This window comes from Ceratotherium simum, chromosome 24, assembly GCF_057802395.1.
Source record: "Ceratotherium simum simum isolate JZ-2026a chromosome 24, ASM5780239v1, whole genome shotgun sequence".
NCBI lineage: Eukaryota > Metazoa > Chordata > Mammalia > Perissodactyla > Rhinocerotidae > Ceratotherium > Ceratotherium simum.
Genome location: NC_141923.1, coordinates 41,668,812 through 41,812,990, shown reverse-complemented (window position 1 = coordinate 41,812,990; position 144,179 = coordinate 41,668,812). Strand labels below are relative to the sequence as shown.

Sequence of the window (144,179 nt, the reverse complement as noted above, 5' to 3'; positions counted from 1 at the left end):
AAGAACAAGAAGGGGTTTGTGGGTTTTGGTTGGAGACGTTATCACAACCCCTAGATACTTTCGGAGATTTGTTGCACGTGCTTCGTTTTCATAGTGGCAGGTGGCCACGGGCCAGGAGTGCTAAAGATCTGGGCAGCATGTAAAGACATACCCTACAAAGAATTGTCTGGCCCCAAATGTCCATAGAGCCCCTGTCCAGAAATACTGCAGCCTGGCTGTGGTGGAGAGTGCTCTGCGAGCTACTGCCTGCTTAAGGGAAGCATTCCTCCACACTCTGCATCTGCTTGGCCGTACTCCATGCACAAACATTTGGGTTACTGTTTAGTATTCTGATATTCTGAGGCAGACAAGGTCTTACCTGAAGAGTCTTGTGTCTCTTATATAAGTTGTTTCCTTATCTTTAGTAATCTCATGGGATTCTTTAATAGGAACATCTCACTGCACTGGTGGTCACATGTAGTTCCATATATCATTGCACTGATTGTTTCTTTAGATTAGCCTATTTCTACATTATCTTAAGTCTCTTAAACACAAGGAGTTCACTATATGGTTCTCTCTCTCTCTGCTTCTCTCTCTCTCTGCTTCTCTTGCTCATTGAACGCCTCATTTCAAACTTCCCTTTACATATCTCAGTAAATGATTTAGTCAGTGGTGGTGGTTACTCAAATCTACACATGTGACAATAAAATTGCATAGAATTACACACACACATAGATATGTACATGTAAAGCTGGTGAAATCTGAATAAGCTCTGTGGATCATGTCAATATCAATTTCCTGGTTCTGTTATTGTTCTAAAATTATGTAAAATATTACCACTGTGGAAAACAGGGTGAAGGGTACACAGGACCTCTCTGTACCATTTTTGCAACTTCCTATGAATCTATAATCATTTTAAAGTAAAGTAGGAATATTTTGTTATTATAAGGTGCTTGGACTACCCCATGAAGCAGTATAGTGCTATTCGAAAGTAGACTTGGATTAATTGTAAATGTATATTGCAAATTCTAGGGCAACAACTTATAAAAGTAAAATGAGCAGTATAATTGATATGCTAAGAAAGGAGAGTGTATTAGTCAGGGTTCTCCAAGGAAACAGAACCAATAAGTTGTGTGTGTGTGTGTGTGTGTGTGTGTGTGTAAGAAGAGATTTATTATAGGAACTGGCTCTTGCAATTGTGGAGACCGAGAAGTCCCACGATCTGCTGTCTGCAAGCTGGAGAACCAGAAAAGCTGGCGGTATAATAAGGTCCGAATCTGAAGGCCTGAGAACCAGAGGTAATGATGTAAGTCTCCATCCAAGTCCAAATGCCCAAGAACCAGGAGTGCTGATGTCTGAGGGCGGGAGAAGATGGATGTCCCAGCTCAGCAGAGAGCAAATTTGCCCTTCTGCCTTTTTGTTCTATCCAGGCCTTCGACAGATTGATGATGCCCACCCACAATGGTGAGGGTAATCTTACTCAGTCTACTGATTCAAATGCTAACTTCTTCCAAAAAGACCCTCACAGACACCCCAGAAACAATCTTTTACTGGCTATCTGGGCATCCCTTAGCCCAGTCAAGTTGAGACATAAAAATAACCAACACAGAGAGAAAATAGGATCAAATAAAATGTGCATTTAAAACCACAAAGTGCAGAAAAAGTGTGGAAGACAAAGGTAGGAACAAAGAACAAGGGCAGGAAATAGAAAACAGTAACTAATATGGACATTAGTGGATATTAACCCAATTAATCAATAATCACCTTGAATGTCAATGGTCTAAATGCACAAATTAAAAGACACAGATTGTCAGAGTAGATCAAAATATAAGACCCAATTATATGTTGGCTACAAGAAATTCACTTTAAATATAAAGATACATATAGATTAAAAGTACAAGGATGGAGGGCTGGCCCCATGGCCTAGCAAGTTCGGCATGCTCTGCTTCAGCGGCCTGGGTTCAGTTCCAGGGCGCAGACATACACCAGTCGTCGGCAGCCATGCTGTGGTGGCAACCCACAAACAAAATAGAGGAAGATTGGCACAGATGTTAGCTCAGGGCAAATCTCCCTCAAGCAAAAAGAGGAAGATTGGTAACAGAGGTTAGCTCAGGGTGAATCTTCCTCAGCAAAAAAAAAAAAAAAAAAGTACAAAGACAGACTAGGCAATGATTTTTTTAGATATGACATGAAAAGCACAGACAACAAAACCCAAAACAGACAAATGGGATGGCATCAAACTAAAAAGCTTTTGCACAGAAAAACAAACAAACAAACAATCAACAGAGTGAAAAGGCAACCTATGGAATGGAAGAAAATATTTGCAAACCATATTTTTAATAAGGGGTTAATATCCAAAAGGAACTCATACAACTCAAGAGCAAAAATACAAATAACTTGATTTAAAAATTGGCAAAGGACCTGAATATGCATTTCTCAAAAGAAGATATACAATAGGTATATGAAGTTACTCTAATCACTAATGATCAGGGAAATACAAATCAAAACCACAATGAGATATTATCTCACACCTGTTAGAATGGCTATGACCAAAAGGGCAAAAGATAACAAGTGTTGGCAAGGATTTGGAGAAAAGTGAACCCCTGTACACTATTCGTGGGAATGTGTAATCGGTACAGCCATTATGGAAAACAGTATGGAGGTTTCTCAAAAAATTAAAAATAGAATTACCAGGGCCGGCCCGTGGCTTAGCGGTTAAGTGCGCGCGCTCCGCTGCTGGCGGCCCTGGTTCGGATCCCAGGCGCGCACCGACGCACCGCTTCTCCGGCCACACTGGGGCCGTGTCCCACATACAGAGAATGGAGGGATCTGCAGCTATGACATACAACTATCTACTGGGGCTTTGGGGGAAAAAATAAACAAATAAAAATTTAAAATAATTAAAAATAGAATTACCATATGATCCAGCAATTCTACATCTGAGTATATATCCAAAAGAAATAAAATCAGTATCTCAAAGAGATATCTGCACTCCCATGTTCATTGCAGCATTATTCACAGCAGCCAAGATATAGAAACAAGCTAAATGTCTGTTGATGGATGAATGGATCAAGAAAATGTGATATATATATTTATACACACATACATGGAATGTTATTCAGCCTTAAAAAAAGAAGGAAATCCTGCTATCTGTGACAACATGGATGAACCTGGATGACATTATGCTTAGTAAAATAAGCCAGACACAGAGAGACAAATACTGCATGATCTCACTTACATGTGGAATCTAAAATAGTCAAACTCATAGAAGCAGAGAGTAGAATGGGGTTTACTAAGCACTGGAAGGAAGTGGGAATGGGAAGATATTGGTCAAAGGGTACAAATTTTCAGTTATGCAAGATGAATAAATTCTGGAGATATAATGTACAACATGGTGACTATAGTTAACAATACTGTGTTATACACTTGAAATTTGCCAAAAGGGTAAATCATAACTGCTCTCACCACACACAAAAAAGTAACCATGTCAGGTGATGGATATGTTAATTAGCTTGACTGTGGTGATCATTTCAAAATGTATACATATATAAAAACATCAAATTATACACTTTATATTATATATACAATTTTTGTCAATATACTTCAATAAAACTGGAAAAATATAAGATGAATAAGTTCTGAGGATCTACTGTACAGCATGGTGACTAGAGTTAACACTGTATTATACACTTGAAATTTGCTAAGAGAGTAAATCTTAAGCGTTCTCACCACACACACACACACACACACACACACAAGGTAACCACGTGAGGTATATACATATATCAAATCATCACACTGTACACTTTAATTATATACAGTTTTATTTGTCAATTATACTTCAATAAAGCTAAAAAGATAAATAAAAGTAAAAGGATAGAGAAAGATATACCATGCTAACACTAATCAAAAGAAAGCAGGTGTAGTTACATTAATTTCAGACAGAGCAGACATCAAAGCAAAGAAAGTTATCAGAGATAAAGAGGAGTATTACATAATGATGAAGATATCAGTATTCCAAGAAGTATACTCCAACAATCCTCAATGTGTATGCATCTAACAACAGAGCATCAAAATATGTGAGGCAAAAACTGTAGAACCGCAAGGAGGAATAGATGAATCCAGTATTATAGTTGGAAACTTGAACACTCCTCTATCAGAAATGCACAGTTCCAGCAGGCAGAAAATTAATAAGGATATAGTTGAACTCAACAACACTATCAATCAATTGATATAATTAACATCTATAGACTATTTCATCCAAAAACAGCAGATTATGCATTCTTCTCAAGCTCACATGGAACATTTGCCAAGACAGACCACATTCTGGGCTATAAAACACACTTTAATAAATTTAAAAGAATGCAAAACATATAATGTTTGCTGTCAGACCACAATGGAATTAAGCTAGAAATCAATAACGGAAAGATAGACGGAAAATCCCAAGATACTTGGAGATTAAACACCACACTTCTAAACACGTAGGTCAAAGAAGAAATCTCAAGAGAAATTTTAAAATATTTTTAACTAAATGAAAATGAAAATACAATTTGTCAAGATTTGTGGGAAGCAGGGAAAGCAGTGCTTAGAGGGAAATTTATAGTGTAGAATGCATATATTAGAAAAGGAGAAAGGTCTAGAGTCAATAATCAAAGCTTCCAGCTTAGGAAACTAGAAAAAGAAGTGCAAATTAAATTCAAAGTAAGCAGAAGAAAATAAATAACAAAAGAGCAGAAATCAATGAAATGGAAAACAGGAAATCAATAGAAAAAATCAATCAAACCAAAAGCTGATTCTTTGAAAAGATCAAAAAAATTGATAAGCCTCTTGCTAGACTAAGAAAAAAGGGAGAAGACACAAATTACTAACATCAGAAATAAAAGAAGGACATCACTACAGATCCCATGGACATTAAAAGGGTAATATAGAAATACTGTGAAAAACTCTATGCCTACAAATTTGATAACCAAGATGAAATGGACCAATTCCTTTAAATACACAATTTGCCAAAATTCGCACAAGAAGAAATAGACAATCTCAATATATCTATTAAAGAAATAGAATCAATAATTAATAACTTTCCAAAACAGAAAGCACCCAGCCCAGATGGGTTCCAAACATTTAAGGAAGAAATTACACCAATTTCTACAATATCTTTCAAAAGATGGAAGCAAAAGGAATACTTCCTAATTTATTCTCTGAGGCCAGCGTTACTCTAACACCAAAACCAGAAGCCATTACAAGAAAAGCAGACTACATATCAATATCTCTCATGAACATAGATATAAAAATTCTCAACAAAATATTAGCAAATCAATTCTAACAATGTATAGAAATAACTATCCACATCGACCAAATGGGATTTATCCCACACATGCAAGGATGGTTCAGTATTCAAAAATCAATTAATGCAATCCATCACATCAACAGGCTAAAGAAGAAAAATTACTTGATCTTATCAATAGATGCAGAAAAAGCATTTGACTAAATCCAACACCCATTCATGATAAAAAAAAAAATCTCAGCAAACTTCCTCAACTTGATAAAGAACATTTACAAAAAACCTATGTTATTTATCCTACTTAATGATGAGAAACTTGAAGCTTCCCCACTAAGATTAAGAACAAGACAAGGATGTCCCCTCTCACCACTGCTTTTCAATATTGTACTGGAAGTCCTAACTAATGCACTAAGACAAGAAAAGGATATACAAGGTGTACAGATTGGGAAGGAAGACATCAAACTCTTTTTGTTCCCAGACGACATGATCATCTATGTAGAAAATCTGAAAGAATCTACAAAAAACCCCACAAAAACCTCCTGAAACTAATGACCAAGTATAATAAGGTTGCAGGATACAAGGTTAATATACAAAAGTTAATCGCTTTCCTATATACCAGCAATGAACAAGTGTAATTTGAAATTAAAAACACAATACAGTTTACATTAGCACCAAAAAAAATTGAAATACTATATATCAAAATATGTACAAGATCTATATAAAGAAAACTACAAAACTCTAATGAAAGAAATCAAAGAACTAAATAAATATTTCCTATCATGTTCATGGATAGGACAACTCAACAAGATGTCAGTTCTTTCCAACTTGATCTATATATTCAATGCAATTTCAATAAAAATCCCAGCAAGTTATTTTGTGGATATTGACAAACTGATTCTCAAGTTTATATGAAGAGACAAAAATCCAGAATAGCCAACACAATATTGAAGGAGAAGAACAAAGTCAGAGGACTGATACTACCCAACTTCAAGACTTACTATAAAGCTACAGTAATCAAGACAGTGTGGCATTGGTGAAAGGATAGACAAATAGATCAATGGAACAGAATAGAGAGCCCATAAACAGACCCACATAAATACAGTCAACTGATCTTTGGTAAAGGAGCAAAGGCAATACAATGGAGCAAAAACAATTTTTTCAACAATGGTGTAGAACAATTGGACATCCACATGCACAAAATTAATCTAGACACAGACCCTACACCCTTCACAAAGATTAATTCAAAATGGATCATAGACCTAAATGTAAAATGCAAAACTATAAAACTCCTAGAAGATAACATTAGCAAAAACTTAGATGATCTTGAGTACGGTGATGACTTTTTAGGTACTAAAGTGACAATCCACGAAAGAAATAATTGATAAGCTGGAATTCATTAAAATTTAAAAATTTCTGCCCTGCAAAAGACAATGTCAAGAGAATGAAAAGACAAGACACAGACTAGGAGAAAGTATTGTAAAAGACACATCTGATAAGGACTGATAAAGATAAAGGACTGTTATCTAAAATATACAAAGAACTCTTAAAACTCAACAATAAGAAAATGAACAACCTGATTAAAAAATGGGCAAAAGACCTGAACTGATGTATATCAAGAAGATATATAGATGACAAGTAAGCATATGAAAAGATGTTCAACAACATATGCCATTAGGGAATTGTGAATTAAAACAGCAATGAAATACAACTACGCACCTATTAGAATTGCCAAAATCTAAAACACAGACAACACCAAATGCTGGCAAGCATATGGAGCAAAAGGAACTCTCATTCATTGCTAGTGGGAATGAAAAATGGTGTCGCTACTTTGAAAGACAGTTTGGCAGTTTCTTACGTAACTAAACATACTCTTACTGTATGATCCAGCAATCACACTCCTTGGTATTTACTCAAATGAATTGAAAAATATGTGTCCATACAAAAACTTTCACATGGATGTTTATAGCAGATTTATTCATAATTGTCAAAACTTGGAAGCAACCAAGATGTCCTTTAGTAGGTGAAGGGATAAATAAACTGTGGTCCATCCAGACCATGGAATATTATTCAGTGCTAAAAAGAAGTGAGCTGTCAAGTCATGAAAAGGCACGGAGGAAACTTAAACTGTATTACCACATGAAAGAAGCGGAGCTGAAAAGGTCACATACGGTATGATTCCAACTATATGACATTCTGGAAAAGGCAAAAACTATGAGACAGTAAAAAGGTCATTGGTTGTCTGGGATTGGGTGTGTGGGAGGAACTAAGAATAAGCAGAACACAGAATTTTTAGGGCAGTGAAAATACTCTGTATGATACCATAATGAAAGATACATTATTATACATCTGTCAAAAATCATAGAATGTACAATAGCAAGAGTACCCTAATGTAAACTATGGACTTTGGGTGATAATGAAGTGTCTGTGTAGATTTACTGATTGTAACAAATGCACCACTCTGGGGCAGAATGTTGATAGTGGGGAAGGTTGTGCATGTGTAGGAACAAGGGGTATATGGGAACTCTCCATACTTTCCACTGAATTTTGTTGTGAACCTAAAACTATTTTAAAAAATAAAGCTTAGGGCCAGCCCGATAGTGATTAAGTTTGCACACTCCACTTTGGCAGCCTGGAGTTCACAGGTTTGGATCCCAGGTGCAGACATACACGCCGCTCATCAAGCCATGCTGACGTGGCAACCCACATACAAAATAGAGGAAGATTGGCACAGATGTCAGCTCAGGGCCACTTTTCCTTACCAAAAAAAATTAAAAAGTTTATTAATTTTTGAAAAATAGTGAATTTCACCTCACTGGGAAAAAAAAGGCAGAGTTTTGGATTTGGCCCGCAGGCTGTTGTTTGCCAACCTCTGACCTAGATTCTTGGGAGTAGGCGTGTAGCGAGTGTCAAAGTGATATTTGTTTAGCGAGAGTCTCCATGACCAGCTCCAACAGGCTTATCTTTTTTTGGCCTTCTATTCCTAATCTATCATACACCAAGCAAGAACTTTGTTCTTTTTCAAGACTTTGTTCTTTTTAGCTATTCGGGACCACTCGCAATTCTATATAAATTTGAGGATCAGCTTTTTCATTTCTGCAAAACAGGCCATTTGAATATTGATAGAGAATGCATTGAATCTGCTAGATTGTCTTGTGTAGTCTTGCCATCTTAACAATATTAAAGCTTCCAGTCTACAAACATGAGATGTCTTTCCGCTTATTTATGTCTTTAATTTCTTGCAGCAACATTTTGTAGTTTCCTGTGTACAAGTCTTTTAACTCCTTGGTTAAATTTATTCTGAGGTATTTTATCCTTTTGATGCTACGTAAATTGAATTGTTTTCTTAACTTTCTTTTTGTATTATTCATTGCTGGTGTATAGAAACACAACTGATTTTTACATGTTGATCTTGTATCCTGCAACTTTGCTGAATTTATTAGCACTAGTAGTATTTTTGTGGGTTCTTAGGATTGTTCTATACATATAGGATCATATCATCTGTGAATAGAGAAAGTTTTACTTTTTCCTTTCCAGTTTGTGTGGCTTTTATTTTTTTTCTTCCTTAACTGCTCTAACCAGCAATTCCAGTACAAAGTTGTATAGCAGTGGTGAAAGTGGGCTTTCTTGTCTTATTCCTAATGTTAGAGGGAAAGCTTTCAGTATTTCAGTTTCTTTTCTTGAGGTATCTTTCTCTGGCTTTAGTCAGGGTAATAGTGAGGGTAATACTGGCCCTATAATATGAGTTAGGAAGTGTTCCTTCCTATTCATTTTTTTTGGAAGAGCTTGAGCAGGATTGGTGTTAATTCTTCTTTAAATTTTTAGTAGAATTCTCCTATCAAAATTCCAATGGCAGGGCCGGCCCCGTGCCTTAGTGGTTAAGTGCGCACGCTCTGCTACTGGTGGCCTGGGTTCGGATCCCAGGCGCACGCTGACGCACCGCTTCTCTGGCCATGCTGAGGCCGCGTCCCACATACAGCAACTAGAAGAATGTGCAGCTATGACATACAACTATCTACTGGGGCTTTGGGGGAAAAAAAAAAGGAGGCAGATTGGCAATAGATGTTAGCTCAGAGCCGGTCTTTCTCAGCAAAAACGAGGAGGATTAGCACGGATGTTAGCTCAGGGCTGATCTCCCTCACAAAAAGAAAAAGAAAAAAAAATTCCAATGGTATCATAGAAATAGAAAAAACAACTTGTATGGAAGTATAAAAGACCTCGAATAGCCAAAGCAATTTTGAGAAAGAAGAACAAAGCTGGAGACAGCACACTTCCTGATTTCAAACTATATTACAAAGTCATAGTAATCAAACAGCATGGTATTGGCATAAATACAGACACACAGATCAATAGAACAGAATAGAGAGCCCAAAAATAAACCCACACATATATGGTCAATTCATTTACAGCAAAGGAGCCAAGCCAACAGGGAAAGGACAGTCTGCTCAACAAATGGTGTTGGGAAAATTGGACAGCCACATGCAAAAGAATGAAACTGGGCCACTTTCTTACACCATACCCAAAAATTAACTCGAAATGGGTTAAAGATTGGAATATAACACCTGAAACCATAAAATTCCTAGGAGAAAACATAGGCAGTAAGCTCCTTGACATTGGTCTTGATGAAGATTTTTTGGATTTGACACCAAAAGCAAAGGCAACAAAAGCAAAAATAAACAAATGGGACTATATCAAACTAAAAGCTTTTGCACAGCAAAGGAAACCATTAACAAAATGGAAAGCAACCTACCAAATGGGAGAAAATATTTGTAAATCGTATTATCTGATATGAAGTTAATATCCAAAATATATAAAGAATCATATAACTCAATAGCAAAAAAACAATCTGATTAAAAAATGGGCAGAGGATCTGAATAGACATTTTTCCAAAGAAAACATACAGATGGCCAACAGGTACATGAATAGTGCTCAACATCACTAAGCATCAGGGAAATGCAAATCAAAACCATGAGATATCACCTCACACCTGTTAGAATGGGTATTATCAAAAAGACAAGAGATAACAAGTGTTGGCGAGGATGTGGAGAAAAGGGAACCCTTGTTCACTGTTGGTAGGAATATAAATTGGTGCAACTACTATGGAAAACAGTGTGGAGGTTCCTCAAAAAATTAGCGGGAGCACTACCATATGATCCAGCAATACCATTTTTGGGTATTTATCTGAAGGAACAAAATCACTATCTTGAAAAGATATATGTACCCCATGTTAATTCACTGCAGCATTATTTACAATAGGCAAGACATTGAAACAATCTAAGCGTCCATAGACAGATGAATGGATAAAGAAGATGTGGTATACAGATACAATGGAATATTATTGAGCCATAAAATATAAGGAAATCCTGCCATTTGTGACAACATAGATGGATCTTGAGGGCATTTTGCTAAGTGAAATAAGTCAAACAGAGAAAGACAAATACCATATGATCTCACTTATATGTGGAATCTAAAACAAAACAAAAAAATGAACTCATAGATACTGAGAACGGATTGGTGGTTGCCAGAGGCAGGCGGTGGGAATGGGTGAAATGGGTGAAGGTAGTCAAAAGATACAAAATTCTAGTTTTAAAATAAATAAGTCGTGGGGATGTAATGTTCAGCATGGTGACTATAGTTAATAATACTGTGTTGTGTATTTGCAAGTTGCTAAGAGAGTAGATCTTAAAAGTTCTCATTACAAGAAAAAACAAAAATTTGTAACTGTGTGTGGTGATGGATGTTAACTAAACTTATTGTGATTATTTCACAATATATACAAATATCAAATCATTATATTGTACACCTAAAACTAACATAGTGTTATATGTCAATTGTATCTCAATAAAAAAAAATGTGATGAAGTACTCAGAAAAAAAAAGATGTCTCCCATCTATAGTTGGGAAGATACTCACATGGACCCACAAAGCAGAGTGTCAGCAACAACCACAACACATCTGCCCTAATGCTTTGCCTCTACTCCCACTTGTCCATAACTGATTCCTTCAGAATCAATTGTGGAAACCTCACTGCTTCCACCCCCTATTGCAAGAACATCAAGTTTGGTGTCAAGGCTTCTGTCTCCAAGGTTTCCAGTTTGCAGGATGCAAGACCGTCACTGGTTTCCTGAAGAAGGAAGGAGAGCTTTTACTCCTTCCCCCAGGCCTTATGTCCTGTTTTCTGTGCTCAGTCTCACAAAGGCTTGTGTAAACTTACCAGATCCTATCAGCCCCAAACCGTTCTCTCCACAAGAACAGCAAACCAGCCTTAGGACCAGGTAGGGACAGCAGGCACCATTGATACCCTGAATCATCTTCCCAGCACAAGCCCCCAACCAAAGTCTATGAAGGGACACTGATGCGGACTGGGACTGGGGCAGTGGGACATAGTGTCTACACTACCTTAGTCTAGGCTTGGCAGTCAGAAATGTACCTTTTCATCAGTACCTGGGCTGAGGCAACACAGAAACTTAGATTTCAGACGGCAAAGCTGATGACCATGCTTCCCCCTTGTAAAAGGCACTTTTGCTCAATTCAAAGCACCCTGGGTAAAACTACCTACTGTCTGTCAGGGGCCTCCTTAAAAAAAGGCTTTTATTACTAAATTTTGCATCCTTTAGTGAAAACATTGATGAATGAGTCAGCACCGCCCTCTACTGGATGATATGTGTTCATTACTCAATAGTTGTGTCCAAGATGGTTTAAATAGAATTTTTGATATTTTTTCTTAATTTCAATGAGACATGTATGGAAACCAGGACATCTGAGCTGTCTGGATATTCCTCCATGCCTATTAATACGGTCAAATAAAATGTTCCTCAAAAAGAAGGCTTCATGTTCTAATTTTGAGAATTGTAAGTTTAAAAAATGAGTTCCTATGCATTAACAACAAAGAGAAAGAGTCAGACAGAAAGCCAGAGGGAGAGACAGAGAGACAGAGAGAGAGACAGAGAGACAGAGAGAGAGACAGAGAGAGAGAGGCAGAGAATGAGAGTCAGTTCTCATCAGAGTAAATGGGGACTGGTTTCCTACTCGGCAGCCTCAAAAATAAACTCAAGTAAATGCCTTCTTTCTGACATCACCAGCTGCAGTTATCACAATGCGCATGCTAATTCTAGCACATAGGATAAACTTTTTATCTTCTTGAGACAAAATTTAAGCTGTAAGCTTGGTCAACTATAACGGTTGGTTCTCCTGCTGTGAAAATGTCATGCTTCTATCAATGCAAATTAAATGGTGATTGGCTGGGAGTCAGCCAGTGAACTGTTGTACCCAACATAGTAACAGCATTAAAACGAACTGAAAAATAGCCCAAACTTTGATTTATAAGATAAGAAAAATAAACAATAATTAAAAGATACTACTACACGAGTAACTTTTACAAAAGCTAAAAAGAAAAAAAAAAAGAAAGAAAGAAAAAGAAAAAGGAACATGGAATATAAATTAAACTGTATGCCATAAATTATCGTAACGAGAATACCTGGCTGCAGTCTTAATAAGTCAAATGCAAATGCAGACTGAGTCATCATGTCTGAGTTAAGGCTCCCAAACCAGGCTCTCCAGCCCTGTCCTCCATCATCTCTCCCAGAAGGAGCCTCAGATCCTGGAAAGAGCTCGGGCTTTGGCATAGAAAGCCTGGATTCAAATGCCAGCTCTGCCATTGTGTGGCTTTGAGAAGGACCTTGCTTTCCTTATCCGTAAGGTGGAGGTAATAATACACAACTCACAGAGTCTGAGGAAAATTAAATGAAATAAAGCAAGTAAATCTCTTAACACAGTATCTGGCATATATCAGGCTTTCAATAACAATATGTTTTTCTCTTTTTCCCTTCCCTCCAAACTCCTATACCCACTTGGTTACTGGACAACTCCCGGTGACATGCAGGCCATCATTTCCAAGCAACATGTCTAACAGTCTTCCAGCTCCATATTCTCTTTCCTAATTACTGCCACCATTACTCACCTAGTTGTCCAAGTCAGACACTTGAACATCACCCTAGATGCCATTCTCCCACTCACCTCCACAAGTGCTTGAAAAACTCCTTCTCTGCCGTCAAGACTCAGTTCAGATGTCACCAATCCTGAGAAAAGCCTAGATTTCTCTGCTGCTCTCACGCCGAGTTAAGTTCTTGATCTGGTTCCGTGTTCCCAAAGTACCAAATACACACATCTATTAGAGAACTAGTTACACCATGTTGTTGTGACTTGTTTCGCTTTGCCACTGGGCTGTGGGTAATTTTAGAGCAGAGATTGTGTCTTATTCAAAGTTTTACCCCTAAGTTCTAACATTGTACCTGCCACATGAAGTTGCTGAAAAACATTTGTGGAATAAATGAATATAGGGAGGCACAGATTAATGTATATGTTGTTGGAGTTTCTGAAATGCTAACCTCACCCCTTTTCTCTATGGAGCAATAGAGTTTAGGAGTCAGACGGAGAATATCACATGGACCTACAAGCCAGGATCAGGCTTCCTATTCCTTCCCCCAGGTTTAGATTTCTAGATCCTGGAAGTCAGGCAAGGTTTGCTGAGCAGCCACCTTCCCCTGGGGGAAGTGGCCGCTTGCCTCATGCCTATCAAACCCAGAGTAGAGACAGGCCCGCCTCTGGAAGATCACACTTGGGCCTTGACCCAGCTGTGCTCACCCACAGAATCAGGGGCAGAGGAAAATGCATGATTTTGCAGGCAGGGCAGTTCTAAAAATGAGAAAGCATACATTAGTGCAAGTTGTCCTGTGCAGGGTGCCGGCTGAGGGGCAGGTGGGGGCTGAAATCCAACCCACACTCTACTAGACAAGCTGGGCATGCTGGTTTGAGTCTGCATTGCATAAAGTACCGTCTGCTCATCAAGCCCCGTGGTCAGAGGGCTGTGTTCACCCAGAGGGGAACTTTTGTCTCATTTGTACAGAAACTCCATGTGAACACACGGAACTCTGCTAAATATGCTTTCCTCAAATCTCCCCAGTCAGGGGAGTCTTTGCTCCTCCCCTGGAGAAGAATATAAGAGAGGAAGGAAGGACAGAAACTCCCTTCCCAAAGATTCCAAAAGGGTGGACACTTCATGTTTTTTTTCTTTTGGTGAGGAAGATTGGCCCTGAGCTAACACCTGCGCCAATCTTCCTCTAGTTTGCATATGGGACGCCACCACAGCATGGCTTGACCAGCGGTGAGTAGGTCCACGCCCAGGATCCAACCGGCGAAACCCGGGCGGCGGAGCAGAGTGTGCGAACTTAACCACTATGCCGCCACCGGGCCAGCCCCAGAACGTTTCATTTTTATGAGCTAGGAGAGGAAGGAAAGAATTCTCCCTAAGAAAAATAGGTGGTGAGAAGAGAATTAGCATTAATTGAACATCGACTATGTGCCAGACACTGGGCCACATGATTTGGATAAACCATTTTATATTATTCAAACGAGTCTGTAAAAATTGATATCTTCAAATGAATATACTGAGGATTAGAGCCAGGCGACCACACATGCAAAAGTGATGACACTTGGATCCAAAGCCCTTCATCTCACCGCCACCCCATGATACTCTACTCTTCCAACAGAAGGTCGTACTAGCCGTGACTTATTCTTTAGTATTTCCGTGAACTAAAGAGCATGCAGTTGAACAACACAGACACAGCTATTATCCCGAAGATCTGAACTGAGAAACACCATCATGGTAGCACCCAGTTTTCAAACAGGTGCATTCCAAAAGTTCATTCCAAGACTAGAACAAAGCAAATATTTTTTCTAAGTTATAAATGAAGGTTAGGTTCTTGGGCTAACTCACAAAATTGTGTTTAGCGTGGTTCGGAACCCTTAGTCCTGAAATATAGCTTCTCTGATCCTCTGTGAACACTGAGTCCTACTGGATGCAGAGGAATATAAATGAAGGGTCTGTGTAAAAAGTCGTACAAATAAGGTTTTGAAAATCTTTATGGCAAGGTTTCTCAATCCCAGCACTACCAACATTTTGGGCCAAATAATTCTTTGTTGTAGGAAACTGTCTGGTGCTTTGTAGCATATTTAGCAGCAATCTCTGGCCTCGACCCACTGAATGCCAGTATCAACATACCCTCACCAGTTTTCTGTTTACAGCCAAAGAAATATCCCCTGTGCGACCAAAATCACTCTCCATTGAGACTTTGGAATGCAGTGGTCTCTGAACAATGGCTTACAGCCACTTCAGTTTTCTGCAACTCTCAAAGGTCAGAAACCCAGGTTTCTGTGGACAAACTACTAATATACAAAAACACATAACATTTTAAAAAGTAAAACACAAGTTTTGAGGGATTATTTGTAATATCTATAAAGATTTAATACCTTTAAAGATCTAGATATTTTTAATACCTAAAAAGATTTAACACTATGTTCTTAAAAAAGGAATCATTGAAAACTGGTTTTCAGTCTCAAATAAAATATACCAATCCCCAGAACAGGCTAAGATATTTTAGGTGAATTATGATACGCTTGTTTCCAGGTGGTGATTTGGCATCAACAATGGGCCTTTTCTTTGGCAGTAAACTGAAAAATGTGGGTGTGGACATAATGAAGCAATTGTACAGTTGGAAATAGTGAATAACTCACACCCTCATAGAGAAAGGGTCACGCTACCTTCACAGCATAGGCCAAAAAAATTCCTGTAAGGCTAAGCCACAGGGAAAAGTTCCCGATTCCACAAAATACTTTGAGTCTCTACTGTTTTCTTTCATCCCACTATTCTGTGCTTTCAAATGAATAAAAAGTGAAGTTTCCTTCACAGACCATCAGGCTAATGCCTAACTGCCCCCTGAGGATGTCCAATCTCTCTTTTATATGAAAATTAAAATTCTTATCTGATCACCTTCAAAATCTCCATTCAAAGATGAATACAGAGGTAGCGAGCTCTCGTAGCTCTCTAGATGTTACACAAAGCAGAGGAAGGAATCAAATTTCAGGAGTCTTGTCTCCTGAGTCTTCTGTAGACATTGTTACATTAGTTCCCCTTTATCCATGGGGAACACATTCCAAGACCCCCAGTGGATGCCTGAAACCACAGATAGTACCAAACCCTACACATACTACATTTTTTCCTATACATTCATACCTATGATAAAGTTTAATTTATAAATTAGGCACAGTAAGAGATTAACAACAATAACTAATAATAAAATAGAACAATTACAACAATATATATGTAATTAAAGTCACCGTAGATCTCAGCATATTTTTTTTTTCCATCCTTATTTAGTGGAGAACTTTCACCTTGTCACTTAAAGGAAGCACTCTATGGCTTCTCTTTGACATATCCGAATTGCCAGCATCACTACTTTTGCACTTTGGGGGCATTATTAAGTAAAATAAGGGTGCCTTGAAGACAAGCACTGTGATACGGTGACAGTCGATCTGATAACCGACAGCTGCTAAGTGACTAACAGTCAGGTATTGTATACAGTGTGGATCCAAAGAGATGATTCACATCCAGGGGGAACTATGAGAGATTTCATCACGCTACTCAAAACGGTGTGCAACTTAAAACTTATGAATTGTGTATTTCTGGAATTTTCCATTTAATATTTTCAGACTGCAGTTGACCGCAGGTAACTGAAACAGCAGAAAGCAAAACCACAGATAAGGGATGACTACCGTATACATTCTCTACCTAAAAGCTGAATTCTGGGAGCTGTTACCGTTAAACTGACATCTCTCTTCAGCCACATCCCCAAATACTAAAGCTTTCCAAGAGAGTGGAAAACATTCACAGTTTGTATATAAGTGGAGCAGAGTGGGTAAGGGTGGGAACTCTGGACCCAGATCTGGACCCGGCTCCAGAATCTCGGTGGGGACCCTCGGGACCCTCACCTCAACCCCTGTGTACCTGTTTCCTCATCTACCCAGTGGAGATAATAGCAGTGCCTCCTTCTTAAGGCAGTTATGAGGAATAAATGAGTTAATATTTGTAAAGTGCACAGAATGGTGTCTAAGATCTAACAAGTGCTATAAAAGTATTTGTTAAAAAAATTATAAGATAAAGCAGTATGAGGCTTTTGTCCCATTATTGCAATCCAGCAGTGATCTCGGGGAGAAAATTGGACTATTTCCTTTTTGTCTTTCCTACCTACACTTCCTTCTTTCAGCCCCTTCTTTTTTCTGTTCATCTTGAACCCTCTTTCCACCTTCCTACCAGAGTGTTAGCAGATCACAGCTGGTAATATTTAAGGTCCCAGTCTAAGCTTCCTTCTCCAAGGGGCCTTTGAATTCCCCTGGAGACTCTGAAAGCCTGAAAAGTCACCAGAGCTTAAAGAAATGAATCTGCAACACTGACACATCAGCTAGGAGTTGTATTTTCAGGTGGGGGGACCCTTCTGTGCCTGGTCTGCACTTCCGGAGGCTGGCCCCGGCAAGAATAGTAATGTGAATTCATAGCTTTGAGTCTAAAAATTAAATTTAAAAAATAAGCAACCTCAAATTTCTGTATTCTAGCATATGGCAATTGTGACACAGTCTTGAAGTGAGTCATCTTAAGCCCAAGTTAGAAGCAGACATAATTTCCAGATGTCAAAAAAATTTTATTTTTCACTAAATAAAAGAGCAAGCAAGATGGAGTGTGGTTTTTAATATTCCTTATTTTACTAGCTGCTCCTGTTTACTCACTTCTGATTTTCCTAAGATTATCCCCTTGTAAGCTGTGGCCTAAATGCATGTAAATTGCCTTTGAATATCCCAAGCAACCCTTACTACCATGGAAACAGAACCAAGGGTATACAAGATGACTCCTCTGGGGCATAATTTTGTGCTTTAGATACTTTTGATTGGTGGCTCCCTGCTCTACCACCCCTTCTCTGAAATGCAATCACGTTGCTTGGATTTATTTTTATTATCCATGGGAGCACACAATTCACCAAGTAGTGGAAAGTGCCATTCATCTGTCAAAATCCTTCCACAGACATTCACAATGACTGGCAGTATTAGCCAGGGCAAGTCTGTATGTGTCAGAAAGCATGGGCGGATTGATCCAGAAAGGCTTAGGCATCTGCCCAATGGTCTGTGAGGTAACCTACACCTCTTATACTTTCACTGGTGGAGGAGAAAAGAGCATGGCCTGGTGCCCCAGAGAATGCTGCCTAATGCCCTGGCTCTTGAGAACGTGACTTGGCAGTTTCACAATTCTGTATAAAGTGCATTTGAGACAGTAACAAAAAAGGACAAAAATTGAGAAATATCCAATTCCTGGCTCTGTTGGTAAAGTATTTATAACCTTAATAAAATGACTCAGCTGTTTTTTCCCCACATGTAAAATGGCCATTTACAGAGCGTAGAATTAGGGCGTGGGTTCAGTTTGAGGTCAGTGTATATAAACTAATGATGCTTTGGATGAAAGATTAGACATAGAGAACAAATATTATTTCCCTTGCCCGTTTCATCAATCCATGATGAAGAAGGGAGAAAAATGTTAAAGTCAAGATTGTCTTTCTCATTCAGAATATACTGTCTGAGACATGAGCATCTACCTCAGCCACTTAAAGGTTTAATGTTCTTAGGTTTCCTAAAATAACTAGGTTCATGAAATGTGTAAAGGCATAAAACAAATATTTGTGATTTTGGATTCATTTTTTTCTTCTCTTTTTAGAGTTGCTTAGAACTCTCCAAGCAAATATCAAGAGACCAGTTGCTTTTTAGAATAAATGATGTCATGGCAAGGAAAGGGCACAAAGGCCAGACAAGCTGAGCCCACCTCACCCGCACAGAAATGACTGTGACATTTAGATGATGAAAGATGAAAACACTGGCAATTAAGCTTAATCTCTATGGTGTATTCCCATACATCCACAAGAAATATATTAATAAATATATTCACAGATATTTCTAATAGATGAAGAAGGTGGACTGATAATTTATGTGAGTAGGTATAAAATTAGTACGTAGAAACTTGAAAGGAAATTTAATTAGTAATCAGATAAGTGAAAAAAAACTATTTTATAACCAATTAGCAAAAGTAATATAATTATCTAATGCTGGCAGTTATGGAAGGTGAGGGAGATGTATATCATGTCCACGGCCACTAGCACCATTTAAACAACCTTCTTATATTTGGGGAAGTTGTCAAATTATAAGTCCTGCCTCTTAAGGAAAAATGCAGAACTCATTTTCCCAACCTTCTCTGCAACAGGTGTGTAATTGCAACCTACAAATGTAACTGATAAGAGTTTGCTACAGAAGAGGGAGGTAGGAGGCAGCAGATGCTGCACAGAATTCATTTTCTGATGGAGATGACAGCAGAAGTGTCCAGCTTCGGGGGCAGCAGAGTTTATGGCATCAGCCAGTGCCAAGACTCAGCAGGTGAGCTGTGGTGGTGTCTCCTGATGACAACATAATCTTCTCTGAAACAGTCCCGTAGTGTGGTGCCGGCATCCTTCATGGCTATAGAGCCTCTGAGACTTACTCTCTGGATCTCTGGAAGGGCCAATAATTTCCTTAGTTTGCAACTAAGTCCCCTGATTAATAGAGTATATACATTCATACATGCTTGGTACAGTTGATATAAACTGGAACACTACTTTTGTAAAGTGTTTTATCGATACATGTCAAGATCCAGAAAAACATTCATCTGTAACTCATTCAACCCTCCAAGAATTTATGCTAGGGAAATAGTCCAAAGGAAGAAAAATAGCTATATGAATGGGCATGATTTAAGAGTTCATAGGATTTGAAACAGTCTGAAGGCTCATCAACAGGGGAACAATGAAGTCAGTTATGGTATACCCTTGGTAGTCAGTAGAACGCCAGTATTTCTACATGGTAGGGTTTTAGGGTACACAGTTTTGTTGGAGGAGGCCAGGGGGCTTAATGCTGCATTGAGATAAAGTACATGCTCTTTTTCCTTAGACTGAATATTTATTTCGGGTTGCATGTGGGGGATGAAGAATAGGATTGAGGGCATTAAAACTTGCCCTAGCTATCTCCCCTGGAGCTGCCACCTTTAGCAGAATGTTACACAGTGAATAAAAGAATTATTAGGAAGCATATAGAGCAAGGTAGGGAAAAAAATGCTCGTGAGGTCTTGTTAAGGGAATAGAGCAAAATGCAAAATTATATCTATGCTGTGACTACAGTTATGTAAAAAATCGAAATAGTAAATTGAGCCAGGTCTGGTAGGAAACACAGAAACACAGTATGATTTGTTGAGTGGCAGAATTGTCAATAAATATTTTGTTATTGTTTTCTGCTAATGTCATTTAATGCAACAAATATTTTTATGCTTTACAAAATTATCTTAAGTATTCAAAATTATCTTTTCTTTGGCAATGTCTCAGTGATATTATGGCAATACGGCCATCTGTTCAGTGAGGATAACTTTGACACCTACTGTCTTTTGGCAGAGTTAGACTCAATCTGGGCTCTAGGTAATTTGGCTACTTTTGGTGTGCATGGATCCACAAGACCAAAGGAAAAAGACAACACTCTATGAAATTGCCAGCAACATAAGCCTTTCCACCAGATCTCTAAAAATACACCTGCTCACATGGAGCCATAGGGACGGCTGGTGAGAGAGTCAACTGGCAATCCTCTTTGGCATTATCTACTGAAGTTGAAGATATCCATATACCATGACCCAGAAATTCCACTCCCGAGTATTTACCCTGGAGAAACTACTGGCACATTTACACCAGGAAATATATACAAGAATGTTTATAGTAGCACTATTCCCATTCACCAAAAACTGAAAACAACTTAAATGTACATCAACAGTAGAATGGATTAAAAAATGGGTAAATATATGGTATAATCATATAATACTAAATAACAGTGCATGTATACAAACTACATTTAGACTCAAAACATGAGTGAGGCTCATATGCATAATGAAGAACGAAAGAGGCAAGATAAATGGTATGATTCCATTCATAAGAAGTCTAAAAGCAGGCAAAATTAAACTATGCTATTAAGGATGCATACAACATTGGTAAAACTGTAGAATAAAGTAAGCAAACGATTAACTCTAATGTCAATATAGTGGTTACCTCTGGGGAAGGAAGGGAAGAAAGAGCTGTGTTGGGAAAGGGGCACCTTGGGGTTTCCGGCCTGGCGATGTTCTTTCTTGATTAGATGGTGTTTGCAGATGTTCACTTCATAAGTTCGCATTAAACAGTGGTTCATTTGTGTTTCACACTCCTTTCTTTGTATATGTTATAGATTAAATTTTGAAAAAAGTAAGAGGAGACTCTAACAAAAGGGTCTGTATGTCAGGGTGAGGAGGTGGAGAAATCACATTTTCTAGAAACAGAAACCACTTTCAGGTCATTGAAGTAGGAGTTGAAGGGTAGGCAAGTTAGACGAGACCTTGGTTAATAAAATAGAGCCACCTCTAGGGTTTGGTTACCCAGTAGCACCACTTAAGGAATAAATATTATCTTTTGAATCCTCAAATCAAGGTATTAGACCGCCAGGAACTGTGCCTTTGAAAGGCTCTGGAGCAGTGGAAATGAGAGCTCTCTGAAGGTCCGGGAGGCTCGTGCACCAGAAGTCGTCCTCTTTTAGTTCATGCCGGCATCTTCTTCTGCCAAGTCAGGATGGCATTTTCTGGATCTGAATTCAGGTCGTCCATCGCTATCATGAAGAGTCATGAACAGAGGCACGTTTATTAACTGGCCAATCCGCATAGGGCTTGAAGGCCCGTGAAAGTGCTCTGAGATGAAGGGCAAAAGCATTTCATGGACTGTTAGTCTGGAGGCAGGACTCCAACAATTTTAAACGGAACCTAGAATGGCGGAGTAGTGAGAGCACAGAGCTCTCACTATATTCTGCCATGACCAGTGAGGCCACCTGACTCACTCCTCTGCTTATAAATTGCTGCCCAGGAAGATTTAAGTTAAGCCTTATTAAGCCTTCCTCGAACTGACTTGGAAAGCAAAATACCTAGCAATTGTTCAGTTGATTGGTCAGCATGGATGTTCTGCCCCATACTAAATAGTCTACCAAGAACCAGAAGTTTGTGTCAATTACCTGTGCGTTTAAAATCTATCATTTAAAGTGCAAGACCTGAATTCTCAATGGCTTTAGTTTAGTTTTGTGTTTCTCACCGGCTTTAGTTTAGTTTTGTATTCCTGGCACACTATTAAACTTGGGAAGAAGCAAGAGAGATTACTCAGTCCTCTTGCAAGGGGGTGCTGCGCTTGACTTTCCATTGTCTGGGCTATTTATAGCTCTATAGGAGTGGAAGTGAACTTATAGATTCTTGTCTGGTAGAAATACAAATAATTTCTGTCTGGTGGAACAGATAACCCCAAAGGTTACAGTATGGCTCTTCAGACATTAACTAGTTCTGTATATAATCCAGCAATCTTATGCTAGCACTGTCAAAAATAGCTAGTTTCTCAATTGCTCTTTGGATAGGTTTTAAAATCAATTGTATATTCATAAGCAAAAAAACAGAACCTTTGCTCTATGAAAGACCAGGGGAATAGGATGAACAGACAAGCTATAGACTAAGAGAAAATGTTTGCAAACCACATATCCAACAAAGGATTGGTATCTAGAATATATAAAAAATAAAAACTAAACACTAAAAAAAACTCCAAAATAATCCAATTAGAAAATGGGCCAAAGTCACAAACAGATATTTTACTGAAGATGGTAAATGAGCACATGAAAAGATGTTCACCACCGTTAGCTATCAAAGAAACTCAGATTAAAACTACAATGAGATATACACCTATCGGAATTGACGACACTGGATGCTGGCAAGGAATGCAGAGAAACTGAATTACTCTTACATTGCTGGTGGACATGCAAAATGGTGCAGCCACTCTAGGAAACAGTTTGGTAGTTTCTCAGAAAACTAAACACACAAATACCATATGATTCAGCAATTGCACTCTTGGGCATTTATCCCAGAGAGATGAAACCTTATGTCCAAACCGAAACCTGTGTACAAATGTCTGTAGCAGCTTTATTCTTAGTAGCCCAAAACTGGAAACAGCCCAGAGGTCCTCCGATAGATGAATGGTTAAACAAACTGTGGCACACCAACACCATGAAATACTACTAATCAAAAAAAAAGAGAAAAACTTTTGATACACGCAACAACTTGGATTAACCTCCGACGGGGAAAAAAAAGCCAATCCTAAAATGGTGAGACAAATGGTGAACAATTTTAAAAAGTTGTCAGATCTATTTTTTATAATTTACACCAAAATCCAGGTATATTAAAGAGTTAAATGTAAAAACAAAATGAAAACATAAAAAGATGAAAAATAACATAGATGATAAAGATAACTATAAATCAACTGAGTGCAAAAGGACTTAATAAGCCTGAAATACAAAGAAATAGCTTAATTTGAATACATGAAGATTGAAACTTCAGTACATTAAAAAAATTAAAATAAATATTTGGGAAAAAAGGTGCTTATGGGGTTAAGAGCCTTAATATATGAAGCTCATTTACAAATCAATAACAAAATACAGTGTCCCCTGAAACAGAAAAACAGATAAAAGACATAAAAGGTCAATTCCCAAAAGAAGAACTTTAATGGCTAATATATAAAAAAAATTTAAGTGGACTAATATTTAAAGGAATATAAAGTTTAAAAATGAGATACTATATTTCTCTTATCAAATTTTATCAAAAATTATCAACTTTTAATAAAATATAGTCCTCATTATTTGTGAGGGCTTGGGGAGTAAATATTTTCAGTTACCGTTAATAAGAGTGTATTTCGGTGCAATTTTCTTCAGACTATTTTAGTGATAAGTGTCAAAGGTCTTAAAAACGCTTATACCCTTTGAACAGTAATTCCACTTAAAATTTATCTGAAGGAAATAATCCAGGATGCGGCCAAAGGTTCATCTGCAAAGATACTCACTGAACATTTCTCATAATAGAGAAAAATAAAACAAAACAAGAGATTGTGTAAATAGACTGTAGTTTTTACATATGAAGGGCTAATGTGCAGTCATTAAAAAGAATGTTTTAGGAGACGATATAACGAAAACTGCTCACAGTATATTAAGTGAAAACACTAGCTTATAAAACAGTGCAATACCGATGTTTTTAATATGAAATGTAAAAGGCTGGAAGGATATACTTTAAAGTTTTAACAGGTGTTCATTTCTTCTTTTTTAAAAAATTTTTGGGCCGGCCCCGTGGCTTAGCGGTTAAGTGCGTGCGCTCCACTGCTGGCGGCCCGGGTTCGGATCCCGGGCGCGCACCGACGCACTGCTTCTCTGGCCATGCTGAGGCCGTGTCCCACATACAGCAACTAGAAGGCTGTGCAGCTGTGACATACAACTATCTAATGGGGTTTGGGGGAGGGGGGAATTAAAAAAAAATTCTTAAAAAAAAAATTTTTTTTATTGAGGTCACATTGGTTTATAATGTTGTATGAATTTCAGGTGTACATCATTATGTTCTGACTTCTGTATATGCTACATCATGTTAACCACCAAAAGTCTAGTTGCCATCCGTCACCGTACATGTGCCCCCTTAGCCCACCCCACCCCCTTCCCCTCTGGTAACTGCCAATCCGTTCTCTGTATCTATGTGTTTGGTTGTTGTTGTTGCTGTTGTTTTATCTTCCACATATGAGTGAAATAACAGTTGTTTATTTCTAAGTGATGAAATTGAGGATTATTTTTCTTTTTCATACATTTTCTTTATCTTCTATGTTTTCTACAGAGAGCATGGATTATTATTTTAGTTGAAATATTAATTGAGATCGTTGTATACCCACAAGCAATTGTAAGAAATATACAGAGAGATAGATCCCAGGTACCCTTTACCCATTTCCCCCAATGGTAACATCTTGTAAAACTGTAGTACAATATCACAACCAGGATATTGACACTGATACAATCCACTGATCTTGTACAGATTTCTTATTTTGTTGTATTCATTTATGTGTGTGTGTGTGTGTTTAGTTCTAGACAATTTTATCACATCTGTAGGTTTGTGTATCCACCATCACAGGCAAGATACAGAAGAGTTCCTTTACCATATGAAGCATCCCTTCTGTTCTGTTTTATACCTACACCTACCCCTCTCTTCTCCCACCCTCCCTCCTGATCCCTAACCCTGGAAACCACTAATCTGTTTTCCACTTTTAAATTTTTATATTAAATAGGTTAAATAAATGTTTAAATTTGTTGAATAATTTAAAATATGGAATGTTAAAAGTTCAAAATGTTAAAATATATTAAATATTGGAATGTTAAATGTTGACATTTAAATGTTAAATAGAATCATACACCATTATTTATTGAGTGGCTCAACTTTTCTTTCCAAATTTTATTTTATTTTATTAAATAATTTTATTTATTTTCCCCCCCCAAAGCCCCAGTAGATAGTTGTATGTCATAGCTGCACTTCCTTCTAGTTGCTGTATGTGGGACGCGGCCTCAGCATGGCCGGAGAAGCAGTGTGTCCGAGTGCGCCAGGGATCCGAACCTGGGCCGCCAGCAGTGGAGCGCGCGCACTTAACCGCTAAGCCACGGGGCCGACCCCTCTTTCCATATTTTAAATGTCAACTTTGTCAGATACTAAATTCTTGTGTGCTTTGGGATTGCTTCAAAGACTTCTGTTCTGTTCCATTGTTCTGTTTATGTTGCAATAGTCTTTCTTTGTGTTATTGATTGGATTGATTGATTGTATTTATATACTGTAATGCCTGGAAATGCAAGCCTTCATTTTATTATTGTTCTTTTAAAAGTTTTCCTGACTTTTCTCACCAATATATTTGACAGATTTTTTTGCTGACTGGAGCATCCAACTAAATGTATATGTAGATGCGACCTATGCTGATTATAATAGATAACTTCTGTCGAGTGCTTTGTGCCAGGCACTGTTCTAAGTGTTTTATATGCACCAACATATTTAATGCTAGTAGTGGTCCTGTAAGATGGGTACTTTTACTGTCTGTGTTTTACAAAAGAGGAAATGGAAGCCCAGAGAGGTTAGGTAAACTTGCCCAAGGTCACATAGCTAGCCTGTGGCTAACTGTTGCATGTAATACACTAACTAAATCCACGCAGTCTATATCTGTCAAACAGTATATCAGGGGTTAATATTATCTTGGTTTTTCGCTTTAAACTGGAAACACTATAATGTAATAACTCTTTGAGACACCACAATGACTGAAAACACTGTTCAAATCAGCTTTGTATGCATATTCGGTAGCAATATATATTTTTCCTTTTAAAGTGATGAAAGATGGAATTTTCTTTAAATTATAAAATAGTGCTAAGGGTCTAAATCTCAACAAAGGAGAAAACAAGAGACAGCAAACTGTTACAGGAAGGGACCTGAATTGGGGACAGGGAAGCAAGGCTTCTAGCCCTTGTTTTGTTGCTAACTAGCTTCCCCTCACCCAAAATATCTTCCTAATTAGTCTGTAACTCAGGAGGCTAAAATTCCACTATTGCAGATTCATCACTCCAGGTTAACTCTCTAAGACGTTACTAGCCCTGGTGACATAGTATTTGTCAGGGTATTTATCATCTATACTCTGGTGTGATTTCACTTCTTCCTAACTAAGAAACCAGCCCTGACGTAACAGGAGTCGCTGTGGCCAACAGGGAGAGGGCGACAGAAGGCAGTGTTATTCTGGAGAGCTGGAGAGAAGGAGGGCTATGAGAAGAAGGCATGCGTGGTGGGAGACCACAACTGACAAAAACAGACGGCTGGAGAGCAGCCTCAGGTGACAGAGGGTGGTGAGAGGGGAGGTGGGGAGGAGGAAGAGGGTCCTGTGGAGAGGATGTGAGGAGAGCCTCCTTGACTTGAAGTTTTCCCAGGACTGGTGCCGGGTGCAGCTGAGCATTCTAAAAGGAGGACTTTCTCTGGGGATCAGGGAGGGAGAGAATGTGAAAAGATTCCGCACCCTTGACATTCACCCAGAGGCTCTGAGGTTCATTGGAAAAGACTCATGAGAAGCTATGTCTAAGGGCATGCAAACTGACACACACAGCACCATAAAAGGAGACAGCTTCTTAGACTTTCCTCAAATCCTCAGGCCTGTGAATTTCTTCAACGAATTTCTTGGAACATCACGTCTCTACCAAACCTTCCCCAATTTGTCACTGCCACAGTGATGCTGACCTTGAATTCCAATGCCAGGGAGAAAAGGTGTGTGTGGGGGCTCAGTAGCATTGCCTTTTATGTAAATTTTTACTAGCTCACACAAATACTTTTTATTTCTTTTTGTTTTTTGGGGGTTGTGAGTGGAACAGTTTTAGTGGTTCTGCTGATTATAAAAGTGCTTGCAAAAGAATACTTACTGTAAAAAATCAACGAGAAAAAAAGAAGTGTGATTCTCCTCTCACCCTTCCACACCGTAATGTGTCTCTTTCAGATTTTTCAAAACAGTATCACACTGTTCTGCCATCGACATTTTTACTTAAGATAATATGTGGACATCTCTTTGTGTCAATAAACGTGGCACTCCATCATCTTTATTAATGGCTCCATAGTACACTAAATGTAGTATTTAATATAGTAAAATACACTATATAGTATAGTATTCCACTATAGTTAGTCAACAAACCCAGCTGATGGGCATTTAAGTCATTACACTCTCTTTCCATTATACATTATCCTTTTACTAATTGCTCCCAAAGTGTTAATTTCCTAAGAAAAGAATTGCTGAGCCAAAAGACACATCTATTAAATTTTACTATACATTTTCATATTTCTACCGCTTGTTTGTATCCTTTGCCAATTCTTTTGGTGGTGTTCAGCTTTTTTCTGGAATCATTTTAAACTTGCCCTATTGTTCCTTATTCCACTTCACAATTGGTAGAACATTTGTTAAGTTAATAGGGAACACACAGATTCTCAGACTTGGAGCATCTTTTACTCTTTAGATCCTAAAGAAATCTTTCCAGAGCATCAGACATCAAGCTATTGGCAAATGAAAAGTCTACATGAAAAGACACAACAAAGGAATAAAGCTCTATGTTCTTGGTGTTCATTGTCATATAATTAAATCTTCTTCATCATTGTTTTGGTGAAAATGAGTTAGGGACACAAGTGCACTTTTTTAGGCTTGATTATGCTGGACCACATCCAATCTGGGAAGGAGCTACTGAGACCAATGACTGCCCTTTCTGCTACACACTCATATAAACAGATCAAAGTCTTGGGTGTAATCTCATCCTGGGCCTCACCTGCATTTTCTTCCTCAGTGTATATTGGACCTTTAAATCTTGCCGACTTAATAAATGAGAGCTGGAGATTACGAGAAGCCCAACCAAGACCATGCGCATGGCACCAGGGCAGGTCTATTCGCCCCACTCAATGGCAGTATAACTTTAAAGCAAATTAGAACGCGTTACACTTAGTTCATGGACTGCAGGCAGAGCTGGACTGAGCTGAGAATCAGGCCATGGTGCATACTGTAAAATCAATGGGAAAAGGAAAAATATATATATATAAAATGTGCTGAGTCAGGGGCAGAGGTTCTTCAAAATCTCCAAGATTGGGCCATGATCATCCATGACAGTGTTGGGGCATGGCTGCTGGAGAAAGTCACAAATTCAATTGATGGGAACCCAACGAATATGTGCCTAACATCAACTTCTCTCCTTCCTTCTCAACCTTCTCTCCTCCCCAGCAGACTTTGTAAGTCTGTGCATCTTTGTTCTCTTGCGTCCTAGCTTTCTCTCTCTCCTTGTTCCCTCCCCTTCCTTCCTATATGCTTCCTACCCTAGGTGCTGAAAATCCAGTGGCAAATGAGACCTATATCACTTCTTTCTCTCTATGAATGCCTTCTCCTTTGCCTACGAATTATCTCAGGGTTTCCCAATTCTAAAGGATTTCTTCCTTTAACTATGTGCTCCCTTTTGGGGGAATAGTTTATACCACAGCTAAAACTTCTTTAATATCCATTCACTCTTTATCCAGCCTTTGCTACTAAAGCCTTTTCTGAAACCATGGTCTCAAATGTCCCAAGTGATATCATGGCCGTTTGGGGATATCCAGTACAGAAACACCTTCATATGTGAAAACTCTCCCGTTCATGAGGCTTGGTGGATGGAGACTACGTTGATCCTTTATGCAAGTTGAAGAAGATCAGACTTGTCCTTCTCCGTATAAGAGTGTGTGTCCATGATATAGGTTTGGCCAATGAGATTGGCCAAAAATGCAGAAGGAACTTTGCTTTTGGAGAAAATGAAGCAAGAACACAGAGTCAGTTAGAGATTATTCATAGCAGTAGGAGTGAGGTTGAAGTTTCCAGTTGAATACCTCAGAGTGGTGGAGCCAGTAGCAATTCTTCACCAGACACTTCCGTGAGCAAGACCCTAGCCATGTCCCCTCATTCCTAGCTTCTTTGGTTCCTGTCAGTGTTTTCAGTCTGGTTCTCCATTCTTACTGTTTTGAGTTATCCAATATTTTTCCAATAAACTCTCTTCTGCTGAATTTAGCCAGAGTTGGTTTGTATTGTTTGCCACCAAGAACCTTGACTGAGAAAGATGTCCTCATCACCATGCAAAGGCCCCTTCTCAGTTGCATCCTCCCTTAGTTCTTTGTAGCATCTGAAACTGAATCCTCTCCCTCTTGAAACTTCTCTTATGTTGTCTTTGGTTACCATATACTCTCTTAATGTCCTCCTATCTCTCTTACTGCTCCATCTCTATACTTTATGGATTATTTTATTTCTCTCATTCTGTCTTGACTCTTCATTTCTCTCTTTAAGCTGTCTCCAATGATCTCACCTGCTTCTATGACTTCAGCTAATCTTTAAACTTAGTCTATGGTCCATGGGAGATCTCCATCTTTATTTTCTGTCAGTACCTCAAACTTGGCATCATCATCTGCCCCCACCTCTATTCTCTTGATCATTTGGATGCCAAACCTCAGAAGTTTTGTTGATTCTTTCTTGCTTACTCCTGACATTAATTTCCATGTTAAGACTTTCCTTGTAGCCTAATGAGCTCACAGGAAAGAAATGTTCTCCTTCTGGGTCTCAAAGCATAGAGAGGCTGTGGTGCTAAGTGGTCTCTAAGATCTGTTTCCACTCTAACATTCCACAATTGTGTAGATTCCAGTGCTGCAGTGGATGCCGCCTCCTGCCGTTATCCCGTTCTTTCTGTGTCCATTGTCACCATTGCCATAAGATCCTCACTTTGCAATCTGGGGAGCATAGAGTAGTGGCTCAAAGAAGAGGTTCTGGAATTAGGCATATTGGGTTCAGACTCTGGTCCTGCCTCCATTACTTATAGGCCATAACCTTGGGCAAGTTGCTTAACTGGTCTGAGCCTCATTTCTCATTTCAAATGGGAATAATAATAGTACTTACCTAATAGGGTTGTTGTCGGGATTAAATGAAATAATACATGTCAAGTACTATGACTGGGAATCTAATAAATGCTAAGTAAGCGTTAGCTGTTACTATTGTTAATTTTTCCTTAGACTGTCAGAGTAGCCTCCTGATTGTCCTGCCATCACCAATCTATCCTCTATTCCTCTTTGTTATACTTAATTGAACTTAGTTTAATAAAGCTCTATACTTTAATATACTGAATAATAATTTTAAAAGTCCTCCAAAACACAAATTGGTTTTTTTGCCCTAAAACAATTCTCAATAACTCCAAATAGTTTACCTTGACATGACTTTGCTTTCAAGTCACTCTGTCTCTCAGTTTACCTATTCCTTATTCTCAAGAGAAGAGCACATTTTTGTGAGCCAGGCCACATCAGAGACAGCCTATAAGTGGGCTAGCCCTAATCAAGTGACCACACATGGTCCAATCAACTCTGACTAGAAGGTGGGATCTCATGCTCTACTGTCCAATCAGCGAGGGCTGTGGGTAGGCCAGGTTTCCTTAGAAAGGCCTGTGGGTAGGCAGGAAATAACTGCCATCTCTGGTACAATAATATTCCCCTTCTCTGCTCTATCCCATTGCCACCTATAGAACTCCTACCCACACTTCCAAGTCCAATTCAGCACTACCTCCTTCATGAAGTGTTTCCTGATCCTCTCAGTCAAATGCAACATCTGTCTCATTTGACTTCCCACATGCTTGGTTTGCATCTCTGTACGGCTGTCATCATATCCTATCTCCTGTTATAAGGTCCTTGTTTCTTACACCCCTACACACACATCCTATAACAGCAACTGGACTGTGTGCTCCTCAGAAGCAATTTCATATTTTCAATTTGTTGAATATAATTGTCAACAGATGTGCTTAGGGTCCTCCAACATCAGTGGATCCTGGACCATCTGCATGAAAACCACCTATGGCATCTGTTATAATGCAGATTCCTTGACCAGAGCAAATGAATCAGAATGGGAAGGGGGAGTGAGGCTCAGGAATCTGCGTTCTGCCAAGTCTTCCGAGAGATTTCTACATCCACAACCGTCTGAACTCTCCGCTCTAGCGATTGTTTACCCCAATGAGGCTCAGCAGCTTCCCATCGTAAACCACAGAAAGAACTGTGACTAGCTCTGGACAAAGCACGACGGCTCCCACTCATGGCCTAAGCAAAGACATACCTCCACTTTCCAGCCCTTGACACTAATCCGGACCTCACAGTCCACGTGCCCTGTCTTCACCACAGCCTGTGAACAGACCCGGACGGTTTTTCACATGCTGAGAGCAGCTGCTGTTGCTTGTGGCATTTTCATAATTGTAGCCCAAGAGAGATGCCTAAGAATGATAATGCCTTGAGCTCTGCTCCTAGGTGCTCAACAGCGAGATGGAAAAGCTTAGCCTTGCACTCCACCTCCCTACTGACCAAACAGGATATTTGTGGTTTCTCAGGGAGGTTACAAGGATAGCAGGTGGCTAGAGTGTGCGTGCATGCGTGTGTCTGTGTGTGTGTGTGTGTACGGGCACCATCTGCTTCACACAATATAGACAGGGACTCCTCTGCGACTTAGCTGGAGCGTAGACTCTATGGCAGGAGTTCTCTACCCTAGCTGCTCATTAGAATCACTTGGGCAGCTTCAAAAAATCCTCATGCCCAGGCTGCATCCTGGACCAATTAAATCAGAATCTCTGGGGGTGGAACCTGGCATCAGAACTTTTTAACAGCTCCACAGCCATTCCAGTGTGCAGGCAACTGAAAAGCCTCTGCTCAGGGGAAGGTTAATGTATTAGTCAACCCACAGAAATTAAAAACCTCCCCTCATTGTTACCATTTTCAGGTGGAAGCCATGATAGCTCACGCTGAAGCACCTACCCACTGAAACATGGCCAGTTTCCGACACCGACAGATCTGAGCCAGTGGCCTTCTCAGCCCCAGGTAAAGCATCTTGCCGATGTAATCCTAATTCTGTTAGGCAACCGGATTTTACTACTGGTGCTCTGAACAGCTCATTTCTTGGTAAAATGGAAAAAGCCCTTTGTCACAGAGGTTACGTGAACATCTTGTGTTGTCAGGGCTCTCCACTCTGCCTGTGCCTTCACAAATTTGCATGTGTGCGTGTGTGTGTGTGTTTTCATACCCTTGTTTTTCAAAGTCGTTGTCATTGAATTTGACAGTAAGGAAGACAAGAAAGAAGTGATGGAGTGCTGCCATATGGTCTTGTCTGTTTCTCTTTGCCTTAATAATGATTTTTCAATGGCATCATGTCATTTAACAAGCACTTATTTGCTAAGCACTATATGAGTATTATCTTATTCAATTTCAACAACTCCACGAGATAGGTGTTATTCCCAACCTGAAGGTGAGGAGATTGAAGAGCATAGAGATTAAATTTGTGTGAAGTCCATTTGAATCCAAATCTATCTGACTTCAAAGTCCAGGCTCTTAGTCACATTATACTGCCTCTCAGGGCATTTTCGTGATCATCCACATGCCCCTTATCCAATGTTAAGTGTTAATAAAATGTGCTTTTTACCTTAAGGAATACCAGAAATTATCTTTACTGATCAGACCCACATTACAGGTTATGGATGTCTACAAATACACAATGGTCAAAGTTGCTAAGGCAGTGATATGCCCAAATTGGGTAATTAATAAATGTGTGCTCATGAATGGATGGGTGGACGAATGATGGATAAATCAATGTGTGGATGAATAAATAAATTAATGAGGCATCTAATGGTAAACTACACTATCTTTCTTATTAGATTAAGTCCCTTGGGGGGAAGGACTATGTTTTGTTAACCATTGACTCCGCGCCTAGCATAGTGCCTGGCATTCACCAGGTGTTCACACAAGTACAGAAAGAAGTAGGTACAGGCCACTGAATCCAAAATTATTTTGTTGGTAGGGTTTGAAGAAAATAAATTGTATTTCAACATCTTTCCACAGAGTGAGAAGGCCTAAATCCAGGAAAAAAGGGTACCAAAGAGGGGGCTGAAAATTGAAAAATGTAGGGAACTTCTCCATGTTTTCTCTATAAAATAAGCATCTGTACATGTCCATATTTTCTCCACGATTGGAAAATACAAATTTTTAAATATCTTTTCCACCTTGATTTTATTTCTTAATGTTGAGTATGCAAAGTTTCAGGGTCAGCCCCTTGAGAGCACAAGCAACCACAGTGTACTTGATCTGTAGGGAGGGAGTGGGGTTCTGTTTAGCATACAAAGAGCTCGTGAAATCTGATGAGTGCCACACCCCTCAGAGTTGGGAAGTGGAAGTGTTCTCTTTCTTGCTTTCCAGAGCCACTTTCAGACTATTCCTCTTCATCTGACAGTCTTATAAAAACCTCTCTTCTCTCAGGTTCACACTGTACAGACTACACCATGCCCCACCCACCCGGGGATAACAATCTGCTGATCACCTCTTTGTTGCTGGCTCACACTGACTGAAGGGCCTGGTTTACAGCCCTCCTCCCACATAGCTCCCGACATTACCCTTGAAGATCTCATTATGCAAGGGCATGACTCATCCAAAATACTTGCACCTCAGTTCCTTAACCTCCTAATTCCTGATAATCTCCTCCATTCCTCCACAGCCACCCACGGCCATGGTCACACTCTGCTACTTGTCACTCCCAGAAATTCATCACCTCACAAATCACAACCTTAAACATCCCATTTCTCATCCATAACCTCCTCCTTCCAGCTTCCTGCTTGGCCTCATTGAGCTTTTGATCCATAGATCCTTTCACCTTCTTTTTTTCATCATACCCTCCCTTCCCCCATACCAGCTTAGATTCCTGGGCCCATCATTACATCTGTCCTATTGTGAATATGCTGGGCCTCTTCTTTCACAGCAACCGCTTACAGGACCCCAGTCCTGGATGAACTGCACCACCCACCTCCCCTGTCAGTGCCTGAGCAACTGAGTGTTCTCATAAAAATCACAAAACCAATCCAGATTGGTATCGCAATAAAATCTCAATTACAGATTTCAGCGGGAGGTCTACATGGGCCAGCAATCTTACATTTGTTCTCTAGAAAGCTTGAGTTCCTCTTCTTTGCAACTGCTATTTCTCTGACTCCCTTTCCCCTCACTCTCAGAAGACCACCTATGCAGACATTGTAGGCTTGTCCTTGCTTACAGAATCCTAATTTTATTTCAGCGACATGGAATCGCATTTGGGCTAAGCCAACAATTTTTAACCTGTGTTATATGAACCTTCGAGGGAACACAAAGACTTTCCAAGGGAATGTGAGCACACATCCTCAACTACCTTGTGTAAATTTCTCTGAACTGATTCACCTGAAAATGCCCTACCAGTCCTCTGTTCTCATCACTCCTCCCGCAATTACCCTTCTTCGACTTTATGGAAGAAATTCATACATTTCACCTTTCTTCAATCTTACTGTGGGGAATTGCACAGTGAAGGAAGCTCTCATGTAGTAAATCAAGGGATATTTTGAAATATTGATATCAGAGAAACTTTCTTTAATTAAGGTACCATAAACTCATGATAGGGATTCATGTGTTTATAACATATTTCCATTAAGAGTGAAGCATTAGGGGCCGGCCTGGTGGCACAGCGGTTAAGTGTTCGCGCTCTGCTTTGGCGGGCTGGGGTTCAGAGGTTCGGATCCCAGGTGCGCACTGATGCATTTCTTGTCAAGCCATGCTGTGGGGGCGTCCCATATAAAGTAGAGGAAGATGGGCACAGTTGTTAGCCCAGGGCCAATCTTCCTCAGCAAAAAGAAGAGGATTGGCATTGCATATTACCTCAGGAAAAAAAAAGAGTGAAGCATTAGAAATGGGACATTTGGCCTATACTGGGATGTTTTGAATTAAGATATATTATAGAGTGTGGCAGTGGGAGTGATGACAATTTTCATTTAACAACGTATAAGAAATGTTAAAGATGGTGTACCTCGTTTTATCCATGGCAAGTCTCCAGGATTTTCTGTCTTGGAATTCATGTATTCAAGATTGTAAAAAGCTGGAGACAAATATGAATCTGCATAAAGCTAGTCTCTCTGAATCTTCACCATTCGCAGTAGTAAGTATTCACAGGACAAATACTTTCCTTTGTCTGTGTCTACGATTGTGCCTCAGTTGCATATTTTGTTGGATTTCAAGGAGAAAGAGATGAAAAGTTCTATGCTGACTTCCGACAGGCAAACAGTACAGCTTAGGGTAAAAGGAACATGGATCAGAGTTAATGTTTTATCCATTTATTCAGACTAGTAGGAAAACATTTTCACTAATATTTACCAAAAGATTATTAGATATTGTAAATCCACACTCATTTTTCCTTAAATGAACATCTCCTACTGTCAGCGTCAGACACTTCCCTGCTGGTTTGTTGACACCAACCATCCTCTTACATGTTTCAGACTATCCCAACAGGAATACGTGGTTGGTTCTAATATGCAGTTAACAACTAGTGCTGTGACACTGCACAACCCGGGGGCACCATTCCCAGGAAGCCTTGTTAACAACAATCATTTATAATCCTTTTGTAAGTCTGAATTTACAAGGGCCCATTCCCTTCCATCCCTCTTTCTCTCTTATTTTCTGTAACTTTTCACAAAGTAGATTCAAATGCACTATGAAAAGTAGAATTTCCGTTTATGTACAAGTGTAGGACAATAAGTTCGTTAAATGCAACCTAGGATGTAAAGCTGGCTTCAGCCTCTCAGCTGAAGATATTCAATTCTAACAATTCTAACTGCTCAGCCCTGGACTTTATGTTACGGGAGAAAAATAAACCTTTATTTGTTTAAGCCTCTTTTGATTCAGCATTCTGTTACTTGCAGCCAAAGCATCCAAAACTGACTCACCTCCTTAACTCACCTCGCACAGAGAACACTGCAATCACCAGACAAGAATCTGGTGATTGTGGGCCACCAGCAAGCCCACAGAGTTTCCTGGACCCACATACTCTTTCTCTCCTTTTGCCACAGTGGAGGGGACATCCCTCCTCCAATCGAAAGCCATTCCCACGCACAGGGGCTACCTTCCATCTGAGGACCTTGCTCTGGTGGTTGTCCTCTCTATTTTGTATCTTTAGCCTCTTATTCTCCACCCAAACCTTCCAAACAGCATGCAAACGTCCTCTTATATTTTCTCTCCTCAAAAAAACAACAAACAAAAATACCTCCCTTGATGATACATTCTCCTCTGCCTGGATTCCTATCGCTCCTCTCTCCTCTCCAGCCAAGGATCACAAGAGTTATCCGCACTCACTATCTCTACTTCTGTTCCTTCCTTTCATTCTTCTACCGCTACCAACCTATAAAAACAGCTCTTGCTAAGGTCACTGTGACATTCATATTACTAAATCCAACAGACACTACTCAGCCTCATTGTGTTTAACTTCTTAGCACCATTTGACACTGTTGACTACTGACCAATTCTTAAACCATTCTCTTGGTTTGTCTCCTATGAGACCACACATTCCCGGCTTACTACCACCCATGTGGCTTCTCAGCCTCCTGTTCTGATTTCTTCTTCTCAAGCTGCTTCTGAATGTTGGGCCTCCTCATGGCTCTATCCTGGGCTCTCTCCTCTTCTCGTGCTCTGTTCTGTCATCCCAGAATGATCTCATCTGTATAGGTGGCCGCCTCTCAAATGTGTATCTCTAGTCTAATCTCCTTGCTGAGCTCCAGCTTTACATAGATAATTGCTAACTTGACTTCTCTATTTGGATGGCTGGCTCACAGGCATCTCAGACTTAAGATTTACAAAACCAAATTCTTATTCTTTACCCCCTTAAACGTGCTCCCCCTTTGGTCTTCTGCATCAATAAATGACATCTTAACCTACCCAGATGTTCTTGTTAGAATACTTGGGTGTATCATCCTTGACATGCCCTTACCTTCAATCTCACTCCCCTCCTTCAACCCCAGCTTCAATCCCAAATAAGCCATCACCAAGTCCAAAAATTATATCTCTAAAATATTCCCTGTATCAATCCACTTCTCTTTGTTTCCACTCTTGCCACAGTCCAAACCATCAAAGACTTTACAATAGCTTCTTCACTGGGTTTCCTCCATCTTTTTTCTAATCCATTCTTCACACAGGAGCCAGAGCAATGGTTGGAAAGATAAATTTGATCATGTCTTATTTCCAGCTTAAAAACGTTCAATGGCTACCTATTGCACTTGGATGAAAATCCACTATGTTTAATCTTGGCTTCAAGGCATTGCATAATTTATCTCCCATCTATCATCCTAGTCTCATCATGTGTCTCTCTCCTTGATTCACTGTGACCCAACCACATGAACCTTCTTCAGGTGCCAAGTTCTTTGCTTATTCAAGGCCTGTTCAGTGTACAATACTCTTTGCCAGGCTTTGCCTTCTAGTCTAAATTTAAATGTCATTTCCTCAGAAAGTCCTTTCCCAATACCCCAATCCAAATTATATCCCTGTCATTACTTTATACACAATGTTTACCATTGGCCATATGCATTTTCCCACTGTTTTGCTATTTCAAACAGTGCTGCTATAAACATTTTTATGTATGCGCACGAGAGTTTCGCTAAGGCAGTGTTTTTCAAACTGTGGGTCCTAACCTACTGGTGGGTAGTAACATCAAATTTTTAAAAAAGAAGAAAGAAAAATAAATAGAAGAGAATAGAATGGAAAATACTAGACTACATTGCATGTAACAAGCATAAGCTTTGTTTTATGAAACTTTTATTTCAGGTGTGTGAGTGCGTGTGTGTGTGTGTGTCTGTGTGTGTGTGTGTGTGTTGGCTCACAAGGTAAAATAGATTTATTACTGCAGGTCAAAGTCAAAAACATTTTGAAAGCCACTATTCCAGGGCATATTTTAGGAATGGATATCTTGGGTCATAGTGTTCAATTGTAGTTTTAAATACAAATACAGGAAATCAAAAGCTCCACTTGGGGGGAAAAATATATATACATATATTTTGCACTTTGTCCTTGGTTTGCTGATGTTAGTTTCCATAAACTTTTGTTTTTTTAAAAACGGGAAATTCTTAGAGTAAAATATCTGACAAATATTGTATAAGAGGTAAGTTATTTATGTAGGAATCAGTGTTGTTTAAGCACACAGAGCAGTGACAGAAACCAGGAGGTCTGGAGTTCTAGCATGCATTCTCTTTTCATAACTTTCCACATCACCAATTTACATTATGGCTAGAAATAAATCCTCCATGTTTATTTAAACACTAAAAGTGCAGAACACATTTATTTTATTGTATAAAACTCTACTGGAAAAATCCTGGCTGCTTAGGATAGTAATCCCCAATCCATGGACAAAATACCATCTCCATGTGCTGTTTTCTATTCTCGGTTCCATTTGGTGCACTGCTGCCCTTTAACCTACCTTTACTGTACAGCAAAGATCTGTAACTGCGCCAGTCCTACCAAACCAGAGCAGACGGCTGCCTCTGTGTAGGAGTTGAAGGGAACTGAAGGACAATCTACTCCGAAGTGTCTGTCCTTCCTCCTGACTTCTCACCATTAGAATGACTTGTTTGGTTTCAGCCTGAAGACCCTTGTTAAAATCCGAATACTTCACGTAGGAGGAAGTCACATGTTTAAACCATTACTTTAAAAGCAGGATCAGGACCTTGAATGAATGGGATGGAAATAAGATCCTCGGGCAGGCTGAAGTGGGAAGCAGCAATGGCACCTTCAGTGAGGGGGCAGTCTGAGTTCCCCGCTGGATATGGAAAAGTGGGGCTGGAGACAGACTCTCCCTACTTTGCAGCTTTGCCCTGCCTAGAAACACTGTCCCTGATCCTGTGGGTACATCTTGGAAGCACCAGGAATCACAGCCATCATTTCAGCTCTGTTCTATTCAACCTCCACTGCTGCCTCCACTGTGAGGTTTCAGGTATAGCCCCATGCTCACATTCAAACACGGCTTCTCAGAAGTCAGTATTTGGAATATCGAAACCAATCAGGTTTGGATATCCATCTGGTTTGTATGTCACCCTTTTATTTCTATTGTAATTATCATTAGGACTGGCCTGATCCTTCTTTTAGCCAGCTTTGTTTTTTCAATCAACTCCAAACAGATATTCCACTTGAGCGAAACCAGTACTGCCCTGTAGCCAAAGTCAGCAATGAAAAGAGGAATGCTGGATTTCAAAAGCAATAAAAGAAAACAAAACCAGACAGAGAACAGATCTGTTCCTTTGGACACATCAACCTTATGCCACGTTGCCACAGTCACTTTTTATTGAAGATGACAAACAGATAAAATCTTTCCATAGCTGATATAAGTGAGAAGTCTTTCAGTGGGGATGGCAGTAAAGAGAACTGAGGTCCAGGTTGAGATTGCTGGGCCAAGATTCAGTTGTGGGGGGTGAGTTGTGAACAACCCACCTGCCTCAAATATACAAGACTTGACTCGATTTTGCTCCTGGGAGCCCAGGGGCTCTGCATGTGGGGGCAAGCTGGAGAGAGGCAGACCTCCTCACTTTCAGAGCCCACAACTTCTACTTCCCCATCACTCACTCCCTGGCAAGATTTTGATTAAATTCATTCACAAAAAGGAGTAAATGACAGCGTGCCTTCTGGTTCAGTTTTGACCCTCCTCCTACTGGAAATTCACAATGCACATCAGCATATGAATTAATTAATGAGAAGGAAACTGTCTAACTTTGTTTTACCTAAAGTGTCCAAATTTATTTGATCATGGACCTCTTTGTGCCCTCAGTATAACTTAACATTTTAAGGGGCACTAACAATGTGAGAAACATGTTCCTTTAAGTTAAATGTATGCATCTCTCTCTCTTTTTTTTTTTTTGTGAGGAAGATCAGCCATGTGCTAACATCTGCCAATCCTCCTTTTTTTTTTGCTGAGGAAGACTGGCCCTGGGCTAACATCCATGCCCATGTTCCTCCACTTTATAGGGGACGCCCTCACAGCATGGCTTGACAAGCGGTGCATCAGTGCATGCCCAGGATCCGAACCAGCGAACCCCGGGCCGCTGCAGCGGAGCGCACGCACTTAACTGCTTGCACCATCAGGCCAGCCCCTGAATGCATCTCTCATCCATTCATTCTTCCAACAAATAGTTATAAGGCCCAGCGTGTGCCAGGCACTGGTGAGTAAAACAGGCACGTGCATGAAGCTTACATTCTTTAATCAATGTTTGTCTCCCCCACAGTTTGTTGTATAATTAATTAATAAACATTAATAAAATAATCACGTAAGGGCCAGTCCAGTGGCACAGTGGTTAAGTTCGCGTGCTCCGCTTCGGCAGCCCCAGTTTGCAGGTTAGAATCCCGGGCGCTGACGACATACTGCTCATCAAGCCATGCTGTGGAGGCACCCACATACAAAATAGAGGAACATGGGCACAAATGTTAGCTCAGAACCAATCTTCCTCAGCGAAAAAAATCACACAAGCAAGGACGTGGCTGAGCCGGGGCAGCCCTGGCAGGTTCTCTTTCAGATGACTGAGGACGTCTGGAGGCAGGTGCTAACCAGGTGAACAGGGAGGAGGTGTGAGGGGAACAATGTTCTAGGAAGAGGCACACAGAGACAAAAATCAGCAACAGGAGCAAGCATGGTGCTACTGGAGGAAGCAGAGCGAGAGCCTTCTTCCTGTTGGAGGTTGAGGAGGTGGGCAGAGGCCAGATCATGGCGGGAAGCTGGTTGGGGAAAGATTTGTTTTGGCCCAAGGGTCCTTCTCAGTGCTGCTGAAATCACACCACCTCTGTGCATTGGGCACTTGCCAGGTCCTGAGCAGAGGCTGTATTGGGTCACTGCACGGCAGGCATCAGTGGCCTCATTTTCCATAGGAGGAAACAAAGGTCAGAGAAGTGTATGACCTTCCCAAGAGCATAGAGCTACTCAGGCTCAGGATTTAAACTCAAGTCTGGGGGGCCGGCCCCGTGGCTTAGCAGTTGAGTGCGCACGCTCCGCTGCTGGCGGCCCAGGTTCGGATCCCGGGCGCGCACCGACGCACCGCTTGTCTGGCCATGCTGAGGCCGCGTCCCACATACAGCAACTAGAAAGATGTGCAACTGTGACATGCAACTATCTACTGGGGCTTTGGGGAGGAAAAGGGAAAAAAAGGAGGAGGATTGGCAATAGATATTAGCTCAGGGCAGGTCTTCCTCAGCAAAAAGAGGAGGATTGGCATGGATGTTAGCTCAGGGCTGATCTTCCTCACACACACACACAAAAAACAAAAACTCAAGTCTGAGTCCAAAGCCATCTGCCAAACTAACCACCTCCTGAAGACAGCTGCCTGCTCGAAAGGCCTGTGCCATTGAGCATTCCCTCCCCAGAGCACCTAGTTCCTGAAGGCTTCTGTGCCCTGAGGAGGGCGCTGCTGGAAGATGACAAACACAGACGCCACAGTCAGTATTAGAAAGCATGGGAGTAGGACACCAAAAGGCACCCTTCAGGACTCAAAATACAATTCTGAGTCTGAAAAGTGGACACCTTTTCCATTTCATGCTTTGAACCAGGCTGTACTCCCAAGCGCAGAAGAGAAGACGACAGTGCCCTTTGGAAGTCTTGATTTCCTGTGGCTGTGGGCCCCGAAAGGTGGCAGTGGCCTTTAGACACCCAGATACTCCCATGGGCCTCCATGCCAGCACTGCAGACCCCAGACCTCCTCTGGGAAGCTCCAGGGCCCTCAGAGAGAGGGGTTGGTGATATGGATGTGGCCTGATTCTTAGCTGCCAAAAAGTGCTTGAGGCTAGAGGGTGAGGAGAGGGGGAGTTGTTTTCAAGGCTTTTTAGAAGATCGAAGAGTCTGGCGGCCTGCTTCATTTGTAAACACATGTCCTCAAAAAGCCCTAGATCTGCCCTACTTCCTCTCTGGACTTTCTCAAATGCGGAGTGGCAGACCGGGCCTGAGCCCAGTGTTCTGACATCATCTACACTATATAATCGTATGCGTGTGTGCATGTGCATATGTGCCCACACACACACACACTATTCTTTCCATCTCAGCACATTGCATCTTAGTCCTGCTGTGGCCCTAACAGCCACTTGAGTTCCAGGAATCCTGGAGCCTCTTATATCTGATAACGGTTCTGGTTGGAGATGCCACAGTGAAATGTCACCTTTGGGGCTGAAATGCCCTCAGAGTGCTTTCTCAGGATAACGACTCGAATACCCACTGGCCTACACAGGGAGATCGTGGGAGACTCCAAGGGTGCAATTAATTCCTGTAGGTCCTACCTGGCCTTCAGAACATCACTGCTCGAAAAGCAACCCCTTTGTAGGGCACAGGCTTTGATCTCACATACATCCATGTTTGATTCATGGCCCTGTTATGTGACCCTGGGCAAGACATTCAGTCTCAGTCTCCACATCTGTAAAATGGATCTAATAGCTTTGCTGTGATTATTGTAATGACTAAACAAGTCTGTTCACAAAATCCTGGGCTCATGTTAAGCCCTTAATAAATGGTGGCAATTATTTCCTCAGTGATTGCCAAGCAGAAGTCAAGGGTCTGAGGTGGGTAAGCAGGAGGGACTAGCACAGAAAATCTGCAGCAGTGTAATCTCTGGTTCTGGCAACCCCACCCCTTCCCAGACTGATCTCCAGTTAGATGTAAGAGTCCCTGAATGAGCTGATAAGTGGCCTAGGCTCTCTGCCATCTCCCAGGGCAGGGGCATGTCTTCAGAATTGAGGCCACATGGGATAGTAGATCAGGAATTATCCTCACGATGGTCCTGCCTTCATGTTTTCTTGGCTATTTGATCTTAGGCAAATCATTTACGTTCCCTGTGTCTCACTTTTCTCATTTGCAAAATGAGAATAATAATGATCCCTATCCCACAGGATATTTGTGCAGATTAATGAGATAATATAGAAAAGGTTCTTTAGGGTATAGTTATGTTTTATGATGGAGAAAGAGGAGTAATTGTTCATAAATTTGGCCTCTGCTGGAAAATTTCCAGTAATGAGGAGTTCACAGAAAGGACTACATTATTGATCTGTTACAATTGTTTAAAGTTTTCCCTTTACATTAACTGTATGCCTATTCTTCATCTCAACACTGACACATATGGATTTCATAGGACAAGCCCTAGACTCTAACTCAGAATGTCTGAGGATAGGAACTGGGCTCATATAGGTAAAACCCCTAGAGATGACTGAGGGACAGACAAGGCTGCCCACCACTGCCCCAGGGACCTGGGGTAAACATTGATGTGATCACGTTCTGTGGATGGCAAGGACAGAAACCTACCCAGTCTGATTCAAACTCTACCCTTGGATAGGAGTTTGGCTGGGGCAGGAAAAGATACATTAGGAAAGTCTCCAACTGGCTTAGACCTTCTGGATTTATCTGACTTATCCTCCAAATGACCAAACCTCAATTTATCCCTCTAATTGTCACCCCCAGATATCTCCGAAGTGTCTTGGGGGTGGGGAGGAAGAGCAAAGAGAATGGCCACAGCAAGGTTGGCTGAAGGACTGGAGAGACTGAACACCTTCAGGCTTAGGGCCTGTCAAGCAGTGTACTCAGAACAAAGTGAGAAGTGGGCGAGGAGACTTCTCTACTGTACCCCGCTTAGCTGATGCCTGTCAGTCTTAGACTAAAATGGACACATTCTAAAGCAATAAGGAACTTTAACCATTATTTAGTTTGTGGGTACATAAGAGATTCAGCTCATAGGTCAAGAAAGTGTCTCACCGTGTAAGGTGTTTTGTATAGTAAGTTATTTAAGGCGTAGAATAAAAGAAGTACAATTATAGGAAAATATACTGACTTCCATTATAGCAATCTTTCTCCATGCTCTTCATCTTGGAACATACTTATACACTTTCTTATATTGCCCTTTCTTATAAAATTATGTTATTTCTCTCAGGAGATAGGAGCTGCTGGAGGGAAGGGATTCTGTCCTATGCAACCTGATACAGAATTCTGGGTATCTGGTAGGTGCTCATCAAATACTTGGTGAAATAATGAATAATGTACGACCTTGTACTTTATGCTGCTAAACCTTGGTTCACGATAGGGCTGGCTTATTTGGAAAGTACCACCCAGCACCTTATGTCAGACTATGACAAAACATCCCTGGGAAGCCCCCAGAAGTTTCTCTGGCTGCTTTCCATTGCTGGCATCACCTGAGTGACAGGATATGTGGATCTCTAGAGACCAGGCCCATGGAATTCACTTTCCCTTCCCTTTTCTCACTGTGAAGCATGTACACTGTTGGCTGAAGGGCACCTACATTTTGTAGAGGGCAGGTTAAGTTACCGATAGACATTGACTCCGTTACTCAATTCACTGGGCATGGGTTTGGGGCCACAAGCAGCCTCCCGACTGCTACATGGGTGAGATCCTTCTTAGCTGTCTCCCAGCCTGTCTTGATAATTTTCTTGCTTCTGCCATTTTGTTTTGAGATCCCTGATTTCTAAAGGTATAAAGAACTTCTTTCCGGGACCTGAGTCTCTCTCCTTCTAACCACTAGAGCCCACCGTCAACCAATGTCCTGAAGTGCTATTGTGGTGTAAGGCTTGAAATTAAGGCTCGATATTATGTGCTGCCTTGACATCTTTAGACCAGAGGCCCTCAATTGGCCTAACTACAAGTTCCCTTCCCTACTCTGTTCTTGTGGATAAAGTCTCCTAGCCAAAGAACCCTCCTTATCAAAGGGACAGGGCACAGTGCCTGCTTATCCCTGAGTAGCATTCAGTCCGCTGCCAGCTCACAGAAATATTCAAAGAAGCCAATCATATCCTCCCATGGGAACCAGGGGGGACCATACCCTCTTGATACTACAAAGCCTGCCTCGCATGGTCCCCGCTTGGAGCCAGCATGGTGTCTGATGTCTGGTGTCCAATGTCCCCAGGTGTAACCTCCATGTGGCCCTGCATGGCATGGAGTGTTCTCCTCCCCCAGGCTATAAGGATGTATGACTAACACATTGCTGTTGGTCTCATCTGTCCAGTGTCGGGTGTTGGGTGTTTGGCCATCCCAATAATCCTAGGGTGAGAATCTCTCCCTCACCGACAGGGTGAAGAGGAGGCGATTAAAACAGCCATGCCCACACCATTCCTGAAGTGAATCCTGTGGTTAGTAGTTCTTGTGCCCCTTTCTCAGCACTCCTAAGCTGCACCAGTTCCCTGCAGATTTTTAACTCCTTCTGCTGCCCTTCTGGAGTGCTGTGTGCTGCATCTTCCCATACCTGCGCATTTCCCATACCTGCAACTTTATGACAGTTTGACAAGTCACCTGAAGATGTAGAAATTTGATTTATTTGGATTAGCCAGATAATATAGGTGAATATTTATCTAACTCCTGATCAGGGAAGGCCTAAGTTTAAAAGCAAAGTAAGAAAACATAATGGGAAAAGGGGATAGATTTAACCTTAAGGCTAAAATTAATAATTCCTAAATGAAGTCAAATGTCAAGTTGGAGAAAAGATGAAACATACAAGGCTGTCACAGCATTCATAGTCCTACTGTCAAAGGAGCACTTACAAAAAAGACAGCTATATACCCCAATAGAAAGCTAACTATTCCAATAGAAAATTCATCAAAAGATATGATCAGGCAGTTAACAAAAGAAAAATAACCAACTACCAATAGTTCTATCCAAAAGGTCCATCATCGCCAGCAAACAAATAAACGCAAATTAAAGTAAGAATAAGGTACTATTTTTTGCCTATCAAACCAGCAGTGAGTAGACTCTCCCGCCTTGCCAGTCTTGGTGGGAGGCAGGGTCTTCTGTCCCTACAGGAGGCACAAACACCAGGTTCTCTCATCCCCAGCCCCAGGCTTGGGCACGCAGATGTGACGACACAAGATTGTGTGCCTGTTACTCACCATGCCGAGAGGCTGGGAGAGAGTAGAACTCTTTCCGGCTGCAGCAGCAACACTGAGTTTCCAGGAGCTGCTGGGGCAGTGGTGCCAGCATGGTGTCTGATGTCCAGTGTCCAATGTCCAGGCCCAGGGCCAGCAGTGGCAGCAAGCAAGTGTGGGCTCTCGTTCCACCTCAGTGGCAATGGCAGGGGAGTCCTCACTGCACTGGATCTGTGGCAAGGCTTAGCTGGAGCTCTGGCTGCCCAGCCTTCCTCTGTTCCTACCCATTATCTAAGTCTGAGGCTCTAGCTTTTCTGACAAATCTGTGGCTGCCCAACACCTTGTAATACATTCTTGTGGTGGTTTCTGTTGCTTGACTGATATAGTAATATATAGGGAGAGCTCCCCAACCTAGTAATTTCACTTCTTAGGACATATCCTAAGTAAGTAATTAGAAATGTGTGCAATTAAGTAAAAGGATATTCTCCTAAGCCCTGTTTAGAGTAGCAAAAACATAGAAATGATCTGAAGGTTCTACCACAGGGAATTGGTTAAATGGATTATAATATGTATAGTATGGAATATTACATGGTAATTAAAAATCATATTCTTAAAGAATATTAAAAGACATGTAAAAATACTCATAATACTAACTTTAAAAAGCAAAATATTCAATAAAATCCAATTTTTCATAAATAACCAAAATGTTAACAGTTGCTTTCTCATGGACATGGGATTACTGGTGAGTTTTATTTTCTTTGTTCTTATTGAGTATCTTCTAATCCTCTATAATGAACATGTATTTTTTGCCAATATCAAAAAAAGTAAATAAAAGCTAAATTAGAAAAACACAGATTTATCTTAAATTGTCAAGTGAGTTCATTGGTCTTTTGTTTGATTGTGTGTTTGCTTTTTGCAGTTTGGTAATAGATCTTCAACTAGCAAAGGACAGTGGAGGATTTAACAAGCATCTGAAGAGCTCTAATACCCTATTTTCTATATGCTATGGGCTGAATGTTTGTGTCCTCCTCAAAATTCATGTTGAAATCCTAAGCCCCAACGACATGGTATTAGGAGGTGATTAGGTCATGAGAGTAGAGCCCTTACGAATAGGATTAGTGCCCTTATAAAGGAGACCCCAGATGGCTCCCTTGCCCCTACCACCGTGTGAGGACACAGCAAGATAGCTGTCTATGAACCAGGAAGCAGATCATCACCAGATACCTAATCTGCCAGCACCTTGAGCTTGGGCTTCCCAGCCTTCTGAATTGTGAGAAATAAATTTCCATTGTTTATAAGCCACCCAGTCTATGGCTCTTTGTTATACCAGCCCGAACTAAGACACTACATTTTTTTCACAACTACCCAAATAACTGTCTCAATAAAACAATGGTTTTAATTTAGGAAACTTGGTGTAAATAAAGAAAGTAACCTGGAATTCATTTGTCCATTCAAGACAGGTGGTCTGAATCGGGGAAAAGATCAGAAGATAGGTGCATGGACTGATGGATGGGCCCACATAGTGGGGGATGGAGGGTCATAAAAGCAACACAAAGTCTGACAACCTAGGGAACACAAATACATCATCATTCTCCACAGAGAACAAGTTAATTGCCTTTGCCTTGTGCTAATGCTGTTCTTAATAACACTTATTACAGTGGCAGGATGCTTTACAGTTTATGAAGTACTTGTACTTCCCCATATATTATTATTAGGCTCATTTTACTGGAGAGAAAATTAAGCCCTAGAGAAGTTACATGATTTATTGAATGTCTCACGTTATTTTGTGGCAGAACTGGGCCTACATACCAGGTCCTCTGGTCTTTTGACTGTTCCTGGAGGTGGCAGAACAAAGTGATTGAAAGCTTGGGCTTTGGGGCCAGACTCACCTGGGCATGCAGCCAGCTCTGCCCCTATCTAACTGTGTGAACTTGCAGAAACTGCCCAGCCCCTCTCGGCCTCAGCTTCCTCATCTCTGAGGCAGAAATAAAAACACCTACCTTGGAGAGTCCCCGTGAGAATAACACGTAGCTATTGTTATTACCTCCCCCATCTCCTTTACAAGCCTTGTTTTTAGTCTCCCAGGACCTACGTTCCTGTAATGCGTTGAATTGTGTCCTCCCAAATTCAGAGGTTGAAGTGCTAATCCCCAGTACCTCAGAAAGTGACCTTATTTGGAAATAGAATCTTTGCAGATGTAATGAGTTAAGTTGAGGTCATGCTAAAGTAAGATGGACCCCTAATCCAATATGACTCTTGTCCTCACAAAGAGGGGAAATTTGGAGACAGACACACACGGGGAGCATCATGAGAAGATTGGAGTTACACTGCCACAAACCAAGGAACTCCCAGAGGTTAGGAGAGAGGCCTGGAACAGATCCTGCCCTACTGCCTTCAGAGGGAGCATGGCCCTGTTGACACCTTGATTTGGGGCTTCTGGTCCCCAAACCGTAAAACAATAAATTTTGGTTGTTTAAGCCAGCCAGTTTGCGGTGCTTTGTTATGGTAGCCTTAGGAAAGTAGTACAATCCCCTACCAGGTATGGCCCTGGGACAGCTGTGTCAGTACCTATTCACAGTCCCCTCGAGGTATTTTTTACCATCACTGGATTGCAATCAGCTGCCCCCTGTGATGCTTTCTTGCATCCAAGTTCATTCATCAGAGAACGATCACCAAAAGGAAAGTCTGTGAATGCTGGAGAAGTTCGGATCCTAGGTTTTAAAAAGTCAGTCTGATTATAAAAGTCTCATTGAAATATACCTTAACCATAAATGGCTTAAAGATGCCATTTACACTTTAACTATTCACCTTATTATTCAATAAATGCTTATTCTGGAGCAAAAATTTCCAACCTAGAATCTCTGGGGATGAAGCTCAGGAGAATGTAGGTTTAGAAAGCTTTCCAAGTGATTTGGATGATCAGCTGGTTTTCTGTAATAAAACGACATTATTTAATTAGATTTGAAAATATCACTTGATAGCAATAAAATCAAGATCCTACAGAAGTGCGTATATGCATTAGCTTCCTATTGCAGCTGTAACAAATTACCATAAACTTAGTGGCTTAAAACAACATAAATTTATTATCTTACAGCTTTGGTGGTCACAAATAGTAAGATCTGTCTGTAGTGCCATGTTCCTTCTGGAGGATCTAGGGAAGAATCAGTTTCCTTGCCTTCTCCATCTTCTAGAGGCCACCTGACTCCTTGGCTTGTGACCCCCTTCTCCATATCACTCTGACCTCTGCTTCCACCATCGCTCCTCCTTCTCTGACTCTGCCCCTCCTGTCTCCCTCTTATAAGGACACCGGCTATTATACCGGGCCTCGTCAAACAATCCGGGATAATCTTTCCATCTCAGTATCCTTAACTTAATGACATCTGCAAAGATCCTTCTGCTATGAAAGTAGCATATTTGCGTGTTCCAGGGATTGGATGTGAGCTTTTTGGTGGGGGTGCTATTCTGGTTACCACAGTGTAAGAAAGTTTGCTTTTTAAAAAGAAAAAATAATATTTCTTTGAATTAAAAAAGAATTATTCTAAGATGCTAATGATCCACACTCTCCCTATTTACAATTCTGAACTCTTTAAGCGTATGGTAACTTTCAGGGCTGGCCTTTCTACATTCTGATTTTCAACTAAGAACCAGCATTTTACAAGTAGCAATTTTAGAATAAACTTGCTAGTATTTGGATGTCTTTGGAAAAGAAGAGGACATAATCCCTTTCAGTTCATTTTAGTTCTTAAAAGTATACACCCTGGGTTTGGGACACTACAGAGTTTCTCTACCTACTTCAAAGAATGTTGTTACATTTTCAAAAATGTATCAAGATGAAATTTATTTTTATTTACCTTAACTTAAAAAAATATGCCATATATATTTGGGGAGGTAAAAAGAACTGTGTTGCAAAAAAATTTCGAGTATCAATAGATTACAATATTACTAGGAGATGGGTAGAAATCATGGGCTTAGATACTAAATTAGTTATCCATTGCTGCTTTGAAATTACCCCCAAAACTTTATGGCTTAAAGCAACAAATATGTCTTACCTCACAGTTCCTGGTCAGTTATCTGGGTGTGACTTAGCTGGGTCCTCTGGCTCAAGGTCTTTCATAGGCTGCAATCAAGATGCTGGCCAGAGGGGCAGTTATCTCAAGGCTCGACTGAGGATGGATCCCCTTCCAAGCTCATTCATGCGGTTGTTGGCAGGATTCAGTTTCTCCCAGGCTGTTGGACAAAGGGCCTCAGTTCCTCACTTGCTGGTGGCTGGAGGCTGCCCTTAGTTCCTTGCCAAATGGACCTCTCTATGGAGAGGACGGCTCACACCATGCCAGCTTGCTTCATCAGTGGGAACAAGCAAGAAGGCGAGAGAGTTCCAGCAAGACAGAAACCACAATCTTTTGTAACCTAATCTTGGAAGTAACATCTCATCACTTTTGCCACATTCTGTTTGTTAGAAAGGAGTCACTGGGTCCAGCCCACACTCAAGGGGAGGGGATTACACAAGGATGTGAATACCAAGCGGTGGGGATCATCGTGGCCATCTTAGAAGGCTGTATGCTACAGAGGCTAAGCATCAAGATAGGGATCTATTGCAGATGGCTTCTTGGGCTCCTCCTGTTCTATTACTTTACCACTTTTTTCCCCTTTTTCCTTAATTCCACGTCAGTCACACTGGGTTTGTCATTATCACAACAGGAATGGATGCCACTAGCTTTTTGACCTCATCATTCTAATACGTTTTTAGATGCCGATAAACTCCGCAATGCCTTCCAGTGGTGTATGTAATGTTACACCTCCATGATTGCTGCCTTCCAGTCCAAATTCTACATTTCCATTGGTGTAATCTGTCCAAAATGCTTATCTGGTCCTCTCATTTCCCGACTTACACTTACATGGCTCATGGATGTCCTTCAGTAAAACTTGGACATAGCATGCAAGGACCTCAGTTACTAAGCTGAGGCCCACTTCTCCCCCATAATTTTTGACTGCATTAAGCTCCCTCTTACACAAAATAACCAGGCACTATTGAATTATTTGAAGTTGCTGGAGAACTTCATAATTTCTTACTCAAGACTTTGTACAAAATACTATTTCTGCTTGATATCTATCCCGTCTCCATGCCCCCTCACACCACCACCAGCTTCCTCCTCCGTCTTGACTTGATTCAGTTCATATGTGCATATTTCTGTCATTGGACTTTATAAAATAATGGTATGCTTATGCGACTGACTTACTCTGAACTCAGAAGAGTCTGCATATTTATTTTATAATGTCCCTGTAGTACTCAGTTTTTCCCCATCTTATCACATTGTATTTTAATTGCTCATTAATTCATCAGTTACTCCTGTACAGCAAGGTTTTTCAACTCTTCAGTGGGTTACAAAATCAAATTAGTAAATTGTAACCAAAATCTTTTAAAAAAATAAAATAATAAAAACATCAGAGTGCATCCCATATGCTAAGGATGTCTACGTGTTTCATTTCTCTTCAGCTCATTTATATATATACATCTATATATAACATAGAAACTGATATGTTAAAAATGTTATATATTTATATGTGAAGTGAAGTAATTCTCTCTCCCTCTCCACACACGTGCACACACGCACACATATTTGTTTGTGCTAGGTCAAGGTCAAAAAAAAGTTTGAAAAACACTACACTAAACAATAAGTTCCATTGGGCTGGGACCATGTCTATCTCGTTCTTGATTATTTTCTGGCCCTAGCATATAGTAAGAGATCAATAAATATTTGTGACCAACTCTTTGAATGAGCAAATGAATAAAAACCATTCACACAGAATTAGCCTTGGAATTTTGCATTTCCATATAATTTAAAAAATTATTTATATGTCTTATACACAGGACCAGCTACATAATTTGCTGGAGCCCTTGTTAGAAAATTACTAAGACCAAGATAGTGACAGCATAGTCTAAATCCAACACAGGGCCTTTTTAAGCACGTGCCCCCAGAACTATGTGACTGCACAGCTCACATGCTCATGAGGCCAGCCTTGCCTGCACAATGTATTGTGCCAGATTTGTAAGCAAAGACAGTGAATTTAATCAGGGTATATACACGCTCCCAGATTGACATGGATGGTTACATGTATTGGATTACAAATGTAGCCTTCCCTTAATCCCAGTTAGTCATTTTAAATTCCCTAGGGCTAAAAAATGATGAAAAGAGATAGGCTGTTAAGGACTCTACTTCAAGAACAGTGACATCTGATTTTTTAAAATAGTACTTTTTTACTCAGAAACCTCAAAATGTCTTATCAACATGGATTCTCAATTAATAAAACAGGTCTGTGAAGCATGTCAGGCCCCATGGAAAGATATACTTGTCTTCATTTTACAGAAGGAAAAATGGAGGCATAAAATTGAGAAGATAATTTGGATTCGTATTAGCATTTATTAATGTTCAAGATTCAGAGTTCTGGAAGTATGAATCAAATTGACCCAATTTATGTCAGCTGTGTTGCCATGGAGGACCTGGCCCTTCCATCTCTGTAACAAGAGGCAAGTACTTGTTCCCACCTAGACTACACAAAACGCTCCCCAAAAGGGAAGTCAAGTGCTATTGGGAAGGAGGTGCTTTGTAAATTGAATTGTTTTCTTCGTTTCCTTTCTGTAGTGTTCATTGCTGGTGTATAGAAACACAACTAATTTTTCTGTGTTGATCTTGTACTCTGCTACTTTTCTGAATTTACTTATTAGTTATAGTAGCTTTCTTGTGGATACTTTGGGATTTTCTATACACAGGACCATGTCATCTGTGAATAGGAAAAGCTTTACTTCTTTTCCAGTCTGGATGCTTTTATTTCTTTTTCTTGCCTAATTCCTCTGATTAGAACCTCCAGTACAATGTTGAATAGAAGTGGCAAGAGTGGATATCCTTATCTTGTTCCCGATCTTAGAAAGAAAGCACTCAGTCTTTTACCATTAACTATGTCAGTCGTTTATCCTGAAATATGATGTCAGCTGTGGGTTTTTTGTAGATGTCCTTTATCAGGTTTAGGAAGTTATTTTCTATTCCTAGCTTGTTAAGTGTTTGTAACATAAAAGGATGTTGGATTTTGTCAAATGGATTTTTTGTGTTTGTTGACATGATAACTTGGTTTTGGTCCTTTAATCTATTAACATGGTGAAATACATCAATTTTAAGATGTTAAAACAAACTTGTATTCCTGTGATAAATTCCAAATGATTATGACTATAATGACTATAACTATAACCTTTTTAATATGGTGCTGGATTTGGTTTGCTAGTATTTTGTTGAGGATTTTTTCAACTATATTCATAAGGGATATTGGTGTATAATTTTATTTCCTTGTGATGTGCCTGTCTAGTTTTGGTATCTTGGTAATACTGGCCTCATAGAATGAGTTGAGAAATGTTACAATTATTCTATTTTAGGGAAGAGTTTATGAAGGATTGGTGTTCATTCTTCTGTAAATATTTGGTGGAATTCACCAGTGAAGCCATCTGTTCATGGGCTTTTCTTTGTAGGATATTTTTTTGATTACTAGTTTAATCTCTTTACTTGATTTAGATCTATTCATATCTTTTATTTCCTCTTGAATCAGTTTCAGTAGTTTGTGTCTTTCTAGGAATTTGCCCATTTCATCTAAACGATCTAATCTTCAGGCATGCAATTGTTCATAGTATTCCCTTATAATCATCTTTGTTTCTGTAAAATTGCTAGTGATATCCTCTCTTTCATCCCTGATTTTAGCAATTTGAGTCTTCTCTTTTTTTCTTGGCCAGTCTAGCCAAAGGTTGTCAATATTGTTGATCTTTACAATGGACCAACTTTGGGTTTTGTTGATTTTCTCTACTGCTCTTCTATTCTTTATTTTATTTATTTCCACTCTAGTTTTTATTTATTTCCTTCCTCCCTCTTGTTTTGTACTTAGTTTACTCCTCTTGTTTTAGTTTCTTAACACGGAAGGTTATTGATTTGAGAGTTTTCTTTAGGTCTGCCATTTTGCTATTTGTTTTCTACATGTCATGTCTTTTTTATTTTTTATTCCTCCATTACTGCCTTCTTTAGTGTTAAATATATTCTTTCTAGTGTATCATTTTAATTCCCTTGACATTTCTTTTACTACATATATATTTTTTTTTCAGTTGTTTTCTTAGTGGTTGCCCCACGGGTTACCATTAACATATTAATTTATAACAATTTAGTTTGGATTAATACGACATCACTTTCCATTTTATACAGAATCTTTGCTCCTATATAGTTCCATTCCCTCCTCCCTCCTTTGTACTGTTATTGTCATACAAATTATATCCTTATATGTTGTATGCCCATTAACACAGATTTAGAATTCTTGCTTTATGTAGTTGTCTTAAATCAGATAGGAGGAAAAAAAGTGTGATAAACAAAAAAATACATTTCTACTGTCTTTTGTATTTACCTGTGTAGTTATCTTTAGCAATGCTGTTTTTTTTTTCTTTTTTTGTGAAGAAGATTAGCCCTGAGCTAACATCCAATGTCAATCCCTCTCTTTTTGCTGAGGAAGATTGGCCCTGGGCTAGCATCCATGCCCATCTTCCTCTACTTTATATGGGACGTCATCACAGCATGGCTTTACAAGTGGTGCATCAGTGTGCGCCTGGAATCTGAATCTGCAAACCCAGGGCCGCCGAAGCGGAGTGCATGCACCCAACCACTATGCCACTGGGCCGGCCCCAGCAATGCTTTTTATTTTCTCATATGGATTCAAATTACTCTCTAGTGTGTTTTCATTTCAGCCTGAAGAACTCCCTTTAGTATTTCTTGTAAGGCAGGTGTTCTAGCAACAAATTCTCTCAGCTTTGTTTTTTGTTTTAATCTGAGACTGTCTTAATTTTTTCTTCATTTTTGAAATACAGTTTTGCTGGATATAGAACTCTTGGTTGACAGTCTTTTCTTTCAGCACTTTGAATATGCCATCCCACTGTCTTCTAGCTTCCAAGTTTTCTTTCAATAATTTTATTTATTTATTTATTTTTCCCCCCAAAGCCCCAGTAGATAGTTGTATGTCATAGCTGCACATCCTTCTAGTTGCTGTATGTGGGACACGGCCTCAGCATGGCCAGAGAAGCGGTGCGTTGGTGCACGCCCCAGAACCGAACCCGGGCCGCCAGCAGTGGAGCGTGTGCACTTAACTGCTAAGCCACAGGGCCGGCCATAGCTCCCAAGTTTTCTGATGATAAATCAGCTGTTAATCTTATTGAGGCTTCCTATATGTGATGAGTTGTTTCTCTCTTGTTGCTTTCAAGATTCCCTCTTTGCATTTAGTTTCTGACAGCTTGATTATGCTGTATCTAGATGTGGTTTTCTTTGAGTTTTTTCTACTTGGAGTTTGTTAATCTTATTAATTGTATACATTAATATTTTTCCCCAAATTTGGAAAGTTTTAGGCCACTATGTTTTCAAATATTTTTTCTGCTCTTTTCTCTCTCCATTCTCTTCCTGGGACTTCCCTCATGAATATGTTGGTATTCATGATGGTGTCCTACAGGTCTCTGAGGCTCTGATTATTTTTCTTCATTTTTTTCTTTCTGTTCCTTACACTGGATAATCTCAATTGACTTATATTCAAGTTAACTGATTCTTTCTTTTGCCTGCTCAAATATGCTGTTGAAGCCTTCTAGTCAATATTTCATTTCAATTATTGTACCTTTCAACTCCAGGATTTCAATTTGGTTTGTTTTTATATTTACTACCTCTTTATTAATATTATCTATTTGTTGAGTCATTCTTCTCACACTTTCCTTTAGTTCTTTATCATGATTTCCTTTAGTTGTTTGAACATATTTAAGATAGCTGATTTAAAGTCTTTGTTTAATAAGTCCAATGCCTGGGCTTTCTCTGGAACAGTTTCTATTGAGTGCTTTTTTTTTTTCCCTGTGTATGAGTCATGCTTTCTTGGTTCTTTTCATGTGTGATGGGTAATTTTATATGGCAAATTGACTGGATCATGAGGTGCCCAGATTTTTGGCTAAACATTATTTCTGGGTGTGTCTGTGAAGGTGTTTCCAGAAGAGATTAGCATTTGAATTGATAAACTGAGTAAAGCAGATTGCCCTCCCCAATATGAGTGAGCATCATCCAATCTGTTGAATAGAACAAAAAAAGATGGAGGAAGGGAAAGTTTTCTCTCTCTCTCTCTGCCCGATTATTTGAACTGCGACAGCAATCTTCTCCTGCCCTCAGACTTGGACTTACACCATCAGTGCTCCTTGTTCTCAGACCTTCAGATTCAGACTGGAACTACACCACCAACTTTCCTGGGTCTCCAGCTCTCAACTAGCAGATTGTGGGACTTCTCAGCCTCCGTAACACATGAGCCAATTCCTTACAATAAATGCATATATAAATGCATTTATTGTACATTTATTTATTATATATACATTTATATATATTCTCCTATTAGTTCTGTTTCTCTGGAGAACCATGACCAATGCATCATGTGTTGTAATTCTTTTGTTGAAAATGGAACATTTTAAGTAATACAATATAGCAGATCCAGAAAGCAGATCTCCCCTCTTCCTAGGGGTTTATTGTTGTTGTGTTTGTTGTTGTCTGTTTGTTTAGTGACTTTCCTGAACTAATTCTGTAAAATCTATATTCTTTGTCACGTGTGGCCTCTGAAGTCTCTGCTTGGTTACCTTAATGATCAGCTAATCATTAGACAGAAATTTCCTTAAATGCCTGGAACCAATAAATCTTCCAGTTTGCTAAGAAGCTCTGTATACATATTGGGGAACACTCAGCCAGGCACTATTCAACTCTGCCTTTGGTTTTACTGCCTCCTTGTGTAGAGCCTCAAAGTTAGCCAGAGGTGACAGGGCTTTCTCAGGTCTTTCATGAGCATGCACATAGCCCTGGGCATATACACAGCCTTACATATGCACATGGCCTTCTAGATTCTCAGGACTATGTCAGCATTTTTCAAAGCCCCCTGTGGACATCTCACTTCCCAACTTTTCCTTTTAAGCTTTTTGGTTGGCCCAACTGTTTGCCCCAACTGTTATCTACTGTTTTAACCTGAAATGGTAACCTGCCATGATTTTAAACAATTGTTGTTGATTATTTTTGACAAACATCCCTGGAAAAAGGCAGTTGTGCTGAGCAAGCTGTGAGTCGGGTCTTCCAGAACACCAACATGCAGGTCAAATAATGACAATTCTCTTACATCGTGTGCCCAACCTTGCACCAGATCCTGAGGCCAGAGGAAGGAATTATCCTGAGAGAGAGGAAGGGGTAGTTTCCTCTAAAGAATTGTGGATTACTGTTACCAGAATACAGGGGAAATAGATGTCCAATTCCAGAGTCAGGGTTTTTCCCTTGCTAGAGTAGTGGAATGTTGAAGCTGGCAGGGACTGTAAAGATTATTTGAATCAACACCTTCATTTTACATATGTGGAAACTTGAAATTCAAAAAGATGGAATGACTTTCCTAAGTTGCACACAGTGGCACAGCATCAGAGCCAAGACTAAAACTCTATGTTCTGATTCCCCAGGCCAGAAGTTCTTTGTATAGCTTGATGTCCTAATAGACACACTGAGGTTGTATTTTAAACTTCAGTTTTGTATTATAAAAAACAGCAAAAATTGGAGTCACATGGGGTTCAAATTCTATCTATTCATTTGCTCTACAAATTTGGACAAGTGACTTAACCTCTCTGAGCCTCCATATCTCATCTGTAAAACATAGTAATAATGGCTACCTTGAAGAGATATTGTCAGGATTAAATTAGATATTGTAGAAGTAAAGATCCTAGCAAACAGGAAGTGCTCAATAAAAGGTAGCTATTATTTGCATCTCTTGCCATGTTTAATAGGGTTTGACACATACTATGTTTTTATTCCATACTTGGCATTTGACTAACTTAATTCTTTTCATAGGTGGAGGGTTACAATTTACATCATCTGGAGCATTTTACTGAGAAGTCAGTCTCCTTAACAGGCTTCAAACAAATATTAAATAACCAAGAAGGATCTATCTAATCCAAATCAGAATTACAAGGAACATTTCACGGGCTTTTAAACATCCTTTTGTAACATTGCCTTTGGTAATCTAAGTGTAGGACAGCAGAAATTTCATATGTTGTAAATTCCACATATTTCTGTATTTTAGTTTTTGCCTTTGAATTCAGGCAGGACTGACATGTGATGATGAGTTTCGTGATGATAGTCTAAATAGTCTGACTGTCTTTTAGCCAATGTTTATGGGTACATAACCCAGATATGGTACACATGACTCACCAGGCCATATAAATCACTGGTATTTTATATCAAGCCAAGATTTTTCTTTTGGCATCGCATGTTTCAAATACTCACATTGTTCCCTTTAACCTTTTCATGCTTTTGTTGTGATTGACGACACAAAAGAGTTTTGTATGTCTTGCCTACTTGGAGAAAGGTCAGTACTTTTACTGACCCCAAGAGATGCACATATGGTTCTTTAAAAGTACAGATGCATATATTTTATTAAATTTTTCTTTCAAGAACTTATAATTGCCATAAAATGCAATTTGAACAACAAATTATTTCTAATAGATATTTTTAATAGAATTGATATGACATACATGAGTCTGGTAAATAGAAGGTTTGCAATATATTACAGCAGCTATTATTTGCAACTCTCTCCATGTTTAATGGTGTTTGACACATAGTAGGTTCTTAATCAGTACTTGGTTTTGAATGATGGATTATACTTTCCAGTGGTAGGTGCTTATGATTTACACCATTCAGTGCATAGGCTGAATTTGGCACTATGAGTAGTTTGGCTCATCAATGTAGAGACTCAGATTCTATAGTTGTACTATAATAGCCATAATAATTTTTTTATGAAATATTTCGTGGGTGTCTATAATGTACTAGTTACAAAATTAAACATTAAATTAGTCATGGTCCTTTTCCAAAGGCCTATTCTAGGTTTACTTTGAAGACTACCAATATATGGCCATTAAATTAAATGAAGAAAACTTAGCAGCAATTAAGAAGACTAAACATGTGAAGTGTATGTATTTCTTTTATAGGTCCATGAGCAAGACTGAACCTAGGCACAGTTGTGGAAGACATAGAATTTGTCTTTAAAGTTATTGAGGTCTTTACTAAATTCCTTCTTAAATTTTTTTTTCCCTATCTCATTAATGCACGTCAAGGCAACTTGCTTCCTGAGTACTAAAACTTCACTCTGCCAAAGATTAAGATGTAAATATCTGTCTTAGATAAGGGCATCTTAACTATCATCCTGACTGGATAGCACAAGGCACAAATTAATTAGTAGGATTTTAGTCTTCAGCCTTCAGATACACGTTGGGAGAGTAGCAAGTGGAGAGGGAAAGAGTAATGAGGTTCTTGGAGAATATATACATTTTTAAAAATTATTTTATTGAGGTCATAATGGTTTATAACATTGTGTAATTTCAGGTGTATATTTTTATATATCAGTTTCTGTATAGACTACACCGTGCTCATCACCAATAGTCTAGTTTTTATCTGTCATCATACACATGTGCCCCTTCACTACTTTCACCCATTCCCCCACTCCCTTCCCCTCTGGTAACCACTAATCTGTTCTCTTTATCCCTGTGTTTATTTATCTTCCACATATGAATGAAATCATAGAGTATTTGTCTTTCTCTGTGTGGCTTATTTCACCTAATGTAATACCCTCAAGGTCCATCCATGTTGTTGCAAATAGGATGATTTTGTCTTTTTTTGTGGCTGAGTAGTATTCCATTGTATATAGATACCACATCTTCTTTATCCATTCATCAGTTGATGGGCACTTGGGTTGCTTACACATCTTGGCTACTGTGAATAATGCTGCAATGAACATTGGAGTGCATAAATCTCTTTGTATTGTTGATTTCTTGTTCTTTGGATAAATATCCAGTAGTGACATAGCTGGATCGTATGGTATTTCTATTTTTAATTTTTTTTGGTGAGGAAGATTAGCCCTGAGCTAACATCCATTGCCAATCCTCCTCTTTTTGCTGAGGAAGATCGGCCCTGGGCTAACATCTATGCCCATCCTCCTCTACTTTATATGTGGGATGCCTGCCACAGCATGGCTTGATAAGCAGTGCATAAGTCCACGCCAGGGATCCGAACCTGTAAACCCTGGGCCGCCAAAGCAGAGTATGTGAACTTAACCACTACGCCAGTGGGCTGGCCCCTTTATGTCCCTGTTGGCTATCTGTATATCTTCTTTGGAAAAATGTCTTTGCATATCCTCTGCCCATTTTTTGATTGGGTTTTTTGTTTTCTTGTTGTTGAGTTATATGAGTTCTTTATATATTTGGGAAATTAGCTCCTTGTCGGATATATGATTTGCAAATATTTTCTCCCAGTTGGTGGGTTGTCTTTTCGTTTTCTTCCTGGTTTCCTTTGCCTTGCAGAAGCTTTTTAGTCTGATGTAGTCCCATTTGTTTATTTTTTCTTTTGTTTCCCTTGCTTGAGTAGACATGGTATTCAAAAAGATGCTGCTAAGACCGAGGTCAAAGAGTGTACTGCCTATATTTTCTTCCACAAGTTTTATGGTTTCAGGTCTTACATTCAAGTCTTTAATCCATTTTGAGTTAATTTTTGTGTATGATGTAAGATAATGGTCTACTTTCACTCTTTTGCATGTGGCTGTCCAGTTTTCCCAACACCATTTATTGAAGAGACTTTCCTTTCTCCATTGTATGTTCTTGGCTCCTTTGTCAGAGAGTAGCTGTCCATAGATGTGTGGTTTTATTTCTGGGCTTTCAATTCTGTTCCATTGATCTGTGCATCTGTTTTTGCATCAGTACCATGCTGTTTTGGTTACTATAGCTTCGTAGTACATTTTGAAGTCAGGGATTGTGATGCCTGCAGCTTTGTTCTTTTTTTCTCAGGATTATTTGGGCTATTCAGGATCTTTTATTGTTTCACATAAATTTTAGGATTCTTTGTTCTATCTCCATGAAGAATGTCATTGGAGAATATTTTTGAGGGCAAGAAATATTCACCTGAAATTGAACCACTTAAGTGGGCAACTATTTTACCTACTCTTAAGTTGGCCTTTCCTACAAGGTAGTCCTTGCTACATTTTATTAAACTTACCAAGAAAGGTTACTTGATGAGTCATTGCCAAAAACATCTAAGTATAGTTCCCAGAAAATGAAAACATGAGCCCCAGTAACAAGAGCTCTCTAAAAGACCACATTCCCACCACCAAAATGTAATCACTCTATGCCATTTAAAGCTGAAAGCTAATTTTGCAGCTTCTTTAAGGATTTTTGAAACTGACACGAAAGGATTTTTCTACTTCCACATTTGCTTTCCTTAAAATCTCTTCCCCTACTGCAGCAAGAGCAAAACATAATCAGATCACATTACTGCCCTGCATAAAAACCTCCAGTGGTTTTCCATCACACTTAAAATAAAATCAAAATCCTTATTGTGGCCTATGGGCACCCTGCCTACACAGCACTCTTTCCCTTCTCGGCTATGCCCAGACATCCCAGAGTGCTGTCTGGTCCTTGACACACTAAGCTCACTCTCACGCCAGGGCCTTTGCTCTTGCCTGGGACGCTGATCCCCTAGATCTTCATATGGTGGCTTCCTCCTGTCACTCAGGTCTGCCTGGCTTCCACTTCCTCTAGCAGGCTGTCTCTGACCAACTGGTCTAAAGTAACCCCCCCTTCACTCCTCTCCCTCTGCTTGCTCATGTCATACTTTGCTCTACATCCATTACAGTACTTATGCCTCTGCAATGATCTTGTCAGTCTTCTATCGACCCCAAGTAAGCTCCGTGAAAACTGCCTCTCTTCTTCACCACAATGTCCCCAGCATCTAGCACAGTGCCTGGCATATTCCAGGTGCTCAATACTTACTGACTGAATAAAAAGTATGGAGACTCAAGTCTATACTATAACAATTATAAATACAATAACATATAAAATATAGGGCTTAGAAGTTCTTCTTTTGAAGCACTATAAGAACAATCTAGAGTTTAGATTCAAAACCAAATGGTTGGGCCGGCCCCCTGGCTTAGCAGTTAAGTGCGTGCGCTCTGCTACTGGCGGCTGGGGTTTGGACCCGGGCACGCACGGATGCACCGCTTCTCCAGCCATGCTGAGGCCAGGTCCCACATACAGCCACTGGAAGGATGTGCAACTGTGACGTACAACTATCTACTGGGGCCAGAGGATTGGCGGAGGAGGATTGGCGGAGGAGGATTGGCAATAGATGTTGGCTCAGAGCTGGTCTTCCTCAGCAAAAAAAACCCCGAAAAAGCCAAATGGTCACCTTTGGTGCAGATGGCATGAAGGAGAAACTCACACAAAAAAGGTCAGCACTGGTAAAGGACGCAGAACACTCCAGCAGAGGATCCTTGTTGTAGGTCACGCATACACTCCCACGGGCTCTCACTAAGCCAAAGGACTGGAAATTAAAACGAGTCTTGAAAAGAATGATTTTAGCCCTATAACTGACAACCCTAGTGTGAACTTATACCTCGGCCTATAGGAGAGAAAATATTGCATGGATGGTGTCAAATCATTTACAATGTGTTGCTATTATTAAAAATATCACATGATGTGCTTAAAAGTAACAGTTACATTTTCTTGTGTGTCTACACACCACGGTATCAGGCAATGTGGTAGGTTCTTTACGTACAGGATCTCATCTGTTTCTGCAAGGTGATTATTCTCATGTTCCAGATGAGGAAACCAAGGCTGAGAGAGGTTAAATAACTTGTCCACAGACTACACAGAGCAGAGATAGGCTTCGGAATATCTCCTTATCTCCAACATCTTTAAAATATTTAAAAATTATTGCTTTGCACATGGACAGAGAGAACTGTTTGGTGGTTACCAGGGGCAAGGGGGTGAAGGGAGGCATTTATACGGTGACTGACAAACAATAATGTACAGCTAAAATTTCACGATGTTACAAACTATTAAGACATCAATGAAAAAAAATTGTTGCATTGAATGTCTTCCAATGGAACAAATATGCTCTCCTTGTCCACAGTTCTCACCACTGCCCACTGTGTTGTACACAGCCTGATTTCACCCTTGTAGTAGATCTGCCTGGCTCCTACCATAGTCTTGAGTTTTCAGTCTCTGATGCTAACCTGAATTCTTCCCACTAACTGCTGCTTCTTTACAGAGGCTTCTGCCATGTTTGTACCAATGACAGGAGGCTGTTCAAGGACATGTGGGTGGGGGTCGATGGGTATTGTGTTAGCTTTTGTCTTTCTGAGTGGGATTTGTAAAGAATACCCCAGAAAGAAAGGAATGTATGTTAGAAGAAGGGAAGAGAGAAGTTTTCCTCAAGTGGAGAGAGCAGGAGAATGGAGGAGGTGACAACTGGAAGCAAAACTCTAGGAAAAGTGATGATATTACAAGGAGCCTGAGAAATTTTTGCTGTGTAATTGCAGTACAACTCCTCTTTCATCTCACCAAGACATCTTCAGTAACCACATTGTTGTTGGAATTGTTCTTTTTTCTTGGATGGGAAAATGGAGTGGAAACAGCCTCAAGGAGAGCAAAAGTCATCTCAAGAAGGCCCAGTCAGCTTCTGCAACAGAAGAAGCAGGGACTTTGGAATCAGATGGTTCTAGGTCTGCAAAAGAGTTCTTTTCTCAGTCTTACTATCCTCTTTTGTACAATAAAAAAATAGTATCTTCTTTGCAAAGTTAATGTGAGAATTAAATAACACCCATAAGGGGCCTGATATCGAGCTTGGCACATTCTAGGCAAAGTTCATTCCCTACCCTTATATTGAACTAAAATTGTCTTCTCTGTAATTCCCATGAATTGGTTCTAGTTCTATCCTGCAAAACACGAAGGGATTCTGTCACCTTTTTCATGTGATGGAGCTCTAGTTTGTCTAGATTCTGCAAGAAAAGAAATGCATATTAATATCTCTGTATTTAATTGCTCTCAAGCTTAAAATAACTTTATTTTTCAATTGTTGCTTTTACTACACTTTTAAGAAAGAATCAAGATAAAGATCAAAAGTGAATCAAAGTACTGAGGAAATTCCTCAAATATTTAAAGGATAAGATCAGTGCACATCTGACCATGGCAGCTTTGCTAAAGGCAAAGGGTCTAATTTGGTAGTTAGCTAACCTCACTGAGCACTCACTTGGTGTCAGGGATGCACCAGCTCTTCTACTGTATTTGGGTCTTTTAGCTACAAATAACTGAGTACAAAAATAAAAATGGCTTAAACAATGAACATTTATTAAATTAAACATTTATTATCTCCCTTAAAAATCAGTTCCCAAGGTAGGCAATTGCAGGATGGCTCAATGGCTCAATGATGTGCAGGACCCCACCTCTTGCCATCATTCCTCTTCTCCCCATCACATTGGTTCTTTGCAAGATGGCCCAGAAGTTCCAGGCTCACATCTAGACACAACGACATATGGTTGAAGAAGGCATTTTCTCTCATGTGACTCTTTTTACTAGGGAGGAGAATCATTTCCAGATCCATCCCCCAAGACTTTTCCTGTGGTTGCATTGGTCAGAATTGCATCACACACCCCATGCCGTAAGCCAGTGTTTCCCATCTTTTTACATCATGACACAAATAGAAAGATAATGTTTTTATGACAAGAGGGGTACCTGGGTGAGATTGCTTGTGGCCACATGGGACTATTCCAGGGCTTCAGCAGTTGAGCCTTTCTTAAATGTCCCAAGGGCTTAAGGGATCAATACTTTGTCACATCTATAACCCACTTGAGACATACCAGCATGCACTGGCACATAGATTGGGACACTTTGCTCTTGTCTACAGGGGAGACTGAGAGAGCATGTATCCATATACAAACTCTAGTGAGACAAGGGTCTACCAGTGAGGAAGAAGGAAGACATGGTAGTGAAGGGTGCCTCATCTATTCTAATTCTCACAATACACCCTGAGAGGAAGTATTTTGTGGAGAATGAAACTGAGGCTAATCATTTAACTGACTTGCTTAAGGTCACAGAGCCAATAAGAAGCCCAGTTGGCACAGTGGATCCAGATCCAGTGGTGTGCTGCTAAATGTTTAACAACCAGCTCTCCAAATGTAGTTCTGACATGCCTGTTGGTCATGTTACCTTAAATTTTCATTTAAGATAAATGTGAGAGAACAAAGACATATATGAGAACTTACACGTCAATGATGTGAGTGACTTCTTTGCTGAATTGGATGATTTTGTGCCAGTCATCATCTAACAGCTATAGACATAACATGGTTTTTAAGTTTAATCTGCATTATTAACAGTTTCTCTGTCACTTTCTTAGGTCTAGACAATCAACAAAGCAATAAGTCAAGCCCTGATCTGTGGCATTTGCTGACTTCCATGGTGTAAATACTCCCTCCACGGCCAATTTCAACCTACTCAAGTGAAGTCACTGAATGCAACAGTGGGAAGAGATGTGCAGGAACACATCATAGAGAATTTCCACCATACAGACACAATGGGTGTAAGTAATCTCAAGAGCACAGATAATAGTAAGATATAATAAAATAATTTGGAAGCAATGAGTTTTTAATATACATTTTCTTTGTTTCAAATTTATTTAGTTGGAAGTTTATGTAATTTGATTTTTAATAATGGCTGTGTTTAACAAACAGTTGGCAAAATTCCTGAAAATTTAAGAGTCTGCTCTGAGCTAGTTTGAGCCAGCTCCACACAGCACTGTTGACTCCAAGATCATACTCTTTCCACTCCTGACTCTCCTTGCTGCCTTTGTTATCGGCATGTAAAAGCTAGGGATGATCTGTAGGATACAGGAAAAACCTGGGTACCAGCCTTTACTGGTGATCCTGGGTAGTCGCTACCGCTCTGACATTCAGTTTTCGCTTTTGTAAAGGAAGAGAACAGTCCTTGTCCTGTCTACCCACAAGGGTGGTTGTGAGGATTAAATTGGCTGGTCTAAGTGACAGTGCTTTGTCAACTGCAGAGCCAGATACAGAAAAAAGCCTTTATCATCGTGGTCATTTCCTCACTGGTTTTCAACCAGGCCATCATTGTTAAGGATGCAAAATGTGTTGCAGCTTTCAAAGGTATGGTTAATTTGAGATTTTCTGTAATGCCCACAATAGACAGTAAACACACAGAAAAACTGCTCTCAAAAAATCCAATTTTTGCTCGTTTTAACCCATTAAGAATAGCTATCTATATTGGGAGAAAAATTATTTTTCCACAACTGACAGCTGACCCCTTTTTAGCTGCTGTTGGATTGTCTGAAGAGACCGCTCCCTGGAGTTGTGGAATGCTTCTTATCTCAGTAGTTGATTAAAGGTCCTTCGATTTTTAATTTTGATTTTTCAAGCTGCTTTGCTTTTTGAGCCAGAGCAAGTCACTAAGTTATTTTGTGGGGATTGTGCCCCTCTGCTCAAGGTGCTTTCCTAGTCGGAAATTGGATTAAGTATCCCCAATATCCTAAGCTGAAATTCTAAACTTAATTCTAAACTTGAGTGACTTTATACAATATTTGCCTTAAGTTTGCTGAACTTATCCCTGGTCTGTAGGTAACTTTTCTGCTGAGCTCTTCCCCACATCAGGCCCTCTGCCCATGCCAATCCTCCTCCTTTTTTTCCCCCCCAAGGCCCCAGTAGATAGTTGTATGTCATAGTCGCACGTCCTTCTAGTTGCTGTATGTGGGACGCGGCCTCAGCATGGCCGGAGAAGCGGTGCCTTGGTGCGTGCCTGGGATCCGAACCCGGGCCGCCAGCAGCGGAGCGCGCGCACTTAACCGCTAAGCCACGGGGCCGGCCCCTCAAATGCTACTTTCTTAGAAAGGTCTTCTCTGAACACCTGTTTCAAGTCATCTCCCTGATCTATTTCCTTATTTATTTCCTTCGCAACACTGAACACAATCTGCAATTCCTTGTTTATTTGCTTAGTTCTTTGTCTATATCCCTCACTATAATATCAGCTCTTTGGGGGCTGGAAATTTGCCCAGTGATGTCATTATCTATGCCAGCATCCAGCCCGGTGCCTGGCACACGATGACCATCTGTTGAAGAGACGAGCTTGTCTGACAAGATCCACACCAATGTCATGGGGCTGTGGCCATACGCAGTTCTCTTGAGGCAAGAGCTCACCCTAAAGACTATCCAGGGCCCAGTCTGCGGTGCTCACGGTGGCCTGCCTGCATTTCTCTCAGGGCTGAGGAGGAGCCAGAGTGGCCCACAAGACTCCTGGTTCCTGTCTGCCCCACCCTAATAGGGCCAGCTCAGTGATGTCACACAGGACAGGATTCTCTAATCCTTTTCATTCTGTGACAGTCCTTTAAACAGCTAAGTCTTTCATGACCCCATATAGTAGGGGGGATGGAGGAAAGAGGACTGGGGTGGGGGTTATACTCCCTCCCAAGAAAATTAGTTTAGGGACACTATCTGCTTATACATACTGCTTCCAGAGAAAGTGGGTAGCAGAAGCTGTAATTTGGGCTAAGCCAAGGAAAAGTGAGAAAAGAAAAATGGGGAAAAGAAGAGCAAAGGAGATAAAAAGAGTACAGAAGAAAGGGAAAAGCGCGATAAGAAGGAGAAAAGAGAGAAGAGGAGGACAAATGAAGAGGATATTTGTGAGAAAAAAACGTGAAACAGGTAGTGGAGGAGGAAGAGGTAGGAAGAGTTAAACCTGTGTTCTCTGGGCTTCGTGCCTCTTGGGTAGTGACTGGCTTCAGTGTGAGAGGATGTATTGTCAGGGGAGGGGCATTCTCAGGTACTCCCCTGAGGGGTCACTTAAATTGCTGCGATTTATTCTGAGAGGCCCAAGCAAGACTGTCTCAGGGGTGACTCTCCTGGATGGATTCACAATAGTAATTTGAGAACAAGAAATGTAAACTTTTTCTTTAAATCATGATTGTGGAGGAAAAGAAAAGAGAGTATCACTGACCAGACTAAGCTTTACTCATTCTTGTCCTCATCCCAAGCCTCCCAATTAGTAGGCTAATAGCATTCAGTTAAATTCAGAACTTGAAAGCCAATCTTTCAGAAAATTTTTTTCCTCTTTGGTAATTGAAATAGAAACAGATTTTCAAAGCAGAGTAGGATAGTTTTATTTTTTTAAAAAACCTACAAAAATTACTAAAAGTATGGCAATATATTCTCACTGATGTTTCACAAAAATTTACCATGAATATCCCAAATATGTGTAGGAGGCCCAAGCAAAGCCTTGTAGTTCAAAAGAGGAGAAAACTTTTAACTCTCTTTTTTCAATGTCCTTTTCTCCCCTTCCAAATAAAGATTTTTGCCCTTAGAATAATATTTAGGGAATATTTAGTATAATATTTAGGGAACATAATATTTCCTATAATAATAAGGAAGGGGATAGTATAGTATCAAGCATATTTATTCAAACAATATTAAGATACCTTTGTTCCAAATCTTAAAATGTTAATCTTATAACCCATGAGTTTCCCAGTTCATACTAAAATGTCCCTGCAAGCTGTATCCAGAAATAGGAAATAGTACAAAGGTGCAGCTTTATCAGCAGGCTGTGGTACACTGTGCAGACTCCTTAAAAATCTCTTTATGCAGGGCCCAGTAGCATAGCGGTTAAGTTCACACACTTCGCTTTGGCAGCTCGGCGTTCGTAGGCCTGGATCCGGGCGTGGACCTATGCACCACTTGTCAAGCCATGCTGTGGCAGGCATCCCACATAAAATGGAGGAAGATGGATACAGATGTTAGCTTGGTGCCAGTCTTCCTCAGCAAAAAGAGGAGGATTGGCAATAGATGTTAGCTCAGGGCTAGTCTTCCTCACTGAAAAAAAAATCTCTTTATGCTCATATTTTCTACCTCTTCTGTTATAATTGACCCAGATTCTCCCATAAGTGTAGAGCAGAGAGAAGAAACATATGGAAGCCTAAAAGAAGGAAGCAGAAAGATAGGCAAGACCTTTGAGTTCTCTATGATCCGATACTGCCACTGGAGGCCCAGGCTCTGCCTTATAAATAAGATTTGTTTTCTAAGGGCACTTCAAATAGTGGTTGCCACATGGGCTTTTCTGTTTCAGAATGGTAATGAGTCCACTAGCATGCTAATCATGCTGTTACTTGTCTGAAGTATTAAGGATTCCAATAAGGCAGAGTTTCAAAGATCTTTGATGTAATTTATTTTTATTATGATTATTTTCTTTTTGGCAAGTGTGTGGAGGATTATGAAATGTGTCCTCAGATGATACTGGTACCAAATGCATCAGTGTATTTTATTTTTACTCTGTATACCTGGAAATGATCCATCTTCGTCTTACTCTAAGAAATTCTAACCCCAAAGATATCGGGTAGAGTGATTTTTAGGTTCCATGAAGAATTGGCCTGCCAGCGACCACCTGGTGATACTGTTTGATCCTGTTGTTAGGTCCCGGGCCTAAAAGCGAAAGAAACAGAACCTTCCCAAAAAAGTCATGTTGAACAAATTGGAGATGGCTTTTACAGTTTTATAACGCAGCTAACTATTTGCTGAATGGCAGAAAGAATAAATAGGTCGCTTTTGATCTAAGAGTTGGGGCAAAAAAGTGGTTTTAGGAGATACAAAGTAGCAGGGGACACATTACTACAGTAAGCTCTTGAGAGAAAACGGAGAGGCCTCCTCACAAATTTACCTTTTTATCGGCCAGAACACAATTTGGCTCATATTTTCAGGTATTCTTTTTAAAGTACCTGCCTCCTACAATGAAGTATTTGATTTTTCTTTGTATATAACAGAGCATCTTTTGAAAACATGGATTTTTCTTTTAAACTTCTGTTCCTGCAAATGTGGTGTAGGTCAAATTCATGAACAGGTTAACCTTTGACAAGACAGGGAAAGGCACCCCAACCAATAGGAATCCGTGCTGGTGATGTACTGCTCCCCAGTTCTGATTCATTGGCCGCTTAGGGTTTGTCATTCTATCCCAGGCGTCTGCAAACAGCGTGGGTTGGGTTTTCTGTAGTCTAGCTAGCTAAACTGGATTTTGGCCACCTGCACGTGCAGTTTCAATTAGGTTTAGCCGATGTCTAACTCTTAATAGAAGCAGCTGTTACGTTTCTGATTATCCTCCAGATTTTGAAAAATCCTTCGTTCCTCCTACCTCACTGGAGGTCGTTGGAGGTCCCCCGTGACAGAATCACGTGACTAACATGTGCAAATAAATACAGCGTGGAATCCCCTGAGCAAGAGACCAAAAACTTGCCAGAAACTCATGTGCCCCGTGCTTGTATCAGCTGCTCTCCCGTGTGGGTGGGTGGGGGTAGGGCGCGTGTGTTGCTGCCCTTCGGGACTCGAGAGTGTGGCTGGGGCACCTGCGTGGGCCTGCCGGGGTCACTGGCGGAGGACGGCTACGGAGGCGTGGGGCCCTGGGGGAGGGGTCTGGCGGCGGCCTGGGACCCAGCGCGCGCTCGAGCCGCAGCAGCCGGGCCGCCACCAGTCCGCGGCCGCGCCTGAGAGGGCGAGAGCGCGGGTCAGGCGTCGGGGCTCTGTGGACGGCGTCTTCGCAGGGAGCGGGTGTGTATTTGCAGACAGGTGGACGCGCCGGGGCGGGACGCGCGGCCCGCCTAGGGGGAGCTTCCGAGTCCCGGCTCCGCAGACTGCCGGGCTTGCAGAGGTTCTTGATTCCCGGGGTTCCCAACTCGCACACTCTGCCCAGCCTCCGGCGCCGGGGCGTGAAAGCCACGGTCTCGCTTTGGATCCGGGATTTGAAGGCTCCCTTCGGCCTCGGCCTGGGGGCCCGGCCGCCCAGCGGCTGCGGCGAAAGGAGCAGGGTAAGGCAGTGACGTCATCTGCCGACGCCCCTCCCCCGCGTGCCCCAGCCCTCGCCGCAGTTCCTGCCTAACGACATCCGGGTCTCTCCAGCTGCTCCGCCGCGCCGCAGCTGAAGCCGCGGCTGAGCCGGCCGGGCTGGGCGGGAGGAGGAGTGGGGGAGGGGCAGCAGCCGCCGCCGTGAGCGCGCCTGCGCGGGGACGCGCTCGAGGCGGTGGCGGCGGCGGCGCTAGGGGCGGGAGCGCGCGCGGGAGCGAGGGAGCAGTGGTCTCGACGCCGGTCCGGCCCGAAGCTTTGGGTGCTCGGGCGGCTGCAGTTCGGGAACCGGTGGTTGGGGAGGGGGGGTGGGGGGGCGCCAGGCAAGTGGGGCGCGAAAGCGATGAATCTTCGGCTCTTCCTCCTCCTCCGGGACCCGCTCTCCGCCTCCCGCTCCAACGCCCGGATGATCTGAACCGCGAGGGCGCCGAGAGCCGGGGGCCCGGACGCAGCCCGGCTCCTCCCCTCCTCCACCCCTTCCCCGGCCTGACCTGGCCGGCCGCAGCCGCGGTGACCCCCTTCCCGCCCCCTCCCCGGCCGCCGCCGCCGCCGCCTCGGCCGACCAGGGACCTGCCCGCCCGCGGCTGCTCCGGGTAAGCGCTCCGCTCGGGCCGCGGGCGGGCGGGCGGGCGGCGCGGGCCTGCGCGGCGGCGGCGGCGGCGGTGGCCAGGCCTGGGCCTGGGGCCTGTAAACAAGCCGGGCGTCTGCCCGGGCGCTCCCGGGAGGAGACGCGACAACTCCACCCCCTGGCCCAGCCTCCTCCCCGGAGCCGGGCGGCGGGCGGCGAGGGGTTAATGCTCCGCCTGGGCGGCTGCGGGAGGCGGGGGCGGGGTGTTCGCGGGGGCGGCGCGGGGAGGGGGCGCGACCCTGGGGCCGCCGAGGCCAGGCGGGTGTTGGTGGCCGCGGCGCGGGCGAGGGCCGCGGGCCGGCCTGGCCCGAGAGCGGCCGGCGGAACTTCTCCCGAGCAGAGAAGGGGCGGCGCGGCGCCCGGCGCCCCCACCCGCCGCCCGGCCGCGCCGCCCCGGTCGCCCTGGGCTCCAACCCCCGGAGGAAGGCCGGAGAAGACGGGGGGAGGCTCCAATTGGACCGGACTTACCCTCGAAATACCAAATTCGGGAGAATTTGCTCCAGGTTTTATAGGGGGCAGAGCTGAGAGGGAGGCTCCTTCAGAACTCGAGTCAGTGATGCCTCCAGTTCATTCATTATTAAGGCATCGGACAAGTCCATTGAAGTAAATCACCCGGATTTCTTCTGCTGTCTTTTTAACCGTGCAAATTGTGTGGGTAAAAGTTCTTGATGTTAGAGTTTGGTGAGGTATGGTTCTGTTCTGTTTGTAGACTTTAGATATGTTCTTGAGAGCGGGCTGTGGAGAGTCTTTTCCCGACCGCAGTTTTAGATACGTTTTGAAAATTTCATCCCCTGGGGTATTTTCCCTCCTCTCTTCTCAAGCACCGCTTGGTACTTAGGGATCCACAAAGGTCACCCTTCATTTGTCTAAGCCAGGAAATCGGTGCGCCGTCCCCACCCCCTGCCCTAGGTTTTCTGCTAATTGGAGTAACGAGCTGAATGCATTTTAAGAAGTGATTGGAAGAGTATGTGAGGTGTAAAAATCTATGGGAGATAGGTCTTATTTTCCTAGAGTAAATGATTTTGACATTGTTGAAAGAAAAGAGAAATTTAAAAAATTGTTCTGAGGAAGAAGACTTAATCTTTTCAAACTTGCACGTTGGGATTTTAAACAATCACTTTTTAGACATAAAGAGCTCCTAAGAGTCAGAGGATTGATTTATTTAAACAGTACTCTGCTGAGCCTTAGGGGTTCCAGAGCTTGCAGGAGTCTAGCAGGGCTTGCTCCCCAAGTCCGCTTTAACTGGAACAACTTCACGTTTACCTTTTTACATATTGGGCCTTTTCCAAAGATTGTATTACTGTGACTCTTTACAGATTAGAAAACTGACTAGGGAGACAGTGACCCACCCCACCGCCTATTTTCTAATTACAGATGTTACTTTTATTGATTTAATGTTTTCTTTGCCAATAAATAATTTGAAGCACAAAGAAACATTTCTTGCCTGATGTTATAGTTCTGTAGTTATGTGTAACTCTCATATATCTGATTAAGTTTTCAATCATATAAGGTGATTACTTTTAACCTGCAAGTTAGAGCAATACTACGTTATAGAAACTATAATGAACTGCACATAGAAGTTGCTTAAGACATTTTTGATTTGATATCATTAAACATTTTTCACATCGGTGAAGTAATTATATTATGGGAGAGGTATATTAGGACTGGGAAAGTTTGGCTAGCTACCTCAGTATGTATTTGAGAAATAACACGGTTGAATGCTGGAGTCATCAAAATTTCTTTTTACATGGCGTGTGTGTGTGTGTATATATATATACACACGCACACGCCTATATATAACATGTATATGTGTGTGTGTGTGTATATATATATATATATATATATATATATATATACATAACCTGCTGAAGGGAACACTGCACTAGGAGACAAGAATTGTTTAGCCATGGCTATGCTCCAAAATATCAGTGTCCATGGACAAGCCCTTTAACCTTTTGAGTGTCAGCTTACAAATCAGTAAAGCCAGAGGGATAGATTATATTATCAAATGTACTGTCCAGTTGTTAAATTTTTTGATTCTCTTAACATTGTCTATTCAGTATGCCTTGACCAAATGCCTGGTATGTGCTAGGCATTTAGATGTTTCAGCATTCTAAAGCTGATTATCTTTCTGGGTTGTGTTTAAAAGAATTTTAAGTTGTTGATAGTTCTTTAGGAAAGATATTCCTGTAGGTAGCATTTATTGATTTTTCTGTTGGGATTGGGAAGTCTAGAAAAACTTGAGGGAGAAGGAGGATGGAGATTCCACAGGAGACAAAGGGTGGATGAGAATACAGGTTTGAACAAGCACATGACCCTTGGTAGTTTGATGTGAAGGGCATTATAAGAAAACATTATGAAGGTTTTTCTGACAGTTCAAACTGAGTCTTGCTTATTTTGACTTGATAATAAACCTTCCTTTGAAAATTTGTTCCTAATACCTAATTTTTTGTTCAAAGAAATCTGGAGCCGTCTCATGCTGTCACATGGTAAATATTGTTAAGGAGTTACCAAAAGGCTACAGTCTTTTTTTTTTTTTTTTTTAAGATTTATTTATTTATTTTTCCCCCCAAAGCCCCGGTAGATAGTTGTATGTCATAGCTGCACATCCTTCTAGTTGCTGCACGTGGGACGCGGCCCCAGCATGGCCAGAGAAGAGGCGCGTCGGTGCGCGCCCGGGATCCGAACCCGGGCCGCCAGCAGCGGAGCGCGCGCACTTAACCGCTAAACCACAGGGCCGGCCCTACAGTCTTTGAATTTGTTCCGATTACACCTAGACTGTTTGTTATAATGGCTAGTAGAATGTGTAGCTGATTCTGGTTTAACCATGAATGCTTATTTATTTAATAATTTAAAACTAAACACTGACGGGCCAGCCCCGTGGCTTAGCGGTTAAGTGCTTGCGCTCCGCTGCTGGCCGCCCGGGTTCGGATCCCGGGCGCGCACCGACGCATGGCTTCTCCGGCCATGCTGAGGCCGAGTCCCACATACAGCAACTAGAAGGATGTGCAACTATGACATACAACTATCTACTGGGGTTTTGGGGGGAAAAATAAATAAATAAAGTTAAAAAAAAAAAAAGACTATAAAAAAAAACAAAAAAAACCTAAACACTGACATAGGTCCACAGGGAGCTTGTTTTCCCTGAAATGCTCACCCATGAGAGCTGGATTAATTTCTTGAGATGTGATCATGTAGAAATAATTAATTATAAGGTGATATTTTGATTAACCCTCCCTCCCCAAAATGATTATCTAACACTTGCCTGGGCACCTGACTCTGAGTGGTACTCTTGGCTCCTTTCCATCGTTAATCAAATCAGACGAAGGAGGCAGTCGTGTAAGAAAATGGGCTCAAGTGGAGTCCTCTAAGAGTTAAGCAAGAAGATAAAATAAGGTGTGGCCCTGTGAAATCTATGGGCCTTGAGGGAGGGGGAAGGTGTTGTGAGGCAACTAGGTAAAAGGTTATCTTCCTATACCTTGCATAGTAACTTTATGCCAGAATATAATATATTCTGTCTTCCATCTCAAATAATATTGGTGACAATATTTTAAAAATTCAATTGCTTCATTTATTATTCCACTATTAGCCAGGATGTATAAATTCTCTGCATTTCCACCTGGGATTATTAACTCCCTTAAATGAAAGAAGCTTGGATTGAACTGTATCAAAATGAAAAGGTTGATTATCTGTATTCTTTCTTCTTTTGCTCTTTCTAATGTCTAATATGCTCCATATTACACAAGTAAATTTTATATTTTATTATGAGTCTCTAGAATATATTCCTTGATGGTTTTGACCTTTGCATGTCCTAGCTATGTATGTACTACCTAGATAATCTCTTTACCTAGCTTTTCTTTTGCTGAGGCAGGTAAGAGGAGCTAGAGACAGTAAACGATTAAGAGAGGTGAGCTTCTGTATACCTTTATCTGAAATGTAATAGACTTCAGAATTTTTGTAAGAGACTGAGGGAAAGGTACTGGATGCTAATGTGTATTCATAAGGTACACTGTTGATTTTGTGTTTATAAAATTAGAGCTGTTTTAAACATTCCTTGAGTAAATGTGTGATAAAGGAGGGAGCTTGAGTTTTTATAATTGTTAATATGTTTATTTGGAATCCATTGACCAAATTTATGTAGTAGTCATATTTAGGGACTGGATTGAAAGTCATTAAGAGTTTTTGTGGCTGATACAATTTGAACTAAAATCCTATGGGACCGAACTACTTCTAGATACAGAAGAAAGTGATTAATAAAAGCCATAATTTATTGATCATTTATTTGTGTCAGGCTTTAATTTTCACTACAACCCTCTAAAGTATATGTTAGCCCTGTTTTACAAATGAAGAAATATAGGCCCAGAGACTTGAAGTAGCATGCCAGGATCAGATCAGTGTAGATAGGAAATTATTTTCAAAATATTCCTGAGTGGATTTTTCCCAATTAGATGAGCCTGCTTGTTCCTAGAATCAAAATTTGAAAAGCTGAATGTTAACACTTCTGATTCGGATTCCTAGAATTAAAAGAGACCTTACAAATTTATGTAGTTAGGTCTTCCAGTGCGCAGGGGTCCCTTCTAAAACATTCAGAAAAGATTGAAGAAGTTAAGTTTGTTTTCTCATTCCCAAAGTTTCAGAAGTCAACAGAGCTAAACAATTTTATGTCTTCAGCTGTCATTGTTCATTCAGATTGAGGAATGGAATCAATATTAATTCTCAAATGGTTTGTATCCTTAATGAAGGACTAAGGGAAATGTTTCTGAGTACATATAGTCAATAGAGCCACATTGAAGTTTCCAGAGAGGAGACGGTGGTGAAACTTCCTAGTGGGGTGATCTTGGGCAAGCTACTTGATTTCTCTAAGCCTCTGTTTCCTTTTCTGTCAAATGGAAAATCCTTTCTAATAAGGCAATCTTGAAGATTAAGTGAGATAATTATGTAAGGCACTTGACATGTTTTCTACCATGGAAAATTACCAAATAAATGGTAGCTGCTATTATTGAGTAGTATATGAAATCTTGAGATACATAGGGGAATAAAGTTTTAGTGGGTATGAGAAGGTTGTCTTCTGAGTATAATTTTAGCAGTGAGTGTGGAAGCCAAACTATAAGAGATTGAGTAGACTTTAGAATAGGTTGTAAAGGTTGTTGGTATATTGAACTCATATATAAATAGACTAAAAGTTAAGAGGTAATGGAAGAGAAAGTTGAGTATAAGTAGATTTATTTGACTATATGAAGCTGGAGAGAAGTTATGGGTTTGGAGTTAATGATTAGGTGAGAGTAGATGGTTAAATAGAGGATAAAGTGTAAAAGTAATAAAGCAAAGGTGAATGTTCAGACTAGAATGATCAGTAAGCGAGGAAGGACAATGGATGATATTTTGAAGAGGAGTTACAGTTCATGATTAGAAATGGACAAGAAGATTTTGCTATGGGAAAAGATGCAACAGAGAGTAAGGAAACTAAATTATTCTAACTCAGTTCTTCTTGTGACAAAAAAAAGTGGGAGGAGGGAAGTCTTCATAAAAGGCATTAAGGCTTTATATGTGGATCCTGGGTTATTTAAAGTTGAAAAATTGTATTGGAACAATTTGGGTCTTATTACCTTCTACCCAGACTATGGTTTTAACACTCCAACTGGTCTTTCCCACTAGCATCTGTACTGCATCTCCCTCCTACATTCTGTAAACCATCACAAAATTCTTCCTGAAATACTATTTTCATCATACTATTTCTCTGCTCAATATACTTACTGACGCCCTTTTGCCTCTAGAATAAAGTTTAGAATTCTGACCTGGCTTTTGACACTTTCCATGATTGGACCTTAGGACTGATCTGTTTCAACCAAACTGGTACACTTGCCATCTCTGGAACACACCGTATACTTTTCTCTCAGTGGATCTTTACTCATGCTGAGTGGTAGCTTGGAATTCTTGCCCTTCCTTCTCCAGCTTTTGTTTTCTCCTTTATCAAAACTCATTTCTAATATTTCCTCCTCCAGAAAGCCTTTCGTGATCACCAGAGTGTTTCTCTCTCCTTTCTCTGTACTTCTATAGCAGTATCTATTGTATAATTTGTATGGCTTTAATCATATGCTTTACTGCCAGGTATTTGTGTTTTAATTATATTTGTGTGTTCAACTTAATTATAAAATTCTGAAGGGGAAATAACTTTTTATTCTACCCAAAGCTTAGCACAGTGCTGTGTGGATAGTAGACATTCAGATATTTTGTGAGTATTAGGCAAAATCTACCTGAGAGTGGGAGTGATTGCTTTAGGAGGTGGTGGAAGAAGTTAGAGCTTTCTGGTAGCAGACATTCCTCACTCTCTTCCTGTGTATTATTTTGGCTGAACCTGGATATTTAAGTGAAAATTATACAAATCTGAAATGTGTTGTTGGTATAAAAAATTAGGTTGACCAATTCTGGACCTAAAGATTTCATTTTAGCTTCCTACGTTTTGGCTTTCAGGGTTTAACAGGACATTCATAATCATGCATCTCTTTCCAGAGTTACATTTGCAAATATTATGAACGAGGTATCTTTTTAAACAGAAATTGTGGAATCACAGTAGTTAGACAGTGTATTAATTAAAGAAGAGAGATAACTATCAACTGATATCATTTGAACCAAACAAATGTCTTAAATATGAATAGTCTGTGTTCATGTAAACCCCTAAGCTAAACTTTAAACCTTATCAAACTGTTAAACTATTTCCAGTATTTAGAAAATATATAGTAAAATTTCTTTTAATCCGTTTTAAATGGATAATTTTATATAGACAGTCTGTGGCTGCTTAGATTCGTTTATTGGAGTATGACACTAATGAGACCAGAATCAACGAATTTGGTTCTTTCTGTGCCTCTTAAGTTTTTCTAACCTTGACATTAGCTAGTAACAATGATAGCTAGCATTACTTAGCACTTATATGCCAGGCATTATCATAGAAATTTTCAAGTACTATCTCATTAAATCTTTATATCTGTCTATATGAGGTAGATACTGTTATTACCTATATCTTAACAGAGGAGGAAACAGAGGTTAAGTGATTTGTCCAAAGTTTCACGGCTAGTAACAAAAGCCAAATACATGTCCTTGGACTTTTCAAAGTAGTTATATATGTGGGTCACTGCAGTTTTATTGCCACTGCTAAAAGAAAATCTGTTGACAGTTGTGATGGCTTAGAAAATCTTTGTATATGAAGGGTATGACTACGGAGAGTGAGTCTTGTGATTGAGTTGGCATCTGAGGTGAAAGTGTACACTACGTTTAAAAAGTAGAGTATAACATGTTGTGTCAGCTCCCTTTAGAACTTTCACCAAGAAGAACCATTAAATTTTTTAATATAAAAAAGCATATAAGATATAGCTATAATACAGCTAGTACTACAGCCATACACAATTTTGTCTTATGGCTTATTTTATTCATGTTCGTTACTTTGCAACCTACTGACAAATAATTTCATCAGTCTTTTATTCAAATGAAATTTTTAGTGCGTTTGAGAAGATAGTCTTAAACACAAGCTACCTAATTGGGCTTACAATAGAGATTATACTATAAATGGAACATTTCAATATTAAGATTTATTAAAAATAAATTCCTGGAAAGCAGGGACCAGGTTTCATTTGTTTTAAATAGGTGCTCAATATATGATTATTTAATCCTTGTCTTCCTGCTCATTTTCTGTTGAACACATGACAAAGAAAATTGAAGGTGAGCCAGAAGTATAGCAGACCACGAGAGAGCATAGGTCATGTGTAACCCAGTTTAAATTTAGGCTTTGTATTCATCTGTGATATGACTGTCTCAGGCAGGGATGTAGATAAACAGGTTTTTTTTGTTTTGTTTTGTTTGAGTCATGCTTTATGTGGCTTAATTATTTTATTTAAAGAATATGTTATTCAAGAACTGTTGTACTATTTCAAAGAATAAGAACATAATTCATTACCAACTTTGAATGAATGTCTTGGCTTCTTAGCACTGCTCCTTTTCTTTAGCATAAGTGGTAGAAAATTGCGTCAAATTTAGTATTACATCTAGAGGAGATGCGGCTCGCTTACTTTCCTTTGTTACCAAAATTCAGAAATGAAAATGATAAGGATAAGCAAGGAGTGTCTGTATATTATTTTTTTGGTTTTGTTTTGCAAACAGAATTGCAAAACTTACCTGGCTTTAGAAAAACATCTTTGCAGTATGCCGTCATGCTTCAGGATGTAAATAGGGGGGCTGGCCCGGTGGCATAGTGGTTAAGTTTGTGCACTCCACTTTGGCGGCCCAGGGTTCTTGGGTTCAGATCCTGGGCGCAGACCTATACATCGCTCATCAAGCCATGCTGTGGCAGTGTCGCACATACAAAATAGAGGAAGATTGGCACAGATGTTAGCTCAGGGACAATCTTCCTTGCCAAAAAAAAAGGGAGAAAGATAATTGTGTAGGCAGCTGTCTGGGTAGTCATCATGAATAGGTGTCATTGACAATCTTATATTCCAGAAATGATAACTTGGCAATCACAACAGCAAATAAATATTTAAAAAAACATGTAAACAGGTAGTAAACAAAATTTTCACTTTTTATAAAGCAGTAGAATATTATCATTGCTGAGAGTCTGTAGGGCTGTTTTGGATGTCAAAGGGCTGATCTTAGAAGTGACAGCTTTTGTTCTGTGGTCAACCCACAGCTTAACCCTGTGTTACTCCATATCTCACATCTTCATTTTCTCCATCTGTATTTCAACAACTAGTCAGCCATCTAGTGTGATCTTGTACTGGTTTCCTACAGTCAGTAGAATAAGGAGCTCATTAAGTACAATGGGATTATTCATTTTATACAGAAAAACTCCCAGACTAAGTTAATTTTGTCTAAAATACATTGAAAGTGGATTTCCTAGCTCCCAGAAATTATTCCTTTGTGTCTAAATTACCTTATACTTTGCTTCTAACATGGAAAAGACTTTTTAAAAAATTTACCGATTCGGGAATATTGAATGAATGAGCAGATGAATAAGTAAATAGCTCAGGAAAAGAGAATGTATGGGCTCTAACCTCTAGTCAACTACATCTTTTCTCTTTTGTCCTCTCCAATTATTTTATGTGGCGTTTTTCAGTAATGGAGTGTGTATGTAATGATGTTGAGAAACTTTTAAAAGTCATTAATGAACGGTAATCTGAAAATCAAGCTTTGATTGGTAAGCTGTGAATTTGCTTTTGAGTCCAATATTTTCTTATTAAAAATCAATTATGTTTCTGTATAGATTAAAAAAATTAGAACTATGTATTCTATAGAATAACACAATGGAAATGGTAGGATATTGTTTGTAGGTCAGCTTCTATGGGACTCCATTTTCCTGGATAGAAAAGAATTCCTAACTCCTCTGATAAGGGAGAAGTCACGATGATGGCTGTCATTAATTTGTCCTACATATTAATCAGGTGTCACTATGTGCTAAGTACTAGGAACAAAAAAGACATGATCTCTTCCCTCATGGACCTGAAAATCTAAAATGAGAAATAATTCACGGGGTCTCTTGTGCTATGATAAGGGAAATACAGGATTCCATGATCTCATGACTAGTGGTAGACCTATTTCCTGAGACAGGGAACTGGGTAGGAGAAGTGGCAGGGAGTTGAGAAATTCATTTTGAGCCATGTCATTTGAGGTGTGACTAATCAAATACAGGAGGTAGTTGGATATGTGTGTATTTTTAAGCTATTAGAAAGATAGAATTTTCACTTTTAAAAAAAACCTTTTTTCTCATACTTCCGCAGCATCCTTTTCCATACACACAAAACATCTCATATCACAATTTATGGACTCAGTGAATGATTCTGTTTTGAAGAATGTTGGATGGTATGGACAGAGGTCTGTCTCTTAGAGGCAAATACTTTTTCATCTTTTTTTCCAGCAGAGACATTTTATATGTGTAAAATACTTAGAATCCCCAGATTCTGTGTGTGAATGAACCTTTTACCAACTTAGATATTTAAGGTTTTATTTTTCCCTTCTTTCAGCTTAAATATACAAGGTTCTCAGCAAATACTTAATAAATGCTCTGTGTGAGGGATTTTGTTTGTTTTAAGCAAAAGAAAAAAGGATAGATTGGCCGAGGAAGTCATTTATTGCTTTCTGGGTCAGTTTGAGTCTGAATCCTCAAATATACAAGGATTAAAAAATAGCAAACTGGGAACTGAATCCACTTTCCAATCTGTAGACAAGTTATCCAAAACTGAGAAATTTGAAATAGTTAACAGATGACGCAAATTGAGATTGTGAATACCAGAACATTCTTAGAAAACTTTAAAAACTAAATAGCTCTATGTTAAGTCTTTTCAGTGTTTTGCTTGTACTATAATTGTTAGTGAAAATAGGTCACTAATTTTTATAGTCACTAGAGCCCTCCAACTAAATATAGCTTAGATATTTTTCAGACAGTTTGTACTGCTAAAAGTTCACTTTTAAAAATTGTACAGTTCATACCTTTGTAGAAATTTAAGACTGCCTTATGGAGTGTGTCATCCAGATCACAGCACATGTCTAGAAGATGTTGATACATTAAAAAGTCATGAAGCATAAAGGAAACATCAGAAGTGGCAGGCTTTGTCTCTCGCATACTTTGTGAAATTGAAGTTGCTGGTAATATCTGTGGAAACTGACTGGTTTGGGTACTTGTAAATTGTTACCTAATTTAGCAAAGACTAATTATTTTTGAATAGTTTTTGGTAGAGACCTGTGTCATGGGCTTTATAGAAACACTATTTAGCACAGAAGAGCTTTTTCTGACTGACTGGTTGGTTCGATTGGTCGATTTTGGTTTGCTTTTTGAAGTTTCATTTTTAAGGTTTTAATTTAGGGCATTTAAATTAAGGAATTATTTAACTCAATAACAGTATTTTGCATTATAATTCATTTGGATGAAATTTGGCTTGTTGGAGGAGGTTAAGTAAATAATTAATTGAAAGAGTGAAGTAAATATTTAGTTGAAGCTATAAGATGAAGAACTATTGGGCAGCTGAGAAATTTTCAGGTAACTCTTTTTTAATCTTGGAAAAAATTTTAATATAGTACTTTCCATATTACTACATAATCTACAGTTACTTTTTAAACCTTTTTATGTAAAATAAAATATAGATACAGAAACCCATATAAAACCCTAGAAATCTTTTTAAATGGCTTTAATAGAGTTATAACTCACATAGCATAAAATTTACCCATTTAAAGTTTACAGCTCAGGGCCGGCCCCGTGGCTTGGTGGTTAAGTGCGCGCGCTCCGATGCTGGTGGCCCGGGTTCGGATCCCGGGCGCGCACCGAGGCACCACTTCTCCGTCCATCCTGAGGCCGAGTCCCACATACAGCAACTAGAAGGATGTGCAGCTATGACATACAACTATCTACTGGGGCTTTGGGGGGAAAAAATAAATAAATAAAATCTTTAAAAAATAAAGTTTACAGCTCAGTAGTTTTTAGTATAGTCCACAGAATTGTGCAACTATTACCACAATTTAATTTTAGAACATTTTCATCACCTCCAAAAGAAACTTTGTACCCATTAGCAGTCACTCCCCATTCTCCTTTCCCCCTTGTCAACCACTCATCTACTTTCTGTCTCTATAGATTTGCCTTTTTGGTATTTCGTATAAACAGAATCCAGATAACTTTTTTGTGTGTGTGTGAGGAAGATTAGCCCAGAGCTAACATCTGATGCCAGTCCTCCTCTTTTTGCTGAGGAAGATTGGCCCTGGGCTAACATCTGTGCCCATCTTCCTCCACTTTATATGTGGGATGCCTGCTACAGCATGGCTTGATAAGTAGTGCATAGATCCGCACCCGGGATCTGAACCTGGAAACCCTGGGCTGTGGGAGCAGAGCTCGCAAACTTAACCACTACACCACTGGGCCAGCCCCAAGAAAATCTTATTTGATTTGATAGATCAGGGGCCTTCTGGTTGGGTTAGAATTAACAATTCTTTTTTTTTTTTAAGATTTTATTTACTTATAAAAGCCCCAGTAGATAGTTGTATGTCATAGTTGCACATCCTTCTAGCTGCTGTATGTGGGATGTGGCCTCAGCATGGCCGGAGAAGCTGTGCGTCAGTGCGCGCCCGGGATCCGAACCCCGGCCGCCAGCAGCGGAGCGCGCGCACTTAACCACTAAGCCACAGGGCCGGCCCAGAATTAACAATTCTAATTGAGATTTTAGGGTCAGTCAGTAAAGTGCCCCAAAAGAGCCAGAATCCCACATATAGTTTTAAAGTTAGTTAAGTCCTGTAATAAGCAAACTGGAAATTTGAGAGGAGGGCAAACTAATGAGAACTGTTGTTAGTACATGTATTGACCGCTTGCATGATATCTTTAAAACCTGTATTCAGTGCCTCATCAGAAATATTGTCTACAATGTTTTGTGTATAACTTTTTTAAGGAGACAGGTGATGAAGGTAGATTACGTTTTCTTTAGAGCAATTGAGATTCATTATTTAACAGATAAAATGTGTGGTCTAAATGAATGTTTTTTGTATTGGAAACCAAGTTTACAAAATGTCTGTGTATATAATTTGTTTTAAGAATAAGTATTCCTTTCTGTACAAAAGAACTCTGTATAAATCTTCATAACTGTTTTATAGATTATTTATATCATAGGAGAAACTTATGAGTATTTGTTGATTTAATTGACTGATCTATAGGATCTTTATTAAAAGAATATTTAACCAGAGAAATCTGTGAAAATATTTTTAGTCCTGAGGGAGATTGGAGTAGCGTTCTAGAGACCTTGGCTGGTGAACTGCAAACTAATGGACCCTATAAGAAACTTCTATCTTTAACTAAAGTAGGATGTGAGAATGTAAAGACTGCTATGATTAAAAATATTTAGAAAATATGAAATACCAGGGGAGCATTTGTTAAACAAGATTAAGCTCTACTGTATAGGATAAGGTACTGTTATTTTGCTGGTGTTTTCTGATTCTCTCAGTGGAATAAATGTTGATGTTAAAGTCTAGAGAACTCGACTACTACCATAGCCATGATCCAGGGAGTTGACATGAACAGAGAGATTAGTTGATAGTTCCTGAGCTTAAATTTCTCTGAGCCTACATCTGTGGACTATTTATGCTACTTAATATTGTGTTTGAGAGCTTGATTTTCTTTTTCTCCTTCCCCTTCCCCCCATCCTTTGGTTGTAGATTTTTTGAAGTGAACATGATTTTATTTCTTTCTTTAACTCAGCGAGCTAATTTACTGCATTTGTTTATAATCTGTTGTTTAAGTCATCCTTTGAGTTTTTAATATTGACAATTATTTTTTTATTTCCAAAAGTGGTATCTAATTCATTCCCAATTTGCCTGGTAATTTTTTAATCATTTTTCTGTTTTTTCTTTTTAAATCTTGTTAAACACTTCATACATAGTTATTTTATATCTTATATTCACTAATTCCAATATCTGAAGTCTTAAGGGAGTTATATTTTTTATATGTTAACTCCTACTCATGGCAGCTTTTTCCTTGTATATTTGGTGATTTTTTTATTAGCTCATATTTGATTAAACACTAAACATTCCTCCACCGTCTGTATAATTGCCTACAATTTTATTTCCCCTTTTTGTAGCATAAAAAAGTTTCATTTTGTTTTTTATGGTTAATACCTAATTTCATCAGCCACTATATTTTACCAGTTTCTGTACTTACTGTTCCTTGTATCTCACTCCTGGGTTCACCTTTCTTCTTGCTAAAGTATATCCTTTAGTAATGTGTTTAGTAACAGAGTGTGGCTTGTAAATGTCCTTAGGTTTTGTCTGAAAGTGTATATTACACATTGCTTTCTTTTTTTTAGCAAATAAAGAATTCTTGGTCAATAAGGTTTTTTCCCCCCCTTCCTGTCGGCACCCACAATAGATTTCATTATATTATAAAGGTTGGCAAACTTGAATCTCTGAGAAGTCTGGTCTCTACCTAATTGTTATGCCTTTGTATATAATTTTTCTCTCTTGAAGTTTTTAAAAAGATTCCTTTTCTGTATCCTGTTGCCACTGTTTACTGTGTGACTTTGAACAAGTTCTAAACAGAGATAACGAAATAGTATCTGTATCATAGGGGTTGTAGTGATGATTACCTTAATATATGTAAAGCACTTAGGACAGAACCCTGCATGTTTCAAGTGTGATATAAATGTTAGTATTTGTTGTCTGTTTTACCATACTTGACGTTCTGAGCACATTCCTATGATGTGCCTAGATGTTGTGTATGTTGTGTTATCTGTAGGTACTCTTATGAAATACATTGTTGGTTTGTAGGCTCATATCTTTCTTCAGTTTTAGAAAATTCCTGAGCCTTTATATCTTTGAATATTGCTTTTCCAGTATTCCTTCTTAATCTCTGTGTTATGTTCTGGGCAATTCCTAAGTATCATTTTTCAGTTTACTAATTCACACCTTGATCTTGGTCAGCTAGAGTTTGTGGCCTCAGTTGTTTATTTCTCAGTGAATATCTTTCTCATGTTCAGGTTCTATCTCTCTAACGGCCACCTATTCTGGTTTGATTTCTAACTGTTTTTTTATTCTTTTTTCCCCCTTTACGTCTACTGTTCTTTTTAACTTCAGAAGGATCCTAAACATACACATTTTAAGTTATTTTCATATTGTTATTTTTTCTTCCAGATTGAATTCCTATAATTGTTGATTTAGGAAATTGTTGATTTTGTTTGATGTCCATCTTAGTTTAGTTTTCCTTGAGTTTTGGAGTTTGGTTTTGCAGTCTCATATCAAATGGCAAGTTTTTGTTTTGTTTTCTTTCTTTTCACACTTCTTATCCAGCGTTTTTGCGTGCACCTACATCTTGGCTGTGGGGTGCCCAGTCTGAAAACATGTCTTATATTGGAGGCTTGGTTTTCCTGATTCTTGATAACATCAGGATCAGGGTTCTGTCTCCAAGAATAAGACACAGACCAAAAGAAGATCTATACTCCTGCTCAGTGGGCACATAACTTCATCTAAACTATAGCCCTAGGCAATGGTTAGTAAGTAGCATTTCCCAGCAACTTTTACAGGCAACAGAGCCCCTCCACCTGAGACATTAGTTTCAGTGAGCCTGGGTTCTATCCCCAGCCTTGCACGGGAGCATTTTTAATCTCTGTTACTATCCCTACAGGATGTGGACTTCTGTCCATCTCTGTTATTTGAGCCCAGGAAGGCTCACAGTTTCAGCTTCACAAAGTGCTTTGTATTTCAAGAGTTTATCTTTAGCAGGTGGTTTGGTCTTCTTAATTTTCTGTTTTATAGTTAATCTATTTTTAAAGTACGTTTGGAATAGAGGGGCACTTCAAAGTATGAATATATAAAACCATTTATTGATTGATTGATTGATTGATTGATTGTGAGGAATATCAGCCCTGAGCTAACATCATGCCAATCCTCCTCTTTTTGCTGAGGAAGACCAGCCCTGAGCTAACATCTATTGCCAATCCTCCTCCTTTTTTTTTCCCTGTTTCTCCCCAAAGCCCCAGTAGATAGTTGTATGTCCTAGTTGCACATCCTTCTAGTTGCTGTATGTGGGACGCCGCCTCAGCATGGCCAGACAAGCGGTGCGTTGGTGCGAGCCCGGGATCCGAACCTGGGCCGCAAGTAGCGGAGCACGCACACTTAACTGCTAAGCCACGGGGCCAGCCCCCCAAAACCATTTAACTGTAAGTCAACGTTTTTAAAATTAATGTGTATCGTATATATCCTTCAGAAGGTTACCACCAGTTTACTCTCTTACCTGCGAGGGGTATATTTTTTTTATTCCTTTGCCAATAGTGGACATTATAAATCTTTAATCTTTGATAAAGTAATGTATAAAAAATTTTGTGTTGAATGGCTAGTGAGATTGGTCATTGTTCCGTATATTTATTGGCCGTTTGTATTCTTCTATGAATTGAGTTGCCTGTTCATGTTCTTTCTCCAGCTCTTTTAAAGCGTTCATCCTGTTGTCTTGTAAGAGCCTTTGTCTCTTTTAGGAATATTAACTTTATCATATATATTGCAAATACTTATTTTGAAGATATTTGCCTTTCAAGCTTATGAGCTTTGTTTTATAGTGTAGAAGATTTATTCCTCTGGAGTCATTTTTTATTCCTTTGGAGTAAAAAAGGAATAAAATTGATATCATATTTAGAAAGTCCTTTCCTATCATGAGATTATAGAAATATTTGCCTAGATTTACTTGCATGGTTTTATTATTAGTATTTCAAACTTAAATCTTTTTAAGAAGACATCAATTCCCTTATTTTTTTTTTTAATTAATTAATTAATTAATTTTTTTCCCCCAAAGCCCCAGTAGATAGTTGTATGTCATAGCTGCACATCCTTCTAGTTGCTGTTTGTGGGACGCCGCCTCAGCATGGCCGGAGAAGCGGTGCGTCGGTGCGTGCCTGGGATCCTAACCCCGGGCCGCCAACAGCGGAGCGCACGCACCCAACCGCTAAGCCACGGGGCTGGCCCTCAATTCCCTCTTAAATACCATAATTTGAAATTGTTTTAATATTAGGTATGGCAAATTCTAATGTTTTTTAAGAATGCTTTTGCTGTTCTCAAACATTTGTTCGTATGAATTTTGAAATCATTTCATCAAGGTCTGGGAACAAAAAGACCCAGTTGTGATTATATTGAATTTCTTAATTAGTAAAGGGGAGATACATGTCTTCCTATCTAAGAAAAAGGAATGTCTTTTATTCTGAGGCTTTCGTCTTAAAGGTTCTGAATATTTCTTGTTAATTATTTATTTAGATATACTTTTATTGCCATTTTTCTTTATTTTCTAAGTGATTATTATTGTTAGTTTTATTGTTAAAAATTTTTAATATGATTTTCTATAGTCAGATAACCTTATTGAACTTTTTTTCCTAATAATGTTTTAGATTTTGAGTTTGCCGTCACAGTCATTATCTGCAAATAATAATTTGATCTTGTCTCATATTTTTTATACCTCTTTTTTTTTATCTTGACTTACTGCATTGATCACTATTTCTAGACAGTGCTAAATAATAGGGATAAGAGTAGGTATCCTTGTTCTTGTTTCTTTCCTGGGAATTATTCTCATCACTATGCTTCCTATTTGGCTTGAAATATATATTATATTATGGAATGAATTTTGTCAGATCCCTTTCAGCATATGAAGAGATGATCATATGGTTTTTCTCCTTTGAACTTCTGAAAAGCTGACTTATATTAATAGGTTGCTGAATGTTGGCTTATAGTTAAATTCCTAAAATGAAACCTACTTGGTGATTTGTTAATATGTGCTTATATTTTACTTAGGGTTTTTTTGTATCTGTATTAATAAGTGTCTTTGGACTATAGTTTTATTTTTTGGTGCTATCTTTGTCAAATTTTGTATCAGGATTATGGTAGGTTTGTAAAAAGAAGTAGAAAGTTTTTTTCTCTTCTTTTGGTAATTTGGGAGTTATATGTTCTTTTAAGGCTTGAAACATCTTGGTTGTGGAATTGTCTGATGCACTTTTATTTTTTATTTTTATTATTTTTGGGGGGAGGGGGGAAGATCAGCCCTGTGCTAACATCTGCCAATCCTCCTCTTTTTGCTGAGGAAGACTGGCCCTGGGCTAACATCCGTGCCCATCCTCCTCCACTTTATATGGGACGCCGCCACAGCATGGCTTGCTAAGCAGTGCGTCGGTGCGCACCCAGGATCTGAACCAGTGAACCCCAGGCCGCCACAGCAGAGTGCGTGCACTTAACTGCTTGTGCAACCGGGCTGGCCCCTGATGCACTTTTATTTTTAATAACTTTATTTTGAAAACAATTCAAACTTACAGAAAATTTGAAAAAAGAGTACAGTGAACTTGCATATTTACCTAAATTACCAATTGTTAACATTTTGCCACATTTATTTTATAAATAACTTTTTTTCCCTGTGTGTGTGTGCATGTGCATTCTCTTTGCACACACGAATATATATAAGACAGTGCACAATCACACACTACACTTCGTTGTCATATCTCTTTGGTCTTCTTTACCTGGAATGGTTCTTCAGCCTTTTTGTTTTTTGTTTTTCATGAGCCCTGGAGCTTTTTTGAGGGATAGTTCTTTGATAACTTCCTCATTTTGTTCCAGAGTTACTGGTCTTTATTCTGTCACTTCTTGAAAAAAATTTGGTAATTTGTTTTCCAACAACATTGTCAGTTTCCTCCATATTTTCAAATTTATTAGCAAAGAATTGTATAGTGTGTTTTATAAATAACAACCAAACAAAAAAACACCTCTATCTGTGAGGTGAGTATGGCCTGTTTGGTTTGTAATTTCGATTAATAGTTTTTCTCAGTTAGGCTAACTAGTGGCTTACCTGTTTTACTCATTTTTCTCTGGTATAACATCATATTTACCTTACTTAATATTTCATAATATATTCCTTCAGCTTTCCTTGGGTTTTGTGTGTGTGTGTGTGTGTGGTGGTTCTTCTTACTTCTTGAGTTGAATATTTAATATTCTGATTTTCACTTTTTTACTAAGAAAGTGTGAGTTTTCCTGAAGAAAATTTGGTTACAGCTCATAGAATTTGATATGAGGTCTTTCTAATTATTTTTTTTTAATATTCTGTAATTGTAAAAATATACACACTGTGTGCAAAGCTGATTAAAAGCATGCCTTTTAAAGCAATTTCCAGATGTTTGAAGTTTTTTTCTTTCTTTATTGTTAACAATGTCTGCTGTTACTGTATTAAATCTGTTTTCTTACTTTTTCTTTTCTTTTCTTTTTTTTGGTCCCCAGGGTAGGGTGGGTGGGAGTGTGTTAGGAAACTCTAAAGCTTTTGTTTTCTAATATATAATCCAACAAATACTTGATTTAAAACCCTTGATTTCTTTTTGATTATATTTGCTTAGTATATTTTGCCCACCCCAAAGCCCTCTATACGTTTCCATTTTTTAGTTTCTTGATTTGATTAATCTCTTGATTGCGTTAATCTGCCTTGAAAAATAGGTTTTTCGGGTGTAGTACATGGATGATACACTTTTTTAGTGCTGGCGTGTTTGATGATATCTTTCTGTTACCCTTCCATATGAATGCCAGTTTTGCTGGGTGTAGAATTCTTGGGATGTCCCCATTTACCTTCAGTATTTATAGGCATTACTTCATTATTGCCTATCATCTGACATTGCAAAGAAGTTTAAGGCCAGCCTGATTTGTTTTTGTTTTTATTTTTTGGCATGTTTCATTTGTCTAAATTCTGTATTCTTGAAATTCATTGTCTTCACCAAATTATGCTTTGGTGTTGGGCAGTTTCTACTAAAATATCTAGTACTTGATGAACGCTTTCAATCATCAAGTTCAAGTTTTCCCTCGGTTTAGGATTAATTTCTTCTTTCTTTGAAGTTTAATTTCTCTTCCATTATTTGATTTTCTTTTTACAATGTACTGATTAAACTGTTGGATCTGCATCGTTTGTATCTTTTCTCCAATCTACTCACTTTATGTCTTTATTTTTTTTTTAATTTTTTTTATTTTTTTAAAGATTTTATTTATTTTTTGCCCCCAAAGCCCCAGTAGATAGTTGTATGTCACAGCTGCACACCCTTCTAGTTGCTGTATGTGGGACTCGGCCTCAGACTGGACAGAGAAGTGGTGCCTCAATGCGCACCCGGGATCCGAACCCGGGCCGCCAGCATCGCAGCGCGCGCGCTTAACCACCAAGCCACAGGGCCGGCCCCAATGTCTTTATTCTTATACTGGATGATTTTTCTCTTATTTTGTTTTTTACCCCTTGCAGATTGTTTGCTGTAGATTCTTTCCTCCTCATGATTGCTTTTCATGCTATTTAAAATATTACAATAATTTTTTATCTCTTTAAATTTCTTTCCTTAGCTCTGTTAATACTTTTTATATTCTAGTTTCTTATTTTTCATGTACGTTTATTCTCTTACAGTTCTGGAGATCACAAGTCCAAAATCAGTTTCACTGGGCTGAAATCAAGGTGTCGGCAGGAATGTGCTCACTCTGGAGGCTTTAGGGAAGAATGCATTCCTTAGCCTTTCCAGCGTCTGGTGGCTGTCAGCATTCCTTGGATTATAGCCACATCACTGTAATATTCAAGGCCAGCATCTTTAAATCTGTCTCTGCTCTGTCTTCACATCACCTTTTCTGTGTGCATGTATCAAATCTTCCTCTGCCTCTCTCTTATAAGGACACTTCTCATTGCATTTAGAGGCCCCAGCATAATCCAAAATAATCCGCCTATCATACATTTCTAAACTTAATCACATCTGCAAAGACTGTTTTTGCAAATATGGTAACATTTACACGATTAGCACTTGATATCTTTGGGAGCCATTGTTCAGCCTCCTGCAGGTATCATTCTGTTTTGCTTCCTTGGGATGAGGTGGCCATGGTAGTGAAAAATCAGATTAGAGTAAATCCTCCTGGATTGTCTGCTGTTACAATCACAGGTATTGTCCTCTTTACCAAATGATGCAAACTCAGATGCTGTGTCGGAAAAGTGGATGATGTGGGCTAGATGTGGTCAATAAGGAGTAGTGGAGACTCTGGAGAATGCATGTTGTTTTGGAGGAGGGGCTAACAATATATGCAAAAGTCAGTTCGGGCTACCAGCTTGCACTCCTAGTTGGTAGCCAGTTTTCTCTTTTTTTCATTCTTTACAGGTTGATTTTTCCATAGTAAAATAATCGTATTTATCTCTTATAATCTTCATCTTGGTATTGAGAACAAGAGTTTTTAAATGGGAATTCATCAGCATGATTTTAGACCAAGGTGTTCTTAGAACTTTAGTCTTCTCACTTACCTTTTCTGAGAAATGTATAAGAAGTTAATTGTTCTGAAAACAGTTAATCAGGGTTGCTTATTTATCAATGAGGAAAGTTAGACATTAAGCTAAAGGACTTGTCCAAAGTCACATATTGGATAAATCTGTAACTTTTAAGTTTAATCTTTTTTTTTTTTTTTATCTGTGAGTAACACAATTTTATTTCTTCCTTTCCAATCTGTATAGCTTTATTACAGAGGTTAGAACTTCCAATAAAATGTGGAACCTTATAACTTAAAAACATAGCTAGTTGAATAATCACACAAACACATAAGTTTAATCTTATGAAAGATATCTCCATTTTTTTGATGTTTCATATGTGCTTTGCTGTTGATGTGAGGATTCTAAAGACATAAAAGGAGTGTCTCTCTAGTATTAAATTGGATAATTGGGCGATGTCCCAAGTTCTTTTTACTTTCTATATTTGGGATTTTGTTTTTCTAGATTGTTACTTTTACGAATAAGATTACTTCTAACTTTTTCTGTAATGTTATTAAGGAGTTTAATGGCAAGTCATAGAGATGAACTTAGTTTTAAAACAGTGAGTAGATGTCTGCTTGGCTGGAATTTTTTCTTGAATTTTTCATAAAGAAGATATGAGTGTATACTTTGAGTTCTTGTGTATCTTAAAATGTTTTCTGCCTCCCTGTCCACCTATATATGTGAAAAATAAATTGGATAATTGTGTAATTCTAACATTAACCTTTACTTTTAGAACTCTGTGTATTCTCTGTTGTCTTTTAGGATTCAGTTTTATCGTTGCGATGGGTAATACCAATCTGATACTCTTTCCTTTGACAGTTACCCAAGGTTTTCCGAGAAGCTTACATTGTAGTATTTTTCTTTTCCTTGAATTCTTTAGTTGTGGGTAACTAGATGTGGATTTTCAGCAATTAATCTTGCTAGATAGTCAGTGAGCTTTATAAGTTTGAAGACTTGAACTGAGGGAAAATTTCTTCTCTTTTCTTTGATTATAGCCTATCTGTTTTCCCCATCAGAAAGTCTTAATTTTTTATGTGTATATGAAATTGACCTAGGGTATTTGAAGGAGGCTCTCCTGAAGAACTGATACTTGAGTTAAGAACTGAAAAATGAGTATGAATTAACAAGACTAAGAGATGAGGGAATAGCTTTTTAGGTAGAGGAAGTAGCATTTATGTTATTTGGAAGAAGGGAGCATGACAAGTACTAGGTACTGTAAGAAAGCCTTACGGTTGGCATAGAGAATGTTGGGGCGGGAACAGTATGAAATGAGATACGTCTGGAGGAGGTTGGTAGGTGCCTGACCACTCGGGGCCTTCGTGTAAGCCATATTAAGCAGTTCTTTGTCCTCCAAAACACTGGAAAGCCATTGAATAACTTTTAGTACAGAAGTGATATGGTGAAATTTGTATTTTGAAAGGTTTACTTAGGCTGAGGTTTGTAAAATAAATTAGAGGGAGGCCAGCGTGCATGTGAAGAGACAAAATAGGAGGCTGGTATAGAATAATGCAGTGAGAGATGATGATGATAGCTTAACGACTAAGGTGTTAGAGAAAAAACTGGACAGATTTGAGAATATTTAGGAAGCATAATCCATGGGAGTTGATGGACTGATGGGAGATGAAGTAGAAAGAGGTGTCAAACATATGTCCCTGATTTTTATTCACTTTGATGGATGATGGTGCCATTCACTGGCAAAAGCTGCAGATATGTGAAAGAGTGCGTAGGGAGCCAGCATAGAGTGAGAGGAGGGCCTAGGTCTAAGCCTTGAATGTCAATATTTAATGGCTTGGGAGATGAGGATGAGCCTGCAAAGGAGTCAAGGATAGAAAAGCTAGGGGTAGGAGGAAAGCTGGGCGTGTGTAGCATCTTGAAAAGCCAATGGGAAGAGTGTTTCAAGAGGTAGTGTTGTTGAATGCTGCTGTGAGCAGTCAGTCAGATGAGGGCTAAAAAATGTCCGTTAGATTAAGCAACTTGGAGGAGCTTGTTTTGGTGGAATGGCCAGACAACAGTTTTGAGCATGAACACTTCTTTTTAAGAAGTTGAACTGTAAAGGGAAGAGAGAGGCAGGTGGGTAGCTAAATGAGAAAGAGTTACATAAAGACTTATTTTTAATGGGTGGCATTCGAGGGTCTTTAAAAGTTGAGATTGAATATAAAAGAGAAAAAGGAGGATAATAGTGTAAGGTTCCTGAGAAGACATGTAAATCATATAAGATTCCTTTGAAGCATGGGCTCCAAAGCTGTAGTAGAGAGACTTATCTTCAGTGAGAAGACGGAGAGTCCTCTGTCATAACAAAAAGGTATGAGGATAGTATGGCTACAGATGTGGGTGGGTTTGTATGTTTGGAATCAACAAGATGAGGAAAGACCTGAGTTCTAAAAGAATTCCTTGAGGTGATCTCATTTATTGGTTTGGGGTTTTTCTTTTGTGGTATCCAATTGGTTATTCGTTGTCTCTATTGAAACTTTTAGTTTAGTAATTGTTTTTCATTTCCATGAACCTACTTTCAGATTCCCCCTTTTTTTAAATTGACAGCCTGCAATTGTTTTATTCAGTGTCATCTGATATCTCCATGGGCAGTTTCTAGTTTGGAGCTAATGAATACTGAGTCCCCTCACCCGCCCTTTAACTTCTGAATCTTTAAAAATACATTCTTATTTTTCTTTGCTTATTATTACATTTTATTTAGCCTGAGTATTTGAGATTGACTTTGCTAGAAATTGTAGTTAGTTCACTGTTGTTTTCTTTCAATCTCAGACAAAAAAGAAAGGTTTAGATTTATTGTTTTTCCTCTTTTCTCTTCTTTACCTTTCCTTCCTCCCTTTTTTTTTTTTTGGTCATTTATCTTTGGCAGTTTAGAAAAATTATAGAGAGTAAGCAGAGGAAGAAATGGCACTAAAGGAAGTTTCAGCTTTGTGTTAATCTTCCCTAGCTATCTGCCTTCTGTGTTGTCTTTAAAAAGCCTACGTTTTTAGATTTCCATTACTTCATTTGCAGGTATACGGGATAGCATGTATAGGAGAATTAGAGTGCAAGTCCAGAAACCTAGGTCCTTTTCTCAGTCTTACTGCTGAACTAACCTTGTGGCTTTGTGCAGATCATTCTGTTTTGCTGCACCTTCTCATTTGTAAAATAGGTTAGACAGATCATTTCTACATTTTTGGCTCTGATTAGTGATACAAGTTTATCAAAATCAAATTTGTAAATATGTATATGTGTAATCATTTTTTAATGATCAGTGAGAAATTTCAGACTCCAAATGGGAGAAAAGTTACCCAGCAATTAGCCTTTTTTTCCCCTCTCAAATTGCTCTCAAGTTTTGTTCATGTGTTTATTTATCATTACCATAGTTAACTTTGAGATATCTGCCTTGGATTACAAAATATAATTTGTAATTACCATGTCTCATAGCTTGCAAAGTTAAAAGTAGTTTTTGTACCCTAAATTATCCTCTGCCAGAGATATGGCTACAAGTCTGTTTCTTCACTGAATCCCAGCTATGCAATATATTACTTAATATTCTATCGTTCAGTAATGGGCATTCCAGAGTCAACTAACCATTTGTCCTCATCTTTGATAAAGTCTATTCATATGTAAGCGTTAGTGGGCAGTGTAGAATATACTAAAGATTTGGTAGTAGGAGAGAGTTTACATCCCACACCCCACTGCAGATAACTTGAATGTTGCCATGTTATACACTGCTGCCTATGCTGCTAGCTAGTGTTCCATTTTTTCCCTCTTCTCCCAAGAAGCTTCTAGTCTCTCTTGCTAGTTTTTTTCCTCTGGATTTCCCTCAACCTTTAGATTTCTTCTTATTTTTTTTTAACTGCGTTTTTGTTTTGTTTTTTGAGGAAGATTGGCCCTGAGCTAACATCTGTTGCCAATCTTCCTCCTTTTTTTCCTTTTTTCTCCCCAAAGCCCCCAGTAGATAGTTGTATGTCATAGTTGTACATTCTTCTAGTTGCTCTATGTGGGATGCTGCCTCAGCATGGCTTGATGAGCAGTGCGTAGGTCCCTGCCCAGGCTCCAAACTGGCAAACACTGGGCCGCCAAAGCAGAGTGTGCGAACTTAACCTCTACGCCACTGGGCCAGCCCCTAGATTTCTTATTTTTTATGCAGATCTACTCCAGATTTTCCTCCCTAACTTTTATAGCCAAATCTGTTTCAGTGTTCATCAAACAAAGGTCCTCCAGTTACCAGCATCCACCCTCCTTCAAATGCCTATTTCACGGTGATCTTTTGTTATGTGAGTATATCTTTTGATCCTTACCCCCTACTTTACATGTCTGATCAAAGTAATGTTTCTCAGAAAAAGTAGGGCTTGCCCTGAAAAGAATTCTATCAATTGCTAAGAGAATATAATTTTCTCCACATTGTTTACATATGTCTATTTTGTTCTGTTTATGGAGCCTGGAGGGGTTCTGTATTAGACTATGTATCCATAGATAACAGAAAAAAACCTTTTAGGGTTTTATTCTTCCATTTTTTACTGAAGCCCTCTGCCCAAATTGTCGGTTGAATAACTCTTGTTGTTTGGGGGCTAATGGGTTGCTTAGGGATCTTAACAGTGGAATATATAGAGCTTTTTTAAAATTTGGGATAATTGTGAGTGAATTAAACCAAATGATCAGGTTCTAGACTCTTTGCTATGATTATGAGATGAGTTTGTTTAATAAAAAAAAGTGGCTGAACTTTAATGAATGACTGCCTGGCCCAGCCTTAGAATTTTTCAATGTCAGAGTTAGTTTGGTTTTAAAAGACAAAAATGTTCACCAGATTTTCTGATTATATCAAAGATGAATTTGGTCTTATGATTGTCATAGTACTTTGTTTTGAAAAGTTCAGATCAACTGATAATGCTGGTGTTGTGATGAGACCCTGCATGTGCTCCGAGTTGGTTTAAGACTAGGCGAGAACTAGAATTTCTCTCGGAAACTAAAACTTTCATGGGCAAGTTGAATCCCCTTGGGGTTTACTATTTATAGATATATGCCAATTTAATAATTTGATTAAATAAAATACTGTTTAGTAAGTCCACTTATAGAAGATGACTATGAAAATATAGTATTTATAAGTTAATAATTGCTGGTAAGTATTATATTTACATAACTATCTGCTATATTTATGTAGCTATAGTTGGCTGCTTCACCAGGATTCTACAAATTACTCAGAATCCCAGGAGGTAAGATTTCTGAAATGCCTAGTTTCAGTATGTGGAAGTCCAACCACAAAATTATTAATTTGCCCTTGACTATATTTTTAAATTTGCTATAGAGCTGGGCCTAAAAGTTTATCAGATGGTTGACTTGGTTTGTTACATTTTTACATTTCTAATATAAATTTTCAAAAGTTTGGTTTTGTTTTTAGAAAATGTACTCTATCTTCAAAGAGTTATTTGGTAGTTTCATATGTATGTCTGGAAAATAACTACCAGACTTTCCTATGAAAGAGAGAGTAAGGTCCCTGTTAGGTAATATCAGAATCTAGATGTGGCTATGTATGTAAGAATGAAGTAATAATTAAACAGTTTCCATTTGCTGAGTGCCTCCTTTTTGCCAGACTCTGTGGCTACTTTGCAGCCATTACCTCATTTAAACCTTGCAGCAACATTCAGAGGTAAGTAGTAATATGCCCATTGTACAGATGAGGAATGCTAGATTAGTAGCATTTAATAACAAGCATCTTAACTATATAATACCTCCCTCCTCCCCTTCAGCCTAGATAAAGGAATTGAGGTGCAGAGATGAGGCAACTTGCTGCTGACCTTCAGCAGATGACTTTACCCCACCATGGCTCAATCATCTTCTACCTTCCTATCTAGACGTTCCATCTAATCTTTTCCACAGATACACAGATGCCTAGGTTCCAGCCCTACCCTGGAAATTCTGATTTGTTAATCTTAATTTTTCAAAAGGTCCACAGATAATTTTTTTGTACAGCCATGATTGAAACCATTGCCTTAGTAATAAATGATGCTTTAGAGTCAGGCAGGCTTCAATTAGAGTCCTCATTCCTCCAAATTTATCAGCTGAGTGACCTTGGCCAAGTTCTTTAGTCTTGCTAAGGTTCTTCATCTATAAATTGGAGATAATACTGTTACCCACTTTAGAGAGTTGTTAAGGAGAATGAATGAGATAATGTTTTGAAAACACTTATCAGAGTGATTTAGAATTCTTCTTAAAAATTGTCTGCTATTAAGGTGTCATCATTATGTTATCTTTGTCCAGTCAAAACACTCACCCTTGCCATACTGTGTATCAACTTGGTGTCAGAAAGGTAATCTGATGAATACCACTATAAGGAATGAATGATGGCTAGTTTTCTTTTCTTTTTTTAAATTTTTATTTATTTATTTTTCCCTCAAAGCCCCAGTAGATAGTTGTATGTCATAGCTGCACATCCTTCTAGTTGCTGTATGTGGGACGCGGCCTCAGCATGGCCGGAGAAGCAGTGTGTCGGTGTGCCCCCGGGATCCGAACCCGGGCCTCCAGTAGCAGACCGTGCGCACTTAACCACTAAGCCACAGGGCCAGTCTGCTAGTTTTCATTATTTACCTTCCATTAGTGGAATTGTAATAGGGGGCAAAGGAGTAGGCAGGAGATTGTTTTATTACACCAATCAACCAGACTTCTCTGCCTGTGTACTAGTAGGAAAAAGAAGAGGGGAAGGTTGCTGGGAAACTGCCTCCTTCCTAAGGGGTTTTTCTTCTCCTTTCTCTCCCAGCTTCTTCTCAGAGCTTAGCATCACTAGCATCATCAATCCCTTAGTCTCCTAACTGCATCCTGATTTACCTAGGTACTTTTCCACACCCCTACCTGTTACTTCCCCATCTCTGCTTCACTTCCATTCAGTCTCATTCTGTCCTTCTTTCAGATTGCTTTGAGTTCAGTTGTGATTCATTTGATGACTTGGACCCATATCTCTACATTCCTAGGCTATTATTCAAGTAAAGGCCAGTCTGAATCCTGAGTGTCTCCCTGCCTTGTGTGGGCCCATTCCAGACCAGGGGTTTTAGCTTTTGATTATTGGGAAAAGCTTATATTAGCTACGCTTTCAGACTTGTCCACAGGGCTGTCCCTAAACCCTTTGATCTCCTTTACTATTTATACCTAATGATCATAGAGTACAATAATAATGGTATATGTTATTACCACTAGATTAATAGAATACCAGTAAATTAGAGTAGGTTAATTTTGTTATATACAATAAGCTTTGTTATATGTATGTATAATTGCTTTGCAACTTGAAAATTGAGGCTGGACCACTTACAGTAATTTAGTAACTTATTGGCTTTATCAAAGACTGAAAAACCTGGAGAAAAGGTAGAATTTGAGCTAAACTTTAATGGTTTTTTCTATAAGTAGGAAGGAGAGGCAAGGGATTGCAGTTAAGGGGACTGACATGAGCAGAGGCTTAAAGGAAGGAGCTTGCAAATTTGGACCATTGTGAGTAGATCATTTTTTACGTTTTCAGAAGGTTCATGTAGTAGGAATAAAACTAGATAGTTCGGAATCAAACTTCGGAAAATTCTGAATGTTCGACTAAGATGTTTGAATTAGTAGGCTTTTGTTATATCCTGTGAATTCATTTGTAATATGTACATACAACTTAGTTCTGAGATTCCCTAAGAGATTCACATGTTCAGTGCATCCTTAAACATTTGACCTGGTTCATGTAAGCTTATGGCCACTGCCAAGTCTCCTTTCTACCTCAAGTGGTTGTGCCTTGGGGAGTGTCAGATCAGCTGCTTTTATCCCAGTGCTTTAGTTCTCTCTGCCTGCTGTCCATTCCAAGTTGTGCCTGATCAGCCTTTCCCCTAATTCTTCTTTGTTAATCTCCAGGTTCTAAGTCAGTGATAAAATGAGTGTCTGCTTATCACAAGAGTTGTGAATTCTTATTTAAAGCTTTCTTTGTATCTCCTTCACTCTTAACAAGGTTGTTGGATATGAATTTTGTTTACAAGATAGTTATTAACTTTCCTGTTTCTCTTCCTTTGCAGACCTAGAGGATCAAGACATAATGGGAGCATTTTTAGACAAGCCAAAGATGGAAAAACATAATGCCCAGGGGCAGGGTAATGGGTTGCGATATGGGCTAAGCAGCATGCAAGGCTGGCGAGTTGAGATGGAGGATGCACATACGGCCGTGATCGGTTTGCCAAGTGGACTTGAAACATGGTCTTTCTTTGCTGTGTATGATGGGCATGCTGGTTCTCAGGTTGCCAAATACTGCTGTGAGCATTTGTTAGATCACATCACCAATAACCAGGATTTTAAAGGGTCTGCAGGAGCACCTTCTGTGGAAAATGTAAAGAATGGAATCAGAACAGGTTTTCTGGAGATTGATGAACATATGAGAGTTATGTCAGAGAAGAAACATGGTGCAGATAGAAGTGGGTCAACAGCGGTGGGTGTCTTAATTTCTCCTCAACATACTTATTTCATTAACTGTGGAGACTCGAGAGGTTTACTTTGTAGGAACAGGAAAGTTCACTTCTTCACACAAGATCACAAACCAAGTAATCCGCTGGAAAAAGAACGAATTCAGAATGCAGGTGGTTCTGTAATGATTCAGCGTGTGAATGGCTCTCTGGCTGTATCAAGGGCCCTTGGGGACTTTGATTACAAGTGTGTCCATGGAAAAGGTCCTACAGAGCAGCTTGTCTCACCAGAGCCTGAAGTCCATGATATTGAAAGATCTGAAGAAGATGATCAGTTTATTATCCTTGCATGTGATGGTATTTGGGATGTTATGGGAAATGAAGAGCTCTGTGATTTTGTAAGATCCAGACTGGAAGTCACTGATGACCTTGAGAAGGTTTGCAATGAAGTAGTCGACACCTGTTTGTATAAGGTAGCTAGACTTTCTTTTAAAAGATAAAATGATTTTGTCATCTTAATTACTACTGTAGTATTTAATCATTTTAGAACCTGTAGTTCTCAGAAGTAAGTTTTTGCTACAATTGCAGGCTACCCTTCATCAATTATAAAAATATCAGAACAGTTTTTAGAAATAAATTACCCAGTTATGAAATATGCAAGAGGTATAATCTGAACATTTAGTCTTTTAAGTAACCATGACTACTTGAGCTTTTTAACATTGTGGAAGATTATCAAAGGTAAAAAGATTATGTCGAAGTGTATGTTTTAAAAGAAAGGGGATGGGGAACATTAAGCCTCAGTGTCCATAAATGAAAAGCATTTTAGAATTTTAACATTTTATTTTTACCATGTGATATCTCAGTACATTTATGGAAGTACTTTGAGACTATGGTCTAATGAATCTGTAGCAGCAACAAAGAGAATTTAGTGATCATTTGGTGTGGTGTAATAGAAATAGCTTTGAACATGGAGTTAGAAGAACTTGGTATGAGACTGTGTATGACTTCAGGTAAGCTGTTAAAACTATCTGGAAAATCAGTTTCTTTAATTGTAAAACAGGTAAGAGATAGTATTACCGTGTCTCCTGACGTTGTTGGGCTGATCAAATGGGACTGTGTATACAGACGAGCCAGCTCAGCTTCTTTATTTTACAGACGAGGAAGCTGAAGCCAGAGAAGGCTCTGCTGACTTAAAAGTCAGACAGACCTGGAATCAAGGCTTACCTCTATTAGCTTTCTTTTTTTTTTTTTTTTCTGTGAGGAAGAGCAGCCCTGAGCTAACATCCGAACCCCCGGCCACTGCAGTGGAGTGCGAGCACCTAACCGCTGCGCCACCGGGCGGGCTACTTACCTCTATTACTTTTGTGCTCTACAGTTTTGAACAAATTGTTCAGCCTCCCTCAGCTATTAAATGGAGATAATAGTATCTAACGTGTAAGACTGTTGAGGAGTTAAATTAATGCGCTAATGTATATTTATGAAGTGCCTAGTTTAGCAAATAGTATGTACTTGATACATGCTGCTCCCTTTCCTAGAGAAGTTAAAAGTGACTTCTACAGGGTTATTGTACAATTTACTTCTTTAGTAATAGCACTAAGACCAAAATCTAAGCCCTCGACTTAAGTTCAGTGTTCTTTCTACCACATTGTTCTCTTTTGTCAATAATGCTCATTAACTAATTCTTTGATTTTTCTTTTAAACATGTTAATTTCATAAAATTCTGCTGAGGCTATATATTTGATTTTCTTTTAACATGTGGCAGTAGAAAGTCAACATTATATTCTTTGTAGTTTTATATGCACACTGCCAACTTGACTTAAAATCTTAATTAAAATCTGATCATACTTAGAAATCAGGTTTATATAACATCCAACACAAATCAAGTTTATGTAACATCCAACACATGTTAAAAAAATCAGTAGAGTAATAATAGTTCACACTGTTAACTTCTGAATTTGGGAAGAGCTAAACAGTGATACATATGTTCTTTGTCCCTTTTAGTATGCATAAAAGTAGCATCCATTTTGTTGGGTTTATTCTTTAGCACTTAAGAATTAAATACTTGTTAGCTGAATTAAAAGCTGTTTTCTTGAGAGAAATTGCCAGATTCAGATATTAGTAAATTATGACTCAGATTCCACTTTATCTCTTCTGCATTTTACTCTATTTTAAAAATTATTCAATAGCTTATCCTTTGCCACATTTTATACAGTTCTCTTCCACGATTCTTTTTAATGTTAAATTCTTTGTATTGTTTGCTTAAACTAATGGTATAAGGTCAGTTTTCCCAGATAGCAGAATTAAATTCTTAAAACGTAAAAGTTAACTCTAGTTACAAATAGGAAGGAGAATGTGGGGAGGCCAACATCAATTCAGGTATTTTAATTATAGCATTTTGAATACCTAGTTGTCTTTAAAAATGAAAGTCAAAAAAGTCAGTTTTTTAAAATTATGAAAGTTAAAAGCTGGTTGATAAACTTTATATATGTAGTTTTACTTCTGATTCCATATTTCTATTTATTATGAAGAAAATTAATTAGCCCCACAATTTATTATAATTTATTTTAAATGTAAATTTGTCAAGTACATGTAACTACAGGTCAAATCCTGTTGTAAGAAACACCACTAGAATTTTCTATTTTGTTGAATTGAATGAATGTGTGTGTATGTTTATGTATGTTAGGTATCACTTCACCTGAAGTGATAACATTTACCAGTAAACGTTCAGAAATATTTTTGTTTTATAGAATTTTTAAAAATGGTTGTTGCAGTGAATTTGACCTGTAATGTTTCTCTCCTGTCTTTTGTAGTGTTGGTTATATTGTATGCTATATAGTATACTGTATGTGTATTGGGGAGCTACCCCCTCCACATTTTTTTCTCTTTAAAAACATATATTTTCAACTAGAATAAGTATAATTATAATTGGCATCGCTATAAAGGTTATCAAGGCTTTCAAGAGCAAAAAGAAAACCACACTATTTTTTCAAACTTTTATCTTTCCAGGGAAGTCGAGACAACATGAGTGTGATATTGATCTGTTTTCCAAATGCACCCAAAGTATCGCCAGAAGCAGTGAAGAAGGAGGCAGAGTTGGACAAGTACCTGGAAAGCAGAGTAGAAGGTGGATCATTTAACAAAAAATAAGTAGCTTTATTAAAGAAAAACCTCAACACAAACTTTAACATTTTAGCTTTTAGATCTTTACAAGCCTTTGACATCTAGTGTTTAGTGTACAAAAACGGGAAAGGGCATTTCTGTAGTAGCTGTTGAGATGTTTGCAATTGTCCTATCACAGTTATGTTAGAAATAACTAGTGTGGCCCTGTACGTTCTGTTCAGGATACTTTTGTTTAAAAAGGCTGAAGTGTTTGTATGCTTTCAAATTCATTATGAATTCATTGGCATGAATAATTTTGTGCCAGGAAAGTCTGATTTGTGGTTTATTTAATTATAAACAGATTATTTATGATGGTGATAATTTGAATGCCATCTTTCTGTGTAAAGCTGTGTATATGAATTTAAGATCTTTAGGATTTTTTTTTTTTAATAACTTGAAGATCACAGCCTGGTTATTAACAACTTTCATGTGCCACAGTTTTTAAAAATTTATTTTAAACTGTTTCACAGCTTTTTGCCTAAGCCATAAACTGCCTCACCTAGACAACATAGACCCAAATAGAAGACATTCTAGGTCTCTACCTGGCAGAAATGTAAATGCCGAATAAAATCAAGAAATAAGTTGGGAATTCCGGGAGTATATTTGTCATAATTCTGCAAATTACCTTGACATAATTAGAAAGATGTTTGTAACTCTCAGGTGTAATGCCTTTAAATATTTGAAACAATTTCAATGATCTTTGATGCAGCTCCTACTTGGTATAAATATTAAGTCTCCCCAGAGAATTCCAGTTTCCTGCATATATGCAGTAAGCGTGTAGATTATGCAGTGTCATTAAGCAGAAAAACTTGACATGCCTATAATAGTGTTAAAATGCATTGGGTCCCTAATGTCATTAACTTACACGTTAAAGACCTTGAATAGCATGTAAGCATTGACCTACACACTATTATATCCAGCTGTGCCTGCAGTGTTAATATGCACTCTGATTTTTTCTCCCTTTTTACTGTTTTATATCAATTATAATCAGTCTGATATTAGAATTATAATGGTTTTGATTTTCAGTACTATCTAGAGCTGCTATTTTATTTTTATTGCTCTCCCCCACTTAAGAGTGATATATCTAGTATGCGTATGTACTATTTAGTATTTCTTTCATTGGATGCAATATTCAATGGGTTTGTTTCCTCGCTATTACCAAAGGTCTTGGAATTTTTATATTTTAAATGAATCACTTCAATATAAGTTATTTATACATAATACAGTAAAAGGAAATATTTAGAATGCTACCAAGTCGTATCACATTGGTTCAAACTGCTGGTTAGTGGAAAAATATGAAATTGTAAGAAAACTATGTATTGGGATAAGTTGATATTTAATTTACTAGCACTTTAAAGGAACTTGGTTATACTGTTCTCTTATTGATTTAAAGAAATAAGAATAAGTACTTTCATTTTATTTACTATGCAATGGGATCAAACTTTAGAAATGAATTTCTGCTTTTCTCTTTAGTGTACGCTCTTTAAATTTTTGATGCAATTGTAAACAATTGCTTTAGATACATAATTTTATGTTACAATATTAAGTTTTATATTGCTTATTAGCAAGCAAGAATTGCCACCTGAACAGAATTTACATTAATTCTCAATATTTTTGATATGTTGAAGTATTGTTATACTTGTACCATTCAATTGGAGATTGTCATAAATTAAATGATATTCTTTACTGAAGTAGATTTGATGAGACTGCAACCAGAGATTAAATATTACATTAATTAAAACAACTACTATATTTAAAAACAGGAAATATGTAACTATTTGTATTGTGAAAGTTGTTGTATGTCTTAAGTGAAAAATACTGCATTCAACTTCCAAAACAGGCACTTTTTTTTTTTCTTTCTTTAAATATGTGCCTTCACTAAATTGCTGTGACCTACTAAACCTCATTTTATTTGCTTTGAATACTTTTGGCTTCTCTATCCACACCACAGAAAAGGACAAAGGCTCTTCAGCTCTCCTATTATCTGTGCCCTTCTAAATGCTTGACTCTACGGTTGTGAAAAGATTCAGCTCATAATTTAAACCATACTGCTTAAAGTTGTGGTCCTTCTAAGCCAATTTAAGATTATACTTGTGCGTATATATTTTTAAAATCTTTGCTACTGTGACTGCCCAAGATTAAAGTTGCTAATTTGGAGATAACTGATAGGATCCTTCAGACTTTGTGGAGGGGAGTGGGGAGGAGCAGAATGTGTTTATTTGTATATGAGTATGTGAAACATAGATCTTCTATACATATATATTCTTTAATAAAAGCATTCAGTCTTTTTACAATTCTAATTAAAATGTATAGTCCAAGAGCAATTAAAGGAATATTTCTTAAAATTCATTACTTTTTCTTTTTTAGAAGCAAGGCCAGTGTAGTATTAATGATCAGATAGTTTAAATGTATTGTCCCTTGTGGAATAGGAAATATTAACTTTTTAAAGCCTTACATTATTTTTTTAAAAGAATTTGTCTTCCTGTAATTTTCTTCACAATTAAAATATCCTAATTTATATTTTAATAAAGGAGATGTAAGATAGATCAAATACAGATGATTCAAGGTAATGTTTTTTAGACCTGAAACCATCATTGATTAAATTTATCATCAGTGTTCATTTCTATTGTATCTAGTTATCTTTCCAGTAATTGTATTGGCTTAGCAGAGACTGTATGTTAAGTGTATTACAGCCTTAGATTGTGAAATTGTGCAGTTTAGGTAAACATCAAATCCCTTTATTTTTTGTACAGCAGATTTCCAGCATTAGAACCATGTAGAATAAATATACTAGATGTTAAAGATTACACAATAAAGGAACTTGGCAAACCAAATCTGAGATCCTTGCTTTTTTGTTCAGATTTAAGACTTTTTTTTTTAAGGCAAAAAATAATAGATGGTAAAATTTGGCCTAATTCTAAAAGGACAATTTGAGTCGTTTAAAGAAATATGGGTAGTGATGTCTGTCTTTTAATATGTGGCTTTAATGATGAGTTAATATTTTGAGACTTGATCAAAGGATAAAAAACCTTTACATGCATTGTTATTCTCAATGGTATTTACAAATTGAGAACTAGAATGATAATTTTCTTGCCCCAATGACGACAAAGAAAATTTCTTAGTATAAACATTGAAAAACAAAAAATTGAACATATAACTTACAAATACCTTTGGCATGATCTTGCATTTGGAATATGCTAAAACTCTTGAAGTGAATAGTTTGAGAGTTCTTTTAAGTTGTTTGTACATAATTATTGGTATTCTTTGGTATGAGTAACAATACGCATCTGCATGGCAATGTTGCAGATGGTAACATACTCATTTAATAACTAGATGTTTTAAAATTAACAATTTTAAATTCAGTTGTATGGTTTATCATTTTTTCTTTTTAAAAAATTTGTCATGAAATTTAGACTTTTTTCCGTTCTGTAAGCTTTGTTCAAATAACTAAGAAAATGATGTTATATATCTATTTATTGCTTAAAGATACCTTAGACAAAAATTAAGCTGAGAGTGGTATTCAAGTATATAATCTAATCTGCACATGCTACTTAAGTATCATTTTGCAAATATAAACATGTAAAAATGATTTGGGTTAGTATATAATCAATGAATTCCCCTATAATTCAAGGCTATTTTTTTTTTTTCCAAATCTTGAAATCTGTGCAGTGTATTTTCAGGGCAAAGTTCAGGAAACATGTTTCCAGTCTAAAGAGAGGAGTTGATCTCCTCAGAAGTAACTAGTTGGCCTCTTAAGAATATTCTCATTTGTACATACGTATCCCTGATTATGTAATACATTGATTTTAACATAAAATTTTTTTTTCACAATTTTATTGTTATTTTCATTCTTTGAAGTTAATCTGGAAAGTATCTCATCTTTTGTGTCATTTTGTGCATCTCTTTGTCATAAATTTTCAAAGGTCAACTTGATTTTTTTTTCTTATACCAGTTTAGAAAATCTCAGATGTGCTAAATGTCATCTTTAAAAACCTAAGTTATCTTTGTTTCAGTTTTTTTTTTTTTAATTAAATTTGGATAACACTTACAAAAAAAGTACTTCTGATTCCCAGAAATCATAAAGAAGCAGGGGGAAGGCGTCCCTGACTTAGTCCATGTGATGCGCACATTAGCGAGTGAGAACATCCCCAGCCTCCCACCAGGGGGTGAATTGGCAAGCAAGTAAGTTGTGTTCTGCAGACTCTTATGATTTATCTCAGTACATGAAAATGTTAGGTGTCCATTGATCAAACTGTATCTTCAAAATATTTAACCTATGGTTCAGTGATTTTCAGTATTAATGATACATGGTGCTTGTTTAGAATAGGTATCAGAATGTCATTGTTGGTAACTAATTATACCGAAAGTGTCTGTAGTGGAGGTTTGGATTACATGGATTTCCTCATATAGCATAAATGAGATAATCCAAGAATTTTTTTAACTAAATTACACAGCACTACAAAATTCTAAGTATCATTATTATTCCTATATTATAATTTGATTTTGTCAATCCCTGGATAATTTAACACCCCAGGGATGAGCATCTTTCTCTTCCTCCATCTGGACCATTTTTCTACATCTCTGATTTTCCCAGTGTTTTTTGGTTGTTTGCTGGTTGGTTGGGTTCGTGTGATGGAAGATAGGAGGATGCATTGCTTGCCTTTTTCTCTTTGCACTTCATTTCAGGAACTGGACTAATCCATGTTAAATATTAAGCTTACATCTTTATAAACTACAGTAGAGACTGTAAGCAACTGTATAATTCAAGGGTTAAAACATTTTTACCTCAGATACCCATATAATTGACCTACAAAGATACGTTCCTTGATTCTGCATTGTGTTCTGTAAGTGTAGCCATATTCTTTATAATCATTTCACTAAATAGTAGTTGTAAAAATTCCTATTTGAAGCTTTTATTTTTTGGGAACTTTCCTCCAATATGACCTTCCGTGAAATGACTATAAAATTGCTTCAAATCAATTTTGGAAGTAGAGAGGCTATAACTTACAAATACCATGACAGGTTTTTTTAACAAAATATTGTTCAAAAACTAATTCCTAGACTTAACAGGGAAATGACATATTTGACATTTCAGTTTTAATAGAGCTTTCTTAAAGGGGCATTATGAAAAGCAGAAATTTAAATGTAAAATACATCTAAATTATTTTACTACAACAGATGTTGAAGTTACTTCTACTTCAAAACTAACATTCAACTCTTAACCAGAATATATTAGTATTGTATCTTAAGAACTGCATCGTCATTGTTGACTCCTAACCACTGAAGTCTGTTCAAGTAGAAGTAGACCATATAGACTGATTTTTTTTTTTTCAACTATGACTTTTAGTCTTCTATTAATTGGGTTGGTGGAATGTTACGTTTTAGAGTAAATTCACCTCTACTTCAACAGGGAGGCCCAAATATCTTGAGGTGAGGCTCACTTATTGACAGTAAGAAATAGAACTAAAATAATTTCTAAGTGTAAGATTATCTTTGACATTTTAAATACCACCTGGCTGTGATTGTTAAATAGTTTTGTGCTCTGAAGTAACTTTCTGCATTTTTTTAAATTTAGGCGGAATGTAATTGAAGCCGTTTACAATAGACTGAATCCTTACAAAAATGATGACACTGTAAGTAGCATTTTAGCTCGCTCTGCTTTCCCTACCCCTGCACTCTAAATGCATATCCTTGCTACCTGTTTTTGCAGAGCTGTTCACTGCACCCACTCTCTTACACACACTCCTGACTGATTGCTCTGAACTCTGCCTGCATCACAGTTCTAGTGATTGAGGACATAATCATGGTGAGTGGCCACCTCTCTCAAAAAAGAAGAAAGTCCCTTTGAATTATTCTGGGCTTTTTAAGCCTCTGCAAGCAATCAACCTCAGAAGGTTTGGCTCCACTAAATGTTTTTTTTTGAAGTTGGGAATAATATCTCTACTCAGAATCTTGAATTATTTTGAGGTTTGTAAGCAGCTACAACCGAACTTCAGAATGCCCAACTCCACTAAATAGTTTTTATGGTTAGAAATACCTTTGCCAAGAACCCTGACGTATATACTTCATTTAAATATTAAAGTTGAGAATTCTGTTTATGTAAATAGATGTTAGAATGCCATATCCTCCAATTTAGTTTCCTGTTAATTCTGTTGTAGTATGGTGTTTACAGAGAAGTGGTAACATAAAATCATTTGGGCACAGCTCTGAGATATTTTATGTATTGAACCCTCGTCAAATCTCATATTACTTGAGGTCTTAATCTCTTCTTATGCAATAAAAGTTTATAAAAATAGTGTTCTAAAAATAAATTGGGTTTTATTGAAGAAAAAAACAGAATTCTTTTTAGTAGTTTTATTGGTTTAGAAATACATTTAGTTAACCTCATGGTAAAATCATAATTCACATATTTTATTCCAAAAGAAAACAAAGGGTTAACAATTCTTTGAACAGAATAAATACTGATATGTCATATACACACATACACATACTTACATACTTTGAAAAACATTTATATTCTGAAGGCAACTTTACAAAACCTTATCTTCATTATCCAGAAAGTAATGTATTTTGGCATCTCTAAGCTTTAGTTTCTTGTTTTGCTTTGTTTCCTTTTATAAAGGACTCTACATCAACTGATGATATGTGGTAAAACCGCTCATCTAGCCATGGAGTTTACCTTCACCTCCAAAGGAGAGTACAGCTCAACTTCGTTGAACCTTTTAAACATCCATCTTCAACTTTAAAGAAGGGCATATGAAATGGGTGAGAGTGATTACACCAGAGAACTTCAGCAGTACCACAGCTAGCCCAGGACTGATTTTTTTTTTTTGTAAATTTGAGACTTACGTAAACGTGATTTCAAACCATAATTCATGTTGTAAATCAGACTCCAGCAATTTTTGTTGTATGATTTTGTTTTTTGTAAAGTGTAATTGTCCTTGTACAAAATGCTCATATTTAATTATGAACTGCTTTAAATCACTATCAAAGTTACAAGAAATGTTTGGCTTGTTGTGCGATACAACAGATATAGCCCTTTCAAGTCACGTTGTGCTGGGACAGGGAGAGCAGCAGCCACATCAGCCAGACACTCAAATGTGCACTGGATGATGGAGGATAATTCCAGAATCTTACAAAGCTGAACATCCAGGGAATTAGTTGAAAACTTTCTTAATGTTCTTGGCAGTGGGATTGGCATTGTTGATAAAGCTGGTCCCTTCATTTAACTGTCTTTTAGGTTATTCTTTCCTTGTTGCCATGAGTATTGCAGGTAATACAGTATATTCATAAGAATATCAATCTTGGGGCTAAAATGCCTTGATTCTTTGCACCTCTTTTACAAGTCCTTACATTTAATTAACTAATTGATAAGCAGCAGCTTCCTACATAGAGTAGGAGACTGCCACATTTTTGCTATCATGATTGGCTGGGCCTGCTGCTGTTCCTAGTAAGATATTCTGAATTCCATTTTATCAATAAAGCTTGATTTAACAAACAAGAAATTTAATCATGTATGTGTAATTCCTCCTTTACCCCACCCTTTTAAAACACCATGCCATTGTAAATGAAAAGTTTCTCAAGGGGAAAGATGTTAGTCTCTTTTAATTGGAAAATACTGTTACTCAAGGCATAGATGGAACTGTTTCTCTTCCATTAGAAAGACTGAAAGATTTAAGTCTCTGTTTTTCCTTAATCTATTTTTTAAATGGGTTTCTTTCTGGCTGCTGGTTTTTCATTAAGATGTCTATCAGCTTGAATTTGCCTACTGTTTAATTAAATAATTGTCAAAGCTTGACAGTCCAACACTCTATGGTAGGGGTGTGTGTGTGTGTTTGTGAGTGTGTTTGTGATTTTTAATTGGCCCGTCTTTAGAAATCAAGTAGTTAAGATGTATTTGTGATTTGAAAGATAGCATGTTGATAATATTTAGCTGTTGACCTTTAAAAATAACTTGCAAAGCTTAAAGAATTGTAGATATAAAAATAACCTAATTTAATTTAGGCTTAAATCCCTCTGACTAAGCATGTGAAAGTAAGTTTTAAAATCTGTCACATTGAAAAGACTACTGTTTTGTGCCCTTCTGTATTTTTGTCTCTTTAGGTTGAATATTGTATTTATCACCATGTAATTTAATCATTCAGTAGGCAGATTCCCCTCTAGAAAACTATTAAAATGTAAGATTAAAATACAAGATTGAATACAAAATCAAAACTTTGTGTTTAAAAGGTAGTATGATCAATTTTGTTGCATTTGTTTTTTCCCTAACTTGGAAATATACATATTTGTATATATAACCTTGAAACTAATGTAAAGTTAAGGGAGTACAGTAGGGGGAAAAGTAATGTGAAATGTCTCAGATTTAAGTAGTTACATACCAGCAAAATCTTTTCATTATCCCTCATATTTGTGAGGTGATTAAATGTAACTTAATTGTACTTAATTTATATCTTAATCCAGCATGAATGAAGAAAAACAAGTACTATTTATATTTAGAAATTCATAACAGTGGGAATTACAGAACAAATTCCGTACTTAACTTACAAATAAATGCTTAATGTCTCAATCTGTGGTAGAGTGCGAAGTATGATAACGTTCTAAGTTATGGCTTTGCAAGCATCTAGATGTGCATTTAGTGAAGACCATGCTTCTAGTGTAGATTGATTACCAGACGTACTAGTACTGAAAACTAAATCCCTATTACAAGAAGCCAGGTCCTTAATTTTTTAAGTAGACTGAAGTTTTTAGTTCTGGAAATTTCAAAACCTTGAATTGGATTTTGAGATGCAAAATCTTAAATCACAAGTAAAAATGTGATGAAAAGCTATATTTCAAACCATAACAGCATATTTAGAGCCTTTTTGAGAGTCTTTAAATAAAAAAGAGGAGGTTAAAATATTCCTCTGTTAAAATTATTAGTACTGAAATTAGGCTTGAAAGTGAGAGAAACTGCACTGTGTGATCTAAGAAGACTAAATCTTTTCCACATGAGTCAGCATTGCCATACTAGATATAATTTTTCATTAGAAAAATACAGGAAGGAAGTATACAGTATAACAGCAGACTGTGTGTGTTCTTGATTCCTGGGGGTAATGGGGGTGGTAAGGAACCAACCACACTTTTAAAAGGCACTTTTGCACCTCTATTGTGCACTTCATTTTTGTACCACTTAAATTCTTGACCTCTCACCCCCTTTTGTGTGCTAATTAGCATCTCAGGGCAATGCCTCAAAATTTTTTGATGTATTATATGTTATTTTCCCTGGAGGGAAAAGTTCTTGTGTGATGATAATATACTATTCAAAATGTACTTTCATTTAAATGTTTTAATAAGATAAACCCAATTTGCTGCTTTTAATAGGAAATTCATTTTGTATAGCAGACTCTCGTTACCGTAACATTAAAAAATTTCACTTATCTCTTATTGTTTTAGCAAGGTAAACTCTCTTAATTTCCACTTTCTTAGGGAGTGTATTTTTACAGATAATAAAAGCAGTTCTCAATATTATCATTAGCTTTTAAAATTTCTTAATAAGCTTTAGAACTATTTCAAACATATTTTTAATTATAATGCATTAACTTGCTTCTAGAGTACTATGCAATTAGTATACTATTCCAGCCACTTAATTTTTTTTTTTTACTAACTACATAACATTAACAAATTTGGATTAAAGAATCAATTATGTAATTCAGATAATCTGAGTTATAGCAGTACTTCTAGTGATCATTCATTTGACCATATATTAATCCAGCTAATAACTCAGCTTTTCCACAAAATGTGTTGAGTGTTATCTGCAAAACACTATTCTAGGCTAAGAATAGGTCATTGCCCTCAAGGAGTTTACATTTGAGTAGAGTTTATAATCTAATGTATGTTAACATTAGAACTGGATCACTCATCCAAAAAAGTAGTTATTGCCCAACTACTGTCTGCCAGATACTTTCCTGAACGAGGCAGGTCTCTGCCCTAAAGTGTTCATTTGTACTTCCTTTATTCACTGGAAAGCTCTTTTCTTTTGTTATTTTCTTCTCCCCAAAGTTAAAAATCTCATTCAAAAGAAAATTTTGCTCTGCATAGAAATGAAATTGGACTGATGAGGCTCAGGTCTATTGAGTATGCTTGATTGCCTTTAATGAACAGCCTTTACTCTTCTGCTGACAGCAGCAAGTCAGAGAAATAGGTAATGGATTTCTTAGAATTCTCCAACCCTGGAAGTACTGGTGGAGTTTAAGGCTTTTTTGTGTGGGGGTGTGTGTGAGGAAAATTAGCCCTGATCTAACATCTGTCGCTAATCCTCCTCTTTTTGCTGAGGAAGACTGGCCCTGGGTAACATCCGTGCCCACCTTCCTCCACTTTATATGGGACGCTGCCACAGCATGGCTTGATAAGCGGTGTGTTGGTGCGCTCCCGGGATCCGAACCCCGGGCCGCTGCAGCGGAGCGTGCACACTTAACCACTACGCCACCTGGCCTGCCCCAAGGCATTTTAAAATATATATATCTCTAGCTAAATTCATCTTATTTAAGTAAAACTCAGTGTTCTTTTCTTGAAAACACACTGCCAGTGTTAATATCCAATTTTAGCCAAATGATTATAATGTGTTTTAACTTTTAAAAATAATTTCACTGCCCATCTTTACTGGACAAATTCATATGGAAATTCAGTTTGTAGTTTCTGAAAGAACTGATGAAATTGGTTACAGGTTTTCTTTTCTGTTTCGTTTTAATTTTGAATTTCATGATGTATACTTTTAGTTGAATGAGAGGTTTAAGCTTTTAATGTTTTGATTGCTATTTGTACAGTATTGTTAGGATTTCATATTAGAAAATATTATGTAAATATTTCAGTATATAAATATTTCTCATCTGAGGGTTTTCTTTGAAGGAACTTTTAAAGAGTTTCATATACTTTTGCTTGCAGATACTGCTGGTGAGATGACCATTTTTTAAATGAGGATCTAGTCTTTTAATTAGTTTTTCTTTTAAGCATTAGGAAGACTTTTTTATAGTTTAAAATTTTAGAAGCCTAATTTTACTTTATTTCCTTCAGCAATGTGCTGAGTTTTGGATTGTATTTGTTTTAAATTATACATTACTTCAGAATATGCTTGAAATATTTAAGAATGCATTTTCTAAATGTCATGAGTATAATACTGTATTGTTTTGTCAGTTAGGTGTTGGTTATTACTGATAGAATGCTGTACAGAAACGAGGAGAGGCATTTGGTCCATTTCACCGTCAGACGGCCATTTCCACTTTTGTTCACCTCAGCGCAGATTCTTGCTCTTGACCTGCTTTATATGTTAAGCTGGTGGCCTCTGCTGATGTTTTCCTAATCATATTACCAGCAGGTAGGGGTGCGCCAATTAGAAAAACTCAGAGGTATTGAAATTGTTGTTGACAACTCACACTTTTATTACATAGGGGAAAAGGTTGTTTAAATTGATACAACAACAAAGTGAAATTTTCTTCTCCCTAATCCTGCATGAAATGTTGCTTCATTTTCTCTCCTACCCTCTTGGTGGTTTTTCTTCTCTCTCTCTTTTCAAACTGAAACAGGCCAGTTCCATTTTCTTGAGCAGGAAAGCTTAGTGTATTACCTCACCAAGGCCAGTTAATGCTATGTAAAAGTAGGCAGAAAATAAGAAAACTTAGGAGATGGAGGGGTGAGGAGATTCCAGTTAGGAGGACAGAGGAGGATTACTCTTAATTATTTTAAAAGCCATAGGAAGGTCTTCCTTGGACCCAGCAGTAAATTATTAAGGACTGTTAATCACAGTCCTTAATAAACCATCACATAAACCAGCAAGAACCAACGTTTGCTTCTTCAGATAATTTGAGTTTTCCAGCGAGAGAGATAATGATAAAAATTACTGCTTCTTCAACATAGAAACAACTGAAAAAATAAATGCAATGTTTCTTCACCACAAAACCCAACCCTTCAGTTCTTTTCATTGCTCTAAAACCCGGTTTTCTACTAATAGCTTTCTCATTGAACTAAATGTTGCACATAGTCCTCCTGATCCAGTAAAGGACATTTCGTAATGTTTGCATTTGTATGGTACTATCTGAAGTACTGCAGAACAAAATGGGTAATAATTAGGTATAATGAATGGCACAAATTCATTTATAGCAATGGTTCTTAACCTTTTAGGGAAACAGGCCCTTGGAGACCAGTGAATCCTAGGAACTTCCTCACCCAGGAAAATGCATATAATGTACATAACTCCCCAAAGTTTACAATAGTGCAGTGGTTCTTGGGCCCCTGGTTAAGATCTCATACTACAGCGTAATAGGGCATCAGCCTTTTTCCTGCAAAGCCCATAAAAATATTTCAAGGACATCAAAATAATTTGAGTGTATTTTAAGGAATTATTTTACTTTTTAAAAGATAGAGGTGGTGGATGGGGGCTTAGGCTAGAATCTGATATTAAAATATCATTTTTAAAGGTGGTATTTTGGGGAAAAGGAGAGTGATTAAAGGTGAAAAAATATAGTATTTGGACTAACTTTGGAGCATAACATCATTCTATAAGTTCCCCACTTTTGAAACTCAACAGAAAAGAGGTAAAACAGAAATTGAATGTTTGTGGACCATTTGTGACCTGCATAGTACAGATATAATGTATTCACAAACAACACATTTAACAGTCAGATCTTACTCAGGTTTTAAGATTTTGAGCTTCCTGGTGTTAAAGTTCATTAAATGTTCAATTCACTTCAGATTCTAAGGAATTACGTATTTACTTAGTGATACCAAATATTAAAATAGGATCTAACATATAGCCACCAATGTACAGGATTAATGAGATTTCTCAAATATAACTACCATGAAAAAATTGATTAGCTTATTGCATTTGTTGCCAAAATTGGATGTTCAATTACAGCTTATTTAGTTCCTATTTGTGGGAATTTTGAAACACAGAAACCATTGTTTTACCTGGTTAGCCCTTGACTAAGTCAACAACAAATCTGCAGGAAAGTATCTAGTTTGTAGTAATATGCCCCAATACTGGTTGGTTTCACTCTTGAAATGATTTATTTCACTTAATTTGTATAAATGTTATGAGTAGAGAGACTGTGTACATGTTAAAAGCATGTTGCGTTATATATAGATTCATTTTTAAAACCTACATATGTAAAACTAATACAACTGCAGAAATATTTTTCCTAAACACAGTGTACAACAAAATTCTCCACAGTTAACTCACCCGCTGTTTGCAGTTTATGTGATCCAAACTTTTGAAGAAATTCCATAAATGTGTATTTTATATTATGTACCATTTCCTAGTCCAAAGAAAATATGTGAATTCAGTTCTTTAAGAATGTACTTTTTATTTTCAAGTTTGTTGAAGGAATTGCATTCAGCCTGTGAATGGTTGCAGATTGTATGTGAGATGAAAAGTAGAAATAATTTTTAGTTTGCAAAACAGGTGCCACTAAATAAACAGGCAGTTGCATAATGTGTGTGTATCTATGATTGTTTGACATGGCAAGCAGCATTTTTGTTCTGACTAGAAACCTGGAAAATTTGAAATTATTTATTAGGAGACCTTAAGAGAATTTTTGTTCAACTGAATTTGGTTAATTTGCTTAAAAAGATCTGATAATCACAATTTGAACTAGACTTGTCTCTTCCTGATTTTAGGAAGGTTACTGAAAGCCAGTAAATTTTGGTTGATGGTTATTTTCATGAAAACATTCCGGAAATAAAGAAACCAGAAGTTGTTCCTCTTTGACAAGAGCATTCCCATTTGTCTTCTTATAGATGATATATATTTCTTACTTCCTTGAAGAGTTGAAATTGGGAATTGGAAGTGGTCTGGAAAAAGGACTTCCTCATCTAGTATCCTTGGTGTAGTGCCTTCTGTGTAGTGGAATGTGTGAGCGAGTTTAGGATGCTTACTTCTATGCTAATTCTGATAATTGGTTGTATGTACTACCTGTGTTCAGGTCTGAAAGTGTGACTTCTACAGGCTGTATAATTAAAATTAGAGAGATTTTGAGAGTACATTGAATTGGTGATATGACTGAAGTTCTAAGAACTTCAAGAGCTTATTTTGTTGTAAAATGTGTAATGAAAACACAATAACGAGGCATCATAACCAAAGGTAGCAAGTCTTAGAACTAAGTAAGGTGGAGGCAAATAAGGATTTATTTGGCTTACGTGTAACTAGTCCCTGTTCACTTGTCAAAGTGTATCCTGTAGTTTTGTTTTTGTGTTTTTGTAGTTATTCTTTTGAACATTGAAGCTAGGTTTGGTTTTGTGTTTTTTAGTAAAAATTGTTTATTTCAGTTACTCTTTCCCCTTAATTGATTAGTTACTGAGAAACTAATATTGAGGTACTCTTTTTTCCTTGTTATCACTTAATAGCTCATACTGAAATTCCCATCAAATCACAGAAATTTTGATTCTAGTTGAAAAGTCTATTCTTAGATGAACTACCCCAGAAAAACTTGGCTTGTATGCGCTCTCTAGGACTTGGTTTACTTGCCACAAAACCAGCCGCTCACCAGAGGCTGGTAAAAGATTTGTGCTTTGCTGCTGCCTGTTGTCTTTTCATGAGATTCATAGTTATTTGTTCTGAGACCTTATATAAGGTGGTTCAGGTTATCTGAAAAGCTTTCTATAAGATGGTGTGTTTCATGTTCATAGTTGTACTGTTAGCTAAATAGTGGAGTAGCTAATAAACACACTGCCTGTGTGTCGTTCCCTGCTGTAGTTTAGGTGTGGGCTTGGGTCTTCCAGACCAAAGCACTTTCTTTATGGCTTTGCTTATAGCTACACAAAAGTTTTTCCAGATGTTAATTTGAACCAGCGAAATTTCTAATATTTGACCATTTTTGATCTACCAAAATGGCAGTTTTTATCTGGTTCAATTTAATGGTTTTTGAAGTTCTTTTTGAATGATCAGATTGCAAGTCAGTACTTCTCATTATATTTCAGTTTAATCGTGTCTCCTTAGAATTGATCCTTAAAACTGGATGACAGGTTTAAAGAAAAGCTACATATGTATATTTGAACAAATTTGCAAATATGAAGTTTGATAAATATAGACAATACCAAATTTATAATTCCTACCTTGAAATTAAATGAAAGCTCTTAAGGTAACGTTTTATTTTAAATTGCTAACTTAGTCTTTGTCATTCCAACTTCTCATAGAGTCCCCACAGATGCTCTAGTATTAGATCAACTTGCTGCTTAAAGATTGGTATGAGAAATGTTATTCCAGCAGTGACCTGGAAAGGAAATAATATTGAATTTAAATGTTGAGGCAGGATTATAATGAAGCATAAAGATAAGATGGGGAAATGATTTTAAGGATTTATTTTGAATTACATAATTAAATGAGGTGAGTGGAGAGTTTCTTTCAAACATTTTGTTAAGGGTGTTGAGATCAATGAGTTCAACTCAGTCTGACTGTGAGACATCACTAAAGTCTCTGGAAATAATTATTCTTTTAAGTGCAGTCTTTGTTAAAGGTGGATGAGAGCTCCAACTTTCTAGGTGACAGTCAAACCCTGACTTAGGTTGTAGCTGTGCTATGCCCTTCCTAAAGATCTTTTTGTATTATATTTTGCTATTTGTGTTTGTTTTGGTACAATTGACTAAAATTGTCTAGTATTTAAAAGTCAAAGGGTTCGTTAGAAGAGTTTATGACTGTTCTAGGTTAAAGGGGCATATGTGTACTTTATATTAGCATACTGAAATCATTCCGGGATTGTCTGTCTTTTAAATTCTCAGTATAACAATCTTGAATGTGTATTTGATTCTATTTAATGAAGAAAACAAAGATTCACTATATATCATTATAAGAGCAGAGTTATTCTCAATTATTTTAGCCATTGATCTCTTCACTGCTTACTAACAAAACTGAGGGTTTTTTTTTTAATTGAAAGTCTCCAGAACATTCCTAACAAAAGAACTAAAATTTTCTATTGATTGGATGTAGTAAAAGCACATGGGAAGTGACTTTTTTAACTTGTTACTAAGCAAATAAAAGTCTTCATGTAACTGATGTAAATTCAACTTTTATAACTGTCCACCTTTCTTGATGTATTTTGACAGACAGACTCTTGTCTGCAACGATCCTTAAAATAAAAAGAGAGCAGTCTTAGCATTCAATAAGGGCAATGAAACTGCTTCTGTGCCCAGATCACAGAAAGGAAGCTTGCTTGGTGTCCTCGTTCCTTAATATTTACTTGTATTTACTGTATTTACTGAAATCAGAATGCTTGCCTTGTTTTTTTCCCTTGGTCTTCTTTTAAATACATAAGTTCATAGACTACATTCTGCTTTAGAACTTCTGTAAATATTTTTTTAGAGAAGTCTGAGGGCGTTGAATTCTGCATCCTTGGATATCATAAGGGTTTGCCACGTGCTGTGTCCTGACTTTTACAACATATATAGGCTGGAGTGTTTAATGACAGTATGGTTATAAGTGTATTACGTATGCTCGTGTAAATATCCTTATTCAAGGTCAACTCCACAGCGCCTGTCACTAGTGTTCTGGTTCCACTTGACCTTCAGAGAGGTTTGCCTGCTTCACAACCAGGTGGATTTGGCATCTGACAAGACCACACTGTTGGTAAAGCTTCATCTCAGGAGGAGCAGGACTCCAAGAAGGAGACTTCTTGGAGGGCAAGTCTCCATAATTTAAGATAAGGAAGAAAGAATGCAGTAGCAATTTTTGAAGGTCACATAAATGATTCTCTTAATCTGTTGGAACTGTGGGTATTTTAGTTTCTTGGACTGAAAGTCAAACACTTTTGTTCAAAAATCATTTGTTCAAGTATAAAAATTTGAGTACTTTATGTGAAAATAATTGTACTTTTTAATCCTAGAATCATGATTTTCTTAGACTTTAATTGAAAGTCATTTAATGAAGTTGGCATTTTTCTTTTTGGCAAGGGAGGAAGAAGAAAAGGGAATGTGGAGGAAGGGAAGGAAAGGAGATAAATACTAACAGCAGGAAAGGGAGGTTGTTTTAAAGTGTAAAACGAGGTATGTTCTTTTAAAAGTTGACAGAATTCTGTTTTTCTGAAATTCAAAATGGAATTAATCAATTTAGGCCCCATAAGTCATCCTTATGTTTTATAGCAGTCAGTAATGTGTCCCTGGTTGGTAGATGAGTCATGTCTCTTGTTCTCCCTCCATTTTATCCCTCCAGAGACCCTGTATTAGAGAAAGGGGAGGGGATGATCCAACTTCAGCTGTCAGCTGTCCTTGTAGGTTCCATTAGGAAAGCAATTAAAATGAGGTTTAAGATAAGGATTGCAGCTTTCCCTTCTATTGTCGGTTCTCTGGCTTCTCTGAAGCAGTAGTTATTGACCTGTCCACAAGATGGAATGACCTGGGAAGCTTAAAAAATCCTTCAGCAGTGAAGGTTAAGTTGGAAGGTTCACACTGAACGTTACCCCACCACCATCCCCAGTGAATGCCTGCCTCCTTCCCTGCCCCTCCTCAGATCCTCTGTTCAAATCCCTGCGATGGCTCCCGTTTCACTTAATAAAAGCCAAAGTCCTTAGAGTGGCCTACAAAGCCCCCCTCTATGATCTGGTCCCTGTGACCTCTTGGACTCACCTCCCTCGCTCTGCTTCAGCCACACTGGTCTCCTGGCTGTTCCCAGAACATGCCTCTCTCATTCAAACCCTAGGGTCTTACAGGCCCTTGCTTTAGCTTTTCCCTCTACCTGGATTGTTTTATTGGCCAAAGCGAGTCAGTCACATCTAACTTGAAGGCGACCTGAAAGGAACAAGCTAGAATATTTGTGAAGAACCGTAATAACTACCACGGGGGCACAATATGATGGATGGATAAGCCTGTGCATGTCTGTGCACCTGCAGAAAACAAGATTGGTTTTCTTGTTTTGCTGGTAGCATAGATGCTGGGACCCCGTGGGATGGTCTCACGTTGTAAGTGCTCATAATTATTGAAAAGAGGGCAGTGTTCCTGCATCTTTGGGGATGAAGTAGAACACTGGCGTTGAGGGTGTGGTTAGATTTGCATCGGCAGAGCTAAGTGGGAAGAGTTTTCCAAGCAGAGGAAACAGGTGAGCGAAGGAAAAGTAGTACTGTGTAGGGAAGGCAGCTGAGGCTGGGGAGAATGCTCGTCTTCCAGGAATTTCCTATACTCCGAGTCCCGGGGGCGGGGGCAGGGGGTGAGAGAGGTTTAGATAAAGGTCCATCCCTAAGAAAGCCTGCTTTTTAATGTCCTCTGCTTCTTGAAAAGAGCTTTCACTGTGTTTATGTTATGAATATGACATTGCTTATCTCAAGTCAGCTTTCCTCAAGTCCAGTGGCATTTCAATAACACATGGAGTTGTCCTCCCCTCATATACCACCCAGTGCAGCGCTGCCCGAAACCAGCAATCTTTAAATAATTTTGGCTGATTGCCCAGTCAGAAAAATTTATGTCTTCCACCCGAGTGGAATATTCTGGAGCCTCTGGAAGAGATACAGGCTGTAGAGAGCCTTGGCAGTAGTTCCAGCAGACCAGTGGATCCACATAGAAGACATTCTTCGTAACATTAGCTGAGCCCTCTTTAGCTGGCCTGGCTGTTACCTGGCCAGTACGAGCTGGGAGCCGAGGTCTAATGTCAGCTGTGCACTTGGAGGCTAGTGCGTGGGAGCAGAAAGGTGGGGACCACAGGAGATGCTGTTTGAGGTTTCCTGTTTGTTCTAGCTCCGCGGCTGTCCTGTGCACCACCACCCTCCCAGCCAAAACAAGTAACATGAACATTCAGAATGTGGAGTTAGAGCTAAAAGCAGCCAAGTATTTGATAGTTTATCATTTTCCAATGGATGACGAATATTTCATAATTTAAAAAACACTGTAAAACAGCCTCCAATTTATCAGCAACTTATTTCTGATGTGACTATTTTAAGATGTATAATTATTATGTGCATATTTTTGAGCTGCTTCTAAAGCTGTTACCCAAGTCCATTCACTGTGAATGTGATAATTTGATTGTAAACATTGCAAAACCCTTTGTTTTATCAGAAAGCTTCCCTCCACCCACGGGGCTCTGCTTCCTCCACTCCAGCGCAGTCACAGCAGCTGTGGCTGGGACATGAGGTAAAACGATATATTTTTCTTATTAGTAAATATGATTCTTTGAAGTAGAAATTTTCTGAATATAAGTGATGAGCAGAGAACAAAACAAAAGCAAAACCCAACAGCAAGGGCTCTGCTCACTTACTGGGGACTTCATCTTGCTGCGGATTCTGCCGTCCTGCCCAGCGTTGCTGGGGAGTATTAGTAATCACTGTTAAACAGTGAAGTCCTGCTGTCACTAACCCTGAAAGATGCTAAAGCTGCCCCTGTCAGAGGCCCCTCCACTGCCATCCACACCTGCAGTTGGAGTTTCTGCCTTTGAGACTCGGTGGGCAGTTCACATGGAAACTGCGCTCTCTATTGCATGCTTCTGCGCCCGAGCGGATACCTGGGCCTCAGGCTCATCTTTAGATGATGCTTCCTTATCTCTCTGAGGTGCTTCCGGGAGCACCAAAGTGAATTTTATGTTTGCCATGGAGCCTATATTTTAAGTTAGACTACCTTAAAAGCCTCCAAATTTGGTGACAACCGTGATGCAGGGAAAAGACAAAAAAAAAAAAAAAAAATAGAAATCCTAAGGTATATGGATTATTGTGTAAGTTGGAGACTATCAATAATTAAAATATACTAGATTTATCTCCCACCATAATTTAAAATAACCTGTAAAACAAATCCTTAAGCTGGAAAAGAACAGTATTTTTTCAACTTTAGCCACCTAATTTAACTTAGGGAAGAGATCACCAGCTTTATTATCTTTTTGACATATATTTTTTTAATTGTAAAATATACCTAATAAAATTTACCATTTTAAGCATAAAATTCAGTGGCATTAAGGACATTCATGATGTCACCACTATTTCCAGAGCATTTCCGTCATGCCAAACAGAAACTCTGTACCCATTAAGCAGTAACTCCCCACTCCCCTCCCCTCAGCTCTTGGCAACTTCTATTCTAGTTTCTATCTCTAGGAATTTGCCTATTCTGGATATTTCATATAAGTGAAATCATACATTATTTGTCCTTTTGTGTCTGGCTTATTTCACTTAGCATAATGTTTTCAAGTTTCATCCATGTTGTAGCATGTATCAGAATTTCATTCCTTTTTCTGGCTGAATATTATTCCAATGATGTACATAGCACAGTTTGTTTATCCCTTTATCCATTGATGGACACTTGGTTTTTCCCACCCTCTGGCTATTGTGAACAACTCTGCTATAAGCATGGATGTACAAGTTTGAGTCTTTGTTTTCAATTCTTTTGGGTATATATCTAGGAATGGAGTTGCCGGGTCATATTGTGATTCTGTGTTCAACTTATTGAGGAACTACCAGACTGTTTTCCCCAGCCACTGTACCATTTTACATTCCCACCAGCAATGCACGAGGGCTCCAATTTCTCCCCATCCTCACCAACACTTACTTTCCTTTTGTTTGAATAATAGCTGTCCTAAGCGGTGTGCAGTGGTACCTCACTGTGGTTTTGATTTGCATTTCCCTGATGACTGATGATGTCGAGCATCTTTTCATGTGCTTATTGGCTATTTGTGTGTCTTCTTTGGAGAAATGTCTTGTTAAGTTCTTTGCCCATTTTTTAATAAGGTGGTTTGGTTTTTTTGGTGTGTTGAGTTGTAGGAGTTCTTTATAAATTCTGAATATTAATTTGTTATCAGATAGGTGACTAGCAAATATTCTTTCCCATTCTTTGGGTTGTCTTTTTACTCTGTTGATAGTGTCTTTTGATGCACAAAAGGTTTTAATTTTGATGAAGTCCAATTTATTTTTTCTTTTATTGTCTAAGCTTTTGGTGTCATACCTAAGAAATCACTGCCTAAACCAAGATCGTGAAGATTTTCACCTATGTTTTATTCCAAGGATTATATAGGTCTTAAATTTAGGTCTTCAATCCATTTTTGAGTTGATTTTTGTCTATGTTATAAGGTAAGAGCCCAACTTCATTCTTTTGCTTGTGGATATACAGTTTGCCAGCACCATTTGTTGACAAGATTACCAGCTTTATTTACAACCATGTATTGAGCTGTTCCTTTTCTCTTCTTGCCTCACCTGACGTGGGACACAGGCTGGAAACAGGAATCTTGCAAACTGCTTCTTCTCCCTCCTATTACCTGGCTGGTGAGGATCAACCCTGATTCCTACAGTAATCATGGCACTTAAATGCTCCTCATTTAAAATTCCCAATTAGCCAAGACAGGTGGGTTCTGCGGCCCTTGCTACTAGCAATTAGCCCTTATATGCCTGTCTTGCCCATGAGGCTGGTAGATGGCTGTGAAAATTGTTGAGCCAATGTATACAAAACACACAGCACAGTGCCTACCACACAGTGGATGGAGCAGTTAGGGCTCTTCCTTTCCAGGCAATAGAGCCTGAGATAATTTAAACAAAAAGTGAAATTTATAGAAAGGCAATTTAGAAGTTCACAGACTTGTAGGAAGACTGGATAACCAGGCTTGGAAATGGGTAGGAACCAAGGTAATTAGAGGAAGGATCTGTTCTCTTAGCTTCATAGTGGGGCAGACACCAAAAGCACTTGGGGCTTTAGTGAAGCACCAAGATTATACATAATGCTGTATAAGAGATTTCCCAAAGAAAATCAGAGCACAGTTAGGAAGAGGGAGTGAATGCTAGGTAACAATTTATGGCAACGGTCTGCTATAATTCATCTCATTCGTTTCCCAGTATCCACATCCACATCCTTTTCATTCATATACTCCCCAAAATACTCCTGACTCACATAATGCAGTTTTCAAAAACGCATTAGCCCTTCCCCAGAGGGAGATAATACAAAGTGTTGTCAGTTACCGTTCCAAGTCCAAGATATCTCTGTGATGTCTACTCTTTAGTCCCATCACAGTCCCATCTTGCCATTCAGCAACTTACACACTTAATGGTCAGTTTAACCAGCAACTGACAGTAGTGTGTGGGTAAGTAGGGGGAGAAATAAGGTAAGTTATCTGAAACATTTAGACATGTACACACCACTCTTTGTTGTATCAGCAACACTATGTCCTCTTAACGGTCTGGGTCAATCATCTAAGCTGTTGTATTCTGTATTTACTTTATTTTGTATTTATTTTGTGTTTACTCCTTGGCCCTCTCTAAAGGGCACTTCCTGTGAGACCTTCCACTGAGAATATTATACGTCCCCATCCCACTGCCATCAGGCTGGCCATGTGGTTTGCTTTGGCCAATTGAAAGCTTAAGAGACTTCCATGAAGAAACTTGCATCATGTGGTTCTGCTATCGCCTTTCTCCTCTCTCATGAGCTTGGCACTGCCCCATATAGGGGCTATTCCGTCATCCTTGGTCCCAGAGTGAAGAGGACATGGGCAGAGCCAAAACTATTGATTCATGATTGACATATAACGCGAATGAAAAATAAGCCTTTGTTGTTGTAAGCCACTGAGAGTTGGGAGTCATTTGTGAGAGCATAATTTAGTCTTTACTGACTAACACATCAGCCAATGATTTAACACACACACCCCTACCCCAGCCTTTTAAAAATCTGTTTTCTCAGTGGAATGAGGAGCTCTAAATAGGTGCCAGTGTCAGTTTCCAGCTTAGTGGAACTATGGTTTTGTACCTTGGTGTAAGCATTCCTCCTTTGAATACTAAAGTTTCTAAACCAGCAGTCATGGGAATTGAAAGCAAAATTTTTGCAAGTGATCTACTTCTACCACTTTGGTTCTAGACCAATGCTGTCCAACAGAACTGTCTGTAGTGCTATCCAGTATGGTAACCATTAGGCACATGTGGCCATTGAGCACTTGAAATATGGCTAGTGTGACTGAGGAACTGAATTTTTTATTTTAATTTATCTAAATTAAAGAGCCACATGTGCTGGTGGCTACCTGGGACTGATCTTCAGTAGGCCAGTTTACTGTTCTGTAAGACAAGGTGCTTCTGGGTGGTGGATATGTAATAAAGCCAGTGAACCCCAAGGGCATTAGCCCATCTCCTTGTCATGCTGTGAAGTGAGAGCAGGTGTTTGTCAAAGAGGGCACAGTCTCGCTGCAAAACCCTGCGGATCTCAGATACCCCAAACCCTGCTGAGTCCTGAGGGCAGGTGGCAAGGTTCACCCATGGCAGTTTGGGCCAGTTAGGATGCTTTCTCTTATCCTGAGTCACACCCAAAGATAGAAGTTTTGGGGGGTTCTCAATAAATGACTTGGGGGGAAAAAAACCTAAATGAGGTAGACAAGACTTGATCTCTAATCTTAGTGCTTGAGCTTTATTGGGTGTTGGGGCTTTCAAGGCCTTGCCTTCTGGTGCTCTACCAAAGGTCATCCACACCTCCTTGCCTTTTTTCTCTGGGAGAGCTGTCTCCAGCATAGCAGAACACAGGAATGATTAACTTAGTATTTTGAGTGCAGACTTTTAGATGGCATATAGTTTTCCCCAGGCAAGCTGGAAAGTAAGCTTTGTCAAAAGACAGAGCTCTGGTGATTCTTACAGAGCACATGAACTTTGTTGTGGCCATCTTGACACTGTAAAACATCTTATATTCACATTTATTTTGTGACCCTAAAAAGACCATTCTATTTTTAACTTTCGTAATATTTTATCAAAAAAAATTTTTTTAAAGTGCAAGAATAGTACAATGAATTCCCAATACCATTTACCTAGATTTACCAAGTGTTTACATTTTTCCCCATTTGTTTTCCCTCTCTCTCTTTCTCTCTCTATATGATATATATATAAATTTTCTGAACCATCTGAGAATAAGTTGGAAACATCGTGCTTCTTTTCCTTTGAATACTTCAGTGTGTATTTGCTGAGAACAAGGATGTTTTCTCACATAATTACAGTACAGTTATCACAATCAGGAAATATAAGATTGGTAAAATATAGTTACCTAATCTACAGTCCGTATTCAGATTTCACCAGTTATCCCAAGATGTCTGTCAGCTATTTTTCCCATTCCAAGGTTCAATCCAGGATCATGTATTGCATGTAGTTGTCATATCTCTTTTGTTTCCTCATCCTGGAACAGTTCTTCAGCCTGCCTTTGTCTTTAATGACTTAGCCACTTTTGAGGAGTAGAGGCCAGTTATTCTGAGAATATCCCTCAATTTGGGTTTGTCCAATGTTTTTCATTATTAGTTTCAGTTTATGCAGTTTTGGCAGGACCAACACAGAATTTACGTCCTGTCCTCCTGTGTGCATCATATCAGGAGGCACATGTTATCTGTTTATCCCGTTACTGGTGATGTTATCTTTGATCACTCAGTTAAGGTGATGCCTGCTGGTTTTCTCCACTGTGCAGTCATTGTTTTTCCCTTCGTAATTAATGTGTAATTTGTGGGGAGATTATTTGAGACTGTGTAAATAGTCTATTTCTCATCAAACTCTCACCCACCAGTTTTAGCATCAATTGATTTTCTGACTCCACTCTCTGTATTCTACTATAAGGAAAGGCTTTCCCTTTTCTTTCCAACTTTTAGCATTTAACACATGTGCCCAACATATTCCCTCGCCATCCTTGACTTCCTCTATCCTGAGCTTCCACCCACTGTTGGTCCCCTCTCGAATCGTGAGCCTTGCCTTTGACTTACTGCCATCCCATCCTGACTGCTACTCCATCTGTGAGCTTCACCCATCCCCAAGCTTTCCTGTCTCCCTCACCCCACCCTGTTTTTGGCTTTGAGTCTGGACAACGTGCCCTGGAGAGTAGAGAAGACATTGATAATGTACTATCAAAAGAATTTATCTGAGAGAACAGTACATCAATCTTCCTCTCCTTTAAGTATTTTATTCCCTCTCTTACATCCTGTAGATTTCTACTATTTTCCATCAATCTTGAAAGTTTTAGACATACTTTCATTGCTAATCTTTGTCCTATTGGCTTTTCCAAAAGTCAAAACTAGAATTTTTCTTCTTGAAACATGAGTTCTGACTTGGCTAGATGTTTACACTTTATTCTAAAAGATAGTTTTCAAAAATATACAATCCAATGGTTTTTTGGTTTTTTCTTTAATAAAAATTCATATGTTGAAACCCTAATCCCCAATGTGATAGTATTTGGAGGTGGGACCTCTGAAAGGTTAGGTCATGAGGGTGAGCCTTCATGAATGGGATTAGTGCCCTTAGGATAAGAGGCCGGAAAGCTGGCTAGCTCTCTTTCCACCACGTGAAGATGCTGCCCAGAAGTTGGCAGTTTGCAACCCAGAAGATGGCCCTCACCAGAACCTGACCATGCTGGCACCTTGATTTCAGACTTCTGGCCTCCAGAACTGTCAGCAATAAGTTTCTGTTGTTTATAAGCCACCCACTCTATGGTACCTTGTTTTAGCAGCCCAAACTGACTGAGACACAGAGCAAGAACAGCGGAAGTAAGATGAAGCCTGGAGTAAGGCGAGTATATGGAATGCATGTCGTATGGACTGTGCTTGGTTTGTGGCTTCCTGGCAGCCAGTGCAAAAGGGAGTTCTATCATGAACTGGTCATCTTTATTCATCAAATAGAGGGTGATACTTTTTAAATTCCCCAAACTGAAGTCACATCAAGTTTTCCACTGGAATACTTACACCACTGTCCCGTGCTGGGTGCTTCTGTCCCTGCTTACGTAGTTTCCTCACACGCACGTGGCTGACTGGAACTCAGCTGAAGACTTGCAGGAACCTCTGCAGATCTCTAGAGCTCTTTCCCTCTTCAGCTTCCTCAGAGACCCCTGAGAATTCTAGTGGCCTTGGCTTCGCCGGACTCCCAACTCTTCTGCTCAGCACAAGGGGGTGGCTGGGGTGAGCTGGTTCTCTCTCCCTGCGCCATAGCCTCTGCCCGGGCAGGAAGCTGGGGCATTCACGGGGCTCATGTTTTATGTTTCCCTTCTTTCAGGGATCCCTCTGCTGTGCTGCCTGACTGTCCGATGTCCTAAAAACCTCTGTTTCATATATTTTGTCTGTTTCCTTAATTGCTTCATGTAGAAGGATAAATCTGGTCCCTGATACTCCATCTTGACTGGAATCTGAAGTCCTTTGCTTCTTGACAACTTCGCACTTTTAAGTCCTAGCTCAGATACACCAACCTGTGATTAGAACCTTCAAGAACCACTGTGTCTTCTGGGCAACAATTTATATAAAAATATCCTAACAGAAACTCAATGACATTTTATTTCTTCTAACTGCATCCAGGTTGGATGTCTTCAAATCTGCAGTGATTTGGGAAAGGAGACTTTGTATTATTACAAAATCGTGTTATGTTATTAGCTCGTCATGTTATTAGCTGAACCATAGCTTCCTTTACTTTCTAGAATGTAGTCATTATTGTTGGTTACCATGTCACATTTGTTGCAATGCCTATCGTAAAATGTTTGCATCTTATATGGAAGTGTATAGATATATACAGAGTTACCGAGTATAATCAATTCCCCATTATCTGGGGACAAGTAAACTATAATGAGGATAGAAAAAGACAATGCACATTGGAAAAAAATTAAAATTACCTAGGAATCAACAAAAAGCACCTACACATTGGAAGGCTTCCATCGTTTGGCACTACCTGAGACTGGTAGACCCCATGCTGGATCTACCGCAACCTGGGAACGCTCCTCCCTGGCCAACCAGAAATACAACTTATCCAAAGAGAGCTTGATTTCTTAACCCACATCCCCTCTGGAGAACAAGGCAGTGGCCTATATTCTAGGTATAGCAGCCTGTGTGGCCAGAGGTCCCGTTCCAGTCAGCCATGTGAGACCGTGGAACTAGGTGAGGAAGGGCAGGGAGGAGGAGGAGCGGGCAACGCAGAGTGCTTGGCCTTGGCCTGAATTTCACAACAGTGGGCTCAGCCAAGAAACTATTTGTTTGGCTGTTTTTCATTTTGGTTTATGTTCCCAAACTCTTTTACAGTATTTATACATCTGGATGATGGTTGTAGAAGAGTAAACGTGTTCCTAAATATAGCATGTAATTTTAGCTAGACAAATAAAGCCTCAGGGTTACAACATTCAAGGATATAAGAGCTCTAGCCTCTTATATGTGGGCAGCCACTGCTGTTCACTTTCAAGATTCCACCACATGTGACTCAACTTCGTTCTACTACTTTTGCTGCCACCAAACTGATGCACTCCCTCCATAGACCTTTAATCCAAGAGAGGATCTGATTGGCTGGCCAGTCAACATTCATCCTCAAGAGTCTTACTGGGCTGAGCTCCCTCTCTGGGCCACCTCATGGGCCGCAGCCAGCCTGTGAGACAGCTGCCTTAGACTCAACCCCTGACCTAGGGTGACAAGGCCATGTGGGATAAGGCAAGATCATCTGTGAGTGTGGTGGGCATTCAGCAGCACATCCAGTACATAAGTGGAGGATTTTACTTAACGTTTCCAAGGGTGCATGCAAGCCCCCGAGCTAATCTCTGCAGGAGATAAAGATGTGGAAAAGACGATTCCTGTCACTGAGGAACAGTAAGAGATGCTGTACAGAGTTATGAGACAAGCCAGTGAATGCACAGGGGAGTGGAAGAATGGCAGCATCCATCTGAGGCGTAATGTTAGTTCTGCCCTGAGTCAAGCATGCAGGTCAGTTGCTTAACTCACGGTCTGCTCCCTAATGAGAGCTCTCTAAGTAATAGTTGTTACTATGGAAACAGCAGAGGAAGCCCCATCCCGGAGCTTCCCAGGCGCGTTCTTGTGTCCCACTCAGTTCTGCTGCACCACGAAGGGTTGGGGAGCAGGCATAGCCAGCTGCTTTTGCAAATGGGAGATAGCAGGGCAGGGGCAGAGTCCACAGGGGCTGCCACTGTCTCCCAAACAGCTCCTAATTATTCCTCCAGGGCTGCCCTGAGCCCAGGTGAGCACTTTGGCTGGGCTCATGGGAGGTGCTCACCTAGGACTTGACGAAGCTTTGAGTGCACTCAGTTCTCCAGTCCCTCCACCCCCCTGGCTTGTCAGCAGGTCAGCTGACCCCATCCTTTCATGGGCACAGCTCCACATCTGTCTTAGAATTTGTGGATTCAGGTGAACTTCTCTTGCTGGGTATTTCACAGCCCCTTCAACTTCTTCAAAGCTATAAACCATGCAGTTGGCTGGAGGTTCCTCCTGAACAGCAAGTGGCTGTGTTTCCCTGGGTGTCCCCAGCCTCTGTAGAGCCAGCTTTGTGTCCCTATGGGCAGGAGGAAGGCTCATGTGGGGGCTCCCACCCACCAGTTTGCAGGCAGGGTGAGCCTTTAGCCTCAGATGTATGCTTCCCAGGTCAGGATGAGTCGAGGCGAATAAATTATATGGAATATTTAATGTAGCGCTGCAGACACTGCTTGTAAAGCCCATTTAGGTCTTAAATTCAAGTTGGCCAATTAATCTTTTCACCGCAAGAACTCAAGATCACTATGTAAGCATGACTTTTGAAAAATCACCTTGAAATATATTTGGGCAGGCTATCAACCTTGGGAAGCACAGAAGCCAGCCCCATGGTCTCCCGCCCTGATAGAGCAAGGGGATAGGCCAGGAGAGTTTTCAAGGGCTGTAAATATGAATTGTATCCCTATGACTAAATTTGGCCTAATTTCTAACTCGTGAACCCTGATTGTTTTTTAAATGGCGGGTAGGCAGTGTTTGCAGCTGTTGCCCGTGGTTAAGAAGAAGTCTCACAGGCTGGTTAGGGAAGGGGCTTTGTGGCTGCTCATTACGCTTTTCATCCGAGGGCAGGTGTCTGATCCTCCCCGGTGTCCCCTCTTTCCCTGGGGGGCCCACATCACCACTCCACTTTATTCCTAAATCCTTGACTTGCTAAATCCTTCCTAAATCTCAAAGAAAGGAACGTGTGCGAGGAGCTGGCATTCCCACAAACTCCTAAAAGGCAACACAGGCCACAGAAGGGCCAGTGTGGGGTGGGGGACAGGACCTGATTTCTAAGATAGGATTATTAAATCCTCCAGATTTGGCTCCTTAGAAAATGCGCTGGTCTCAAAGAAAGTGGAGAACCTGCCAGGGACTCCTGGGATTTGTACCTCATTATCCCACCCCTGAGAAACCCCCAATCAGGGAGACACGCTGAACCCACAGAGTCCCTTGTATTGAGTCACAATATATAATTTGTTCCTCCTCTGTCATCCAAGATAAAAGTTATTTACTAACTACTCCCCTCTTATCTCTTTTAATTCACTGGAGAGGACTTCCCAACCTTTCAATCCAGAACAGTAAGTCTCCAGAGCCAGGTAAAGCAGTGAAAGGCGGGAGCAGGCTTTTTCAGTCGGCCTTCCTAAGGAAAGAGACTTGCATGGAGGCCCAGAGAAGCAACAAACACATAAAACCAGCTTCAGATGCTTCATTCCCTTCTTCCAGACACAGAAACGACAGGCCCAGAGGGATATGCCCAAAAGAACATGGGCTACTCTCTTCCACAACCACTTCGTACAGGGCCAGGCAAAGCAAATCAAACCAGCACCAGCACATGGTTGACGCTAACTGTGTGTGTGCCTGTGCGAGGTATGATGCTGAGTGCTCCCCATGCAGCCTCTCACTTAAATCCTCAAAATGACACCATGACATGGGTGTGATGGTTGTCCTATTACTCAGATGAAAAACTGAGGCTTAGAGAGGGTGCCTGACGTGCACAAGGGTGCCCCACTACTAGCTGGTTAAGCCCGGGTTTTGGAACCCAGGAAGTCTGCCTTCAAGTCCAGGCTCCTAACCACTCTGGGGTCCCCACTGCAATCTGTGGCGTAGATGAACCACAGCCTTTTGCTTCCTTGCCTTAATGTCAATTTGGCATTATAACAAATGCTCTACTTGGGGCTACTAGGCACCGACCCCATGAGCCTCTCCTGCGACAAGCCTCTTCCCCATCTGGCCACAGCCTCTGTTCGCCCGGAGCCCTGCAGTGGATTCCACACGGTTATCTTATCGGAGGCTAAAGAGAAGTGAGCTGCAGACTCTTTTGTTCCCTGGGTAAATTCCATTTCCTTTTCTATTGTCTAAGGATTCTTGGCGACGTAACGTTACACTCAGCTTTTAAAAAGCTTCTTCGTATCCTGCTTTTAAAAAGAAACTTCCATGAAGGTTGGCAAATTACCACTCACAGCTCCATGAATGATAAAGTCACAGGAGATGAGTAGAAGCGGTGCACCTGGTGTCAATAATTACAGGCTTGACCAGGGAGGAAAGAAGGGATGAGGGCAGGCCAAATGCAGCTGGGAGTGGGAGACTGGCGCAGGAGGGGGTCTGAGGGCGCTGGGGAGCAGAAACCGGGCAGCTGAGGAGGTTACAGAGCAGGCATCTTTCATCTCCTGCCCCTACCTTACCCCCAAGCCCCCACCTTTTGCTCCTTACCTTGGGTTTCTTTTTTGATCCATGTTTTTCCTCATCTCAGATCACTTTGTCCATCTTCACACACCAGCACCAGATGGCCTGTGAGGATCAAAATAAAAGCTCTTGAGTCATCCTCATGTCAAACAGTCTGTGTTTTGCTTCCTCATTTGGGTTCTCTGATCTGTATTATGTGTGAGAACCCGCCAGGAACACTCCAGGAGTTTACCTCAGAGACAAGACTGAAGGGACTAGAAGACAGAGGTCACGATGTCCACTCCCTCAAACTGGACTTCTTCTGTTACTCCTTTTAATTTTAAAGCAGTGTTAGTACATTTGTACCAGGAAAATAATCTAATCTCTTAGACCTGTACTGTGGCTATTTAAATTATAACAAACTAATAAAGGTCAGATAAATTAAAAATTAAGTTCCGCAGTTGCACAGCCATTTTTCAAGTGCTCAAAAGCCACAGTGTGGTTAGTGGCTACCATACTGGACTGTGCAGATATAGAACAGTTCCATTACGGCAGAAAGTTCTGTTGGATGGTGCTGTCTTAGACAGCAGTATTGTCCTAATGCTGAAGACACTTCACCGGGGCAGAACTTCTGAAAGATAAGCTAAAAGATACTGTTAACAAGTGAGGCAGACATAAACTCTCCAGGCAGCCCACTCAGCACTCTTTAGAAACCACTTCGTCAGTGATCCATCCTCCATCTCCTTCTCTCCAGGGTACTCTGAGTTCTGAAGGTGAAATAGGGGCTCCAAGAATTATCCTGGCACTGAGGGGAGGGCATCCAGGACCTGTGACATCCTCTGTCTTGATGGCGTTTGGATCTTGGTTCCGTCTCTGCTGATGCTTTTCTCCTCCTGGCGTCTCCAACATGTATGTTCCAGCCCATTTGTTGATGGCATTCCCATGTCATAACTGAGAGACTTCATCCAGGCAGCCAGCCCTCTCAGTCACCTCCAGCCCTTTTTAGGGGACATGGGAAACTTCTGGATGCTCCTGCAGACCACTCTGCATTGAGGCTGCCCCCGGACCCTTCATGTGGTCCCCTGCAGGCAAAGGGTCCTCTGCTCTCCGATTCCCTCCAGTCCATCTGTGGTTTCTATTTTCCACTCCCTCTTTTGGACCTAGCGCAGGATGGTGAGCTCATTGCCCATTCTCCTGGGCCCCCGGAGAGCTCTAAGCTCTAGTCACCCTTCCTTCAACTTCTCCCTGCCACCTGCAGGTTAAACCCTTATCTCCCTCTGAGGGAGAAAACACCACTTCTTGTGTTCTTCCTCTTTTCTATGGTTTATGCAGAGGTCAGCAAACTTTCCAAAAAGGACCAGGTAGTAAATATTTTAGCTTTTTCGGTCCTTACAATTTCTATTGCAACCTCTCAACTCTGCTGTTCTAGTGCAAAAGTAGCAACAGACAATACATAAACAAATGGGTGTAACTGTCTTTCAATAAAACTATTTACAACAACTTTATCTCTGCAGGCCGTAGCTTGCTGACTCTTGGTTTATAGAATAAAGTCTAGATGCTAGGTCTTCTTGTCTTTGGCCCTTAGTATTTAGAAACAAGCTTTTAGAATTAAAAAAAAAAAAAGAAAGAAAAACTATTCAAGTGCCTGGCTTTTATATTTGAAAGTCAGATGAATCTGCTATAGATTTTAAAAAATCTACCTTTGAACTCAAACACCAGGAATTTCCTTCTTTCTTCTAGGATATTAGTCCTACCCTAGGGGGAGGACATATAGAAAGTCCCCATCCATGTTTGAATGGTAAGAGACAGGATATGGGTAAAGGATTAGAAAATAGTTAAAATCATGTTATTTCTCAGCTACATTATGAAATAGACTAGCAGTTCTTATCTGTGATTTTGAGGATTAATGGAAAAGTGTACTTGGTAAAATGTGCTTCACACATTGTCAGGCACGTTCTGTAAATGCCCATCTTTTTCCGTTCCTAAACCTCTAGGGTCAACACTGGGATGTCGTGTCTCTCTCCTGAAGTACTTGCACTCATCACCTTATTGAGTTGAAAGGCATTCCTTTTTTCATTCTTAAAAAAAATGCACATCTTCCCAAAAGGAAAAATTTTGAAATTCTTAGCTTTTTCTTCAAGCCACATGGCAGAAAGCTGAGGGCCGGGTCCTTTGGGAAGGAGCCATCAGCCGGCTGGTTTTGAAATGGGAGAAACAGGGCTCCCTGCGGGGAGGTACTGCTTGCCTGCTTCAGCGGAGAGGACACGGGAAATGAAGCGGAAGGCTCAAGTCGCATTTCACACACTTCCTGTGAGTCAGGACTTTCTGGGTGACAAGTAATAGAAACATAACCAAACTAGGTTAGGCAAAAGGGGAATTAGTTCAGAGTATCTACAGTTGAACAACTGAATTGTGGCTGGTCAGCAGTGCAGCTGGGCCTCGGGAACAGCTGGGCCCGGGGATCTGGGCGCTGCCTCCCTCTCCCGCGTCTCTGATTTTCCGCGCCGGGCAGACCAGCGTCCTCCCCGTGGGGGCCGAAATGGACGCTGCCGGCTCCTGAGCCTCAGTCCCTCACCGCTGCCACTGGGCAGGCAGAGATTGCTTTTCCACTTCCAGCTTAAAAAATTCCAAGGAAGGACTCTGATTGGCCCAGCTGGGGTCGTGCACCCACCCAGCCAACGGCGTCCGGGCTGGGGGACGCGTCTCGCTGCTCCGATTCTAGCCACGTGGACGGGGGCCTGGGGGCCGGCGGGCCTGGGCGGGGCGGCGTGCCCCGTGTGTGTACCGCAGCACGGGCTCAGGCCCGCAGTGCTCTGTTAGTTCGTCATGTGTCAAGTTGTTTGTTACCGTGCTGACTCGAAGCTGATAGATTTTTGTTCTCGGGCAAACTGTGCATTTTAGGTTGACATCTTGGAACTGCCCGCCCTGAAGGACGTGCCCTCTGAGGCGTGGGCCTTGCTGGCCTGGTGGTAGGGCGGGCTCTGCGGCCGAGGCAGGAGGAGCCCGCCGTGCTGCGAGGTAGTGCGGTCACTGAGTCGGCCTAATGCAGCCCCTCAGCGGCCAGCCTGGAGTTCCCCGGGGCTGAGGATCTAATGTCACTAGGACACGATTCAGTGCACACTGAAGATGGATATTAAGTCTTTTCACTCAGGGTCTTGTCAAGAAAAACAAATCGGCCTGCTATGAAAGGCAGTGAAAACGCCCCTCGCGCCCGGGCCGGTGTCTGTGTTCGCTGATAGCGCAGGGCCCGTCTGTCGCCAGGCCTCTGCGGCGGTTTTGTCAAGGTCAATTCGGCTGATCTCTTTCAACGACAACCCAAAGAGGATTAAGTTAACATCTGACCTTTAAAGAGCTTTATCTTTGGGGAACCAGGCTAATTACAAAATTAAAAGGCTGCTTTTTAAAAATATATAGACCACAGCCTAGGGAAAACACAAACACACTGCTTATAGCAGCAGACATATCCACAGAAAACTCCACACAGCCTGCTGGATTTATCACATGGATGAACTTAGCATGGGGATTCCGGAGTCAAACAGAAGTGAGTTCCAATCTTGGCTCTGCGGCTCTAGTTGTGTGGCCTCAGGCAAGTGTCTCCCCTTCTCTAAACTCTGTTGTCTTATTTGTAAAATAGAGATAATAATAGGAATTATCCCATAAGGTTGTTGAGAGGATTAAATGAGATAGTAGGTTAGCTATTAATAGTAGGTTAGCTATTATTTAGGTTAGCTATTAATATCACTGTGGACATGTTTACATTTTTAAAATTTAAAATTTTTCTTTACTTACTTGTCCCATCATGTGGACTGCTGAATGGGATCTTCTTGACAAAGTGGCTGGTTCTCCTATGCCCAAGACTCAGAAAAACCTCTAGGTTCTGAGATGACTCCGCTTTGGACCAGATGTTACTAGTGAGATACAGCAGCACCAGCACCCCAGCTGCTCTCGTACTTGACCAGATACCATTATGACGACTCTGCCACAACTAAAGCCATCTTGAGGAAAGAGTAACATGAGAATAGGGATGGTAATATTGTCTAGAAAAGCCAGGAACATTTCTGTCCTTTAAGTTCTTTTTTTTTTTATTTTGTGAGGAAGATCAGCCCTGAGCTAACATCCATGCTAATCCTCCTCTTTTTGCTGAGGAAGACGGGCTCTGAGCTAACATCCACTGCCAATGCTCCTCCTTTTTTTTTTTTTCCCCCAGAGCCCCAGTAGATAGTTGTATGTCATAGCTGCACATCCTTCTAGTTGCTGTGTGTGGGACGCGGCCTCAGCATGGCCGGAGAAGCAGCGCCGCGGTGCGCGCCCGGGGTCCATACCTGGGCAGCCAGTAGCGGAGCGCGCGCACTTAACTGCTAAGCCACAGGGCCAGCCCTGTCCTTTAAGTTCTGTAAATACTTTTCCATTCAAGGAGATACTGATCATTGTTAAATATTTTCATCCAAAGCAGTGTTCTTGATGTTGGTTTTCTTTTCATTGACTTACATAATGCTTGAAGTCATTCTCTTTTGCATGTTGACAGATATCATAAAGCCATGGGGACTTTGAGATGACCTGACAATAAGATCACGGACTCTTCCTGGGAGAGGATTTAGTCTAGTTCCAAAGGCCTCTAGATCCCTGCCACTCAAAGCCTGATGCGTGGACCAGAGCTTTGACATCACCTGAGCACTTGTTAGAAGTGCAGAAGCTCTGGCCACACCGTGGACCTGCTAAATCAGAATCTACATTTAACAAAATCCGTGGGTGGTGCTAATGCGCACTATAGTTGGAGAAGCACTGCCCTCTTCTCATCCTTAGCTGTGCATCAGAATTACCTGGGGAGCTTTAAAAAATACTGATACCTGGGTCCTGCCCAGGCAGGGATCTACAAAGATCCCAACATAATTGGCATTAGGGTTTTTAAAACCTCCCCAGGTGATTTCCATCTGCAACAAAGGTGGAAAAGTTGTGCTCCAGAGACATTCTTTTCCTCTTTCGCTACTTATTCCTCCAATACTTAGTCTCTAAAAGTGAAAAATCTCTCAAGCTGCAGTGAAGGCTCATTTCATGTTGTTTGTATCACTGGATGGATGACCATTTTCTAGATAATACCACAGAATTTGAAGATTCACTTTGAATTTTAAAAATAACCTTTAGGAATTTCTTCTGAACCTTTGCCAAGGTCTGCACACCCCTCTCTTATTGGGAAGTCCGGAACTAGACACAGTCCTCTAGCACAGCCCTAGACAGCCCTGAGCGTCAGCATAAAGGACTTTTGTGTCCTGAATGAAAGGTACTGTTTTATAAAGTCAGACCATTTGAATGGCGGGGAGGGGGATGGCTTTAATGGCCAAGCAAAAGATTTTCTCATGCCTACACTCAGTCTGGGAGTGAAGGAGCCAGTACACACGGAGAAAATCCGCCTTCCCAGCTCTGAGCTTTCCTCATGGAGCAATAAATGTGTTGTTATTTAACGAAATAATTTATTAGCTTTTTCGCATCTGTAATTCACAGACCAAACTTTAAGACAGTTCAACTGATTCAATAAATTTGGCTGATGTCATGTTTGTAAAAGTCATTGAACCTTAGACCTTAGAACAGCGACCTCCAAACCTGACAACGTGTAAGAATCACCTGGGCTGCTTACTAAACATACGCAGATATTTGGGCAAAGATATCTGTGGTTTTAAAAAATTAGATCACTTCTTCTCAAACTTGAATGTGGAGGTCTTGTTAAAAATCTGCATTCCCATTCAGTAGGTCTGGGGTGGGGCTGGAAAGTCTGCATTTCTAACAATCTGGGAAGTGATGCTGTGCTGCTGCTCCGTGGACCATACGCGGAGTGGTGTAGGGGCGGAAAAATTTTCCCTTCTTCCCTTCTAGGTCTAATAATTAAATTGATATAAGACAGACTAACAGGAGAAAAACAAAAGTTTAATAACATGCATACCTCTGTATACATGGGAGATACCCGGGAAAGCTAACTCCCGGAAATGGTGGAAGCCATCACCTTAAATACCATCTTCAGGTAAAGACAAAAGAAAATGTTGGGGGTGGGGTGTCAGGGGAGGTGACCAGGAAAGGCACAGTAAACAAGGGTATGGTTGTTATGCAGATTTAAGTCTTTGCCTTCTCCATTGGTAAGAGTTTCTAGAGATTTAGAGTCATCCTCTTCCTGGTACAGAGAAGGAGACACCCTTACAAATGGAGATTTTCCTTACGAATGTAAATGTTTCTTACAAAAGGGTAACTTCTACTCAGTTTTCAGAGCTTGACCTGTGTCTACTGTTTCTTAAAAATAACCAGCTTAAAATAGGTATATTTTGGGTGGTATAGTTTGCTCCCCTTCAGTGGCAAGGCCCCAGAAAATTCTAATAATCAGTCAGTTCGGAAGCCAGAACTTTAGGCATCTCAAATTTTGCCTGAAATATGAAAAAGCTCATCTCCCACTTCAGTGTTTATCAGCAGCTCAGGGTGTGTCCGTGAGAGAGGTACACAGGCTGATGTAAGGTGTGAGTGGGCAAATCCACTTTCAATCGGTGGAAGAAACCTGATTGAGAATGTTTAATTACGTTTATGCTTTGCCAATACAAGAAGAGAGTAGAATCTTAGTTCTCTCATTGCTCTAGTGATCTATTCTTTAGTTAGCCAGCAAACACCAAGGCAGGAGAAACCGTTACTTTAAATTCATATTATTTTAGCTGATGTATCTGGAGCACGGTGATAAATTAATCATGACGTCTGGTCTGATTCACAATCATACTGGAGCCCAATTTACACTTCGCATTTGCAGAACTGAAATGCGATGCATTAAAATGGTGCACACATGACAGATTTTTCTCTTCACTGAACCCGTGGAGGGCGGCGCGCTCTCTGCCCTTTCACTGAAGCACCTGCCTGCAGGCCCAGGCCCGGGGCGCAGAGGAAGGAGGGTTCGGGGCCCGGGACTCAGCGGCGGCCTAACGGCTCGAGAGAGGGAGTGGGAGTCGTTAAAAGAGAACTTCCTGGCTTAATGACAGAGCAGGCTTATCCACAGGGAAGGGGGCGCGGCGTGGGGCTGTTACTAAACATAACAGACGGCAGCTGTCTGCGGCTATATGGGGCGCGCACAAATCCCCGGACGGCCGCGGGGCGCGGGGCGCCGGCGAGGCCGGGGAGGAGGCCGCCCTCCTGCGAGGCCCCGGGGTGCGGGATCGGCCCCGGGGTGCGGGATGGGCCCCGCGCCGGCAGGCTCCCGGCGCCCGCGCGGGCAGTGCGGGTCTGCCTCCGGGGCGGGCGAGGCCGCTCGGTGCCGACACCTGTCCCCTGTACCCGCGGGCGCCCAGCCCCGGGCGGCGCATCGGAGGCTCCGCCGCACCCCCGACTCGGAGCCCGCACCCCCAGCTCCCGGGCAGTTGGCAATGAACCTGCGTGTGTGTCCAGGCCCGCGCGTGCGCGGCGCCCGGGAGGTGTGCGCCCAGGAGGTGCGCGGACCGACCCGGCTCAGACGCCGTCCGCCTGGTGCGGCCTGAAAAGGCCCGAGTGTGGCTGGTCAAGTAGCTGGCCGCACACACTAGGGATGGTACCGAACCACGTTGGAGGGTTGATTTTGTGTGAAATGGGCGATGGCGCATTGGTTAATCTGTTTTCCAAACCCCAAATCCATCAGCCATATACTACCTCTTGATTTCTCTCAGATGACTTTTTTCTCTGATTGGGAGATTTATTCAGATTCGGAAAGTCTTACAATGCTAGAAAAGTTAAGTCGCTTTCAGAGATATATTAAACAAAATACTTGTACTGAAAGTCATACAGGACACTGGACGGCACTGGCAGTCGGAGAAGCTTTCTGGAAGGGAGCGCGAGGGAGTGAGGTTTCGGAGCTGTGGCGGGGGTGAGGCAGAAGGGAGGGGATCTGAGTCTGAGGACTGAATAACCATAGTGACTTTAATTTGCAAGCCGCAAAGACCGCTGAAGATTGAAGGCCGGACAAACTGTATACACCAGACAGCTTATCTCCACATCTGTGGGAACTGCCCACGGAGAGGGAGCAGAGGAGCTGTGTCCTCACTTTCCGGCTAAGGTTCAAAGTCGCTGAAATGGGCTGCAAGAATGACCACACCGGATCGTGGTGCGTCTCATGCGTTCCACTCTGGCCTGTGTCGCGGAGTCCATGGAAAAGCATTGTCTTCCCCACCCCTCATCGACTTCTTGACCCCTCCATCCCAAATGTCAGGGGCCGCGGCTTCCTTGTTTTCTCCTCAGTCGCCCTGCGGTGCTTTTCACTGAAGCTGGGCAAGGCAAAGGCTCATTCGTTCATTCAACAAATGTTTATTAAGAGCCTCCTATGTGCTAAGCCCCCATGATCCGACTCTGAACAAAACAGGTGAGAATCCCTGTCCGTGTGGAGCTTGCAAGAAGCAAGATAAATCAATAAAATCTATGGACAGTGTTGACCTGACAATGGACTGGCACCAGTTTCCTGTAAACAGAATCCTTCCTTTTGACTTAACGAGAATTCTGACACATCCAGGGTGGTCCACAAATGTGAAGCTATTATTGTGATCACTCAGTTATTTCAAAGAAAAAGGCATAGCTGATGGAGGAACCTATATGTTTCAGAGAATAGAAGAAAGTTCCCATTTCTTCTTATGAACTTATCTGGTGGAGGGGTCTTTGGCCACACACAAACCTCTTCCCCAGTAACGTGGGTCTGTGGATAGAGCAGGAGTTTGACCAGGAGGTGTTAAGGAACATGGACTTCCTGTCTCCATTCCTGGGAGCTCTCGGGTCAGAGGGGAAATGCGGGGACTCTGGTACAAATTTCACTGCAACCATGATCTATGAACTCTTTTTAACTCTTCCCTCACCCACCTCATGTCATCACTTCCCTCCTTCCCCACCTTCAGTTTCACGGCCAAGCACTATAATTATTCACTTGTCTCTGCCATGGGATCTGTTTCAGTGGTTTCCAAAGCCTAAAAGATATTGTATATCCACCCAAGATACACGAGAACAGACTAACCCACGTGTCAAAGTTCTTTGCTTTTGGCTACAGCAACAGTAATTCATTGTGGTAACAATGGCTGAGGATGTTACCAGTAACTTATTAAGGAGTATTTGGGAGTTAAAACCAGAATGCCACGTAAGTCACAATGAATATTCGATGCAATTGATTGCACATACACACACAAACTCACACATTCACACATGCTTAAGTCAACTCTATCATAAACTTATATGTACTCATTTTACAAACATGGGTTTATTTATCTCTTTTAATCCCTGTATTATCTATATAGAATCTGGATTTTAAAAAATCCTGTATTTTTTGTTATGGTTACACTTACTCAAGATGATTTAAGGTAATATATAGATGAACTTTAAAAATTTTTAATAGTTATGCATATATTTTAAAGTATATTTGAAAAAATATAAATAGTTTATCAAACCACCATTTCACAGAAATTACTTGGGATGCAAACAAGTTTTTAAAAAGTGAGTTGATAAAAATTAATTATAATGCATGTGGTTCTCAGATACAACAAAAATAACAGGCGGTAAGGAATGCCTAAAATTTAAGTCATAGGTTCATATGTGATCCCGGAGGACCAAAAAAGGCAACTACATTGGGCCCTCTAGAAAGGGCCCTTGACAAAGTATGCTCCTGTCTGACTTTGCCAAACATTCCATTAGTCCTCACTAACAGACAAAGAAAATCAGGTACCAACGGTTACAGGAAAAAATGTATTTATTTTTCTGCAACTCAAGAAAATTCTGCCATACGATCTTATCAACAGAACACTTTCCAGCTCACAGGACATCTGTATTTAATGTGATCATGGCCTTAGATCTTTAGAGCTCGAAGGCATTAGAAACATGCCAGAAATCCTCCAGTCACAGTAAAGCTGTTTCCTTTAGAAAATCACCCAGCATTT

General features: G+C 39.6%; 1 protein-coding gene across 8 annotated transcripts; it reads left to right on the top strand.

Annotated features, from left to right (window-relative positions):
* The first annotated feature begins 71,495 nt into the window (after nucleotides 1-71,495).
* PPM1A (protein phosphatase, Mg2+/Mn2+ dependent 1A) lies at nucleotides 71,496-112,560 on the top strand. 8 transcript variants are annotated; one of them, XM_087448417.1, is made up of 8 exons: nucleotides 71,497-71,640; nucleotides 96,624-96,701; nucleotides 97,586-97,637; nucleotides 100,455-101,308; nucleotides 103,842-103,959; nucleotides 108,068-108,176; nucleotides 109,570-109,627; nucleotides 110,617-112,560. In XM_087448417.1, the coding sequence occupies exons 4-8, from the start codon at nucleotides 100,475-100,477 to the stop codon at nucleotides 110,644-110,646; spliced, it is 1,149 nt and encodes a 382-aa protein (XP_087304543.1). In that variant the 5' UTR covers nucleotides 71,497-71,640; nucleotides 96,624-96,701; nucleotides 97,586-97,637; nucleotides 100,455-100,474; the 3' UTR covers nucleotides 110,647-112,560. The 8 variants fall into 8 exon arrangements, with proteins under 8 accessions (XP_087304540.1, XP_087304543.1, XP_087304541.1 ...); XM_087448415.1 differs by lacking the exon at nucleotides 97,586-97,637; XM_087448416.1 differs by lacking the exons at nucleotides 71,497-71,640; nucleotides 97,586-97,637 and adding an exon at nucleotides 72,053-72,326.
* The last annotated feature ends 31,619 nt before the right edge of the window (nucleotides 112,561-144,179 follow it).

Bases quoted from the DNA above. Each gene is read 5' to 3' on its own strand.
- PPM1A (XM_087448414.1), top strand. From the start codon at position 100,475: ATGGGAGCATTTTTAGACAAGCCAAAGATGGAAAAACATAATGCCCAG. The intron at 103,960-108,067 runs GTGGATCATTTA...TCTGATTCCCAG, and splicing joins CCTGGAAAGCAGAGTAGAAG to AAATCATAAAGAAGCAGGGG. The intron at 108,177-109,569 runs GTAAGTTGTGTT...TTTTAAATTTAG, and splicing joins GGGGGTGAATTGGCAAGCAA to GCGGAATGTAATTGAAGCCG.